At 47.2% G+C, this 103,831-nt stretch overlaps 1 long non-coding RNA gene and 1 other non-coding gene across 2 annotated transcripts; one reads left to right on the top strand and one right to left on the bottom strand.

Moving 5' to 3' along the window:
• Nucleotides 1–7,274: 7,274 nt before the first annotated feature.
• On the bottom strand, nucleotides 7,275–7,358 carry TRNAL-CAG (transfer RNA leucine (anticodon CAG)). The gene has a single exon. It is a non-coding gene; the product is annotated as a tRNA-Leu (tRNA).
• A 4,333-nt stretch (nucleotides 7,359–11,691) lies between these two features.
• Nucleotides 11,692–63,192, top strand: LOC142570989 (uncharacterized). The gene is made up of 3 exons (XR_012825730.1): nucleotides 11,692–11,808; nucleotides 51,121–51,239; nucleotides 61,895–63,192. It is a non-coding gene; the product is annotated as an uncharacterized LOC142570989 (long non-coding RNA).
• Nucleotides 63,193–103,831: the final 40,639 nt, after the last annotated feature.

Below are 103,831 nucleotides of genomic sequence, written 5' to 3'. Positions count from 1 at the left end.
ATACGCGCGTGAGCAGTAGCAGAAAACTCTTTGCGGCAAGGATGGCTGTGGTTCGCGGCTGTGATTTCTCCTTTGTTCGGGTGCCAGACTGCTTCCTCTGCGGTGACAGCCGTAGGGAAAACGCTGACCTCTGTGGCAGCGGGTATTAACACGATGGTACCGGTGTTTGGGACAACATGGTGCACATACGTGCCAGGTGCGTCCCGCAGACAAACGCCATGAACCCCATTTACATGAAGTGGGGCTCGTGTTAACTAGCCGATAAATTTTGTTGAATAATGCGATGTCGCGATCGTTTTTTTTTTTAAATTCTACCCTTGCCGTAATGCTGCTTCTGTGCCTAACTAATAAGCACCCGTGGTTCTATAGTGCAGACTTATATCAAACAAATCCGCACAGTGCGATGTCTGCATATGCCGTTGTGATTTTTCTGCCGATGTATACATGTGACATCGCCGAATAAGTGCAGTCAAAGTCGCCTCAAGATGTGTAATTGCGAATTTATTGATGGAAACGCGTACACTAGTCAAAGAAGTCACCAAACGCACGGGTTAATAAAAGCGCGTGTTAGCGCTGCACCGCCGATGCAATTCTTCTTCGTACGCCGGTGAACTGCCGTTCCCGCTGCAGTTCTTGCAATTTTAAGTTCTCCAAGGGAACTGCTTGGAAACGTACAAAGCTAAAGTCTGACTAATTTTTCAGTTCCTTTTTTTAAATGTTACTGGAGAGAGGTGCCACATGATATATTTAAAGGCAGAGCAGCGCCAGTCAAAGTAAATGAGCGCCATGGCGGCAAGGCCGGGTTTAGTCTTCTGCGGCGTAAGCATAATAAGAAAAAATTCCCTTGAGTACAAAATTCCCATGCAAGAATGGACTACGTTGTGAAACAAACAAATTACTCGGCGTGTTAAGTCTGCTCAGACAGCATCGAGGTGTGATGACTTCCCAAACGTGACGCGAACTTATCAGCGAAAGATGGAACAATAATACCATATGCAGCAACTATTAGCAATTCTCGCCCTGAACTACCTATTTTCTAAACATATTTCCCAAAAAAACCACAGTATCTAAGATTCCCCCGGGCGAAGAGAATAAAGTTGTTAAAAAAGCACTTGCTTGGTATCATTCCGATAAAACACAGCGTGATTTATACCCTTTACAAACGAGGCAGAATGAAAACTCGGCAGCCTAAAAGAATCAACAAGAGTTATGCGGGAAGCAACTAGCAACAGTTAAACATGTGCGAAGCCACGCATAAAATAGATGTAAAAACATGAACAGTAACATGAAACATGAAGAATAAAGACGTATTAAAAAAGAACATGAAGTGCGCGACAGCTGGTGCGAGGATTTACCGGGCCACATAAAACCAACAGTTTCAGTAGCTTTAACATACAACACAATGCGCTTGTGCAGTCGTGCTGCCTAGCTAGCGCAACGCGGTAAAGAAGCGGAAAACAATATAAGCGGCAAACGGCATTCCAAATTTTAGCGAAATGCCTTTAAACCTCATGCTGCACTGCAGACGAACTTCGTCGCTTACGCGTCTATGATCGAGTGGAAAAAAACACCGACGCGACAAAGGAAAGGATGAGAACATGAAATTTCCCGCCGAAGCGACGATCCATTGCTACCGTTGCTCCCGCTGATGAGGCTTTGCGGGGAATTATTAGAACCGTATCGCCGGCACGTTTCCGCCGGTATTTGAGCCCCCCACCCCGCAACAATTGTTCTTGGACATTCCTTGATGCTTTGGCCACCCCACACATGCGAAGGATGTTGCCTATTTTGCTCTGAAAATGTGAATAAGACAGAGACGCACTATCAACGACACAACAAACTACGGCGCGCGGCTGGCTCCTCTCCCGTGTGTTCTGCGCAAGGCCGCCACCAGTAGCGCGTCCATCGGCGCGCACTACGCTTATACAGGGTATCCCTCGAAAATTTAGCCAAACATTAAAAACATGCAAATGTCACGTAGCTGCACAGAACCAAGGTAATGTTGTTTGCCGTTGCTTGGATCACCACACACCCTTGCTCTGGCGTAATTTCTCACTGCCATCCGAGAATCACAGAGCATAATCGTGCACTCGGGGTCGGCGATGGCCAGGGCAATGGCCACCTCCTCGGCTCTATGCGCCCCCCGAGTCCGCATACTCGCCGCAGTTCTCGTTGCACTGGTCGATGCCCCGACGACTGCTGCGGTGAATGCCTTTCTGTAATCTGGATACTCTGCCATGTCCACAAACATGGCACCCCGGTCTTTGGCATGAAGATCGATGAGCGCCTTGGACCTCGCCGCCCGTTGCTCTTTGTGGAACTCAGGGTTCCCGTTTCTTGGTACCGGACACACCCGTAACCGTCTACTAATTGCGTCCGGTACAGGCACTTCTGTATTTTCGGTTCCCCTTTCCTTTGGCCCCAGGCCTACGTCACGCAGCACTTGCCTGCCCATTCTTGTTTCCGATAGCCACGCGAGCTGGGCGGTCCTCTGCGCCTCGGCGATTTCTTCCCTGCAGGGTGTTATGCACTCCCGGGGCCAGGAACTTGTCGGTGCTTGTGCAGTCGAGAAGTCTGAGTGCTGCCTTTTACGCTTTGCGTATGAGCGCATTGATTTTATTTCGCTCGCACTGCTTCCAGTGGGGCTGTGGGGCTGTTAGCAATTTGGCACACATGCTCTGGTGATGCCCCTCGTTACAGGGACCCAATCGCATCACTGTGGGGCTGTTAGCAATTTGGCACACATGCTCTGGTGATGCCCCTCGTTACAGGGACCCAATCGCATCACAGAACAAGAATGGAGCTCTGCCATCCGGAGCTCAGAGTATGCACGTCAAACTTGGGCGGTCCAGAGAGCCCACGATGCGGCGGTTAGGCTCGGCCTACCCGTCCCCACGTGGGAGCGGCCCGCAGCTCTGCCCTAGGGCAAAGCTTCTCAGGACCTTGTTATTAAAGTTCTTTGTCTGTCTGTCTGTCTGCTTCCAGTTGTGGAAAGCAGCAACGTATGCAATGTGGCTTATAGCGAAGGATTCAACTAGCCGGTTGAGGCCTTCTTCCTTCATGCCCGCTGTTCTGTGTGACACCCTCTTGATGAGGCGAATGGCCGTGGTGACTTTGGCCGCGAGAAGGTTGAGCGTCTCGCTGTTCACTCGTTTGCGCTCAATCAGCATCCCCAGCACTCGTATCTTCTCGACATCCGGGATCGCGTGACCGCTGCGCGTCTTGATCTTTATTGTCTCTTGCTCTCTCGCAGGTTCGTTGCCTTCCGTCTTCCTAGCTCCTCCTTTCGGAGGAATCACCAACAGCTCATACTTGCTTGGGGAGCAGACGAGCCCAGATCCGTCCAGCTGCTCGATAGCGTCAACCACCTCTTGCAATGTACTCTCGATGTGTCCGTCGCTTCCTCCTGGGATCCACAGCGCTATATGTCGTCGGCATGGTTTGTCGGAACCCCGCGACTCGCGAGAGCTGCTTGGCCGCCCTATCAATACAAGGTTGAAAAGTAATGGCGAGACGACCGAGCCTTGGGGGTCCCTACACTGCCGAGCTTCTTCTTTTGGAGCCGCAGGTCACCGGCGTTGATCTCGGTGGTCCACTCCGTCAAAAAATCCTTGATATACGCATATGTTCTCTTGCCCATGTTTAGCCGTGACACCTGGGCCAGGATCGCAGAGTGTCTCACTTTATGAAAAGTGCTCTGCAGGTTCAAATCCAAGATGGCTCGCTTGTCTTTCGTGCTGGTAGTGTCATCGAGGATTTCACTTTTCCGTTGTATCATGGCGTCCTGAGTTCTGAGCTTGTTTCGGAACCCGATGACGGTGTTTAGTAAAGCCCCGAATCTTCCAGGTACCTCTGTCACCTGTCCATGACTACGTGCTCCAACGCTTTGCCCACACAGGACGCAAGCGAGACCGGCCGGAGGTTCTCAATGTTGAGTGGCTTGCCCGGCTTGGGAATCAAGATGGTCTTGGCTGCTTTCCACTGCCGGGGTAATGACCCGGATCGCCAGCGAAGTATGCCGTGAGGTTCTCGATGGCCGCTTCATTAAGATTTTTCAGCGCTCTCTTCGTAACGCGGTCGGGACCAGCGGCAGACTTGCTGTTGAGATCGTGCAGGGCTTTCCATACTTCAGTGTCTCGATCTAGCCACTCGTTTGCTTCGCCTAGGTTAGTCCGGGTGCGTTTCTGTAGGAGTTACCGGCAGGTACGTACTTGTCGTCGAGGTGTTTCTTCACTTCGTCTTCCCCGTGCTCGGTCAGCGCCCTGTGGACGATCTTAAAAATTAAATTATGGGATTTTACTTGCCAAAACCACTTTCTGATTATGAGGCACGCCGTAGTGGAGGACTCCGGAAATTTCGACGACCTGGGGTTCCTTAACGTGCACCTAAATCTAAGTACACGAGTGTTTTCGCATTTCGCCTCCATCGAAATGCGGCCGCCATGGCCGGGATTCGATCCCGCGACCTCGTGCTCAGCAGCCTAACACCACAGCCACTGAGCAACCACGGCGGGTTGTGGGCGATCTTGGCCAGGTTATGGTGCTGTTGAGACTTGGTCGTGGTCGTATCCAAAAGATGTCTCGGCATACTCCACGTCTTGCCGCAGTGCATCTGGCCGTACGCTGTGCTACAAACCTCGTTCCACTGCTGAGTGCGTAGCACTCTGCTGTGGGATTCGATCTCGTGGTAGAGTTCGGCGACCTTCTTGCGTAGCTTTCTGTTTGCCCGCTGCGTCTTCCACCTCGACAGAATGGACTGCTTGGTCGCAATGAGATGGGCCAGGTGGCTGTCGACCCTGTGGACACGCTCGTCCGTCTCTACTTCCCTGGCGGCCTTTTCTACCTTGTCTACAATCTCGGTCGACCACTCCTCAATGTCTGTAATTTCGGTCTGCTCCTCGGGTAACAACCCTCGAAACGCGCCCCAATCCGTAAGTCTATGTTTCCGAAAGCCAAGCATACCTTTTCCGTTAAGGAGTAATTTGACTCTGCCTTTGTTAGTGTACGGCTGGCATATGCCACAACATACTCCTCAAAGCCACGCTTGCGTTGGGTGAGTACGGCACCAAGTGCGATAACACTATAACATCCGTGTGGATTTCAGTAGATGCGGTAGGGTCAAAGTGACGCATGATTGGGGGGGATGTGAGGAGTCAGCGAAGCGTAGTAAATGACTCATCGCACTCGGGATTCCAAGTCCAGAGGTCAGTGCCGCCGGCCGTAGCGAATTGGGAGTATTTTCGCGTGTTTGGACTTTTGTGGAGCGGCGAAACTTCTCGAAATTTCCCAAGCACAGTCTTTCGCTCCTCGGAATAGCCCATTTAGCCTGTGTAAAATTACCTATGCCCGACCGTAGACGCCGTCAGAAGGTATGATGTCATGGCGAAGGCTCGGAAACCTCGAGGTTGCGTCCTTACTCGACCGTCGTTCCAGCGCTCTTCCTGGCTTATCAGGCCTCGTCTCGTGGCTGGAGCTGCTTTATTATTAGTGCAGTACGCAGTGCGTCCCGCGTAACTTGCGCCAAAATGCGACTGCTAAAGGTAAGCTTCAGTAACGCCTCTACGACTCGATTACGAGAGAAGGAAAACATTAGTGGACACGGAAGGCCCAGAAGCATAGAATTAGTTACTAATTATGCGGGTCCGTGCTTAAGGCCCGCACACGTGCTCGAAACCTTAATGGGACTGATAAGACTGATAAGTATCCTTTGAAAAATATGCTGTGGTCAATTATAATATGTTCAGTACATGCAGTAGAAGAAGAAAATGGAGGTCGAAGTTCAATGTTCCAAATTTCGCGCTGAAACCCAAACGCTGGTATGTTAATATAACGTCAAGAATTTCAAAGTACTTTTCTTTGTCGCATTTGGGCCTGGTTTGCTTAGTAAATGTTCCAGGAAGCTTGCCGACTTCAATCTTCATCTCCTTTAAAACGCAGTCATTCATTTTCTGTCGATAAACTAGGCTATAGCAGACGCCGTCAAAGCCTAGGACGTGACGGCGAGAGGCGTCTCCCTCTGTCTTTTGTTCTTGCGTCTTTTCTCCTACCAAGCCTCTTATTCTCATGGTAGGGGGACTTTTTTTTTGCTGTAGTAGAATGGTAATTCACTAATAAAGGTTAAAACATTTTTTTGTTTAGTGTACGTCCCTTTAATGTTGGTAACAGTTGCGCATTATCCGACCTAAATGTTCGCTGAAGTATTCAGCGTCCAGCGTTTCATGTTGCCCAAAACGTACTTCAGTAAATAAATAAATAAATAAAACGCCACAGTTTCGCCAGAAAGACGAGGCATCGATTGCAATAGTAAATTATTGGACAGCTATACGAAGTAAAGATAGTAGTTTTATCGGCCGTATAAACTTGTAAACATAGGCATCAGAATAAGTTAACAAGCCTGGTGTCACGCACGCACAAGCAACCATGAACACATCTCACTCGATGACCGCGCCTCGAGCGACGGAAGGCGGCGCGCTTGCTCCCCGCTTCCCTTCTCTGCGTGCGCGAGATTGAGCCGAGATCGTCGGCTCACCCTGACACGCTTTCAGTCGCACATACAGCGTACGGCGAGCAGCGACGACAACGGCGACGGTAGAAATTCGCTTGGGGCTTTTATACAATTGCTATTGCAATAAAAGAAAGCGCGTTTCTAAATTCCACATAACATGTTTACCTCAAAATTCTAGTATTTTTATAATTGCTAAATTATATTTTTAACCCACGCTCTGCTATGCGAATTTAGTTTTGGTTTTAATTCTAATAAGCATACTTGAAACCGCCTGTCTCTTGGCCAATGCCCCCTAGCGGGTATGGGCCATTATTTCGAGACAAGACAATACAAGTTTGAAGCCACAACAACTACAACAGAACAAATTCCGTGGTTGTGAGCACAAAAATGTTTTTGGTTAAAATTTCTTACAACACTTTATTTAACTCAACGAAGAATTGCCGTCCACAGAAGTAATAAATTATGACAAATGCAGACAGTTGGTCTCGTTGAAAAGTAAACTGTCTCTCAGCGTAATTTTTAAAAGGAAGATAAACATGAAACGAATAGAACTTCAACATCTCGAAGACTAACTTTAACCTTGACAGTAGACGGTCACGCTTTTGAAGTCGATAGTCGACAAAACGACTGACACTTGTCTGCTGAGAAACATACGAATTCTTACTGTAGAACATCGCGCAGTGAACGGCATTTTCTTTTCCTAGTAAATCGACGTAAGCAAGTTGGCAACGTAGAAAAAAAAGAAGTAACAAGGAGAAAAAAAATACATATGTCAGAAGTGGGATTCGAACCCACGCCCGGAAGACCGGACTGCGACCTGAACGCAGCGCCTTGGACCGCTCGGCCATCCTGACGAGACGGGAGCTTCCACCAAGCGGAGCGGTGCCAAGATTTCTGCTCCAAGCTTCCTCTGCTTCTAACAGAAGAGAGTGCCGGCAAAGTTAAATTTGAGTAGCAACAAGCGAAAAAGAAATTAAATACGAAGAAGTAACGAGATGTTAGGCAGCCAATCGCGCCAAACCAATCATTTCCGACATCTCCCCACCTCCGGGGTCCACCTACGTGTTAACTGTTGGGAATTAAGCCCTACGCGGTTGCCGGAGCTTCCAAGTTCTTTTTTTTCCCTTCCTCCATGGTTTTAAGGTATTGTTTGGTTCAGGGTAGCTCGCAGTGGCGCCCTTGTTCTCGCCACAAACCGCCTTTTTCACTGCGCGACGGCGCATGCGCCCTGCCCTAGCGGATTAGTCGCAAAACGTTTCGGAAGGCACGTGCGCGGGGCCGCGCGGCCATACATCGGGGGAAAGTACACCGGAAAAAAAAAAGCGCTTGGACGCGCGCTGTTGCAAACGCTCGTGCCATGTACCGCGTTGAAACTATACTGGCAGCTCGACGATGGTGCGGTGCCTAAAACGTGCGTAAGACTGCAACTCCACTTTGAAACAGAAAAGGGCCAGGGCTTGGTCCAGACTGCACATTGACGGCTGTGCAATTTATCGATAAACCCCTGCGTTACACTTGGGCGACACTTCGAAAACACGTTGCTGACGCAGTCTTCTTGCAGCGTCGGCCCACTGTTGCTGGTGGTGGCAGCCGCTTGCCTGACTTCATGTACTCTGTTAAGGTGTGGTAACACTGGGTCGATGCGAGACCGACAAGACGCTGACGATTGGCGGACTATTCAGCACTGTGTCACTGAGACCATTTGATCGTAATAGGCCGGCAACGACGCAACCGACGGGTGCGAGTTGTCATATAGCGCGACGGGCTTTCGTGTCGACGGCGCCGACAAAATCAGCGTGCCGACCGTGATAGCTTGACCGAACCCAACGTGATCAGCCGTCGAACCGACAACGCAATAGCTGCAGCTCATTCACTTGTAAATATAATTATTCGCGCTCAAAATGCGTAGACATGTCTTCGAAATCGAAATGCACGAGCTTCAGTCCTCTCAAGCCGTGCACGTGGCCTTTGAGTCAATGTTGATCCTTTTTAGCGAAGTTAGCGCTAGGCCTGACCCCGTCAAGTTCGTGCACCCGCTACCGATGGAGCTCGACCTAAAAAGTAAGCAGTCAGGACGAAGGAAACCGCTCTTATAGTTAGGTTGTTGCCCTATAGCGATTTGATAACTACTCTTGACTTCGCACGGCACGTACACAATAAGCGGCAGGCGGCGACACAGCGCTGTGCCAACAGCTTGTACTTTGGTCACCGTACCCGAACGCTGCCGGTCGCATTCCCCGTAGATGGTGGGTCTGTGTGTGTTGTTATGCTGACATTTCTTAATTCCAAAGAAGCACTGTTTACCTCTGCGTCAAACAGAAAAGAAGAGACAATGAATTCGGTATAGCAGCATAAATTCACTCAGTTGCCAACGGTGTCAGCGATGGCTTCCGTGTTTTTGCGAGAGAACTACACGGCCTATAAGTGGGGACTTCTGCCGAGCACAGTTCTTTCTAATAATACTTTATAGCACGCGCAAACTGTAAGTATGATTAAGTTAAACAAAAGCGAGAATCAGTAGTAACAGCCCGTAATATATATGTGTCTGGATCACAGTTGCAGTTGTTTAAGGGACTCGGCCGTTCATACTGACTCGTCTGTATGTTTTGCTACGTTTTAAGATTATTCGACATCAGCGATACGCCGTTTCTACAATAACCGAAGCTAACAGCGATCTGAAGCTGTAGAGGTAAACAAATGCACCGCTTTGGCAAATCCCACGTGGAAGGCTGCGCTCGAAGGCTTCTTGGATATGCGAAATGTTTAGTGAATGTGTAAAAGGAATACAAAAAGCGATGTGCAATCGCAGACATCAGCGTCAACGAACTCAAGGCAGCCGCGTCGGCAGACGGAACTCAGCGTGCCTTTATCGGCCGCGCTGTTACCACAATAGCGCACTCGGGCCTGTTCACCCACTATACTCGACGGGTGAACGACAAGCTGCCCCGGAGAAACCATTCATGATTAATCGCGATCCACGAAACGCACAACCGACGCACACTCAACATGGGCGTAGGTACACAAATCAACCGGCAAAATCCCCGACACCCCTTCCAAAACGTTTCCAGCGGCGTGCGTCAGAGGGCAGCACAAGAACATGAAAGAGGCGGATTGGCCCTCGCCAGTCGCTATCCGCTCTTCACTAGATATCACTGCTTGCCTATCCCGTGGCAAGGGCCTATTTCCCACGAGTGTTCTCCTTAGAGATTTTTTTTATATATTTACGATGGGGTGCGTTTATTTAAAGATGAATTGATGAAAAGGGGCCGCGCCGACACCGAGCCGCTGCAAAGACAAGCGCGCTTCGTTCTCTTCATCCGTTATTCCTGTAGCTTTAGCGTAACACTGTTCCCTTCACAAACGAAGCCCGCTGGGCGAGTAACTGTTACGTCCACTCGGAATCACGGGGATGACAACGTTTCAGACGGGCGACGTGAACAAGCTGCGTCTTCTTAGACCGGTAGCCATTAGATACGAGACGAACAATCGAATCGGTCACATCACTTAGGCGACTGGTGATGACGAAAGGCCCGTTGTAGCTAGTCAGAAACTTCTGGCACAAGCCGCGCTTGCAAAGCGGTGTCGATCCAAAGCCATACTACGCCTCTTTTGTCTTAGGACACATTCTTATATAAGTAGGCTTCAAAATTGTCGCGCGACTCCTCCTCTCAGTCCCTTTCCTTCCTCCGTGAGTAAATGTTAGCGCTAGGGTAATTACAGAAAAAGAGGCAAAGCAGTTGACAGGAAACACGCTCCCGGCCGACTTGTATGTGCCCTCTCTGTTCTTCCGTGTTACCCTATAGCGCTCACATTTATCCAAACGTACACGCTCATGTACCGGCGTGACTCGTAATTGGATCATGATTCTGCCATGTGCAGCCCCAGAATTTCATTGATTTTTAAGAAATTTATCCAATTATGCTGCACCGAAATTTAGTATATTAAGGCAGAATAAGAAGACATGCTTTCGTGACTATTTATGACTGCACTATGGCTGCTGAGCGAACGATCGGTGGACGGCAAAGTACGATGTACTGCGAGGCGAAGAAAGCGATATTCTTACGTTGCTGCTCGGTTTGAAAGACTAGTACATAGGGTGCCCCACGTAACTTTAGCCAAACTTTAAGAATATGCAGATGCCACGTAGCTGGACAGAACCAAGGTAACGTTTCGTCGCTTGGGGATAGACAGACAGGCAAAGAACTTTATTTACAAGGTCTTTCTACACAAGTTGCCCTAGGGCAGAGCTGCGGGCCGCTCCCACGTGGGGACTGGTAGGCCGAGCCTAACCGCTGCATCGTGGGCTCTCTGAACAGCCCAAGTTTGGCGTGAAAGTTCTGAGCTCTGGATGTCAGAGCTTCATTCTTCTTCAGTGATGCGATTGAGTCCCTGTACCGAGGGGCATCGCCAGAGCATATGTGCGAGATTGCTAACAGCTCCACAGTCGGGGCAAGTAGGGGATACTCAGATTATTTTTTGCATTCCGGCTGATTATACAATAAGTCTTAATTAATTAATCAATTTCTTAAATATTATTATAATTACATGAAAAGTATCAATGAGAAAATTGTAGAGCAAGTTCAAAAGCTCATGATACAGCGTTCTGTTGTTTTCCGACCGTGAAAGGAGCCCCCAAATACACGCAAAGCGCCTTGAGTGGCCAGTCACGCTGCAAATTTCGCGTGTATTTCTCTCGTGGTATCGACCTAACACGTGACCGCTGAGACTCGACGTATTGACCGGGAATGTTTGATTTCCGGTAATTTTTTATTCATGCAGGGCACTTGTTCGGCTGTCTTGTCGTAGCCTTGTAGCTGCAGAGCAGGAACACTAAAATATACCGCACGCTCCAACATGGCGATCAAGTGTTTGGCCGATACGTTTAGTTTCAATAGTGTTGAGCAATGCTCTCTCCAAACATTTTCCTTCCGCCACGATGTTTTCACTCGCCGGACCATGTACCGTTTCGGTTTGACGTTGCTAGAGTGCAGCAACGGCGTGCTTCGAGATGACCACGTGAATGCGCATCAGGACGCTAGCGACAGCCTTGGTTTTAACCGCTTGTCTCACGTCCAATTAATTCTAAAGGGAAAATTATGCTAATTCCAGGCACCGAATGAAGTGATGTTGTGCCAAAAGTCACTAGCTGGATAAACGTGTTTGTGTATAAGGCGAGCAGTTGTGTGTGTAACGATAGCAAGACGACGGCGATGATGGAATGATGGCAGATGTCTTGGCCTCGCTTAATATGTATAGCTGACCAGGCGTCTGTGCAGTCATGCGGTGCACTTCGTCTGCCAAAGGGTGAGCATTGTATACTTTCCGAACCTCCTTTATGGCCGATGTGGAGACATTGCGTATTATAATAACCAATGTCGGCGACGCGGAAGCAGCTGTCACCAAGTTTGTTGTGTGGGGTCAAACGTTCAGCATTCACAGATGGGTCCGGAGTTGTCAGACCACACGCATAATTGACGCTAATGGATAGGTGCCCAGGCACCACGGTGGACTCAACGCTTAGCTTGTCCCTGTAGCTCAAATCTGTTTGGGCTACTAGTGAGCCCGTGGTGAGTGCGGCATCTGCTTTTTCTATGTGGCGCTTGAAGGCAGCCGAAGGACGAGGGACCGGATTTCGGAAGTGGCCTATGGTGGTGTTGTCTGCGAGTTGCTGGTGACCCAAAGGTGGAAGGGTGTCTACGGAAGGTTGCGAGATGGAAACCGAACTGTCCATCTCTGCCGCTAAATTAGCAACAAGTTTCCAGAAAGGATAGCTTTAGAGGTGTGGCTTGATGGCGTTGATGGATCAACGCGCGCTTTTGGTGTTTAGTGGCGCTTCCTGAAGTTTCGGGATTGGTTGCCATCATTGAAGCGCGGTGACGACGCGTATCGCTCCCCTGGTTGATGCATTCGAGACGAACTCAACCTATAACCGTGAAGTGAAGGAATTGAGCCGAATAGATAAGACGAGATACTAGCACTGTTCGGACGAGTAAACGGGCACTCTTGTGGGAGGCACCCCCTAACTTGGAGCAGATGCGTCAAATCAGATTTCTTTCGCTGAATAGTCGTTCACAATAGGTATGAAAGATCGGAAGTCAGCCGGGACATATCATTATGCAGGTTATATCGTTGTAGAGACGTTGGGCTATATATGTAACTTTCATAATTCGTATTTACTGGTGTGACGCAAGGCAATATAAGAGTTCCTATATATATATATGGCGTACTTCTCTGTGTATACACCTATCCTCGTCAATCTTGGGTATTTGAAAGAAACAATTTTTTTGTTATTCCACTAATACGTGTGACATTAACGTGACATCAGCTTTCACGCGTAGTGCGAGGCCTATAAAGTCTTTGGCGACTGGATAAGTGCCGGTGAGACATCGCACTCTCGTTTTATCGCTTGCGAGGTTTCTTAGCCTCGCTGACAAGACGAGAAGCGCGGTAGTGAGAGTGACATTGCCAATAGAAACGAAATCGTAAAACGCTACATTATGCGTTTCCCCTCGGCGGCGTATACTGTTTTCTGTGAAACATAGAAGGAAATAAGATAAAAGTAGGTAAAATAAACGCTACAACCAAAACAACAATATACACCCAAATAACGGTTATAGTGCTCCTGTTTATTCGCCCCTGAAACAAAGAAGTTGTGAAACAAACCAGTCGTGTTGCCGATTTGACAGATTTACTGCACTTGCACCCTGAAACGATGGCTGCACCTGTGTCATATTTTTTTTTAAATTTCAACTGGGGGTCCACTTCTCGCATGTGGCACTGACAATAGGTGCAGGAGTCCAGGTTCCTGTGACCATCTGGCTCGACGTCGCGTTCACCAGATTGCACACTTACGTGCCGGATTCATGGGCATTCCTGACGCACAGCCGAAGGCAGTCGAAAACTTGGCGAAGTTCATGAGAGGGATGTTCACTCGAAGCCTACCGGGGATGTCGCCGAAGTTGAGTTTCCGTATCCAGGCGTCGCGGCTAGGATTGTCGCACAGTCCCACGGCGTAGAGAACGAAGAACAGCTGCTCCATGTCAAGCTGGCGCTCGTCCACCGAGATCTTGAGCCTTTCCGCGCCGTCTTGGGCCGCGAGAGCCTTCATGTACATGTCGTGCAATGGCCCCATGATGGCGTTGTCCGCGATGTTCTCCTCCAGCCTCATTCTGGCCTCGAAGTTGTCGCCAATGAGGTCGCGAATCTCGACGTAGTACTGGTCCTGGAAGCAGAGTTCCAGATGAGAGAACTTGCTCATCTCGTTCGTGTTCCACCAGGTAGCCACAGCGAGGTTGTGGTCAACGGAGGCGCCGCGCCGGTCAACGGCGCCGAACATGCCTCGAAATACTTCGGCCATGATGAGGGGAAAGACCACCGGATCGATGCTCTTGGTGATGTCGTTCAGGAAGGCAACGCTGGCGTGTGGAATGAATAGCACGTTGCGCCCGAAAAAGTACTCGTGCCCAGGTGAGAGGGCCGTGTGGTCGTACCGTGCGTCGAGGTCGTCCTTCGGTGGCTTGGTCTCCCAGTAAACGTTCATGGTTCCCGCCTGCAGTTCCCGAAAGCTCTCGAGCAAGTGGCTCGGGTTGAGGGGCTGGGCGTTGAAGTTGTAGTAGCTGGCAACCGTGTTGATGTCGTCCGCGCTGGCCAGGAACATGAAGCGCATGTTCTCAATCTTGTCGACGCCAATGCCGATTGCGGAGCGGTCCAGCCATGACGACGACGAGAGGAGACGGTCGGTCATACTGCTTTTGAGTTGTACCTCCAAGCTTGACATACTGTAGTCGTAGTGCTTCAGGAGGAGCGTCGAGTTGTTCTTGCTGAATGTCATGCGACCGAAGAAGCGCATGCCGTGCTTATAGAGCCGTTCTAGCAGGTGCATGCAGGCTTGACGCCGGTCGGAGACAAACTCCAGGTAGTCGTCGTGGCTCAAGCGCAACAGAGGGCTCGCAGCCTTGGCCAGCAGAGGGGATAGGTGCACCACGATGCGATAGCCCAGATAGTTTAGAAGAGTGACAGTGTCTGTCTCGTTGAGAACGGCGGGCAACTTGCTGATATAGTCCTGGCTCATGAGGGCCACAGGTTTGTCGTTGTCGAACGTTTCGATATCCTGGAAAAGTATCGTGAGGTACTCTTTCCAGTCCCACTTTCCTTTGCGATCAAGCTGTCCCACGCGTTTGATGCGGTCCTGGAACTCGACGAAGTGTGGTGCGGCCATAACACTGTGAAGCTTCTTCTCGAGAAGGGCTATGGCCTCGGCTTGGTCGGTCAAGTCTTGCGTCCTTTCTAAAAGCGACAGCGCGAGGACTACCTTCTGAGTGAAATTTTCTGGTGATTCGTCGAGGTATGCCAGGTTGTACCTCTTAAGCGTCAAGCTTGGTGCGTCGATGTGCACCGTGTATCCGCGATCATCTTCAAATGGCTTCCGCAGAAACACCCTGGCGAATGGGAAGACGCCCAGGTCCCGGTCCACGAACGCCGAGATGGTAACAACGCTCGCAGCGCGCGGTGCCTTCTTGTAGGGCCAGCTGCCCAGGTTGTACTCCTCCAGGAGACTTCGAAGCGACGTCAGGTTCACGTCGTTTTTCTCCTGGGACTCGCACTTGGGCAGCAACGAGATTGCCTGATGCAGAAACACACCCGGATACTTGTGGTATCGCTCTTCGTTCTCCTTCAGATAGTCCCGGAAGAATCTCTCGATGTCCATCATCATCATGCCGGCCGCCCTTTCCCTGTACGCCCTTGACTGGACGTCCAGGTCCCGCGCCATCCAGTGCCTGGAGCAGACGTGCGCGTAGAAATCCGTGCAAGGGCTGACGCTCGAGTTGAGCCGGCCGCGCAGGTAGTTCTCGGCCCATGCGCAGAGGTCAGTCTTGCAGCTGGACTGCGTGAGGGCTTTCCGCTCGTGTTTGGCCAGGTGGTACCGGCCGTCCGGTCCTGCCAGGATGCCCTTGTCGTCGCCGCCGCCGACGCCGCCGTCCGCCGACCCGTTGCCGCCGCGTCGCAGGAGCTCCATGGAGTGGTTGAACATGACCATGATGGCCCCGCCCACGTGCAGTTTGTACGAGGTGACGGCCACGCCCACGACTATCATGAGCAGGCCCACGCTGCATACGGCAAAGTATGGGAGCCGACTGGGCGAGCGAGTCACCAGGATCTGCGATCGCGACCGTGTCTGGACAGTCGTGCATTTGGGCTCCTCGACCGACCTCAGGGAGTACGGGACGCCGTGCTCCCCGCGGTCGCCCTCCGCGCATTCTGCGCCGCGTTCGAAGTCGCCGCTCAGGGACATCGCGGAGCCCTTGTGGCTTACCGCTGTCGAGGATTCTTCTTCTGTGGCTCGAGACGACGCGCGCGGGCACGCGCCTTTCCTTGGCTGCCTTTTTTTTTCGTCTTCAGTGCCACATAAAAAAGTACTGGCACGATATTTCCGGCTCAATTCATTTCTCGCATTAAATGGAAATCCTAGGGGAAAAAATGCTGGTAAGCCCCCCAGAAAGCGATAAATAATTTAATATCATGGCTTTTACACAGCAAATTTCGGTTACGTTTTCCAGGAGGTGAATGTTTCATGATGTAATGATGCAGAAGGTGGCCGCGGGGGTGGGGGGGGGGGGAGGGAGGCAGAACACCGGGACCTTCTGGCACTCGCTCCAGCTCACTTGGTCGTTCATTATGCTACTACATCAGGCCTTACTGTACCCACACATTCTCCATAGTGGGTGGGGGTCATTGACACACAGGCTATACATATACAGGAAGCTTCGTTTTTCCACTGACCTAAGCACAGTACTATATATTCAAATTTACTGCAGTATAAAAATAAGGAGGCGTTCATAAGCTCTGCGCTTGAGCAGGTCTTTCATTCTTGAAAGCTTCAAAAACCTCATCTTAGAATAATTAAGGGAAATACATTCTCGTCAAAAACAGCTGATAAAGATATGTATTGCAGTAAAGCGGCAAGTTGCACTAGTTGGCGGATGTTCATCTCGTAAAAAGCGGGGTATTGCGCTGAAAACACAAACAGATGCTCCACTTCTACCTGTTCCACTTCTACCACGTCCTTTCCACTTCTACTTCTGTTGTCCGTGTGTTTTTAGTGCATGCAACCCCCCCCCCCCCCTCTTTTTGCAAGGTATAGACATGGACCGCAAGTTCTTCATATCTGGAAGTAAACTATATATTGCTGCGGCGCAAATGGAATCATGCAGACTATAGGTATCAAAAGCTGCCTCATCTGTATATGATTAGTATAACTGTTTTTGTTCCAGGTTTTTTCCACATGATGTATCCTACAACTGTGCGGGGTCAAGGTGGCTGTGGTAGCTTTGCGGTTACTCGGAGAAACATACATCCGAGGTTACGCCGCAAGCGTTCCTATGGATATCATGTCATGCGGCGGGTTCGACGACTGTCGCGAAAACGCAGAAGCCATCTCTACTCTTGGACCTTCATAAAGTGTACAGTGGCGCGGGAGACGTTGGGAACAATTAAGACTTGTATCCTTGTGGCGGTTGCGCTGTTCACGCCAGCTTCAGGTCCACAATTATGCAACTGTCATTGTTTCTAAGGCAAAGCTTTCTTGACCTTATCGCTCCACTTTGTTGTCTTTGTTTAACTGCTATCGACTTGCATGCGAGCTTGCTTCATTCGGTGCACATATTCTGCACCATTTCTGCGCCCTTAGCTCTCTTGAATACCTAACCGGATCCGGTCGATTGCGGCGTTTGACCAAAGGTTGTGCGCTGCATGCGGTCTTAGTTGACTCACGTGATTTTACATGATTGCAAAGTTACGCCGGCTCAAACAAACGTGCACTCGAGACAGAATAATAAAATGAAACGTGAATAAAAGTTGTAACACATATATTGACATGACATTTCCGATTTTTCATATTTTTTCTTTGTTTCTTTCTTTGCGTTAGACGTAGGTAATGAACCTCAACACCCTAGGAAAAAATGGTTCTAGTCTCATAGTACCTTAAATGACTTGCTATAATAGCTCTTTTATGAAGCAGTTTCGGTTTCGTTTCATAGTAGGCGTAAATTCTAACCTTATGCCCCTTGACAACCCAGGCGAATAAAAAATTATGTGTAGTGACATCGCGGATGGATCCAGGGTATACCAGCCTCCGGCCGGTGGCTTATCAAAGCCCACCCCTTGGATCCGAGCCTTCTCCGATACTCTCTGGATCAGCCAGTGTGTGTCAAGACACAAAATCTGGTCGCGTGGGTGTAGGACATCATGACGCTTTGGTACTCGAGTTTATCGAGTCAATTTCTCAACACCAGATTACGTTGCTTTAACCTGTTTTATTGTAGCCGTGACACCGCCCATGTTGTGGCTTTCAATGATCAGGCGGCCTTTCGGCAACAGGCTGAGTACGACAGTTGGCTTATGCTTCTCGGGCTCCTCTCCTAAAGGAAATGTTACCTCCGAGGAATTTCGCAGACACGCCATCCCGCCAGACCCATAGCGCGCTCGATGATTGCACGAGCCTAACGTTTGATTCGATCCGATCGCCAACTCGGCATGCACCGTATTATTGTATCTCTCAAGTGGCGCCTATTCTGACAGCGTGTGTGTGTGCACGTGCAAACCCACACCTCAGGCACGCAGTTCGTTTCTATCCTTTACTCATATATTTTTTCACTTTTGGCTTGAATCGGGCTCATGCGATATACGTATCTGCACGGAGGAAGGTCGCCGTATCAGTGCTGTAACGGTACTACTTGCTTTTCTCCGCCCGCAGAAGCATGTCAAGTGTCACTGAAAGCAGTATCGCTTGTCCCACTATTCTATTTCAAGCTCCGGCTATCTTTTCCCTGCAGTTTTCGAGCGTGTCAAGGACGCTGCAGGTCGCGACTTTCATGTCTAATGAGCTCCCTCTCCCTTCGTATAGCATTCGATTCGCTACCTCTGTCCGCTTTCTCTCTATTCCTCCCAGCTTTCTCTCCGCTTCGTTTTACTTCTCTCTCTCATTTTTTTTTTTTTTGTAATGCGCTCTTGCGCTTCCACTGTGTTGGTAGAAAACATGCATCTGTCTTGCCGAACGGTCCATGGGTAGTGACACCCACCGACGCCGAACATCTAGTGCGGCTCAGTCTGGCCCTCGCAACGGCGCGATCCACGCAGTAGGGTTGGTAATATCGATGAACGATTATTCGATCAATCGATAGCTGCAGAATGCTGCAGTATGCTGCAGAATGATTAATCTTCATCGATGTCTACCTTTCATTTATTCCACTTAATCGATTACACATGTTCGGGTAATCGTTTTCTAGAGTTTGACAGGAGTGGCGCGAAAAAAGGATGTTCCACATCCGCCGTCAAGGCAGCGGGCGCTGGCGCTGGCTAACACTCCCAGGTTTAGTTCTAGTAGATAAACATAAATAGCCGAGAAAGCGAATGGGGCAACGGCGCCGCGGTAGCTCAATTGGTAAGAGCGTCGCACGCGTAATGCGAAGACGTGGTTTCGTGCCCCCCTCCCCCCCCCCCCGGCGGCCAGTGGTTTTTCATCCACCATCATTTCCATTAATTTATCATTTATTTATTTCAACTAATACGTAAATAATTTCCGCTATGCAGTACTTCGTACGTCATTGTTTGTTGTTCCTTATGATACGACTAATAGAAATCGGGCCCTCGGTTTCCTTTCTTTTCGCAATCCAGGGCGTACTATAGCAACCCATTCGTTGATCGTCGTGTCACTTCCAGTCCACTAAAAAGGTGGCCCAGAATTCGCTCCGGTTTGGAGCATGTATCTACAATAGCGATATAGAGTTCATGTCGATTTCAGCAAATATGTAGCTCCCGAGCATCTATTATCGCATGCTGGTTGTGTGACCATTCTAAGAAGGTGTCGGTTTCACCCAAACATCCCAGCCAATTGACATTCCTCCGCACTGTAAAAGAGAGCATGTGACTTAAAATCCTAAACCAGTAATTTTCTTTCCCCTTTGCGTATTCCACTTTCTTGCAGGTTTTAGTTGGACTTCGCCTTTCACTCTTGCCATTTTTCTTATTTCTTGCTCAACTGTACTGTACAGCGAGTCACTAGGGCCATGTATCTTGTTTAATTCTGCTCTAATGCCATTTTATAAAATACATTGTTTATCTTTTCAAAGGCCACTAGTGCCAAATCCATTTGGCGTCTAACAGATTAGAGATTATTCTTTACCAAACATTATACACTTGTATTTCTAACTTGGTTCCACATCTCAAACATTAAAGTCCTACAAAAGCAGATAACTGCGTTTCAAGCTGTTTAAAGTGCCCCGCAGAATTTTCGATTAATCAATTATTCCATGAAAAACACTACACCGAAAGCGATTAATCGAATAAAGGCTATGGTGAATCGTTACTCGAATAAACGAAAATTAATCGACCATCTCTACCACGTCGACCGAGTGCCGCATGCCGCCCATTTCCAGACTATCCACATTCCGAGAGTGGACGCGACCTGTTGGAGACCACCATCAGTGGAAGGGGCTATTTGATACGCTCCTCGCTTGCCTTGGGGACACGGCCCTCATGACCCAAGGTGTCAGGGCCAATATACTGCCATTTCAATCCTTAATGACACTATTAAAAAAAGAAGGAGAATTGCGAACATAAATGCGTTTTAACAGCAATAACGGAGGGGGGGGGCACGTGAATACCTCACTGCCCCCCTCCCCTTCTCTCAGTATACGGCACAACCCAAAAACTTTCTTATGCAGTCATAGTGCTTGTGAAAGTACCATATTTGCCCCTTTAGATGGTAATGTGTGGTGCAGGAAACGCAAGGAAAGGCAGGGAAGCCAACCAGCTAAAGGTTGAAAATATAACACACACACACACACACACACACACACACACACACACACACACACACACACACACACACACACACACACACACACACACACACACACACACACACACACACACACACACACACACACACACACACACACACACACACACACACACACACACACACACACACACACACACGCACGCACGCACACACGCACGCACGCACACACGCACGCACGCACACATGCACGCACACACACACACACACACACACACACACACACACACACGCACACACACACAGAGTTTCCAGGTACTTTGTTTGGTGAGTTTTGGGTTGAGGTCCAGACCGTCCTCTAAATCTCACACACCTGCCCGCCGTGGTGGCGTAGTGGCTTTGGCGTTGCGCTGATAAGTTCGCGAGGGCGCGGGATAGAATCCCTGTCGCATTTCCATGGGGGCGAAATGCAAAAGCCCCCATGTACCATGCATTAGGTGCACGTTAAAGAACCCAAGGTGGTCAACATTCATCCGGAGATCCCCCAGTACAGCGTGCCTCATAATCGTATCGTGGTTGTGGCATGTAAAACCCTAGAATTTATTTGATTATCCACCTCACACACACCCACGCACGCACGCTCAACTAAATGTGCACGACGTCTGCTGCCTCGTTGCAAGTAACAAACTGGAGAAAGGTTACACACAGTCTCAGACATCCACTGGTTGAACTGGTTCTAGCAAATATGCAGAACTAGTTACCATCCGATACTTCAGTGTGGGCCGTCTACATTTCCTTGTTTGTTACTATAGCGTACACACGCTGTATACGTTAGTCGACGCGACTGTATCAACTGTATCACTCTTCGCGTTTCAAGAAGCATTGCTTTAGATCGCGAGTATCTAGATACGCGGCGCAGGCATGTTGCGGTGTCCTGTATGCAAATTTAAAATTAATCCACGAGTCCGCACGCAAAACAAGTTCAGCGGGAGCATTCAAACGCGCTGTCAGCTTGCGGAGCACAACGTTACAACATTGCTAGTCTCTCAGTCAGGGCACACCTCACGAGAAAAAATGAATGACAGAAATAAAGGGGGGGGGGAGGGAATGCGCTCGACGACCGAGATAAAGAAAGTGTGATCTAATTACACATTTATTTATTTAAAGATGTGGAAGGGATACTTCTTGTGCGCTCAGTTCGGTGTTAGATGTGCAGAATGAATAATTCGTGGCAGCACGATGTAGCGGGATCGAATCCCGGCTACGGCGGCCGAATTTTGATGGGAGCGAAAAGCGGAAGAACACCCGTGTACTTAGATTTAGGCGCACGTTAAAGAACCCCAGATAATTTGTTTTTCCGCAGTGTCCCACTACGGCGTGCCTCATAATGAGATCGTGGTTTCGGCACGTAAAACCCCATAATTTTTTAAAATATAATTCTCGGCCAGTAAAGTTTGCGAACCTGTAATGCCGATAAAGGGCGCGCTGCATATGTACTCTAGCGTCCAGTTCATGTGCAAGGAAAACAGGTAAACAAGGACACAGAGACTATACCGGCACGACTGGGGTCCCGCGAATGATGCGCTGAAATATTGTCGCTTCAGGCTACAGTCCGTGCCTCAAGGTTATTCGCGATCACAGTAATATGATAGCGAAACAACGAGCGCATGCCCTAACGTGACTGTACCTTTTCTCTTAGGATGATGTATATATATATATATATATATATTGCTCGGAAGCTCGAAGCATATAGTCCAAGTGGCTGGAAGCTCCCTGCAAAGAGGTGCTTCTTCAAGAACAAGCGCCTCCATTCTTCTTTACCGCCTTTCTTTCGTTTTCTTATTTTTTTATCTATGTGTTCGTCAGATCGAAATAGCCGTTGCGTCAAGGTCGGCCTTCACGTCAAGGGCCGGGTCAAGTGCGTCAGTCCGGCCGCACCGCAAGAGCCGACCGTGGTAGGAATCTCGTGCAGGACGTCGCAACAGTTGCAACAGTTGCATCAGTCGACGTGCTTGGGAGAGCGGTCATTCGATCGGCCATCCACGGCCCCGCAGCCAACGGACATCGCACGCAGCCACACACACCTGGCGACGAGGAGAAAGCCTACAAACCGCGCGTGTGGCACGTGCCGGACGCACACGAGACGCGGCCGTGCTCCCAAACCCTCCCCCACCCCAACCGCCCCAACCCATCCTCCGAAATCTCTCGATGACCAGCCTTCTCTCCTTCTTGTCTGGCGCTGATACCGGGACAGAAGGAAGGATGCTAGACCATTCTGCGAAGTCTACAGTTATCCACCTCTTTATCGTCCTGCACCCCCCGCGACTTCCGAGAATGCCGAGAACGGTGCGTGTATACTAGATTGCAACTCGCTTTATCAGGAGCGTTACAGATTAACGCACAACAGAATGAGGTGCCATGCCAGAAAGGGCGGGGAAATAAAGAAGAAAGAAATGACAAAAAAGAAAAAAGAAGTGGGGACGGCTCGGGAGCAAAAAAGGAGAGAGAAAAAATAAAAGTAGCGTTGTCACTGACAAGCCTGGGGCTGCTTGCATTTGGCAGATAAACGCAGCTTTCGAAACGCGAGGGCTTCCTAAGGCTTCCACTCGAAACGCTCTAAACCTCCTCTTCATCTCCTCTTCTATCTTCTATTTTGACCCTCGCAGATTGCTCTTATTTCTTTCCGCATTTCTCCAGAGCTCATGCTCTGTCCACGTGAGCTTCGGCAGCTACGGGCGTGATTTTGCGAGCGCCTGATGCAATGTGACTGCGCGCTGGCACAAGCCCTATATATCACTTCTTGGTGCGCGGATCGGAAGACGAGGGGCTTTAATTACCCATTATATGTTGCGCAACTGCAGCTGTTGGAGCGCTCAAGGTGGTGTTGCCTGCTTAAAGCTATGCTATATACACGGGCTGTTTTGTTTTCCGGCAGCAAACGCTATAGTATGTATATTTATAAACTGATCCGCACCACCCGAAAGGAATGTCAATTTCTGGCGCACCTACAACATGTTGTCGAGGTCATCTTTTATTTATATCGCCGTCGTCCGAACGCATTCGACTGTCTGCCTTATAGTTTCGCGACCTCCTGACATTGGTGTATCGCTATATATTGCGTCCTTTCGCTATCAGAAAATGCGTATGGAAAATATATGCGTAGCAAAGCTTCCTGCAGAAGAGCTGCCTGTTATATGTTCTTAGTTGCTCGGTACAAAAACGTGTTTCTTGAGCGTTATCAGGTAAGGCAGCCTTTGGTGCTTGCCAAAGGCGCATTAGAAGGATTTACGTGTGTCTTTAGTGTATTCCGACCGCGACTTTTCGTCGGCTTGATAGCCGCGCACTCCGAAGGAGTAAAATGGCAGCCATATGTGGAGAATGTTTTGGGCCGCACATTCCGCAGCCTTTTACTATAAAGCGCCCCGGCCTAGGCGTATACTTGGGAGATTGAGAAAAAAATATATTGTTATTATTATCATTCGGTTTGAAAACATACGCACAATGGGCGGAGAGGGAAATAAGAGAAAACGATGACTGGCAACTATGTCACCATAAGAGTCACAACGACTGCCTACTGTTTAACAAGGAGAGAATGTAAACAGAAATTGAAGATAAAAAGAAATAAAATACGAAAGAACTCAATTAACAGAAAAGCGCACTACTCTGTACAAGATGCTACATGAGAGACGCATAAGAACGGCGAAACATTCTTTATTATGTGGTCGTCTGCATTGTTTACGGAAGAATCATAAGGGTTGGTATTATTATTATTATTATTATTATTATTATTATTATTATTATTATTATTATTATTATTATTATTATTATTATTATTATTATTATTATTATTATTATTTCGTAAGACAAAACTATTTTCTATTTTGCGGCAGAACAGAGGGAAATGGCGCAGTCGAGGTATTATATACCTGGATTTGGCAATGATGTCTTATTTACGATATAACCTGACGTGTTCCTCCATATCCGCACAATCGGTTTTGCGGTACGCTGTATAGTGTAAGGTTTCGGGTTAATTCTGGCCCCCTGGAGTTTTTACCGCGACGACAGTTAAGCGCTCGAAAGTGGGTGTGCCTCGTCCGTCCGTGCGTTCCGTCCGTCCATTTCGTTACGCGTCCATTACGTTATCCATTCGTTACACATTAATTCACTTTAATTCACCTGAATTCGCCTTGCGCTATTTGTACCAACTTTGATATGCCTTAATCCACCTTGCTCCAATGTGCACCATCCTTGACCTACCTTATTTCCCTTTATTCCACCTTAATCCGCTTTAATCCGCCTTAATTAAATTTTGGGAGTGGGCCACGGAGTCCCGGCGGCGACGTGGTTGTTCACCGTGGGGTTTCGCAGTGCGAGCCGCAGCAACTCCAGAGCCGGTAACGCGACGTCGTCACTTGATCACGTGGGTTTTCTTGCCATCCGATGTCAACGCCGGGCGCTCGCCGGATTTTCCGCTTCATGGGGCACGTATAAGGTTTTGGCCTTAACCGCGACTCTCTCCACAGCCGCCTCCCTCGGAACTTGAGCCCATGTCAGTGAAGCAATGCGCATTTGGAAGTCGAGCGCGCTGGACAACTAGTGCAAGGTCTTCACGCTGCACACAGACTCGGAGATCGTAGCGACATCTGTGCATGCATTTCGGAGGCCAGATACGAGCAATGCTGTTGCGGACGAAGAGTACACTACGTGCCATTGCACAAAAATTGTTCTTGGCAAAATGGCAGTGCATGTTGTCGCGCGCAGTCCTTCGTTGTAATGCTCGTGACAGCAGCGTAGCCGGCGCGGATGCGTACACAACAGTGTTGATCACAAGCATTGAAACATGGCGCGCACACACACAACAGAGGATGCTCCAAGAGGAAAGTAGTAGGTGGAAAGCAACGTCGAAGGCATCGACAACATCAATGCCAACAGCGACGTCACAACGACGAAACCACATAGTTTACACAGCATCTCACTGTTTTCGCAGGCGCCAAGTGCCCTACAAATTATCATTATTATTATATTCGGAGAACATGAAATTGATCGAATCTCGTAGGCAGCACTGCGTAATTTCGTTCGAGATACCAGTTTAATAGTAGTTTTGGCCTCAGAGTCTATTTGCAGGTCTCATGAAGGACTTTCAAAACGATCGAGTATTCGAGCCTAAAGTGCATGAATCCATTAACGAAGAAACGGCCTCCTCACCTGTGGCAAATATTGACTTACGAAAAAATTACGCTTCAGGCAGCTAGGTATAGGCGTTCGGATGGTGTTGGGCTCGAATCCCTGCCACGGCGGCCGTGTACTTAAATTTAGGTGCACATTAAAGAAACCCTTATGGTGCAAATGTCCGGAGCCTCCCACTACAGCGTGCCTCATGATCATATAGTGATTTTGGCACATAGAAGCCCATAACTAATTGTATTGGGTGCTCTGGTTTTGTCCTACTGAATGGGGGAAATGCGACCGTTTATCGGAATCAAATATATCCAAATGGTAACATATTTAATTGCCACAAACAAAAAAGAATAAAGAAAGATTAGCACAAGTTTTTGATCAAATAAATTGAAATCAAAGGTTCTGTAAGGATATGCATTTAAAATATATAGAAATAGCCTGCTCAGACAGGGGGAGTCTGAGAGTGCTGAAGTCTATTCGTGAACGTAGTTCGAATTCCATTACATCCAGTACTACTTCTAATCTGGGGTGCGACTTCAAGAACGGACCTTGAACAATGAATAATTCTACAGAAATGAGCTGTCCGCTGTATTGAAAGCCTTTAACAAACTGATCAGACTGCATCATCTTTTTTCAAGCTTAAATTGCTTACCCTTACACAGCTTTATAACCTTAAACTCGCCTTGTATATCCGCAAAGAAGTCGCACATGACTTCACCAGGTATATAGCCCATTGCTGCCAGTCTTGTGCTCCCTACGATCTTCGACACGACCGATTTAGAACACCGTTATGTAGGACAATTCCGTTCGTATATTCGTCCTGCAGTGGACATCATCGAACAAAGAGTGATGATGATGATGATGATGATGATGATGATGATGATGATGATGATGATGATGATGACGATGACGACGACGACGACGACGACGACGACGACGACGACGACGACGACGACGACGACGACGAAAATCAAACACTGTTCAACGAAATACCTAACCTGCTGCACAATAACAGAAATATTTGCGAAATTATTCAACAGGGTGACTCTGACCTCAGTTCAGATAAAAAATAATGCAATACATCTACTATCTGATTCAGTCCTATGAATCAGTGTTTGAATTTAAAATTACCTTTTGTTTCGTCTACCACACTTGTTGTTACTAATTGTTTGCTACATTTCGCACTTCGAATTAAGTGCCCCTTTTTTCTTTAGTAAATGTTGTGTGTACGGTTGTCTACTTCACAATGCAGTGTCATTTGCAGTTTCTGTAATGTGTTTGGCGTTTTCGTTCGTGTCGAATATATTGCTGGCTACTTCTCGCGTGAGTGCGTTTCTGTTGAAGATGAAGGGTGGGGCACTGTGTGATGTGTTACAGTCTTTTCCTCCTTTTTTTTATTTGCATTCCCTGCCATTTCAGTGTCTAACGCGAAGCTGATCCGTCTTTCGTTACATCTGTGCGTTAAATATGTGCCTATAGCGACAAGGGCAGCGCTGGATTTTCGTTTGCATCGTATTAGAATGCACCCCACTTATAGGACCCGTGGACGGTTATTCCGTTTCCAGAAGACCAGAAAGCGTGAATATGCAAATGCGCGTGCAGTAAGCGTTACACCTGCACCAAGTTGTTGCCGCCCGCCATCCGTCTACACGGGAGAGCCGTGCGAACGAAGGAGCAGGTTTGCACGGGGCGAATGAGGAAGGGACGGCTGGTTAACGCTGGCCAGCTGTAGCCACAGCGAGGTGAACAAGCCAGGTGCACGCATCGGTGGGTGCGTAGATGGCCCAAGATAGTTCTAGCACCCGCTATAACGTCTACAGCGTTTCCGACTTAACGAAATCATTCTCGGGCCCCGTCGACTTTTGTAAATCGAGGTTTCGCTTTACTGGAAACGAAGGGGGGACGAGGCACATTTTAACCCTGTCCAACTGTGCATACATATGACTTCATAAGATTAGAGTGGCACAAGTGTACACAGAGCACGTACGACGTACGCGGCTTCAAGGCATACGAGCCGCGACACGTAAAACATACTACAAGCGTCCACAAGTAGGAATCGAGTTCAACGTCAACACCAAGGGATAAGAACATTGACAGGAATAAACGTTACCACAAGCTTGAAAACTGAACGAAGATTCAGGTGTACGGCGATAACGCTGATTCAGGCGCGGCTTCTGGAGATTCTCCGCGCGCATATATCTCATACGGAGAGACGTGGCACGGAGCGTGCGAGAAGCCAAGTTCCCCGGCCGTTCCGAGTGCGACCTCGCGTGGAAACACAGTTCTTCGTGTTCTTTATGTCAAATCGGAAATTACGGGACAACTTGACATTCCCGCAAAGAGTGCGTTTATGTTTATTTTCTCAGAAATATAGACAATAAATGCAACATTACTCGGTTCTGTATAAATGATAGGAAAGAGAGTCTCAATGATGTGCTAGCGAACGACGTATATCATTTCTTCAAGGCCGGCATACTGTGCTGGATACAGTGTGAACGTTAGTACAGTGAACTTCGGAATGACTGCAGCTGATAACCAGCATTCACAATAATTTACGTGTAGGCACCTGGAAACATGGAAGTGTTGTCTGGAAAGAGCTAAACATGTTGACAATCTCTCAGCGACTACGCACCTGCGAACATCAGTGAATGCACGACGGACACAGAAATATGATCAGCCAGTGTTTCACAGAACTATTTTGTTGCACTTCTTCCGAAGAAAACCGACGCTAGGTTTATTGCGTGCGTCTTGTATCACGACCCGCCGTGGTTGCTCAGTGGCTATGGTGTTGGGCTGCTGAGCACGAGGTCGCGGGATCGAATCCTGGCCACGGCGGCCGCATTTCGATGGGGGCGAAATGCGAAAACACCCGTGTGCTTAGATTTAGGTGCACGTTAAAGAACCCCAGGTGGTCAAAATTTCCGGAGTCCTCCACTACGGCGTGCCTCATAATCAGAAAGTGGTTTTGGCACGTAAAACCCCAAATATTATGTCTTGTATCACGAAGCTTTGTATGCTTCTAAAAGTGTTTTCTTACAGCGAGGTGGAAAAAAAAAAAAGAAAGAGAGCGACAAATTCCGGGGTACCCCGTGCGTTCTCCTCCTCTTTCATGCTGTACTCGGTCGTTTGCATTTACAACATTTGGGACGCGCTAATATATGTGATGACGAAAAAAAAGAAAGAAATACAGAGACTGCGTCAACGAAGAAAACTCTAGTCTTTGCCGCCCGCACAACATATCGACGCACGGACACGACTAAACGTCCACCGCTGCGCAGCAGCTATATAAGGGTGACCACACTCTTTGAGCAAGTCGACGCATAACGCCAGATCGGGATCACGAAATTTTATATGCTACCAGTTTTGCACACTCTCGCAAGCCACAAACCACGCTCGCCCATAAAGCGACGGTAGAATAATTAGTCCTTTATGCACGCGCGTACTCGTAATCGCGTCTCCACTTTGCTGCGCAATGACCCCGCGGGAGCGTAGTGGCCGCTATCGCGCCTAGATAGAGAGAGAGATAGGCTCCCGCCGACTACTCGCATTCGAGATAAGCAGCGAGCCCGTGAGGTGACCGCGGCCGTGGAAATGCGCATGGAAATGGCCACGGCCGCCGCCACGCTCGTTCTCTTGCGTTGACAACGAGGCCCCTTCCTCCTCGCACCACCTCCTCTCAAGGAGCGCGTCCGCTGGAGGACTTCTGCCGGGCTGCAGACGAAGAAGACGCAAGTCTGATGCACTGCTCGGGCAACGATCCACAGAACTCGCACGAGGATGCTTGGGCTGCTCGAAGAGTTTCTCTTAGCAAGAAGGAGAGATGGCAAAAGAAAGGAACAGCGAAAGCAGGAATTTTAACCGTAAAATCGTCATGGTTGGCTACACTATACGTAGAGGAAGGAGAACAGGGGAATCGAAAGATGGAAAAGACGAAACAATGACGCTCGGAATGCGTACATGGTACGAGCCATGTTTTTTGAGACAATAAAATCAACAGCAACATGGTGAATCCCGTCGTTGATATCTTGTTCCTAAATATATTATCTACAATTTCGTTTCAGTTAGTCTGGCTGCCCGATTACGTCCTATTCTTGGCTCTTTTCTGGCGCTTTTTATTTTGCACATTTCCTTTCTCTTAGAGTATTTATTTCGCTTAAGTTCCCTCCCTCCGATCAATTCTTTTGTCATCACCCCTTGCAAGTACGTGTCATAGCTTATTATTATTATTATTATTATTATTATTATTATTATTATTATTATTATTATTATTATTATTATTATTATTATTATCGTGATTAATAAGCACCAAGAAGTCAAAGGCGGTCGCACAGGCCAGTCGTTCTGAAATAAGTACACAAGTTCCTTCACTATTTCCTGAACCGATGATTGGTGGGACCGATGATGTTTCAGTAGCGTCTGCGTTGCACAGTGGAAGATCGTCTGGTCGCTACAATGGATTGGGCATTAATTCTTTTTGTAAATCAATTCGAGCAGACTGGCACAATGTGTGGACGTTGTTCTCTTCGCAACCGCAGTTGTCACTTGCAGAAGCCCTCATAACGCAGTGTAGTGTCTCGAATAACCGGGGCACTCAGACGGGGCTCGGCCGTATGCATTGCGAGGAACATGCCGCTTCCATTCGCCTGAAGCTATCAGGCAAGCTGCAAGAAGGCTGCGGCTGAAAGGTCATTGACATTTTAGGAACATTTTATGGAAGCACGGGCAAAAAGTTACAGCTGCGCTGATGAAGCAGTTCCGCTTTCTCGTAAGATAGCTGCTGACTGTTTTCACAGGTGCTTATAACATTTCAGGAGACACTAGCAGGGTTTATTTTCAGAATCAGGTTCGCGACGTACGCTTTGTTAAGGACTGGTTCTCACTGGGGAACAAATGGGCCAGCACTGTCCCCAACTGCACGAGAAACGTATAGTGCTGGCAGCCCTGTCACAGCGAACGACACGAATCAATGTTGGAAAACGCATTTTCGTCAAGCACTAATGACTTGTTGGCGAACAGTCGAGCAACAGCCTGTCACGCCAAAAGACATGTTGAGCAACGTTACGCTGGGGGCTAGTTGATGCATGTCCAACAGGAATTGGCGTAGTCTGAGCAATTTTTTTTTAGTAGTAGTAGTAGCAGTAGTATTCTTTCCCCATTTTCAGGCAGAAAGTAGGCATCCTTAGGGAAATCACAAATACAGCATTCGCGCAGACCACCGCAAGTCGCATGTTTAGAAATGTCGATCGCGACGCGATTCAGCGGGCGACTGTCCTGATCAGCTCTCGGAACTTCAGAACACGGGCTGGGGCGGAGCTTGCACCTTTCGCACACTATTTGACCTGCAGGAGTCCAGGTTATGTACCTCGAGCTACGTGAATCACCTGAATCACCTGACCCCTCTGTGAAGCGCTCGAATTTCCTCTCCTGCAGCGTGGCTGCGTCCAGAGACAAAGGTCACAAGAAAGAAAAAAAAAGGTGCTGGAATACGGGCAATGTCGCCGACGAACAACCAACAATTAACTATGGGCAATCAGTTCCACGGGCCACTTGTGTAGCTTCATTACGAAAAAATATCGTCATGCATTTATTGAACTATATGATATGGCACGTGACAATTCGCGCAGTCACAAAAGAAAAGAAAGAAAAATAAGTTAACTGAGCGGGACAAACGATGAAGTTGCGTGTTTGTGGCCCGATCCGCTCATAGTATCCTGAAGAAAGCTCCGCACACGCATAAAAGGTAATGATGCAGAGGTGTCGTGGCGGACGGTGCAAGGTGTTCGATGTGTGCGAACAGTTGATGTCAAGAAATGAACGCGGCCGCATGCGCTGGCCGACGCGGTCGCTCGTTTTCGTCCCCGAGCCACACTGGGGCAGCAGATAGTTAGCGTTGCCGAGGCTGTTTTGAAGTGTGGCGGGATGTTTAGCAACGCGGGTGTTAACCAACGCGGTTCCATGGCTAACGGTTGGGAAACATGCATTCCGCACTCTGCATACATCTTTCCTTCTTTTTTTTCATTGAAACTAGGGAGTGGTGAGTGAGAGTTGTGGGGTGGGAGTGGGAGGTATGCCAGAAGAAGTCAATAACAACCGAGTCTTGCAGAGGGTTCCCGTACAGATGTGTTTGAAGAGTAAAAGTCACACAGGAAGTCGCCGCTATACTCAGTATATTTTTAGCATTGTGCTTTCGGTCAGTGAACTTTTCTGGATTGTCAGCCCAGTGGAATCCTTGCGACGTTTGCTCTTTCCCCCGGAGTACTGGCGCGTCCGCTGTTGCCTCGCTGCTGTTTTTGTCTGACGCGAAGCTAACCCTTATGAAAATGGTTATGTCCTTTATGTTTACTGCATGTTTCCCGCAGTTCACATGAGGAAATGTCCTTTATGTTTCCTCCATGTTGAAGTTTGGCCACTGCTTTTATGTTTCCTTCATATGTCCTCCCTTTATGTATCCCTTATGTTACCGTACTTTATGTTTCCTCCGTGTTGAACTTTGGCCACTGCTTTTATGTTTCCTTCATGTGTCCTCCCTTTATGTATCCCTTATCTTACCGTACTTTATGTTTCCTCCATGTTGAAATTTGGCCACTGATTTTATGTTTGCTTCGTATGTCCTACCTTTATGCATCCTTTATGTGGCTGCAGTGATTAAATCCTGTATTTTACGTAGACATGCATAGATGAAGAGTTCCGTGTACACATTTTATATTTATAAGCTTTTCCTGAGTTTAGAAGTTTTGCATTAGTTTTCATTGTAAGGTTACTGTTCTCTACATGATGCAGCATACGGATTGGAACTCTGCTATGGCACAGAAATTCATGCCATTTGTTCTAAAATTACAAACTAATTAGACTTCATAGATTATTTTAGCATAACACTTGGAGTACCACTGTATGTTCCTCACTGCAGCGCTGCTGTTGTTCTAGTTATGTCTTTGTTACTAATATAAAATGTAATGTTTGGATGGAAAGATCAGGTTGTATCAGTGCTTGCACTTTTAAAAGAAAGTTTTGACTGTACTTTGCAAAGGTTTGTCTGAAACTACGAACAGTTTATTGGACTATCTGGATGTTACTTCAATTTGCCACGTCTGCTCACAGCAGACCTCTGGAATGTGGTGCTTGGGTGAGAGCTCACAAGGCACCTGAAAAACAAAACAAAAGCCAATCTTTTTCACTTGTTCAAGAATATTCATATAAGCAAGAACAGCTTGACCTGTATGCACACAGCTAAGGAACGTGGAGCAGTCAAAAATAGCTCATAAAAACATCAAGGCAAAACAGAAGCTTTTAACTAATTGTTGTTTGAAACAGACTGAGCTGCCAGTCCACTCAGGTATTAAACTGCTCACAAGTTCTTTTAAACATTATTGCAGCAGCTGCTAAGTAGTACATGACCTTTAGGAGTAGGCAACTGGCGAATAAATCTTTGTGTGCTACCTTTGTGTGCCTGCTTGTAAAGATGTCTCGTAGTTATGTCTAAAGTGGTTACACTGTTATATGGTAAAATTCAGGCGGGAATAAAACCAGCAGCAGACATCAGACTACCTGGGAAATTATCAACAAAACTTAAATATCTGGTAAATCAAACGAACAATCGATTATGAACTGTCTAAAACCTAGGCCGCGATTTTGCAGCGATACCTTTTCCGATGCTACTCCTTTTCCTCATTGATCTGACCGACATTCCACTATCGCTATTAACTAGAACGGCCAGCCGTGGAAGGTGGGTTATAAGAATGGCAAACATCGAGCGGAAAGCATCGCAAGAAAATCGCAGCCCCTACTAGGCAGCGCTACAAGCCACTCTCTTTAACAATCGCAGGAGCTGACATCCTGTTCCTCGGATGAAAATATTAATCAAAACGAGCGCCTGATTGACATGCCTCGATTAAAAAGAAATTTCGCTGTTGTCGGTCTATATTTGCCCTACAATATAAAAGACAAATACACGAGCACGTCGAAGAACACAAACAATGCAGACAAGTTCTCGCGAAGCTGGACTTCAAACTGAACACAATCAATAAAATAATCTTCACACAAGGTAATATCTGTTCAAGTGTCAAACACCGCAGTCGTGTAACTCGCGATGCCCACGACACATCGACATACATTGCACATGTGACTTACGGAAATGCATATTCACGGAAGCATTTCTTGCCGGAAACTACCGGGGAAACTGTAGCTTTCAGCATTTACGTAAATGTTTGCCCATCCTGTCCCAACAATCAGCGGTGGTAGCACATCACTGCAGAAAGCAAGCAAGCAGTCAGAAATAATACAGAAATAAGACCAGCTGCTAGCCACATAGGCTATTGGTGCAATATTTTTGTACACATTCCTTGACTTGTTGAAATAAAGCTCACTTTTTGATTGATTGATTGATTGATTGATTGATTGATTGATTGATTGATTGATTGATTGATTGATTGATTGACTGACTGATACATTTCACGGAAACTGCCATCGTGAAACGGTTTGCTAAATGTGCACAGCAACATGGAGAACATACGCTCCGAAAGTGATCGGTTGTCAGTGCACAAAGCTTACTACATGAACCATAACCTGCGAGAATGCGTGCAAGCGTCAGGCTTGCTTACCTTCAACATGTGGTCAGCGAGCGCTCGTTCGTCTCGCAGGCACCACGCGACGACGCTCTTTCCAGCGCGAACAATGTCGAATTGTCGATGAACACCAGCACACGAAAGCACAACTTTCAACAAATTCTTCCACGCACCATAATTCGAAGCCACAGTACCAGGTATTTCACGAGCGCACGCGGACAGGCGAGAACAAAGGCAGCTCGGACGGGTGCTGTAGTACACGGAAGACACTGGCTTATCACAAGAAACATAAGGCGAAGTAACAGCGTTACACGAGTCCAGAAGTTTCCTGATGGTTAATGCACACGATACGGATCACATTTTGTTTATGCACTTCTAAAATACGAAATGCGCGGGTCCTACTGGTACAGCCGATGCCTAAATTTACACACACACACACACACACACACACACACACACACACACACACACACACACACACACACACACACACACACACACACACACACACACACACACACACACACACACACACACACACACACAAACACACACACACACGCACGCACACACATACGCACGCACGCACGCACGCACGCACACACCCACGCACGCACGCACGCACGCACGCACACACCCACGCACGCGCGCACACACACACACACACACCCACGCACGCGCGCACACACACACACACACACACACACACACACACACACACACACACACACACACACACACACACACACACACACACACACACACACACACACACACACACACACACACACACACACACACACACACACACACACACACACACACACACACACACACACACACACACACACACACACACACACACACACACACACACACACACACACACACACACACACACACACACACACACACACACATATATATATATATATATATATATATATATATAAAGCATGAGTATGACAAAAATGGCAGGCCATATTGCACTCTGAAACAGCTGCAAGTACAGAAAGCGTTTTCATCCCCTGTTTTAAAGCGGCTTCTGAGCAGAGGCTTTATTAAAAAGAACCGCGCCCATGTTCCCCTTCTCTCTGTTCTCTGTTTTCAATTTAAATATTGAAAACATGAAACAAAACTGAGAATGAAGATAATTATAGCAAAGATAAGGATGCTGCGGGATTACCTCCCCCTCCTCCTCCGCATCATCATCATCATCATCATCATCATCATCATCATCATCATCATCATACTATTTTATGTCCACTGCAGGATGAAGGCCTCTCCCTGCGATCTCCAATTGCCCCTGTTCTACGCCAACCGATTCCAACTAGCAGCCGCAAATTTGATAATTTCGTCGTACCACCTAGTCTCCTGCCGTCCTCTGCTGCGCTTCCCTTCTCTTGGTACACATTCTGTCACCCTAATGGTCCAACGGTCATCTAATTTGCGCATAACATGACCTTCCCAGCGCCATTTTTTTCTCATGATGTCTATTAGAATATCGTCTATACTCGTTTGCTCTCTGATTCCAAACCGCTCTCTTTCTGTCTCTTAAAGTTATGCCTAGCACTATTTGTTCCATCGCTCTTTGCGCGGTCCCTTAACTTGTTCTCAAGCTTCTTTGTCAAGCTTCAGTCAGCCCCATATGTCAGCGCCGGTAAAATGCACTGATTGTATACTTTCCTTTTCAATGCTAACGGTAAGCTCCCAGTCAGGAGCTCACGATGTCTGCCGTATGCGATCCAACCCATTTTTATTCTGTGAATTTCCTACTAATGGTCAGGGTTCCCTGTGATTAGTTGGCCGAGGTAAACGTACTCCTCCACAGACTCTAGAGGCTGACTTGCGATCTTGAACTCTTGTTCCCTTGCCCAGTTTCACCAATGCACGTCAATGATGATTGCACCAGAGCAGTAGTCTGCATGGTAACGGAATGTTACGCTTCTCGGGGTAAGAGGTTCTGGCTTCACAGATATCGCGACAGAATTTTACCGCCAGTCTTTCTCCTTCGGACTCTCGGCACACATAGAAGTTACGACAGCTGCGCTGCACAAATGAAACTCGTTTGTTTTTTCCTCGCCCCCTCGTCGCAATTTCATTCACTGACACACCGCCAAACCAGCACGCGCCTTATCTCTCGCCTGGAGACAACGCGTATATATATTTACCGACTTCGCTCTATCGCACCGGTTATAAACCACGAGCTTCCGTCGTCCGAGCGACCCCGGCGACAGCGAGCGACCTATGCTGAATGGAAAGTGTTGTGATAAGCACTGCAGACTACACAAACGACTCGTCGTGCGCGATGCGCAAAAAAAAAAAAAAAACGGTGTAGACACTCAAGGTTTGTATACCGGAAACAGCAAGATACACCGCGCGCAGACGCAAACACTTGTCGTGCGAGACTAAATAGATTTCCGTTTCGTTGCGAATGAAAGGGTCTCGGCATTTTCCGCGGACGCAACAATGTTCTCGTCTCTGCACGTGATGGAATCAGACAACGTGTCGGACAGCACGTGCTACACCTGAGCGACCTGAACCATTGCATCACGTGTGTACAGGCCGATATAGGCCACGCACATTCCAATGGAGGCTGTGGGTCCGTCTAGAGCGATATTTTTTTTTTTTTTGGAACACGTGACTTGCGATTACACCATCGGCCTAGATGCACTTGTCATAGTCGGAGCGTGCAGGTTTCTTTTTTATTTTGCGCAAGTATGATTTCACGTTCATATGGACACGCATACTTCTTTACCTTTATTTGATATTACAATTTTTTTTTCTGTGCCATTGCCCGTTTTTTCGTCGTCGCTACTGCGTGACCGTGTTGCTATACGGGGTGCCGTGGGTGCACCGACATTTCAGCTAGCGTGGTGTACAGCGCAATTAAGTAAATAAATATTCTGAGATTTCACGTGCCGAAATCACCATCCGATTCTGAGGCACGCCGTGTAGTGTGAGACTCCGGTTTATCTTTCATAACCCGGGGTTCTTCGACGCGCACCCAATGCACGGTGGTGCCCGAGCGTTCATTTTCTTTATTCGTTTTATTCTTTATTCTTTTTCATTTTCTCATTTACTAACTTCTCCCAAAACATCATGAAAGCACGCGTATAACGTTTTCGAGCGCCTTCTATAGTCGCACTGACACCTTCGGTATAAAAGCATGGAATGCAACGAGTGGCTTTTGTGTTACCTCACGACGATCTGACTGCCCTGCGAATGTTAGCTTTTCCCCCTGTGAAACCATTTTCCAATAGTTTCAAGGCATATTGTACAAAATAATCACGGTAATGATAGCTGCGCTCAGGGTGGTCGTGTAGAATCTACTGCTTAAGCAATGTCCAAAATGGGGCTGCTATATGACATCTCTTCCGCTCTGTAAATGCTTCCGACGCATACATGCAGTCCGCAGAAGCACTGCCTTCGGCATTCGAGGCCCACGTCATTGTACTGGTTCTGGCTCCGGACTCCCACAGGTCATCGATTCCAAGGCGCTGAGCGTAATGCATTGGCCTCTGACTCTGAGTCATTTGCCTTTGCTCTGAAGCCTAATGTCATTTGCAGAGGCTGCCTTGAAGAAATTGCACCCGAATGCCGCTTTGACGCCGTCAACTTGGCGCAGCTGGTCTCACGCAATTTGCGTGAGCCGCGCCTATGCATAAGCGTGCTCAAGTATCGTGCGAACATTCGCAGGAACAAAGAAAGAAAAACGAGGCAACGGAAATCGAATTAGCGCTTGTGTTATCGCAACAAAACTGCGCGAAGATTTTAATCTTCAGGCACGACTGAGCTCTCGGAATGTTCCGCAATAAATTGACCGCCTTGCTAATCGAGATGATGTTTCCTTCTTCTTTTTTTTTTGTACAGCGTAAGCTCTATAGCAAGAATTCGTTTTACTATTGCGGCTGCCGGATCAACAATTTTCGTTCGTAAGAAGAATATGCGTCACTAGCTATCCACTTCGCCACAAACTTAATATATAAAAAAGATTTACTCAATACAAACGGGTGCGACCTTTCCTCTTGTTGGTGGGTTCTGTCCGAGTACCCTGGCGCATGAAGAACTTTGTAGAACTTTGTGTTATCTTTCAGATATCCTGAAACCTTTGATCTTCCTGACTTAAGTCTCAGTCAACGCATAACTGTTGTCGGAAAGAAAAAAAACATCTAATTAACAACGCAACAGGAATCAGCAAATGTGGTACTGAAGCACGATAGAGTGACAGGCAAGCTTGGAAAAGCCCTACAAGAACACGGGAAAGAACTGTAACTTCCACCTCAATGTCTATCAACGATAAACGATAATTAACTCTGTAGAAATATGCACAAAAGCTTGGCTGAATATTTGCATCATTAGTGCCAAGTTAAGCTAAGAAGATATTTACAAATAGAAAATTAGTTACGATGGGTCGTTCATTCTATTCTTCTTTAGAGCTAATTACGTTACGAGCTGATTCTCCGTGCCCCATAATCAAATCGTGGTTTTGGCATGTAAAACCCGAGAATACAATTCGTTTACTCTCCAATAGTGTCACGTGCGCCGAGGGAACGCCCGGATAGCGAAATATATCGTAAAACTGCGGAATAAGTTTGATTGCCTGGGGTTTTCTCAACGGGCTCGGGAATCCCAATTCGCGAGATGCTTCGTATTGCGACACCTCACGAAACGTACACGGGCCGCTGCTAATCGTAATCGAAACCCGCGAGCTCCTTCCTGCCCACAGCCAAGAACAAGCCGCATTTATAACTGCTTTCAAAATGGCAGAACAGCATAAAAAAAGAAGCCGATATATACAACTTGGATATAAAGAAAGCTATATTTTTTTTTGTATTATTGGCACTTACGAGCTGCAAGCACTTTGATGCTGGCAGGTCTTGCATATCTGTGCTTGAATGTTGATGAGAGACGAGCATATGCATGCGTAAGAAAAAAAATAACGAAAACCTGAAAAAAGAACATTCCATCATGCCGCCACGAAAGGTTTCAGTGATTTTAGTCGTTGAAGGATCTAATCTATCCCCCTAAGCTGACTGCATTAACTAAATGGATTTGCGCAATCAAATTCATTTAAGCGAGAGAGAAAACACGTTATTCTGTTAGAGTAACTTGAAGGTTTTCACCGCTGACGTAAATACAGAATGTGCCTAAGGAAAACTTCAAGGTCAGCCATTTTTTAGGTGCCCTTGTTTAAACATTCCCTCCATCTTTTTTCTTTCTTTCTTTTTCTGCTGTTTTGTATTGCTGCAACAAATTGCCGAATGTATAACGGATAAATGCGGAAAACCCGGACCCGCTCTTTCTCCCAAGCAAAATCGCACAGAGTGCAACAAAATAGGAAAATAATAATAACAAAAAAGCAACTCCGTAGCTCCAGCCTCGGCAGAAAGTTTCCATCACCAGGATACCACTTTGTCATTTCGTGCTAAGTATTGTTTCTCTGTTTGCTTTCGAGGCCTGGTTTTTTTTTTCTTGCGAGATTATTATGCTTTTTTCTGATCGCCTATATCCCAACTTCGAGAGGTTGAGTGGGCATTTGTCGTAGATCAATCGAAAGAGAAGCGGGGTGTGTGTGTAAGATATACCGTATATATACCCAGCGGGTGGTAGAAATAACCGAGTCGCACCCGGAGCACCCGCGTTGCAAGTTGATTAGGTCTCCCAACATCCGATGCCCCTGTGCACATCTCCAATGGGTTCGCCTTTCGACCTCGGTTGCTCTAATATGATGCGCGAGCTTCAGCCCTCTTGCTCCCGAGATAAGAATTCCGAATCTGGTCGATTAATTCTTCCGGTGACGCAAGACCGTTATAGGTCGCTGGCGCGGCGCAGCCAGAGAATGCGGAATTAAGTGGGCAGAGCGTACTGGACGCCTGCGAAACCCGTGTTCTGCGCGGAAAACACGGTGCGTTCACAGCAGTTGCTTCTAGCGGTACATTGGTGCAAGGGAGCCATTACAGCACGGGTTACAGCGATTCCTGATGCGGACAACCAGCGCTTGCAACCGTCGCAAGCTGGAGACTCGTTGTTGGAACGCCGTGCTTCGCGAACATCTATTCACGCAGACGGCGAACCGGAAGGACCTCCTGTTCTAAGTTCGTATAGCCGCACTTTACGACTGTGGACGTCTTGAGCGAGCCAAGACTCAAGGGCATATATAGCAGCTACCGCTGGCATACCAGAGGTACAACATTGTATCGTATCAATTCCGAGAACTTTTCGAAGCGCGACGAAAAGACAGATACACAAAAAACGATAGGATCGGGCGCTTGCCCTGTCGTTTACAGTGTCTCATCTTTTCGTTGCGCATTGAAAAGTTCTTAAGCCCAGCGTCCACGAATCCGCCCGTCCATCCATTCTGCTGTATCAAGGGCACGAAGTAGGATATACGGGGTTTTATTGTGCGGTTCCATGGTACTCGCAGTGATGCCAGCGGTTGAAATGACGTTCCACAGCAACAGGTCATGCCCATGACTGGCGCTGGCCAACACCCTAAATGCTACATCGGTCACACGTATACACACATATACGCGAGAGGGACAGCCGCCGGCTGTAGAGCTCAGTGGATATTTAGAGCAGCACACTCACCCCGCAGGAGATGTGCATGGTTAGCCTCACACAGGCGGCTATACAAATGCCTTTCCGTCCACTTTGCAGGTTTTCCTATTATATTTCAATCAAAAGCACAGCGACTTTGCCCTAAATTTATCCGTGACTTCATTTTATTTTTCTCGGGGAAGTCACGTAATGAAAATGAATATATTAATAAAGGTTCCAAGTCCTCCTGAATTTCATAAACTCCTGGGCCACTGTTTCTACCAGTAGCGATCGCAAACGACAGTTTTCATGCTATGGAAACGGCAAAGACGGTCAACGGCCAAAGACGATCATCGCAAAGTTTGACTGCGATGACGGTGGTGCGGCAACTCGAATATTAGCGCGACGTTGTATATATATATATATATATATATATATATATATATATATATATATATATATATATATATATATATATATATATATATATTGTTGCTGCGCTATACGACCGCTTGGATGGTTCTCTTCCGCGGGAGCCCGCGTTGCGTCGCCCGCGCCGCGCAACCTTGGCTGTTCAGCGAGTGCGGCGCGACATCGCTACACAGAAGGCGCGCTGTGCATACACATGATAACATTGAGTAGCGCGACTCGCGACACTAATCGTCCGTCTCCGTGACAACGCCACCACCGCAGTCGTCTCTCTCTAAATATAGCATCCGTCGACAGGGAGTCACGCGAGGAGACTGGGGAGACCAAGAGTTTTCGAGTGGTGAAGATGATCCTCCGCGGTGTTAACGCCGAGGGGCGAGGACGCCTCTAATCGCAACTGCCCACTAGTAGTGCCACTTCGCCTCGCATTCGGGTCAGCGGTACGCGTAACTGCCCCTGTTGCTCCGGGGACGGGCGGAGGTCGCCAGCGCGTGCGTAAGTGCGTGCGTGTGTACGCGCTTGACCATTGCCGCTGACCTGACTGACCTTTGCCTGCCCGCATAACGCCATCGGCCAGCAGAATGAAGTACTACTACGACAGTGCTCTCACATATGTGGACGCTGTCAGAGGGAAAGACCAAAAGAAGGGTTAAGCAATAGAAATTTTGGTTGGCTACCCTGTGCTGAGGAAAGAGGGGTCGTGGGAAGCGGGACGTTGCGATTTAAACATGAAAGGGAAAGAGAGAGATAAGAAATGCATGCTAATACGTGAGAAAACGCGCGACAGAGTTTTATAGTCTTAGTGTAGTCAGATAACACCGGAGGCTTCTGAAAAAAAAAATGGAGCGCTTGCAACGCATTTAATGAGGTTGTCGGTCGAGAACCCCAAAAGTGTAGAGGACTTCTTTCCGCCAGTGATATAGTGTGATCGAAGAAGGAATGTGTCAGGCTGTAGCCAAAGTTTCGTCAGGGTAACAATTAGCGGCTCTCATCAGAGGACGGCGGTCTCCAGTGGATGGAGTGCGGCGAGTACGCTTTTTTATGCATGCATATCAGATTATCAGGTTTGGAGCCACAAAGGCGGGTACGGAGGGGAGAAGAAAGCCGCCATTTTGCTCGTAAAGCGAAGTACCTTTAGCGCATAGCAAAGTGTAAGTCGACAACGCAAAGTAAGGTTCGTCGTCTTATGGGCCGTATAAATTGCAGAAAACAATCGCTTACTCCACCATCGTTCTCGGCTCACCCTCGCACGTTTTCCCCGGAAGCCACACCAAATGGCAAGCCATGCAATCACACTTGGACATTATACGAAACCTCACGGCAACGCCGGCCGTGAAAGTTTGCCTGGATTCCTACTGCAATAAAAAAGATAACCAGCAGGTTGGCGGCTACCACACTTGAGGCACTCAAATATCACGTGGGATTAGTCGGGTGCGCGGCGAGTTCGCGTCCCTCGCCGGACCTGCAATCAATTTCTTCACCCACTCACTCCCACCACGTGCGCGATTGTTTCGCAGTAGCCACGGACTTCGCGCCAGGAAAGCCGTTAGCCCGGCCAGAGGCCCATCAGTTGGTAAATGCTGCGCTTTACTATAAGCGACATACAAGTGTTAATTCACGCCGCGGCGAGCCTGACTGGAGGCGAAGCGGCACGGTGGGACCCAGAGAATGAAGCTATGCTGCTGGTGAAGTCGCGTGTGCTGTTAGATTTGGGCGATGATTGGCGCGGTCGCGATGAGCGCGACCTTTCGCTTCAACCATGTGTCGTCCTCCGTTGGGGTTGAAAATGTCGAGAGGCGAAATGACAAAAAGTGTTGGGGAAAGCATGCGGCAATACTGTCGCTGGACGCACGAAGTGCTGAATGCAGTGCAGTTAACTCGAGCGTGAGAGGTACGCCAGGCCCAGACGCGCGTAATATTTAAAAGCTGCACGGAGTGGACCAAGCAGGTGCAGATACATTGTCGTTCGAACTGAGGGTCGCAGTGTTTCATGTCATCTGCCGTGGCTTAAAGTCGCGCTTCTTTGTGTTATCAGGGATATGTCAGGCACCTGCACGTGCGTTTACTCCCCATTTTCGAATGTTCCTGCGTAAGAAAAGAAAGCTCCTGTATAGTTATAGATTCGTAAAATAACAACTGGCGTAATATCCACATTTTGCAGAAGAGTACGCATTTGTGCTGGCTGGTTCATGGTTCTTGGTTCAGCGCTGGTGTCTGTGTCCCTCTCCTCGTCCTGTTGTTTAGCGCTGTTTTACTGCTCGTAGCCACATTTTCTTTTCCTTTTCCTTCTCTTTTTCTCTGTTTAACTCAAGCAGATTGGGTAGGACGTTTTGATAGTATAAAAATGCAATGTCGCAATTTTCTTTCTTCTATGCGCATGGACGCCGTGTGTACCATATGGCCGCGTGCAGGCAACTGTCATCGCAATCATCGCTTCTGATATGAACGCTGTTATTCATTAAACGATGCAGGCCTAGGAAAATACTAGAATAAGTATTAGGGCGCGAGAAAATAAAGACAAGTAATACATTTTCTTGAGCGAGTTGGTTCATAACAAAAAAAGAAGAAGCCATAACATGAGGCCATCATCATCATCATCATCATCATCATCAGTGCGAAAGAAACAAGGACGAGACGATATAAGCGCCTGTGCTGCATGCGTACTCGTCTCGTCTTTCTTTCTTTCGCGCTACAGCCTTTCCTTCTCAATAGATACAAAGAAACACACATCGAAAGAACGGGCGCCGTGCGTGTTTATTTTGTCTTCGTTGTTTCACGCTATATAATACTTATTTATGTACGGCTGACCAACTATAGCTCAAGCAAGAACTCTGCTAGGTAAATCATCATCATCATCATCATCATCATCATCATCATCATCATCATCATCATCATCATCAACAACAACAACAACAACAACAACAAACAACAACAACAACAACAACAACGACAACAACTACTACTACTACTACTACTACTACTACTACTACTACTACTACTACTACGACGACGACGACGACGACGACGACGACAACGATGACGACACCGTGCGCACGTTAAAACAATCCTATCCGGAATGACCAAATTAAAAAAAAAATGGAAGTAGGCGTCTTTTGGACCTGCTATCCGAAGCCTCAAACGCTATGCACCAGAAATAATGACAATAAAAAAGAAAACAATATGATGAGACAACGGCGCATGTTGTAACACACTCAGTCGCAAGCACACAAATAGTGTCATCGCGGGCAACCGCGCTTGGAGCAGGGTCTATATTTATTTATTTATCACTACATCGCGCTTAGAGGCTCCCACACAGCTCTTAGCGAATGTAAGTGACATCCAAGCGTACACGTAAACTTAATAGGCGGAACACATGACGCCAAATCGGCACTAAAACAACACGGAATCTTCACTCACAGGCAGTTCGTGAGGCTGCCGTGCATTAAAAAATTGTGGCAGAACCCTTCTCACGGTGGCTGTCGAAGACAATGCTTTAAAGGGACTGCCAACTGATTTTTCAGGATATAGCTTTTCTATGGCGCAACGCGAAGCTCACCCTCGGTAGTATTTACGCCTGCAGCGGCTACTTCCAAAAGCGCGCCGATATGTTGTAGGCAGAATTTTTCTATCTGAGCAGCCTCTAAAAAAAAGTAAAATTCCCTCCTCCAGCAACGCTGAGAGGTGAGAACGATGTCGATAGCCCGCCTCGCAAATTGTGAAAGTCGCCCATCGTTCTGCTTTCATAGGAGTGTGTCTAACTATGGTTAACCACCTACATTTTGACCTTTTCAACCACTTTTGACAATAAAAAGCTGGTACAGTAAGTTCGCGCTGTTGTACAGGCTTCTCTTATATTTGTACCGCGTTTTTCCCTAAGCACACGCCTATGTCATAGCTGGCTGGCCTCCGTTATCGTTCTTCTGTCGCGGCACGAGCCAAGCCAATTCCTCGAAAAATGAATGCGAAGGCAGCGCCACTTTTCCTACTCACTGCAAACGAAGATTTATTTGCTCATTGTAAGTTATAAAAACAAACTTATAACAGAAAAAGTGCACTGCATTTCAATGTTACTAAATAGACCAGGAACCGCGTACACTAATAGAAAGTCACGTGATAGGCCTCTATGAATCTTCATGTTTTTCGCCTGGTGGGGCACGAAAAAAATTTTTTTTCGAGACTTCTCGTGAAGAATTAAAAGTATAAATCCACGTTTAATTAGCAAAAATGTGGCTCGTTTTAGCCACTACAATGGGTGACCTTTCCACCAGCGCGGTTATATCGATCCATGTTCTGTGCGGTTGTCTGTCCCTCTAACATTCAATAAATATAGCTGCACAACGTATTGCCAAGGAGTTATGTAGGAGGCGTCTACTGCCGCACCCCTCGGCACTTCTCTAAGAAGACTTGGCGCCATCTAGCGCCGCCGCCGCCAAGCCTGCGCGCGGCCTCCGCAATGCGCAGCGCGTCGGAGCGTGCAAACACTGAGAAATGCGTCATGCGGCAACCGGGCTCCTCTCTCGCTCTTCCTTCTGGACGCGCTGCGCCATCCAGTGGCGCTTCCCATAAGTACAGGCGTGACCTCCGAGACAAGAAGCGTGGCGCTCCGGTGCCTGCGAACGCCGAGAATTGTTCCCTCGCTTGCCGCACATTTAGTGGCACATACTCGGTGACTGAAGTTCACGAGAGGTTCATTGAACAGCAGCACATACCGAGTGCATTTGTGGCGCAGTCTGCTAATGCGTCGGGTTGCTGTCCTTGAGGAGTCTTGTCACGTGGATTCGATTCCGCTCGGTACCAGCGCGATTTAGGGGATTTTAGAGCGCAGCTCCCATAGGCGCTCGTTCCTGCGGTGGCAAGCGGCGGCGCAACCGAGCGATCGAACAAAGGATAAAAGAGCGAACGCGGAGCGCAGCGGGGAAGAAAAGGCGCGAGGAGGAAAGCGGAGGAGGAGGGTGCAGCAGAACCACGAGGTGGAAAGGGAATGAGGAGGGTACAGCGAAAGCGCGAGAAGAAAAACGTAGTGTGGCGACGATGGCTACGAGATGGCGCCAGAGCATAGCGCGCGTCGTCTGGGAGGTCCGTCTGCGGCCGCTGCTGTGGATCGCGCCCACGCGTCACCCACGCGCTGCCTCTCGCGATCTCCCGATTAGCGAGGCAGTCGCCCCACACTTTCTTTGTTTCTTTCTTTATTCATTTATTCAAGACATTCCTTACAGAAATGCCTTGGGGGACGCGACAAAAGGCACTGAACTTGTCTGACTGGGCCTCGCCACCCTTGGCAGCTGCAGTCGCACAAGTACATAGCACGTGCCAGACGAGAAAGGTCGTCTGCGCCAGCCACTATATCACGAAATAAAAGCACGTTTAGAGCTGTGCTCAAATTTCGCATTAGGGATTATCGTAATCGTCGGTTAATTTTTTTCTTGTCGTTGTCGAGTGGTCATTTCCAGTGGCACATACGTGGTTACCCAAGTTGGCGTTCAAAGACGTTCATTGAAGAGCGGCACAGACCTGATGGCACATACCTATAGTGATGCAAGTTGGCATCGAATACGTTAATTGAAGACCAGCGCAGACCCAGTGGCGCATACCCAGTGCTCCAAGTCGGCGTCAAAGATGTTCTTCGACGAGCGGTGCCTACCCATTTCCGCGTCTACAGTGAGCCATGTCGGCGTGAGAGAGAAAGAGAGGCACGTGTTTACAAATTGGCACATCCTCAGTAACCCAAACTGATGTGATGGCTGATTTCGAATCCTGTTAACTCAGCACAGTAGCCAGATGCGCTAACCATTCGACCACCATCTACGCAATGACCGAGGTAGGCGGGAAAACCGTTAGATACAAACATATACAGATAGATAGCCCCGGGAAGAGCGCACAGTACCGAAAGAATGCTACCGCATTAAAAAAGACGCGAAGGGCACCCGCAGCGCTGCCTATGATGCCACTCTTCTGACATAATTCCGCGTATACCGTAAGTAGGCGAATATACTGCGCGCATTTGAGACGGATCGATTTAGTTACAACGCATTGTGCGTCCACACTGACGGTAAAGTGCTATCTCCTTGGGCCTCTTCAGAGAAAAATAATCACTGCCTTGGCTCTCTAACGTTTACAACAATGTCGCAAAGCCCAGCACTGAGGAAGAACCTCATCGTAAAACGCAGAAATAGAAATGGTTGCTTTTGAAATCACGGCCAGCTCCTGCCGAGCTGCTGGCATGCACCCCACGACGCGACCGACGAAGCGTTATTTTTGTTCTCGCGTGATGTGTAAGCTCGGTCGCGCGGGCAATGGCGGCCCGCAACGTGGCAGAATGGCCTCCACAGACGGTAGTTGAGCAAGTGATCGCGTTGCCCACGCTCGTCTTTCCGGTGCTGTCATAACATTAATTTCGCGCACTTCTCAGACATTGGAGATATGGTATGACGTTGTGATTCCATTCCCATTGCATGCTTGCTTCCGTTTCAATGCTGCAGAGCATGGCATGACAAAGGTGTACAGTCCGTAAAAAAAAAAAAAAAAAGAAGAAGAGAGATAAAGAAAGGACAAATTCAGGCGCGTAAGTCATATATATATATATATGGTACAGAAATGACGTAACGAAATGCACAAGTGACATTTATTTGCGCATTAAAAATTAATTCTAGCATATTTACGTGCTTAAACAAGGATATGATTATGATGCACACCGTGTAGTGGGGACTCCGGATCAATTTCTACCCCCTGGCGTTCTTTAGAGTGCACCCAATACACGGTACTCTAATGCACGGGGCTAGGGTTCAATGACGCGCTGTCGGGCTTATAACAGCGCCACGCCAAAGTCACTACGCCACAACGGCGGCTGTATTCACACATGACAAAGCTTGCATGCTTAACTTATGATGCATCTATAGTATGGGAAAACACGGGGAAGGCGGGAGACGGAAATTCAAGACGATGAGCAAGACGAGAACAAGGTGAAAGCAGGAGCCAACGTTTCGACGAGTGGACCTGTTGAAGACAAGTCCACTTGTGCTCACTCCCTATTTACTCCCTATCGTGCTCACTCCCTATTTATAGTGGGCCCGCCGTGGTCAAATGTGGTGCCATGGGCGCGTGCAAATTGGCATCCCTCTGCTTTGCTGTCCGAGTCTCTTGCCACGCCATTTGTGGACCCTACGTGTCGAACGCGGGGACGTCGTAGCTGAACAACTGTTAAATTGCTGCAACAAGTTACGCACTTAAAGGGAAGCTGAAAGCTCTTCCAGAAAAAGTGAGCAGTAAGTACGTCGCGGTTTTCAACCCCCTGAATTCGAATATCGCATCGAAATTAAGCGAAAGAAAGCGCAAACGTATTTTATTTCGACGAGAAGTGTAGCAGCAGACACGCCCAGCTCGCGCACCTCGTTTCCGCCTGTGACTGGTCGGGCGCCTCGTGACGTCAACAATGGTGTTCGTCCGAAAACTTCTGATGAGCACCGATTTGAGAGAGAGAGAGAAAACTCTTTATTGAAATACAGGAAATTCTGCCACCGTAGAAGCAGCGCCTGCGTGAATTTGAAGGATTATATACCTATGCTATTGGAGAGTGAGCTCTCTGAAACGCGACCACTCCCGCTTGGATCGACAAACGAGCTGCTGACATGTGCTTCTCTGACCGCCGAGCGAAAGGCTAAGTTTAGCTTTGCGTGGGGCTTGGCGCGACAATGGCACCATTTTGGCACGCGACGCATGCATGATCGAGTAATGGTTTCGTCCCTCTACACAGCGATGCCAGAGTAAGGTGTGTGGGTAGAGTTATGTCTGTAAATATATCGTTTTTTTTTATAAAGGCCCAAAAATGTTCAGTATCGCCTGTGTCAGATAGCACAATTCTAATCCTTGATCTAAATTACTTGATGAGAAGACCATTAATTCTACGAGAAATCAAAATGCCTAATTAAATAATTAACATATTTACACTAACTAACTGTTTATGTAATTGTTTTACGGCACACATTTTTATCTACGAATTGTGGCGAGTGAGTTCGCAAGGCGCGTATCCACTTGGAGCGAATTCTCTGGACTGCACCAGATTCGAGATATTAATTTTCAAAGTGTTCGACGAAATGCATCGGTGTTGCAGTTACTTTTGTGCTTCACTGCATAAAACCGCGTTCATTTTGTTTTTAAATAAGTAGCTGGAACGTCAATGCATTTCGGCGATCACCGTCTTGTTTGGAGTCCACATTCAGTCGAGTCCACTAGCGACGTCACTGTCTCGGGGCGGTGCCTGTTCCGGAAAGCTCTTAGCGCTGCGCATTTTGACACGAGCTGATATAGACTTGAGGTGCGTAGCATCACACTTGCGCGCGCGCATGAAATTTCCCTTGTGGTGGTGACTGCGGAGGTCGCTGCAATGTCGTCTTCATGCTCCATAACGTGACGGTGATAAACGAGAGGAAAGGGGGCTCTGAAGTTAAAAACTTTGCCTATAGAACACTGGTCGGACCAATCATTGAGCGCGCGAAAATTGTCTGGGATCCTTACACAGAGAAAAACCGTAAGAAACTGGAAAGGATTCAGAGGTTAACTTCTCGATTCATTTTCAACAAATATGGTCGACTTCACTCCCCTTCAAAACTATGTCAGCTTGCAAATCTTTCCAATTTAGAATTAAGGGCTAAGTATGATAGGCTGAAGTTCCTGTTCCTTATTATCCATAATGCAATAGAAATTAATATGACGAACTGTTTTGAAATTTCTACTAATGAATTTCCTAGACATCGCCACAGCATGTATATTCACCCTCCTGTAACCCGTAATGACACATTTAAATATAGCTTCTTTCCCAGAACGATAAAAGAGCGGAACATGCTTCCGGATTTCGTAGTTCAGTCTGCCTATTTTAATATTTTTCTGGGTAATTTGCATGCCGTTATTTATTCCGAGAGCGCGGTGCGTTAATTATCTGACTTTGTGAATAATCTGATTTTATGATTTTCTTATTATCTGTGTATGTTGTTCTTATTTTACATGCCTCAAGGGATATTGATTGGTTTTTCTGCTTGCTCTATTACAATGTATATGCAATGCAATTTCTTTTTTGTACGTTGTATTCAGATATATTGTACGCTCTGCCTGAATCAGATGTGTTGACATTGCTTGTTTTCTTATTTTTTCGCCACTCCTGTAATGGCCCTAAAAGAGGGCTGACAGTATCAATAAAGAAAAAAAAAGAACCGAGGGGCCCGATCTTTATTAGTCATATCATAAGACGCCAACAAACACTGACACCAAGGACAACATAGGGGAAATTACTTGTGCTTAATAAGTGAAATAAAGAAACGTTAAACTAATGGAAATGAAAGGGGATGAAGAAATAACTTGCCGCAGGTGGGAAACAACAACAGCCACCTTCCTGTCGCTTTGTCTATGCCTGCTTTTCGATTTTTCCTACTTTCAAGTTTGCTGGCATTCTCCTAGTATAACCATGTAACAACTAGCCCAACAAGCCACTCTCATTAACAATCCCACAGCCTTCGCATGCCCCACAACCTTAGCATGGAATGCGAAGGTTGTGGAATTGTTCCTCACCTGCGGCAAGTCTTCATCCACTTTCATTTCCATTAATTTATCGTTTCTTTATTTCATTTATTAAGCTCAAATAATTTCCCCTATGTTGTCTTTGGTGTCAGTGTTTGTTGGCTTCTTTTGAGATAACGTGACGGTGTACGCGGTTCGTCATCGCGCATCCTGCTTTGGCCTTAGTTACAGAAAGGTGTGTCCCCCGAGAGAGAGCCCTGTGAGTCGATGCTCACCGGTATACCGACTGGTCTTCTCAGCGGCGTTTTCTTGGGTCTCCTCTCATGGGCCTCGCTGCAGATAGTTCGGAGTCGAGCCGGCGAGGTTTGGGAGCCCACATCGAAAGGTGCTTCGCTCGCCAGCCCGCAAGTGCGCTCGCTATTTCGAGGGTTTTCCAGCGCGACCTGGCATCCGCTTGGTGCTGGTTTTATGATCCGTGTCTTGTATTACAATCCTGCGCGATATCTTGATGTAGCGGCACAGTGGTGTCCCTGTTGGAATCCCTCGAAGTCATGCAGTTCTATTTGGTGCTGTTTTAATGTATAATGCTTCTTGCCTGTACAGGTATACTTGGACGACGGCGATGATTATCCGAGGCATCCGAGTACCTTTCAAAGTATAGTAGTGAGGAGCTGGTGACGACAAAGCTAGGGGAAGAAAAAAGGCCTAAGTGGTTGAAACAGGTAGTGTGGAATATTTCGCTTTTCTTTTCCGCAGCGTTCAACTGCACCGACTATTACTATATTCCAAATGTATAAAAAACCTACACAATCCCCTAGACGCGTCACACGCAACGAAATAGTTCTGTTCACTCTGTATCACTGCGAAGAATCCCCCATAGCATTACATTCCTCTTCAACCGAAGGGCCGCCGCCTTCTCGTGGAGAAGGCTCATTATTCAGAAATAGGGTCTTAAAATGTTAGGTACTACTGCTCGCTTCCAATTCTAAAGCCGCGGGTTTTGCTGAAAATTCATGCAAGAGCTCCGAAAATGCCAGACTCTGTGAGCCATCGTGAGCAAGCTGCCGTGAATGCGACTGTAATATATCCAATGGATCGAGCAAACGCTGTTGAATTTCTGAGAGACAGTGCAGGTATACCGCGATAACACGATGTTATTTCATGTCTTTACGGCAAAGTAGCATTCGCGACAGTCGAGGTCAACAATTGTGCGATAAATACTGAGAATACCCACAGGTAAGGTTTACTAATCCACTTTTAAATCGTACGATTGGGGCTTATATGTGCTGCTATTTGCCAATGAAAACTAGTGAGTGTTCGAGGCATGCATGTTCCGAATCCTGACAGTATCAGTTTCGAGATATTGATATCCAATTAATACGGGGGAATAGATTCCACCAACACAAAATTACGAATGCAACACAAAATTATTCCCGAGATTTCCCCTATACGACCTCTTTTATAGACGTTGCGTTGCTCTGAGACATCCAGATCAGTCAGTCAATCAATCAATCTGTTGTTGAGAAACCGCCTCTTTATGTCTGCTGCACTGTTTTGAGGCGCCTTTCTCAGCGTTCGCTGGAACATCCACCGTATCACCGAGGGCAGCGAAATATTGTGATACTATAAATGGGCCAGCATAAGTACCACTTGGTCTAACTGTATTGTTTCCTCTATCGTTCGTACACTCACTCCCACCTGTTCTTCAGCGTCCCACATGTATGAATCCTGATAGCGCGCATATCACTAGGAGGACAATAGGCGGAAACCAATCAGCCCGCGCAGAGACATGTCTCGTTATAGGGCAAAATGTCCCTGTGCGAGCGGGGAGGTCACAAAGAATGAAATACTTAATTAATGGAGACTAGAGTTGTGATGTCTTAAGCGAAAAGCTGGAGATGTTTGCCTAGCTTAGTACCTGGCTCTCCACTTCAGGTGCTGGGCGCAAAAAAGGATACAATGTGTTAAAGAACACCGCACACACAAGCCTCTTGCCTGCCATGTTACTGCAGGTTGGGTGAAAAATATGCCATACGCTTTATATGTGTTCAAAACGGACAGACGGACTAGCACCCCCAAGGCAGCACTTCAGTTATGAGAAACACAGTAGCGGAGTACACCGAATTAATTTTGAAAACTTGGCGTTCTTTAATGTGAACCTAAATCAAAGTACATGCACGAATGTGTTTACGTTACTTCACATCAAAGTGTTCTTTTTAGAATATTGACGAAGTACTTTCTTTTTAATTGACACAGTATGTTCTATGCTAAACATACCACACCCCTAGCGACAACGCATAACGCATACAGTTGTGTAAACAGCAACTGATAGGGTGCTTAAATGCAGAAATTAGTTCCACCGATTCAGCATCTGCCTAAATTTCTTGCTCTGTTACATTAGCTTTACACCTCGGCTTCTGGATATCGCAGTATACTTTGTAATATTGCGTCCTTCAACCTTGTAGTGAATCCTTATTGAAGGATTAACTACAAACACGTTGATTAGTAGCGCTTTCTTTTTTCAAATATGAGCCGGCAAAGTGCGTCCATCTCGCCATACAACGCACGCGCACGAGTGTAGTTTCTTCACTTCAGTTCTTTAAGCTTTACCTTAGATTTGGTTAGGGACGCCTTGTACGCCTTGACATCCTGACATGCGCTTTGCGTATGTGCCAGAATGTTGAAAACAGTGCAACCAGGACAGCCTCTGCAAGTGTAATTTTTTTCCTTCAGTTTCTAAAGAAAACAGTTGAAGCCTTAAGTGTATGAACACATCGTGCACTGTAAACCCTGAACACCCTTAAAGGTCCTTAAGGGTGCTAAATGGCCTACTATCCACGCCCTTAAATCTGTAAGGGTGCGAGTTATTGACTGTAAGCACCAGGAAGAGTGTAAATTGGTATGCATTGTAAGATATGCGACCTGCCGTGGTTGCTTAGTAGCTCTGGCGTTGCGCTGCTAAGGACCCGAGGTCGCGGGATCAAATCCACGTCCACGGTGGCCAGATTTCGACGGGGGCGAAATGCAAAAAAAAAAAAAAAACTGCCCTCGTGCGGTGCATTGGGTACAGGTTAAGCAACGCCAGGTGGTCGGAATGAATCAAAAGGCACTACGGCGTGCCTCATAATCAGACCGCGGTTTTGGCCCGTAAATCATCCAGAAGTTATTTTTCTTTAATTGTAAGGTTTGCGAAGGACAACAAAACAAAACAAAAGAAAGAAATACCAAGTGCTTACGAAGCAAAATGCGATGCCGTTGAATTCACCATTGTCGTTATCAAAGCGATCAAAAAACACTTTTACTGCTTCTTTTTGCTGGGGAGGAAAATACAAGGCGTTTTTTTAGCTGCACTAGTTATTTAACATTGCCTGTGGCAGACAGCACAATTATAACCTTTTATCGAAATTACTCGATGAGGCGGCCATTACTTCTACGAGAAATCAACATGTTTAATTTACTAATTAACATAACTACACTAATTAGCTTTTACATGGTAATTTATGGCATATATCTTAATCTATTAATTGAAGCTAACTAGTGCGCCAGGTGAAACGAATTCTCAGTACAGCACCACTTTCGAGATATTAATTTTCTATGCGTCCGATGAAATGCATTGAAGTTCCAGTTACCTTTCTTTAAAGAAAACACTGTTTTATGCGTTGAAACGCGAAAGGACATTGCGCATTGACGCACAAAGGCACGAAACTATTAACATAATTAGCATAAGTATGTTAATTACTCCATTAGGCCCTTTGATTTCTCGTAGAAGTAATGGCTCATCGAGTAATTTAGATCAAGGGTTAGAACTGAGCCAGCTTCCGCAGGGATTTATTTTTTTCATTTGGAGCAGCTAAAGAAAGAACATCCTACAGAATAACAGCTTCGGGTGGACGGACAATCGTCTTTCGATCTGCAGTGTATCGTTCTCCTCTGTGCGTTCTGTTCATCTCGGACTGCACATGCAGTGGTCTCGTGTACACCATTTCGGGACTCGGTATCTATGCGTACGAGTCGGCATTTTGTACAGCGTGCGGTGCAACCTGCCCTCGTATTGTGTCTCTGTATGTTACAAGATGTCTAGGCCCCCATACGCGTGCCCCGTTTACTCTCTTTACTTAACTACGCTCAAGATTTTTCGAACCTCCGACGTCCGCTTCTTACAAAATTCGTTCATTGCTACTATTACGCGAAAAGGAGTGGCCGTCACCACAATGAGAATAAAACATTTATTTTTCGTTGCAATAAAACACGCACGCACGCACACACACACAAACACGCACAGAGAGAGAGAGAGAGAGAGAACGTCTCTGGAGAACGTGACATATGGTGCAGAAATACACGGAGCAGCGATGTAAACACGTAATTGTGTAAAGCCGTATAGCACCGCTACTGTTTACACACTCACTTGGACGGGCATAGAATTCGCAACCTCCTTGCTTGTCCCGCGGTGCAAAGGTGTCATTAATCTCGGAACATTTCGATCGTGTCACAATGGCCGGTTCCCGCGGCGATTGATGGCAAGAGGAAATAGTCACGCGAGGAAAAAATTGCGTAAATCCCACGGCAGGCTGGCAGTGCAAATGTTAGGCATGTTCACGGGGAAGCCAGCAGACTTTCGGGACAATGAAAAACGTGTTTTCTTCTATGTCTCTCTCTCTTCTTCATCTTCTTCTTTCTTTTTCGATCGTTTAACTTTGAGCGAGCAGGACAAACACAACATTTATATTTATTTGCACCCAAGTATGAAGAAAGGGGCAGTCGGCTTTTTAACTGAGTACAAACGTTAGCTGTCTTTTACGGTTCGATTCACCGCGTCCGCTGTCTGCAGGGGAAGGCAAGCAGTATCATGCGGTCGCATAAAGTGACCGTTCGGAATACGGTGAAGCTTAGCTGAGAAAGGGAAATGAAGAAAAATGACTGACTGCTTAAGGATAATTATTTCTGAGCGCTTTTTTTCTTCTTCTTTCGCTTGTGTCAATGTTAAGCTTAATTTCTCTCGTTGCTTCGTTTTAAGAGTTTTGCTACGGAGAGCACCTGTTATGTAACGTTGCGGAAACGAAAAAGAAGGTGAAGGCAATATTTAAAATAAGAAGCTAAAGTGTATAGCAGCAGTCTACTCGAAGAGAAAGAGAGAGAGCGAGAGAGAGAGAAAAGGGAGTAAGAAAATGCAGGGAGGTTAACTAGACTGAGTCCAGTTTGCTACCGTGCGCGTGGGGAGTAGGACGGGGAGTGAAAGAGAGAAAGAGAGAGAGAGAGAAGACATGAGTCTACAACGCACTTTCACATGCACTAAGATGATGGATGTCTACAGTCGGGCACTCAAGTCTGTATCCTTCAGGTACTGAAGAAGCGTTCGAATGGCTTTCCGGGCTAGTGAACTGTGAGGTCAGGCTTCCAAGGCCTTTGCTTCTGTGAATGGCCTATCGCACAGTCTATCAAGGCACACTGGAGAGTCTGACGTCGGTTATCGAAGCGAGAACAGTGGCACGGAAGATGACTTGTGTTCCCTTCACACTCTACTCCAAAGTGCGTCTATGAATGCTATATAGGCAAACGTGAATATATGAAGAATATAATTCCAGATGGCACTGTCGGACCTGGTGTAAGTGGGTATCATGTCGGATAATATACGCTGAAAGCGCTCGGTTATACTAGGCACCGTGGTATTCCAATTCCTATCTGTTGAACTGGAGGTAGCGTGTTTCATCCAGCTACCTCAGTGAAAGCACCTCAGGTGGATGAAAGAATCTCATGGGATCAAAGAGCAATCTATAATAAGTTATAAGATTATAAGTTCTCCTATGGAGTTCCTAATCATCATATCGCAGTTTTGGCGCCTAAAACATGTTAGAGGCGCGAAGAACTCCTGCAAGAATACTGGAAATAATTTATTTTTCTCACTCGCAGAGCAGTACGCGAGACGTCGATCGTCAGCAAACAACCAAGAAAGAAACTGTGGTTAGAAGGTCTCCCTACTTTCGTTCAGAGTCGAGTACCTTTGGTGTGTGTTTGCTATTTGAATATTTCTTTTTCGTTTCGTCGGTTGATACTCTACTTCACACCTTTCTCGTTACAGATGTGCAGATCATTCATTAAACGATATCTCGTTTCGATTCGTATATCGCAAATCAACAACCTAGGCTGTGAGGGGCACCTCACTTCGAAGCTTATTTATTTATTTATTTATTTATTTATTTATTTAAAATACCTTACAGGCCCTATGGGGGCATCGTGTAAGTGGGGTTACAAAATCAAGGCAAAAAAAAAAAAAAAAAAGAAGAGTAAGCAGCCTTCTGAAGTCTAACACAAAAGATACGCCTCAATGCAGGGCTCATCAACATTACTACCAAGATCAAAACATGAAAAAGGAAAAACTGAAGTAATGAAAGGCCACAAAGGTACATTTAAGGAAAGAACACGAGTAAAACTTAACGTAAGGCACAAATACTATAAAGTAAAATACACGAAAAATGAACAGCTCAGGGAGTACAATTCTTGTAGGGATATCTCGTGAAAAAGACGAAAAAAGCAATAATATATACAGGACATACAATGAACACGTGACGCAGCATAAAATATCAATTCATAAGAGCGAGATAGCAATCATAATTATTATTATTATTACTTGAGCGGCCTGCTTTGAGACCCTACAGATATATATATATATATATATATATATATATATATATATATATATATATATATATATATATATATATATATATATATATATATACAAAGGTATAATACGAAGAGCTATACGGTTGAAATTTAGGCTATCTGCATGTTTCTTGAACGTAGTAACAAAAAAAGACTACTTAATTAACTAAATTAGACATCGGAAGCAACCCCTGCTAGATCACACGATACTAATTTATAGCACTGATTGAATTGAAATTAAATTCTGGTGTTATACGTGCCAAAACCACGATCTGATTATGAGGCACGCCGTAGCGGGGAAATGGGGATTAATAATGACAACCTGGGGTCCTTTAACGCGCACCTAAATGTAAGTACACGAGCGTTTTCTTGCATTACGCCGCCTTTGAAACGCGATTGCCGCGGCCGCGATTGAACCTGCAACCTCTAGCTCAGCAATGCAATGTCATTGTCACTACGAGCAGTAAACAGTGCTAAACAACAGGACGAAGAGAGGGACACAGTCCACAGCGCTGATTAACTTGGTTGTTAGCGCTGTGGTCTGTGTCCCTCTCTTCGTACTGTTGTTTAGCGCTCGTTATCTTGAACCAACCAGCCCAACCAACCAGCCTTCTGCAGTCGTTGTCACTAAGCTATCTCGGCGAGTTTTTAGCACTGGTGTTTCCGACAACAGCACAACGGACGAAACAGCATGATCAAATCATCATCATCATCATCATCATCATCATCATCATGGTTACGCCCACTGCAGGGCAAAGGCCTCTCCCATACTTCTCCAACTACCTCGGTCATGTGCTAATTGTGGTCATGTTGTCCCTGCAAACTTAATCTCATCCGCCCACGTAACTTTCTGCCGCCCCCTGCTATAGACTTCCCTTCCCTTGGAATCCAGTCCGTAACCCTTAATGACCATCGGTTATCTTCCCTCCTCATTACATGTCCTGCCCATGCCTATTTCTTTTTCTTAATTTCAACTAAGATGTCATTAGCTCGCGTCTGTCCACTCACCCAATCTGCTCGTTTCTTATCCCTTAACGTTACACCCATCATTCTTCTTTCCATAGCTCGTTGCGTCGTCCTCAATTTAAGTAGAACCCTTTTCGTAAGCCTCCAGGTTTCTGCCCCATACGTGAGTACTGGTAAGACACAGCTGGTTATACACTTTTCTCTTGAGGAATAATGGCCACCTGCTGTTCAGGATCTGAGAATGCCTGACAAACGCACCCCAGCCCATTTTTATTCTTCTGATTATTTCAGTCTCATAATCCGGATCCACGGTCACTACCTGCCCTAAGTAGATGTATTCTCTTGCCACTTCCAGTGCCTCGCTACCTATCGCAAGCTGCTGTTCTCTTCCGGGACTGTTAAACATTACTTTAGTTTTCTGCAGATTAATTTTTAGACCCACCCTTCTGCTTTGCCTCTGCAGGTCAGTGAGCATGCATTGCAATTGGTTCCCTGACTTACTAAGCAAGGCAATATCATCAGTGAGTCGCAAGTTACCAAGGTATTTTCCATTGACTCTTATCCCCAATTCTTCCCACAACAAATAGGTCGTACGAAAAAACAGACGGTTATTCTCTGAATGTATTATCTGTGGTTAGCGTTTCGGCGTTATTATCGGAAGTCAAGCAACCTGACGTTGGCTTCCCTGGAACAAATTCCTGGTAATGGATGGAGGGAACAATGGCGCTTATCTCCGTGATTTCAAGTTGTATTGGTGCATCTTGACCTTCCATTCTTTTCTCTTAAGAGCTGCTTAAACAAAAAACAATGTTGCTTTCACACGAGAACATTTCCTAGAAATCGCAAACATCGTCGCAGAGTGATGTTTGCGTTCTTGTTGGCAAACGGGACAATGGAGACCTCAGCTGGCGTTGATAAAGAAGGGAGACGTAAGATAGCCGCACACACTGCATCAAAAAGTAGAAACCTCTTAAATTATTACTCCCTCTCAACACCATTTATATGTTTCGGTTCTAATTTTATTACGGGGTACTTTATTGAGTACACGGTCATGAAACTGAATAAAAAAAAAAAAAGAATGGAAAAAGACGCGTTGTATTTGGGAAATTCGTAGAGGTGTACGAGTGTTCGATATTTTGTCACGCCTAGGTTCAGAGCCCAATACCTGGACAAGTCTCTTGACCCAGCCTAATGTAATTTGCGGCGAGGGTAACTAGCCACAGTACACCATCTGATATGAACATGTCCGCCGTATCAACTATCAACATATGCTATGAAGCGATGTCACCCGGTTGCATCTGTTTAAATCGACACACAGTGCTGTAGTTTCGCACTTGCCTGCTTCGATGAAGGCGAGACTGTGTGTGCATGTGGTTGCGCACAGTTTTATTGTTTGGTTACTGCCGTTGTCACGGAGCACAAAATGAGCGAAACAAAGCCTTTGTCGTGGTACACGATGTCATGGTGCACGAAGATGCTGAAAGTGTCATTTACAAGCTCTTCGTATGACTGGACGCGCAGTTCTAAGGTGTATTACATGCGTACATCGAATAATGTAAGTAAACGGTTTTACGAGACGGGACTCCAACCAAATATATTATATACTAAAATTTGTTTAGAAATGACAACAAATTAAGTATTCAATGCGATATCCGAAGGCTGTTTTTCGCGAATACTGGCATTCGGTTATTTTTTGGAAACTTCGCTATTGGAAGTGCCTTAGAAATTCGTAAATTAACCGCTGGCGGAGTGAAGGCTAATATAGTTTGGCAAAGAAAAGCCTGGCCGCATGTCCGACAATCCACGCCAAATTAGGAAGGGGTGAAAGATGACGCGTCCCATTCCGAATGAACACTAACAGACGGAAGCTTGTGCAGCTGGTGAAGGCTGTTTATGAAGTCTAATCATGTTTACTGCGCTCCAGAAGAGCCGTTATCACGAAACAGTTCAGGTTCAGCTAATGTCAGCTCTGAGGAAGTGATTGGTAAAATCGGAAAATCATAGCTTTAGTTAACCTGAGAAGAAGAAGAGAAGAAGAAGAAGAAGAAGAGGAAGAAGAAGAAAAAGAAGAAGAAGAAGAACAAGCGAAAGTATGAAAAAGACGAAGTTTAGCCATGGATGCGTTGAGGCCATATATCGACAACAAATACAAGGACAATCATAGTTCCGAACCAACAACATACTGTTTTAAACAGTCACTGCGTTTCACAGTGCCTGTGGTACTAAACAAGTTATTCAAGGAGCATTTCGATTTTCAGTCGTCTATTTGTCTTTACCAAAGCCATTAAGTATTTCTGTCAAAACATGGTGTACAACAACTAAGGTGTCTCCTGAATGTACCATTCGAGTGCTTGCTTCCGGTTTGCAGATAAGTATTTTGTTTATGCAGTTGCCAATTTATGTACGTACTTTGCGTGTCATGGTTGTGTCCATTATTCCCAATGTATTTTGTTCAGCAAATGGCGGTCATGTCCGCAATTGCTGGTCTGCCATGTATATTATAGAGAGTCGGGAATCCGGTCATACCGCTGGTGCGGCATTTAGCACTGTCCTCTCCTTTTGACGATTGAAGTTGAATGAATGAAATGGAGTAAACGAAGACACTGAATGCATGATGTCATGTGCTTCGTCTTGGTTACTTTCTCAGGTTGAAAAGTTCAGTGCCCTTCCACTCTGTGAAGAAGGATGACCAGCAAAAAGCTGTGAATGTGGGGCCCTTAATGGCCCCACATTCACAGCTCGACCCACGGCGAACTGCACCTCCGCCGTGGGTCGGCCCGGTGTTGCACTATCTTCGGGATCGGCCCACATATGAAAAATTGTTGGCCTTTGCCCATGGAGACGAGATCCGCCAGAACCTAGCCATAAACAGCTTCGCTGTAAAAACAGCTTATGTCTGCAAGGACGCCTCATGCTTTCAATGGCACTGCCGTGCGGAGGCTTAAATGAGTCCGTCACGTCGTTAGGCTAACTGACGGTTATCACATGGTTCGACGACATGCGAGGGCTAACAATACTGAAAGGAGCATTGAACGAAGATAGCGCTCACTAAACTCCGGTAAACTAAGGATAACCCGTTGACCTCCCAGGTAATAACTACAACTACAGTGTTCAAACAAGAATATAGTTGTTCATTCGCCAATGAGGTAAAATATTTCCCTGTTCTCTATGTCGCTCAAGACCGCATAAGACAGTTCACTTACTCCCTCCTTCCCTCTCCTAGTCAACCATGTGGCTTCAGGTAGTGTTCAGTTTTATTGCGATAGCAATTATATATGGACACACCAAGCAAATTTTTGCCGTGGCGTGGCCGTCGCCGTGAGGTTACGTATTTATTATTATTGCGATAGCAACTGTATGGACACTCCAATTTTTGCCTCTGTCGTCGGCGTCGGCGTCGCCGTGAGCTTCCGTATATGTTATTCAGGTATATGTATGTTATTTGCCACGCTTTGCTATTTTACATGTGGTATATGCGGGTTATATTTCCACACCATCCTATACCTAAAGTTGCACATACCAGGTTTTACATTCTTCACAAAATTATTCCTCAGAATTTTGAGAATGGCAGCTCACAACCACATTTCATGAAACAAAACGCCGACCGTGCATGCTTTTACCTTAAATTACAAGTGCGAAATAATAAGAGAGCTCAATCCTGAAAATTAAGTAATTTTATTGAGGCGGCTTTGTACTATCTCCGGGATTGGCCCAATAAAGAAGTTTCTTTTTCTTTTTTTTTTCTTTTCAGCCGCTAGCTGTTGCCTCAGCGGCGTGCGACTCTCTCATGAAATCATGAAATCCGAGTACGCCGAGGATACGACGGCAATGTGGGAAGGCACTGCCGTGCTTTTCTTTTCATCGTCCTTTCTGGCCGGTCCGGCTCCATCCGTTCCTGAACCTCCTTCATTTGCCGAGCCCAGTTTTTAGCTCCATGCGCATTCTTCATCAATAGCATGTAATACTGAGCAGCAACATAACCCGTCATGACAATGGTTTGGGCCTGTTGGTTTGGGCCTGCTGAGCAGCAACATAACCCGTCATGACAATGGTTTGGGCCTGTTGGTATGCCATTGCTAAGAACACGTTCGTAGCACAGGTAGACAGGAAGAATTTCTTATTCCCCGCGTTTTCGCGCTGCCGACATCTTCTTAGTAAGGCTAACCCGATCGTTGTTATCACGTTGCAGCCACTTTCTTTTCTTTATCCCGCTATCCGCGGCGCCTCCTTTAAGTTTCCTTCGCAATGAAACAATGACTCCTGAAAGGAAAAAAATAAAAGGAGGAAAAATGAAAACAATAAACGTTGGATGTCACTGGAAGCTGCGCACCTACGCCATTCACGCGCACGCAATTTCTTCGCCTCGTCTTTTTCTCGCGTGCCAAGCGGTGACGCCTTCGGCTCGTCACGAATGACGTCGGGAAAACAAAACAGCGCGGCGACGACCGCAGGCTTTCGTCGCTCAAAGAGAAGAAGAATCAAAGAAGCAATAAAGGACGGCTAGGCGCAGGGCTGCGACCTACCTTTCAATAGTGGGTGCACACAAAAGCGCTATGCCGGCCACCACGCGACCGTGTTTTCCGAGGAAACGAACATTTAAAGAACCTCACAAGGACAGTGAAAAATGGCAAAAACCAATGAACAATAAAATATGTAGAATAAAAGAAAAAAGCGAGTGGAAGAATACAGGACGGGTTGACAGAGACGGAGGTGAGGGGTGAGCGCGAGAGAGAAGGTCTTGGAGGCTGAGTGAATCGTAAATACCCTCTGAGTATCTTGTTCTTGTTTCCATTACGTTGCCAACAAAATCGCTTCCGCCTGGACGGTTAGCAGGCTACCCGCCAGATGGAAGCACGAAGCCGCCTTTTCACTGTAACGTTATCTCGTGGCAAATGCAGAGTTTGAGAGAAGGCAGGGATAGTATGCAAGAGTGAATGAGAAAGGGGCAAACGCACGGAAGCTATGCGTTCTCGGAGAGTGAAATCCTGAGGAAACAAAGCAAGCAAAAAGACAGCACTGCGCGCGAGAGAGAGAGAGAGAGAGAGAGAGAGAGAGAGAGAGAGACGAAAGGAAGAGCAAAACAGATAAGACTCCGCGAAGTCTGCATTCGTTGTGGCTAGTATCTTGGTGGGTTTTATTTGATAGACGCCGTTATTTCGATTCGTTCGTTACTCGTGGGCTTGACAGGTGCGTGCGCGTGCGTACCGCCGTTAAACGCGGCTACGACGCACTTTCTTGGACACGCGCGTGTTTTGGTTTTCAGGAGCGCGCTCGACGTGCAAGAGCTCGCGCTACTGCTTGTCGGCTAGTTTGGAGGAAGTTGCGCCGAAAGGTTTTAATTTGTGAGGCTCTCTCTCTCTCTCTCTCTCTTTTATTTTTATTTCTTTCCTGCGCAGGCCGTCACGACAGTGACGGTAGGTAGAAGAGGCGCAGGCGCTGTCGCGGCGGACCGCAATGAGGAAACAAGATGCGGCCGTACAGACCACGGCGCCTAATGGCGCACTAATATAAGCGGCCGCTCAGAAAACACCGCGACAAACAAACGTCACTAGCGGCGGTACCTTACTATCGTTTCGTTGCGTTCACCTGGAAGTGCAGGCCTCCCTGGATCTACATAGGTGATTCTGATCGCGATACTAATGGCGCAGGTGCTTTCCCGTCGTAACGACCTGACGTATGCAGTGTTTTGGCTGATGCGTGAATGTACAAAATGTGGGCGCGAGACACAAATGCGCTGGTATGACGTCGCCGCGAATGAGATAATGTTCGCATGTTCGAAAATGTTGGTGGTACGAATGAAGCAAAGTTGCAGGGAGAAGTGGACGTGAAAAAAAGAAGATGAGAAATAATAATAAAAGATATGTTCATGTTACGGTGCTGAAAACTTGTACCTATATGTATGTATATGATATGGGCTTATTTTGAATATGCAGTCCATTTATTTTTTTGTTCTTACCCTCGGTTCTAATTTTACGCGAGCTTCCATTAAACAATGTTCTGCAAAGACTTGCAAAATATTACTTCCTGTAATTTCGGTTAACGAGGTATCAGTGACTTTAGTATAATTTAACGAATGCCCTAAGACCTAGAACAACAGTTGCAAGACTTCAAAGTTAAGTGCCAGAAAAAAAAAATATATTTCGAGTTTCAACTTCAGAACAGCGTAACTCGTGTTCAAGGTAAGTCAGAGGGATAAGGTTGGTCTTACGGCATTCCTTGAATCGTAGAGAAGTCATTCATATCCTATTTCAAGAAAGAAAAACATATACTTTGCCAATCGCTGAAGAAAATAATTAAATGAAGCTTATCCCGTACCCTATTGTACAAAGCAGCTATTAGAGCGTTGTTTTAAACGTTGCGTTTAGAGGGCACCCGCTTAATCAAGTGGGGCATTTTCACTAACCTTTTCCCTATTTATATTGAAGGCTATAATAGTATTCTCCGCTATAGTTCCACATGACAGCTTCAATCACTTTGTACCCCTTTTTCGCAGAATTGAATGCTGTGTTGTACACGATGTGTCACTATATCGCGAGAAGTCTTCCAACGGGCCAGGAAGATTTGAATGACCGATGGAATGAATTGGAAAAATGTAGTAATCCGATACTAGAAGATCGCACTGCACACACGGGCGAAGACGAATACGGACGCAATGATCACAAGAATGAGACTTTCTAACTGCACACGGAACGATATATACATATATTTAAAAGATTTGTCCGAAAGCAACGCCTGAATTCACCTGTTACGTATTCTGCCGCTACCTTGCCGCAAGCTTTCATCGCTATCAGTTTGTCGTGGGTTCACCATGACAGCTTCGCGATATTTCTTAGCTATTACTGGGGGTGGCTGAGGCAGGGAATCCGTAACGGTGGCCCTAAGTATGTACAAGTTATTTCAAATATGCCCCCTCCCCCAACAAAAAAGAAAAAAAGAAAAAATTATGCAGATCCTATGCACTGTAGGAATCGATGTAAGCGAAGCTTTCTGTGTTGTTTGCTTTGATTGACCATAATTAGCGGTGATGTTGACGGCGAATGTTTAATCTCAACGTTTTGTCCAACACGAGAGTGGTGAGTTGATGTTAAACGTTAACTTGCGTGCACCACTCTGTTCGTCTGCGTAGTACACAGAACACACAGTGAGAGGTGTTTGCTCGAGGCTTTGTTGTGCGCCATATTTCATAACTTCTGAAAGGGTTGAGCATTGTCATTACCTCACATGGCACATCGCATCGTCGCAGAAGCATTAAAATTGAATTCGATTATAAGGCTGTACGTGTCGAAACCACACTCGGATTATGACGCACGCCGTAGTGGCGGACTCCGCGGATCAATTTTGACACCGCGGTGTTCTTTAACGTGTCCCTAAATCAAAGTGCGCGAGCGTTTTTTATTTCGCCCCCGTCGAAATGCAGCTGCCTCGGTAAAATCCGCGACCTAGAGCAAATGCCCTAGCCGCAAAGCGATCTCGGCGGGCACAGAAATGTTGATTTGACGTGCGACCGCTTCCGTTGTGTCGGCTAGACCCTGCGGTGCGCTTTAATTAATGTAGCTCTGCCTCTGCACACCCTGCGTAAGTTGTCCGCTAGACATATTTGCATGGCTTTATTTTTCAGAAATAGCAGAAACGCACCGTACCGTACCGTGAACTTAAGTTTGTCCAGCGTTTCCTTGCCTTCTCGCGTCACCTCCCCCCTTGTATTTGTATGGGAACTGCGAGCGAAGAGTGGTAAGGCTGTATTCACTCGTTTCGCGACTACATCGATTGTGCCTATTCTCTGCCACCTCTCCCCTCTCCTCTCTTCCGTTCTATCTAGCTTCCCTCTGGACTTGCACGTTGGTAGAAGGATAGACGCCTGCGGGGGATCACGGATAATTACAGCTGTCAAGAGCCCATAATGTGATGACGACCTGAGAGCTACGGAGGGCATTGTGCACATTGGACGCGGTGCGGTCCAAACGAGTTCATCACGTCTCTTTTCTTCTCTGCCACGCTCCTTTCGTGTATATACACGCTCTGAACAACCCTCCCCCCCTCCCCCCCGACGCATTGTGCCGGACAGTAGTAGCCGCTGCTGCAGCAGCAGTGGGAAAGAAGAAGAAAAAGGCAAAGAAAACTTCGCTTTAAAAACAAAGCACACGCGACATCGCCGTTGGGTTCGCGTTGCACTTCGCGCGTCGCTTTGAGACCCGGAGCACGGAAGCTTTCTTGTTGCTCTGTACTGCCGTTTTCGAAAAGTCTGTGCCAAGCAGGGTTGAGTTGTGCGCACCCACACACGAGGGTTTACAAAGCGCTCGTACGAGTAATTCTTCTCACCACCACCACCACCACCACCACCACCACCACCACCGACCGGTACTGCTACGTCAGCGTAAACGGTCAGTCGTCAGAACTTCATGCGGTTGCAAGTGGAGTGTAGCTCAAGGGTCTGTCCTGGGCCTTCTTCCTTTCTCGCGGTTTGCTAACGACGTTTCGGCAGTCCTTCAAAACTCTTCAATTTTGGTATATGCTGATGACGCGAAACTTTTCAAAGCGGTAAAAAATGTTAATGATTGCGCCGCTCTTCAGAAGGACATCGCGAATTTTGCGTCGTGGTGCGCTGGAAACAAGCCGGCCATAAATGCATCAAAAACGAAAGTTGCAAGCTCCACGCGGAAGGCTAATAGCAGTGTATTTCCATATAGCGTTAAAGACGCTCTCGTGCCAAGACCTCAGGGAACGAAAGAACTTGGAGCGTACTTCGATGGCTCTTCGAGTTTCTCACCCCACGCTCGAAAGACGAGGCAGCGTGCACTTAGAACGCTCGGCACAGTATGTCGGGTGACGGGGGACTTCAGATAACCTGGGCCATTTGTAACTTTATATAAGAACGTACGCTTTCCAGTTCTTGAGTAAGCCTCCGTTGTTTGGGGCGGCACTTGTAGGTCAAATTGTGAACTTCTCGAAAATGTGCATAAAAAGTTGACATCTATGGTTAAACATTGATTCTGCCAAAAGCCTTTCATCTTCATATATAGAGCTAATACAGACACTCACGTTACCTACCCTCACCTGTAGACGCAAGAAATTGGATGTTCTTCTTCTCCACAAATTAACACCGGGAAAAAAAATCTGCCGCTCGCGCACTTGCGTTCTAATGTGCACTGCTACATTCCGCGGAAAGGCACAAAGAAACAGCGCGCCTTTCAGCCTTGAGATTTTTGCGGCCCTCTATCTAGAGTGCAGGCGACATATAACGCCCATTCAGAGTGCCTGGGCATCTTCACGCCTAATTTTAATATTTCCCGAAAAAAGTTGCAGAGGAACTTCAGTAATTTAACGAACCTTCAACGAACCTTAAAAAAATGCCACAGAGGAATGCAAATTAACTGCTTACAAATCACTAGTTTGACCGATCCTGGAGTACGCCTAAACTGTTTGGTCCCCTCATCACGCCCGTGACATTGACCGCTTAGAATCAGTTTTAAAAAAATGCAATACGATTCATCTTCGGCCGGTACGATCGCAACTTTTCACCTTCTTCACATATGCACACTCTACCTTTGCAAATGTTAGAGCATAGGCGCACACGCGAACGTATCATCATGCTGCACAACATCGTTCACACGTCATCTGGAATTCAGGAACCCTTCTCATTTGTGCCCTCAAGCGCACGTGCAACCCGAGGGAACCACCCATTAAACATTGTTCTTTTCAAACCGCATATAGACTGCTTGTAATTTTCTTCTTTTTCCCCCGCTAACTGTTGAAATTTGGAATCAATTGGACGGCTCACTTCGCACATTGTCTATTGAAGAGTCCGTTGTTCAGTTGCCTAACAATTTGACCTGTTGATCTGTTTTTAATACTTCTGTGTTATCTATTTCTACGCTGCCCATGCTATTTGTTTTTACTAATGTATGCACCCACTCCTGCTATATGTCTCCCCTACGAGACCAGCAGTATTTGTAAATAAATAATAAAATAAAACTGCACAAAAACTATCATATCTGCGCGTTCCATTTTTCAGTAATCCTTCTTTCTTTTTCTCCACTTTTGTTTTGTATTCTCTTCGTGTACACATTTTATGATCTGTTTAAATCTGTATTCGCGAAATTATATGTTTTTTTTAATGTGCGCGCGTGTGTATCTGTGTGTGGGCGTGCACTGTTATTCCTGTGCATTATTCAGCCGAGTGCGCCATCACCAGGACCTTTGAAGCTGTTCCTGGGAACGTTTATTTATTTATTTATTTATTTATTTATTTATTTAATAATAATAATAATAATAATAATAATAATAATAATAATAATAATAATAATAATAATAATAATAATAATAATAATAATAATAATAAAGAGGAAAGGGAAAGCGAGGGGTAGGCTATCAAGTGCCTCCGAAAGGGGCACAACGCCTGCCTACTCATCCGAAAGAAGAAGGCAGAAGCATAGAAATGGAAGATAGGAAGGAGCGGGAGGGAAGAGGAAAATAGCCGGAGGCAAACGATGCATTGCCCGGAGCTGCACGTTGGCGGTCGCTGGTAGTTCGCCTTACCGTGTGCAGGGACGTGCTAATACGGCACAACACCGTAGCGCTGTTCAAGTATAACCCCCAGCCCACAACCAGCCCACCCCCAGCTCACCTCCAGCCAATCTGTGCGCACTCCTCTACGGTGTTCGAGTCCGTTTGCAGAGCCGCGTCACGAATAGGCCATGAATGGGCAACTGTGTACGGTGTGCAAGGACTTGTTCGTGGTGGTAACCCTTATTGTCGCAGACCGCACGAAGGACAGGGCAGTGCAAGGACAGCGTCGCTCACACTGCCTGCACGTGCTCTCGTGTTATCACTGTCCTGTCCTTCGTCATTTCGTCGCGCCAAACGTACCTGCGACGACCTCGAGTAGTTATAAGCCGGAAGAGGCGAGGCCGCAATCAAAGCGACGGAAGAAAATGATAACGAAAAGTGCGAAGGATCTCGTATCAGCTTCAGTGACGCGAACGGTTATTGCGAATTAGACGACGCTTATCGGAGGGCTGCCGACTTTGCGCAGAGGGTCTCGGAAACTGAGTAGTCGTTCCACGTTGTCACGTGGTTGACGCCAGACAAGGAAGGCTGCTGGTGCGTATATGCCAAGCTGTGACGAACATAAACTAGCAATATTTCATAAGCACGGCCAACCGTGCAAGCTTGATCACGCATCACAAGACTTGAAATACTGTGAGGAGATGACACTCAAACATAGCCGACAACTTACGGCGCCGTATATACGGTGTGATGCGACGAAGGAAGCAGAATGTCCTTTTTAAGAAGCAGGCGCGACTGATAAAATACGCAGATTGGTGATGTTACATTAGTTACGGACTACAGCGGGATACATGCAGCAAGCTGCGAGTTTTATAATAAATTACAGCTTGCTGGACTAGTTGCTGCACGACGGTTAGATTGAATACTGCAGCAAAAATACAAGCAGAGAAGCTGAAAAAGAGCCAAACAGTAATCGGTGTTTTTCCGGGCTATATCACGTCCTCTGGAGCCGTTATACAGCAATACTGTACAGACATGAAACCGTTGCGCTTAGATTAAAGCTTAGATTCAAACATTGTGATTATAGAGGACCTCAATGGCAACCCGCGGCATCATTTGGGGAAGGACGCTACGTTTTCGCTCACGCAACGCCTCCTATAGATTAAATACAGAAGGGATTTGGTGCTCATTAGCCGTGACTGCACACGTGAAGGCCGACAGCGTATGGAATATCTTTAAAAAAGGAGGGGGGCGGGGTGCACAGCGCTCACCGCGATTTCATTATGTTTTGAATGCCCGGCGAAAACGGTAATTCAGTCATATGGAAATACGCCGCGGTGGCCCAGTGGCTATGTCATTGCGCTGCTGAGTACGAGGTCGCGGGTTCAACCCCTGTCGCCGCGGCTGCATTCCGCTGGGGGCGCAATCAACGTGCACCATGCATTCGGTGCGCGTTACAGAACCTCATATGACGAAAATTAATCCGGGGCTCGCAGCTCACAACGAGCTCGCTGTTCTGGCACGTAAAACCCCCGGATTATTAAAAAGAAAAAAAGTATATATATATATATATATATATATATATATATATATATATATATATATATATATATGTGTGTGTGTGTGTGTGAAACTTGACGATCCAGGCGGCGGAATAAAACCAGAAGTTGCGTGCGCAACGCCTCAGGAAGTGCTGTAACGCGGACGTGCTCGCTTGATCGCTTGACAAACAAATTAAGGAAGCCACGCGCTTGCAAACGCCAAGACCAGAAGGCCAATGACGGTGCGTGATCTACTGAAGCCGTCTGCAGCTTCCTCGTGTTGAGGAAGAAACGCTGCCGGGTTACCGAGTTCAATAATACCGTGCCAGTACTCACGTAGCGATGAACATGCGCACTGGCCGTGTGCTCGTCCATAGTGTCCCTGTATATGCTCACGCAAGGAGCATATACAGGGACACTAGTCGTCCAATGCCACATGCGCCCGCGACGACGTACCCGAGAGCAGTATTACCGCGGCGACAGCTTAAAGCCAAATGCAACAAAACTTTGGCTAAGTTGGCCATAAATGAGGGGTGCACACTATGGAAGCAATTTTGGCAAAGCTGCTGTGCTAGTGGTTGTCTGATTCACTGACTAACGTGGACCAGAGAAGTGTCGCTACGACGGAGATACAAGCAGAGTGGACTTTGCCTTCCTTTGAACTTTTCCTCCTCCATTCCCTTTTCTCCCGGTGCAGGGTAGCCAACCGGGCTCAGTACTGTATGGCTAACCTCCCTGCCTTTCATTTATCCCTTTTGCTATCTCTCTATGTGTAGCATTAAGCAGACGACGCGTGCACCTGCTGTTTAGCGGACGTGACGCGAACGACAGCGCATCACCTCCGAGATTTCCAGCGCGCCTTCGGTATATGTTCTCGGAGGTCGCACTGGTCCTCGAAATTATGGATTTTTCGTGACTTCCGGCGAGTGGTAATCACGGCCGTCTCTCTCTTCCTTTTTTTCTTTTTCCGGTTTCGGTATCACAAATGTCTATCTTATTTCGAGGGTCACTCGCATTTCGAAAGTAATTTTTTTTTTCACGGAGGATGTATGCTAGACTTACACTGTTTGAAACCAGCACTTTTTGCGCTGTCCAATATTGCGTTAGTTGGCCTTTAATTTTTTGAAGCTTGATTGATGGAGTTTAACATCAAAGCTATTAATGCACACGCCATGAGGGACGCCGTAATGGAGGATGCCGGACTGATTTTCACCATCTTGGATTATGTGCTAGTGTACTGTGCTACACAAAGCACAGTACACTAGTGCTTTTGCATTCCAGCTCCAAGGGTGTGCTATACTGCCGAAGCAGGGTATCGAACTCAAGACCGTATGTTGCACATAAGATCGCCATCTTCGTCGAAGCGAACGAAGTATATAAAAAGAAATACGCGAGAAAAGACAGGGCGATGATTCGTTTTTAGACACCGATACCAACAGCAGCAGCAGCTCGAGGCCCGAAAGTTCATGTCAAGGCATAGAGCAAGTGTGTGGCTACCGATGTTGACGTGCTGGTTTGAAGCATTTTCTTTTCCTGCGTTCGGAATGAGTCTGTAAGAAGGTAGCATTTGAGGGATCAGTTTGCACAATATTATTTGCACCAAAAAATCGAAATGCATAAACGAGTAGCTTGCAAAAATTTAATACTTAGTTATTGAACGAACTAACTTACGGAGCACATGCATTCCAATTGACAAAAACTGTCAACATAGAGTTCGCAAGGATACCACTTGGAACGAATTCTCGGGACGACTCCAGTTTCGATATATTAGTTTCCGAACTTTGCAAAGAAATACATCGGCGGTCCAGTTGCCTTTGCGCTTCAATGCACAAAACGGCGTTTTGTTACACTTGAGAGTAACTGGAACGACTGTTCATTTGTGCCGCGAGTTTTTTGTGGCGCGCATCTCGGAAATAGATGCCTTGCATTCTCACCGGTTATAATTTATAAATTGCCATGTGTGTCGTTAAGTAATTAGTTAAACTCACAATTCGTGACTTATTTGTTAATTAGTAAATTACACATTTTGATATTTCATCCAAGTAATGTCCGCCCTTTCAGGAGGGCCAGCTCAAGGACTAGAATTATGGTATCTGCCACAGGCAATTTAAAAAAAAAATTACTTAAGGTTATCGCAAGCACACCCATATTCAGGGATCTCTACGCTGCTATATACGGTAACTCAACCCTGTTAATGTCGCGAGCGACCCCTAGCGCACATAGCGCGAGATACGTAAACCGCGAAAAAATGATGTCGGTGCACCCTTCCACGGCTTTCCTTTCAACCAGTTGCTTGCGCCAAGCCCTACTAGCTAAATTGCTGGACCAGACTTGCACTCCTGGCACCTTGGACTGGTCAAAACCTCTCCGCGTATACAAAAATAAAAAATAAATAAAAAATGGTGAGCGCGCGTAAGTGAACGCCAGTGGTAGTATAATGTGAGACCGTTCAACTTTTAAAGTAAACATAAGTTCGATAAAGGCGCGCTATGCTTTATTTGCGACACACTTTAAGCAGCTGTAAAGTACGGGAAGATAAAATAGAAAACAAGGTTGGTTTGCGAATGCTGGCCTCAGGCTATATGGGACTAACGCTGCAGCTGTCGCCGCTGTGAATGTACCGCTGGTTTCACAGTGCTTGTGACCTTCTTATTCGATTTATACGCGAGAACGCTCACCCATGGTTTTGTTATCGTGGATAATAAGTGGGACCCGCCATGGTTGCTCAGTGGCTATGGTGTTGGGCTGCTGAGCACGAGGTCGCGGGATCGAATCCCGGCCATGGCGGCCGTATTTCGATGGGGGCGAAATGCGAAAACTCCCGTGTACTTAGATTTAGGTGCACGTTAAACAACCCCAGGTGGTCGAAATTTCCGGAGTCCTCCACTACGGCGTGCCTCATAATCAGAAAGTGGTTTTGGCACGTAAAACCCAATAATTTGGATATTATGTGGGAAAAAAAAAGAGTAAGAGAGCGGTTGGAACAGAAAATACGCGGCAGGTCTCTCCGGGATGCAGCCGGACTGCGGAAGCCTTGGCTCAAGAAAGGTAATTTAATCAGCGATCGTCAGGAGGCTGTGCAGTTTAAGAGACTGATGAGAATTTGCGCGAAAACATCGTCGTGACAGATATGGAACTCAAGGACTCCCGGAACAAGCAGTTAATGTTGTAACACCTTCCTCCTCAGCGCTTTCGGTTCAAACGGAGGGACACCAGCACGCGCAACATCCTGAAACCATGCTGCAGGCAAAATTTATAAGCCAGCGAAAAAATATTTCCTGTCGTGATTTTTTTTAATATTTGGTTTGTTTTTCCCCACCCGGTGTCCTATGATATATCTAGCCCATCTGTGTGATAGATAAACCTAGCCGTGCGATCAACTACAGCCAGCGCTAACTTGTATACATACATATATATATATATATTGAATGCCGGGTTGTGCGTATATTACCGCAGGTGGTCGAATCACGCGCTCGGCACATGCATTAGAAAAGAGGGACTGACTTTTTCTTTTTTTCCCCCTTCCTTTTTTTACGAAGTATCCTGACACACTGAAAGTACCGCGAGCGCACAGGGAGGGAGAAAGAGAGAGAGAGAGAGAGAGAGAGAGAGAGAGAGAGAGAGAGAGACGGCGTAACGAAAGAGATACCAGCAGGGTTACACTCTAATGGTTTCTGTGCGAGCTCCGAGCTGCAGAGTATCGCAAATGCGCATAAACCAATCGGGGACGCCACACAACCTTGGGTGTCCGCCGCGCTCGCATTGACGAAAGCCCGCCCCGCTGTAAAGACTTCCTCCAACCTTTCGCTTCTTCGCTCTTCTTCTCGTTCGCGAACACGCACGGGTTTTCCATCTCTCTCCCTCTCTTTTTTTTTTTCACTTCAAAACGCGCTACGTCTCGTATGCATAAGCGTCACTGGCCGCTGGGCAGAAATCGACCAGGAAATTCCTTTTTTTTTCCGCTCGTCTAAGTAGGCGCATTTTTCCTCCACGCGACCCCACACTCACGGCTGCCAAGAAACCTTCGAGCATTACAACGCTTCCTATATACGCGAGGCAAAACACCATCGACGCAGGGGATGGAGCATTTTCGTCGCCCTCTGGCTGTTTCAAGGTCAGCCGAACGAAGAGGCGATAATCCTCTTGCGTAACCTTATGCGCGTTATCGCCAGGCATCGCTCAGTTACGCAGGCGATAAAAAAATTAAGCTATGCAGTGGGGCCGCCACTTAACCACGGGAAATTTCAGCGCTTTCCCAGTTGACGACCAGGATTCCAGTGTGCTTCTGGATCAGTCAAAACGCGCTCCTCAGAAACTGCAGAGGAGGCGGCGATAGCGCTAGCTATAGGTAATACTGAAGCTGACCTGATTTTCAGCGACTCTAAAACAGCCATCCGAAATTTGGCGAGGGGCAGAATCTCTGCCACAGCGGCAGGATTACTAAATCGGGCCACGGGGCGAGGGACTACGGAGGTGGAAATTGTCTGGGTACCGGCCCACTCTGGGAACCCTGGGAACGAGGCGGCTCACATGAATGCTCGAGGTTTCGTCAGCCGAGCAGGTGAGCCGGACGTTCCGGGGAGGTCCACGAGAGATGGGCTGGTGTCCTTTCACGACATTACTAACCATTACAAACTTGAGCGGAGAATTTACCCTCCACCGGACAAGCAATTGGTGAAGGCGCAGGAAAGCGTCTGGCGAAGATTGCAGACGAGATCTTTCTATAACCCATACGTGTTAAACAAAATCTACCCGGACGTTCAGCCGGAATGCAAATGGTGCCAGGAACTGGCCACCAATGACCACATATTATGGAGCTGCAGCATAGCGCCGCCACCGGCGGATATTATGCGTGATCCTTCTCTCGAGCAGTGGGAGGCCGTGTTGGCCAGCTCAGACCCGGTCGTCCAGACCAGGGCCGTGGAGTGGGCCACCCAGGTCGCCGTCAGCCATGAGCTGATGGCCATCTAGCACGGAATCGTCCGCACATGCGTTCTGACGAAAATAAAGTTTTTCCATCTATCCATCCATATCGCCCCACTTTGGTTTAGCCCCACACGTAATCTCAATTCGCGAGGCAAAATTAGGAAAGGATGTTGTGGCGCCATTTGTAAAGTTATAAAGCAAGTCGTAGCGGTAATATTATTGCAGAGCGCTATCCTGAAATATAGGAGTCCTTCGGAGAGAACAGGAGGTTATAGTTTGCAAGCGCGATAGCGGTGATTACGACTCGAGTACTGCATCTGATATATCCGTTACCAAGACGCGCTTGGCAAACCACGTGCCGACCCCAAGTATTAAACAATTCAATTCAATTCTTTTAATTTACCAGAAAATATTCTGGCTGGTCTCCTGTGCTAAAACCTGCAAGAAAACAGCTTGGCGGGCCCAAGAGACCATACATACATGGCGACATGTGACAGGTAAACTGATAACACATGTTTAAAAGCATTACACACGAAAGTTAGTTACACCGATATTAGAATATCGTTACACATTAATTAAGAACGTGCACTCTTACTCGAAAAGAAAAAAAAGAAACCGATGCATTTGTGTTGCAGTACACAACAAACATAAATTGAAGAAACTAACAAAGCAAAATTACTAACATAAAGAAATGGTAACCCACCTAATACAAAAGCTAACCGTAATACTATAAAATAACAGCAGTTATATCGATACCAAAGAACAAGAATAAAACAATAATACATTAGGCATCAAAAACCAGAGTAACCTGTTTTGTAGAACAAGGTCCATTACTAATGAAGACCCTATTTTAACAGATAAATTGAGGGAATAAATGAATCAGTAGTTCAGAAATATTTCACGCAATGTATTTACTGTATGCGCTAGACCTAAAAATGGGGCCGTTAGAGATCAGGCCGACACAAGTCTGATACACCTGTGCACGTGCCTGTTTTATTACTGTAGGAAATTAAGGATGAGGAGGATGAAAAGGAAGGGAGGAAAGGTAGCGAGGTCAACCAGATGCACGTCCGGTTTGCTACCCTACACAGGGAAAGGGGTTTAAGGGAAGAAAAGGAGAGGTTCTTTAAAACGGATGGTAGCGCTAAAAGGTACGAACACATGGTGAAGAGACGACACGACGACGAGGGGAACGCTACTGACAACTGGTTTATTTTTTAAAAGGGTTCAATATATAAGACAATCACAACACATGCGCACAACTGAACTGTACCAGCCTTCTTTAACAAATAATGAATCGCAATATCGCAAGCAGTCGCCATTTTGCGGAAGTTCATGGGAAAAAGCCACGCCTTTACCATGGTAGTTAAAAGTACTTATGACCCGTCATACAGAATCTTCAAAAGAGGTGTCCATTACGAGCTTCTGAAAATATCAAAAAGTCATCGACATATCTAAATACCTTTAAAACCGGGCCTCCAATAAAATCTCGATCCAAAAGGCGATCAACATGAGCTAAAATGATGTCGCACAAGATAGGTGCAACACCGGACCCTGTATACAGATATCATCGCGCAAAATGGCGAGACACGTTTTTTAAACCTCAGGCTGAGGTTAACTAAGGATACACATGTTGGGCGTATTTTCCACGTGCAAAGACAGAGCTTTTGCCCTATGAATCGTCTCATTCAAAGACCGGGAAAAGAGCAATTGCATCGCTCTGCATAGAATCGAGGCTTCAAGAGTAGTGCCCGCACGAAATGCTTTTTAGCTTCGACAATCAGGTTCGCAGGCTTTTGGCCGCAGGCTTCCCTTGCTTGGTCCTTGTAGCAGTCGCTGAAATCCTCCGCAAGGAACTTGGTCCCCGACGAATGAAGGCTGCACCTGAACGAGTGAAGACCAAACCTGAGGTGATGCCTAACATTCACAAGGCTTCACACAACCTCAAAAGAGTGGCCAGCAGGCAAACATGCCGCTTGCTTTTTCTGCGCCAACCAAGTTGGCGAAGCTGCGCCCCCGCATCTGCGGTGAAGGTCAGCGCGGTTGCAAAAAGCAGCACGAAGATGTCTTCGTCAGGTGTGTCCTGGGAGTGGTATATTTTATTCCCCTGTCCTGCGGCAAGTGCTATATCCGGCAGACGGGGTGTTGCCTCAATGACCGCTTAAGGGATCATTATCAAAACTTAACAGAACAAGACAAGCTTTCGAATTTAGTTTCGCATGTTATGGTTTGCGAGTGCGTGCCACGGTTCAAATAAGCAAAGGTTCTGGGGAGAAGTGCAAGCGCTAAAGCTAGAGTTTTGCTGGAAGCATTCCACATACAAAAAAAGGCGGCTCGGTGCATCAGCGATGTTTCAATAAATTTGTATTCGGCTGAGCGCACAGTTCTGGAGAGATTTGAAAAACCGTAACATTTGGCTTTTCATCAATTGGTCATGTGTTTCACTTCTTGCTGCTTGGGTGTTTTATCATTTCACTTCCCGTGACTGCTTGCGATATAGCGATTCATTATTTGTTAAAGAAGGCTGGCGCAGTTCGGTTGTGCGCATGTGTTGTGATTTTCTTAAATATTGAGCCCTTTTCAAAAATGAACCGGTTGTCAGTAGCGTTCCCTTGTCCTCGTGTCGTCTTTTCACCGTGTGTTCGCACCTTTTAGCGCTACCAGCAGTTTTAAAGAATGCCTCACCAACTAGCCCAGCACCAAGTTTTATTGAAAAGGAGAGGGAGGGAAGAAGGCACTATCGGTGTGAGTATATGCGGATGTCCATAACTTCACGCCTGTATTCGGTCACTGAGGCCAGTCGCTTTCATGAAATGTAGCAGTCACCACGTCGCTTTGTAAGCCTGCGACGCATGGGGCCATGGTCATAGAATATTAGTCTCTGAAAATGGTCTGTTATCTAATCAGTTTAAAAACCTCCGAAGGACGTCGCGTTCGTTGTCATATAGATCACAAAAACACAACACGTGCTCAATCGTCTCTGCGCAGTTGCACGAGTCGCCGATCGGTGTGTCGGACATTCCAGTAAGGAATGTGGAGGCTTTCGTAAAAGGTAGACAATTAAAGCACGCCACCGAGAATGTGGGCTATGTTTTCAGCCAGTGTCCTGTAGCGCTGATTCAAGTTTCCGAAGAGACAACCTTAAGGGATCTCTGCCACGTGGAAGAGCTTTGGCCACCTCTGCCACGCTCTCTGCCACGAGTAGCTTTGGCCACCGTATGTTCTTGACGTACACGTGTTTTCGCATTCCACCCAGATCGTTACGTGGCAACCCCTGCTGCGGGAATCGAACTTGTGACCTCGCGTTCCGAAGCAGAACGTCATACTATAGACTGCAGTGGGTAACCAGCGGCTCCCGGCACGGCGACTGGTTTGTAACCGTTGAACGGGTATGGGTCGGTTTCCGCTGCATTAATCGTAAATAGTAATCGTATTTTTCTTTCATATTTCTTTTCTTTTTCTAGACCTGTTCAACTTGGCCGGTAGCGATGTAGAAAATACGTAGAATAACAGATGTGTTTTATAGATTTGCTTTATTGCAGTTTATATAATGTATTTGTCATTCTTTATTTAGCCTTTCTGTGCAAGCCGCTCCCTCGTAATTCCTGAGGCACCCTTCTCCCACCCGCACTTTTATGCGCGAGTCCTTTTCCTGCCGCGCGGTGACATCCTACAGGCGCAGACACGAAAGAACGTACGACTACAAGGTGCGAATGAAAAAAGACAACCATGTTTTTCCAGTAAATAATTGCGAGTGAACAGTGAGAGTAGGAAACGAGCAATAACACACACACACAGATATATATATATATATATATATATATATATATATATATATATATATATATATATATATATATATATAGAGAGAGAGAGAGAGAGAGAGAGAGAGAGAGAGAGAGAGCAGCTACCGAGACATTTTGTTGCATGTAATTACAGTAAACGGCCCGAAAGCGAGAGCTGGCGCACATCTCAAGCCAGCTCTCTTCTACACGCGCTAGACCTGCCCCTTCCATTACAAAGGACACGCGTGGAAGACTACGCACTAATCTCAGGGCACTCCGAGCGCCGACTGTTCACACCCAGCAGCAGGAAGCCGGGCACTTTCTTTCCCTTCTCTCGCGGCTCGGAGCAAGGCTGTCCGTGACGCTCGAGCGCCGCCCGTGTCACGTGCCCACACCCAACGTTCAGTTACACTGGTCGCAACCGGCTCGAGGCGGTCCGGTGCGGTTACGCGCACTGCACACTGCGCTCAGCCGCTCGCAAATTGCGACAGGCGATGCTGCAAGAGCGTGTCGGCGTGCGCACTCATCGATGCATCAACACTGATTTCTTTCCGCACCTCACCTGCTTCCCACTACCCTTTCCTTATACAATAAACGTTTTTCAATTCCACACTGATTTCACGGGCGGGGGTAACTGTGTTAGCGGGGGATGAAAGCGAGGGATTGGACGGGGGTATGAACGGGAGCGAGTGATGGTTAACGTGAGTATCGATGACTGTGAGTGACAGCGGACGTGGGTGTGAATGTGAGTGGCATGTCGGCGAGTTCAGCGAGTGGGCGTAGGTGCGAACGGGGGCAAACGCCGCTGAGTGTGAGTATAGACACGGCTACTAGTGTGGACCAGTGATTGCGAATGAAAGCGAGTACATACAGTCAAATGCCTTTATAACGAGGTGCTTGGGCATCTCCGAAGTCGTTCTCATACAAGTCACTTTGTTGTAAAGGTGGCACACCACGCAGCTCACAATAGAGCCGGGACAGAATTATTCCTTCGTTGTACAGATAATTTCGTTGTTCGGGCGTTGGTGGTTCAGCCGCGCTCGACTGCGTATGAACGCGAGTGAGAGTTGGCGAGTGAGTATGCGTGGGCGTGAGTGAGTGCCGATGAGTGTGCGCGTAGACATGAGTGTGAGTGTACAGCCCCGAAAAGAAACATTGGTGATTGAGTACCCGCTTACTGTGCCGATCTATGCAGACCTGCAGCTGCAAGAGGCGGCGGCTCTGTCTGAGGCGCAACTGATGGCGCAGTTCCAGACAAAGAGCGAGTACGCGCACTCGGAACGCGCGCCGTTCTTATTTCGGCGTCTCGGCCACCCCCAGTGGAATGACTCGGTCCAAGGCTGTGCGTACGTGCGCTTGAACTATATGCACCGACAGTTGCCACGCGCGCGGGGCGCTCGAGCGCTTCGTTCTAAGTTGCGCAAGTTGCGTGCAGCATAGCGAAGGCCAGGAACGTATAAGCGATCGCGTCTCCTTGTCTCAACTGCCCCCGACGATTGAATCGCACGCTTTCGTCCTCCTATATATGATCACCCGCCACCACGTGCCCCATACCTTCCACTATATACAGATGGAAGAGTCAGGCCACTCTTGCTCAGAATCTACGCCTGACGCTATGGGCCCTCCTCGTGGCATGTCACCTGACACTTTCACGACAGGAGGCCCTTTGTAACCTTCTATACGATTGACTATCAGAACTATAGGGTTACTGTCAACAAATGTTTTTTGTTTCTCTCTCTCTGTCAATGGTCCCTGAAAGACGTCGTTGGAATGCGGGTGAAAAGCCGCCACTGTTAAACGTTGTAGCTTACCTGCACTGGCAGCACCTGGGCTACAGTTATTTCGTGCGACTGAGAGTATTAACTGACCAGTGAGAAAACGGACCTCGACACGTTCTACGACCATAGAGAACAGTCATAACCGAAGCTACACCGCACACACACACGCATTACCTATCGAAAAGTAGGCCATCGTTTTGATAATCTTACAGACGACAAAATAGCGTGGTTGAAGTATATTGCACCGCTTAGTAATTATACCCTGCTTCTAGTGTTGGAGTAAGCGTAGTTAAACTTCCGCTACGTCTGTGAATACACACACATAACTTCCGTGCAGTTTTTCCGGGTTCAGTAATGGCGATTTATTTCACGCTGGCTCTGGTGCACGGGCTTCGAACAACACCGGGGCCAAGTACTTCAGGAATAAATAAATAAATAAATAAATAAATAAATAAATAAATAAATAAATAAATAAATAAGCGATATTATCGGCGCCACCTGAAGGTTTAAGAAGGTGTCGACGGCTCGCCTTTTGGTTCTGGCGCATCTATTCAAAAGTATTGCGACTGGGCCTCACTCAAGTGTTTTGGGCCCTTGATGGCCATTTAGAAAGGCGTAAGGACTTCAGTGACTGTTCCTTACAGTTCAGCGCATGCGATGCGCTACGTGTTCTCCGTAATACATGTCCTCGTGATGTAGGGCAGCGTGAACTGCACCCAGTGGGGGTAGTATAGGTATAATGCCTCACGTTAAACGTTGCCAGATCGCCTTGTTCAGTGTCCCTCGCCTGGTTATAGCAGGGCCTGCGCGCCAAGGGCTCTTTGCTACAAATACCCTCACTACAAGCGCCTTTGCGCGAAGCGCTTGCAACTGTAACTCACCGCTATTTGCAACTATATAACTCACCGCCATTTGCGACTATAACGCACCGCACGTGCCCTCAGGTACTTTTGTTTTTACTTCCTATCTACCTCCATGAGCTGTATTCACGGACGGTCATATGGAATGTCACTTCGGAGTGTGCGTTCATTGGGTAGGCCAGCGAACGCTCCAATGCGGTGCCGATCTGTGCGTTATATGTCACATGGGCAACTAACAGTATACGACACCACGTATCCGCGGGAGCAGTAATCGTACCACTACTGGAGGCAGTGCGTTCGCTTGATTCGTATGTGTAGTGAGAGGGCCGATTGCGGAAGCAGCGCACTAATCCATGTCATACATAATCAACCAAAGCATCCGCTATAGAGTGGAAAGCCGTCGTCAGTCGCGGGAAGATTTAGAAATAGGGCACAAAAGTTAGGGGACGCTATGGGCCAGGCGTAAAAAAGAAGAGCGCAAAAGGCGTTCAAAGGCGTTCGGCTTTTGGGGTACGCAAAGCCCCTTGATGACGTCCTTTCTACTTGGGGCCCGAGCTGGCGGCCCGAGGATAAAAAGATATTCGCAACATGACGAGGCATGCGTCTAGCAGCCGAACTGCGCAGACGATTCGGCACATTCTAATTTAGGAGTGCTACGATATTTATCCAGTCAGAGCCGCAGGGAACGTCCACCTTCGTGAAGCGCTGGGGATCAAAGCTGATCGGAGCGTTAACTTGTCAGCTGTGGAGATAAGCAAAAGACGTTTAGGGCATTGGTGAAAAAAAAAAAGGAATCTGCGAATCTCACGCACTGTGGGAATCGATGTAAGCTAGCGAAGCTTTGTATGCTGTTTGCTTTGATTGACAGGACACAAGTGTTAAACCACCCGCCGTGGTTGCTCAGTGGCTATGGTGTTGGGCTGCTGAGCACGAGGTCGCGGGATCGAATCCCGGCCACGGCGGCCGCATTTCGATGGGGGCGAAATGCGAAAACACCCGTGTGCTTAGATGTAGGTGCACGTTAAAGAAACCCAGGTGGTCAAAATTTCCGGAGTCCTTCACTACGGCGTGCCTCATAATCAGAAAGTGGTTTTGGCACGTAAAACCCCAAATATTATTATTAAGTGTTAAACTTTAATTGATATATGGGGCTGTATGTAATTTGATAATTGTATGCATACACTGCATGGATACGTTCGCGGTCTGCACCCCGTTTCGCTGCGTAGCGAAGACGCTCTTTTTGCGCGCGCCGCTTCTTCAGTGCCTTGGCGTCATCGGCGCTGAATATCCACTTTGGAGCCATTTTGCTGGCCCGTGTTTACGTGCTCCTTCCGCATACGTGGCCAGCACGCTGTTGGGACGCCAGTCCTACGCGCTCTCTTCCGGCTATGGACGATTGTAATGTTTACACTATCACAAGCCCAGCAAGCGACCTCCACAGCCCAGCATCTGCATTTTTTGTCGCCTAGGAAAGCAATCACAACACGAGCCATGCGCCCAAACTGTGAAACGCTGCCGTGGCGGCGCCGGGGCCGGGATTACGCGGAGGCGTGCGACATCTGGTGATGTGGCAAGAAACCCAGTGGCGTGCGCGCGAGTGATACCACAGTAGGAGCAGCGCCAGGAAAGTCGGAATAGGAAGCAAAGAAAGCTTCGCTTAAGGAAAAGAAAAACCAGGGAAGAGATAGACCCGTGGTCGTTACAGGCATAAGTAAGTAATTACAAAATAGGGATAGCTATATTTTTGAAGAGAAACAATTACGGCAAAACTCATCTCACGATGACTGTCGATGGCAATGCGACTAGCCTTTGAGCAATGTAGCGACACGCCTTATTCCTGAGGTCGCGTTTATTCAAGATCTGCAGCGGTCATTCTGAGACTTCCATTGCTTCGGCTATATGCGACATATCGTCCCACGCTACTATCTTGATTGCCAAGGTTGCCCACGAGCACCGCTGCACGACAACGAACGTATGACGCCGATCGACGCAGTGATGACGATAGCACGACGTAAATGGAATGACGTCGATTGAACGACAAAGGCGGCATGACGATGGCGGCACGAGGACAATGAGATGACAATTAATAAATGATGACGATGGTGTGATGACAACAGCATAACGACGACGACAAGAGGACAATGCAATGACGATGAGTGTATGACGACGATAGCGTGACGATAACGGTATGACGACCGCCCGGTGACGAAGCTGGAATGATGGCGATGGCACAACAGTGACGGCACGACGGTGTGACAACGGCTGCACGATAGTGTCTACCTGACGACGATGCAATGATTGCATGACAAAGGCGGTATAATAACGAGTGAATGACGGAATCATGATTACGACATAATGACGAAGAAGGAATGACGTCGATGGATCAATGAAGGCGGTATGACGACGATATGGCATGGCGACAAAGGTACGACGACGACTGCGTACCGACGATGGAATGACGACGACCCATGACGAAAGTAGCATGTCGAGTCAGACCACGAAGCTGTAATGACGACGATAGAACGACCACGAAGGCATCGCAACCCCGATAACATGTATATACTCGTGGACAACTTTCTGTGACAATGAAGCGAAAGCTACGGGCGCGTGGCTGCTGCACGTGTGTTACGGCACCAAGCAGTCCGCCAGCGTTTGACAGCATGCATGCTTTTGGTTGCTCGGAACAGACTCTGAATCGAGGCAGCTTCAAGTGCCACGGTTTCGCGTTTGCCCCAGCGCGGACGGGAATAAACCGAAAAATAAGTAAACTTTTACATTCAGTGGTGCACTTTATCTCATTTAGCTGTTGCTAATGGGGTGTTTATGCTTACTCTTCAACAGCTTAACCTAACGTGAATGAAAAGGCGGGACTCTTTTCAGAAGCGCTATCTCACTTGTGCGCGCTTTGCCTCCGTAGCTTTCCTTTCATTGCCACAGAAAGTTGTCCGCGAATATAGTGGCCCAAGCCGGTAGACAACTTGGGCCACTGGGTCGGAGATAGATAGATAGATAGATAGACAGATAGATAGATAGATAGATAGATAGATAGATAGATAGATAGATAGATAGATAGAATAGATAGAATAGAATAGATAGATAGATAGATAGATAGATAGATAGATAGATAGATAGATAGATAGATAGATAGATAGATTTAAGACGGCTGAAGTTTCCAAAGAATCCTAATCGCATTAATAATCTAAAGTAGGGACAGGCAATACGCTAGACTGCAATTAATGTAATAAACTCGATTGTGCCAAGCAGACCAGGTGACTCTTTGTCGACACCCCGTTTCAAAGGGGATGTGATTAGAAATCGTCGTCGTCGTCGTCTTCATCATCATCATCATCATCATGACTGCACGAAGAATGCTTTCTGCATTCGAAAAACAGGTTCTTACGCGGTCGAACCACGGCCGGTCTGGAGCGTGCGTCTCACGTTTGGAATTCCAAACGTGAGACGCACGCTCCAGACCGGCCGTGCTCGAACGGACCGCAACGCAGTGCACGGAAACTAAACGAAGCTATCGCATTCTTCCCGTCGAGGCGAAAAAACAAACGGAGAGAACGCGTTCCTCGGTGATTTCGCGAGACTGTGGGTGAACGCTCGAGCGAGATGGAAAAAGTGATAAAACGGAGACGCAGAACATGATAAACGACGGGATAGAACCATGCTATATGTGTGTACGCCTGTGTTTAAGTAGTACTCCGGCGAGACCTAAGTAGAAAGAACGGAGACGCGCCGACGCAACAAAATAGCCTACAGGTCGTTGCTGCGCATCGCGCCTTTCATCGGTACGCCGGTCGTGAAGCAGACGGTATTCTAAGCGTTGCCTCAGTACCCATGTTACTAGGCAAATACAGAAAGGCACAAGTTATGGCTCTTCTTGTCCATCTTTCTGCGAGTTTGTTCAGTTTTATTAACTTTTTAGCATTAGGATTGCCAAAGAGGAAAAAAAGTGTAGGCGTGGGAAATGTGCGAAGCCGGTCGTACGGTGAAGGCGTGTATATATATATATATATATATATATATATATATATATATATATATATATATATATATATCAGGGATGCTTGTGTGTGTGTGTGTTTGCAGCGCAGCTGGGCGCAAAGATTTTCCTGCGGGCGTGCAACAGCATGGGTGATACATATGTAAACTAAATACATACGTAAACTAAAGAAATAAGAAAGAAAAGTGACCTCGCGCATATGCCATTAGAATTGAAAACAACATATGCGCGCGTCTTTTTTTTATTTTTTGTTTTATGAAAAGTAATCCGTTAATTCGTTTCTCACGTCCCGTTATACCGGCTGTAGGCTGGAGATCGGCTGCGGCCGGTGAAAGGCGAATGTGGGGCATTCTGTAACTCGGCTAGCGTGGAGGACATCCATTAACAATTTTCTTTAATACGTAATTATTAATAATAATAAAGTAAAAGTTACCACGCGCGTACCTCACTGGAATATACAACTACTACTTTGCGACAGTTTTATTATTTATTATTTTTAGCCAGTAATCCATTATTCTACTTTTCACGTCGCGTTTTGCCACTTCCCGATATTTGGAGGTCGGCTAGCGGTTTGTACGGCTGGGGCGGTAAAAGCTGATGGCGTTGCCCAAGTACAGGAAACGTCGCACCTACGCCGCACCAACGCCGTCCTTCTCGCGGGAGGAAGCAGTGGCATTACGCCAGTTACAAACCGCAACTTTTCCAAATCTTGTCTCTCTCAATAAATTCTACCCACACTGTTATGCAGACTGTTGCCCTGGCTGTGGCAGCTCGCCCACAGTCTTCCACATCACGATTGAAAGCACTGCAGACCTCTTTCCTCCCTTGCCAACTCTCCTTTACCGCCTACGCAACAAAGAGCTGTGGGACGATGCCCTCCGCGACGGACATCCCGAGGTCCTCCGATCTGTGATGCAACGGGCTCGAAACATCGCCGGAATCATCTTAGGGACCCTGGACTGAGGGTTCCTCCCACACTGCTCTCGCCATTCAAATATTATTAATAAAGATGTTTTACTCTCTCTCTCTCTCAGTGCAGCAACGCCGTTTGTGCCTCGTAGTGGTCGTATACGACCGCCACGACGTTGGTGAGAACGTGTAGGCGGCGTCGGCGATTAATCATCGTACGAATCACCAGCAAACAGAAACGCTTACATGAACACCGTGGTAAGCGAAGTTTCATGACGGGACAAAAGAAGACACCGACAGACGGGACAAGCGCTACTCGCAACTGTCCCGTGTGTCGGTGCCTCCGCATGGCCCGTCTTGAAACAGCGCATTACCAGTCATTCATCTGCTCGTATACGAACCAACTAGCCCAGCAAGGAATTTTGTTAAACAGACGCTTGGTACTTCCGAACAGTGTGAGAAAGTCGCCTATATGCAACATTGCCGTCTCTGATGTATCAGCTGCGCCGATTGTGAGGATTCTTTTTCTTTCCACATATTTCAGAATCGTTTCTTTTTTTACATAATAGCCCTTTTAATTTACACAGTATTGCATATGTCCGTTTTGCTTATCGGCTGGGGTCGACAAAGGTACGAACCTTTTTTTATATATATTTTTCTTTCTTAATTTTTTTCTTTTCTTTTTCAAGTTGAATCAACTCAGGTCTTCCTGCAGTGGCAATGACGTAGCCAGAAATTTCGTTAGAGGGGGGCGGGGGCTCAAGGTATAGCTCGGTTTCCTCCTTATGGAAATCGTCGAAGGATCAAAGACATGAATGATAACTGCATTGCCATTAGCTCGCCATGAGTAGCTGCAAACGAATTCTCGAACGTTCCGCACTGTCAAGACAAGTAATATATGTATTTTTTCATAAAAGATTTTATTCGTATGTCCCAAAAGTTGTGCCAGAAATAACTGATATCAATGCTACAATGTGTTTTTTTGCCTATTTAATAAGTAACGAACATATCACACGAACTGTAGAGCTATATCAATTCGAAACCAGCAAAGCAGTGCATACCGCTGATATATATATATATATATATATATATATATATATATATATATATATATATATATATATATATATATATATATATAAGAAAACATAGAAACCATAAAATGATCAAGTTGAGGACAAGCAGTTTAATCAAACTTCGTCATTCAAGAACTTTGTTTATATTTTTGTACATATGCAATGGCCAGGGAAAAATCTTCATGACGCTGTCCTTCGTTCCAATGTATTGCGCAGGAGCAGCTGTCACCGGTCGTGTATTGTGAGTATTGCACCGGAATTATAGTCCTAACAGAGAGCACATACAAAAAGCTGGAGTTCTGCGATATATACATTAGAAATGCGAAGAAACAATGGAATATATACAAATGCGAAGACACAGCTTGATAAAGAGCAAAAAAAGTGTCACTGGAAACAAAATTCAGTGCATGTATACACAAAACCTCGCAACAAGATATTCAAATATACGTTTACGTCTCATAAGTGTACGTACCTAAGCAAACGTCACTGTATATAATGAGTAAAACAAGGCAAAACAACTTGTTGCGCAATCACAGATTCACAGATCCAAGAATCCCAAGGCACGTCCTCCGCTCCCCTCGATGCATCGCGCGCGACGGAAGGCGGCGCGCTTCCTCGCCTCTTTTCTCCCTTGCGCACACAAGACTGAGCCACCATCGTCGGCTCCCCCCCCCCTCCCTCCTACGCTTTTACTCGCACATACATCATGTAGCGCGTGGCGACGATGTTATACAGAACATGACGGCGACGGCAGGAACGCGCCTGGAGTGTCGATATAATTACTATCGCAATAATATAATAAGAGTATCCGGCGACTGAAGAGTCCCGTGGCTCATCACTTTCTGCAAAAGAAGAAGTAACAAAATCGAACTATCACCGTGCGATAATTCGCTGCGCCACAACAATGTCTTTTTTTTTTCTTTTGTGGGGTGGGTGCACCGAAATGAAAAAAAAAAGTAAACGCAAAGGAAAACATGTTGGCCGCCATCGAATGCCTTCTTTGGGCACCTCATGTGGCTACCGAAGGAATATCGAAGAAAACGTGAGGCGCTTGGTCCACAGAGAACCATACGCATGCTGCTCGGTATCCTACACTTGCGAGGGAAAATACTTTTCGCAGAGGTAGCGATAGCATCGCAGCGAAGGTGATGCCCTGAAGCGAACGCGTTGCAATCCGTCGAGTCCCCACAGTGATGGCGGCGAGCGACCATTGTTTCTTTTTCTCGTCTGCTAGCAAGGAAGCGTCCAAAAGGCCTGAATCCACTCGGCCAGAGAAAAACGAACGCGCACAAAAGTGCGCCCCGCGGTGGTCGGGGCAACACGAGGAAAAGGCATGCGCTCTGATTGGCACTGGCAGCCCGCGGATAGCGAGAACCAGAAAATTGAAGAGGCTCAATGTGTCCTCGCGAATAAAATTCAAAGTAAAATAAATAAATAAATAAGAACGTAGTTACCTTTGCTGCCTTTAGTATCTTGACATGGGTGCATATGGCGAAGGTGAAAAAAAATTTTGATATTCTTTTCTGTTACATGAGGGCACAAATGAACCACCACAATGTTTCGTCTCAACGTACACCACTGCGGGCTTTGTCTGCTAGTCTGATAGCGTGCTGATTTGGCGTGTCTCGTTGTATGGTCCGATGTACGACTTTAGAAAAGTCAATGCGCCTTTGGCGTAAAATGTCCATAAGAACATTAAACCCACAAATTACGGAATTAAAAATCTAAAGCATGACTTTGGAAATGTCAATGCACCTTTCGCATCACAAGTTTATGATTACTTTATACCCATAATGTTTCGGAATCGAAGTCCATGCGCTCCGTAGGGTCCGCGGCCTCCACTAGTTGCCGCGACGAGCCCACTCGCCATCAAAGCGCCCTTGAAACTTTGCGCTCGGATGGGGCTCCTTGCGTTATGTGATTCCAGGTACAAAATCCAGCCCGACTTCTCAATTTTCGCAGCAAGATATCGTTTCGCGGGTGAAAAAGGCATTCCAGATAAAATCCAGAATGATTTGCGACGCCGTGGGTTGTTTTGGTCGGCGGTGCATGACAGCACGCAAAAAAAAAAAATATTTTTTTTTGGGGGGGGGGGAGGGGAGGAGGTAGGGGGCTTATGGGTCCCAAAAGCCCTTCGAAAGCCCCCCCCCCCCCCCCCGAAAATCCTATACGCCTCCTCCCCCCGGCTACGCCCCTGTCCAATGGTGCACCTGCATCAAAGCAAACGGCTTTGCAGACTTAAAGCCTGCAATGACCGACGTATCATATATGCAGCGCTGAGTGTGATGCTTCAAATGACTGATTTAAGCGCGAGAAATTTTGATATGTTCGACTGAAGTTTCCAGCAGTAGATATAGTTAAACAAATCTACTATAAAACAAATAATTATTATACCAAATATGTTTTACTCAAAATTATTTCACAGTTTTTTTTTTGTACAAATGTACTCTAAAGGGCCAGACATAAAGATGAACGAGTTCTTCCAGTTGTCGTTTTCGTGGAACTGGATTATATGTTATGCAATTAAGAAATGCTCCTGGGGTCTTAGTTTCGTCTAATGGCGTCTAAGAAAGGCATATATGGCTAAATATTAACAGAACCGGTTGCCAACGGTGTTTCATAGGTCACTTTGAGGAACGAATATTAATCGATATTAATCTACAAAAAAAAAAAAAAACTGTGGCACCCTTCGGGGTTTATACCAGGCGCATTTTTTTTCTGCTGCACCAAAATTTTAAAAATTGCCTGTGGCAAACAGGGCAGCCCTAACCGTTCAAATAAATTACTCGATTAAGCGGAGTGAAAAAAAAAATCAAAACGCATAATCACCTAATGGACAAAAATATTAATTAACTCTGTAAATAAATCATTTGCTACACATATTGCAGTTTGCAAATTTTCGTCGGTGAGTTCGCAAAGCGTATCCACTTGGAACGAATTCTCAAGCTGCACCAGTTCGGAGATATTAAATTCCAAACTGTGAGATGATGTACATTGGCGTCCCAGTTGCTTTTAAGTTTCAATACATAAAACAATGTATTCTCTAAACTGCAAGTAGAACAACAGTGTATTTTTCCCAAAAGTTTCATGCTGCGTATCTCGAAACTGGTACCTTCCTCAGAATTCAATCCAAGTCGATCTGCCTCGCAAATTCATTAACTACAATCGTAAGTTGCAACATGAGCTGCAACTTAATTAATTAAAAGGTTAATTAGTAAAATTTTGTTATTTATCCAATAACGCATTTGACTGCCTTTTAAAACATCATCAAAGGTTAGAATTCTGTTATCTGCCACAGGTATATAATTAAAAAAAATTTGCAGATGAAAAGAAAACACACACAACTTAAAGACTAATGTCCACCACCGGCAATCATCATCATTCTTGAGTACGCTTCCTTTATTTAACGATTTGCATTCGCTGCTTTCCAGTCAGGAATTCTACGTCGTACCAATAAGTGTCTGCCACTCATGACCTGAGAAGACCGGGCGCGAAGCGTTAAGAGAAAGAAAAAAATACACAAAGTATAGAAGGCAGTTATCACTGGAGGATAAGATCAGCCCCAAAGAGTATATTTTGTTTCTTTGATTTTAGCTCTTACCGCTGTAAATAACGAAACGCGTCTTCATTCGCAATGACGCAATACCGAACTACTATAGACGAGTTGGAGATGCGGCTGAGAATATATGTTCTGTAATTCCAAGGTCCCGACGCCTATTTCCGGTCTCGGCGATAGCAGCGAACTCGAAGAAAAGTAAACTTCGGTGCACATTACGTATGCAGGTTTGTCGAATCAATTGAACGCAGCCTCCCTTTTTATGCGGTCTCGGATGATCCGCAGAGATAAGCAGGTCAACGAGTACTCCTGCGATACACGGATTACGTGAGCCAACCTCTCACGCACATTATTATGCGGTCAGTGAAAGCGGTTCCTGATGTATGCGCAAGGTCTTCGTTATCTCACAACTGTGACGCGTATAGAAGGTGCTACGCTGTGCCGGTGTAAATTTATGCCTTCATTACGATAACATTACGCTGGGGAACCAAAACCAGGTTCTAAATGTGGTATGGGAAACGTGATCGGCGCAGGTCTACGGCTTGGACCAAGGGCGTGCTGTCGATGCATCTGATGCCCTTCGGTGTCGAAAAAGAAATGATCGCTAGCGCACGATCGGCCTTTCGTTCGCTTCTACTCCTTGACACGGCTATATTTATAGCGCACTATACACGATGGTGCCCGCCGCGGTGGGTTAGTTGTTATATGGCGTTTCTCTTGCAGGGCACGAGATCGCGGGTTAGATTACTCAACACGGTGGCCGCATTCTTGATCGGGGCGGAGCGCGAGAACGCCAGTGTGTATACATCGTTTTTTTCATGGGCGCCACCATATTGCGTACGCAGTGGCGCCATCTGTGGGCAGTCGGCATGCTGGCTTCGGCGAGCGCTCCGTTTTGCATGGAAGGTATACGCTCGGCGCTGGTTTCTGGTGCTTGTTCTCGCGCTCGCGCGGTCGGTTTCGTGTGAAGTGACGTCTTCTACGTGGAAAACGGTTCTGCGAGACGCACTGAAGTGGTTTATGTCGGCATGGCCGGACTCTCTGCTGGCGTCTAGGCGGACGGAGCACGCAGAGCAATGTGTGCGTGCGTGTTTGAACCTACAATCAGCCTCGGAGATCAATCGTGCATTTCTGAAAATTCCATTCACTAATGTGACCTTATAGCAGTATTCTCCTGTAGTTCTAAGCTACGGTTTACGAACAATGAAACACGCGGCGATCGTGACAGCGTGGGTACCGTTCTGCTACGATATTCTGTTATATTTTGAGAATGTTCAAAATGTTACCTTTAGATTACATTGCGTCGCTACTTGGTTCGGTGGGCGAGGTTTCCACCCATGAATAAAATAGTTTTGGTCAGTAATAACAGCATAGCTTACAGTGTGAATTATACTTGTCCAGCAAAGCGACCATTTACGAAATGCGCGAGCGTCTGAAACAGTGGTAGATGATGGATTATAAATATCTTTGCTCTATATAGCGCATGGTCCAAGCATGCGACATCAACATTGATAGAGCTACAAACGTTGTCCGGCATGACCATGTGAGGTCTTATTGCGGCGTTATTCCGTTTCTGTCTGTCTGTCTGCCTGTCTCTCTCGCTTTTATTTATTTTTGAGAAAGAGAATGATAACTGAATTTTCTTTTCGGTTTTGCTTGTCCCGTTCTCAACAACGCACTCACCCGTATAACGGAAATTTTGTCCTCACAAATAGCCGTCGCATTCTGTTGATGTGACCTCTTTACAGGACAAAAGAGGCAATGCTGGAGCACATAGCTTATGTATGTATCGTGCTGGTTCGCCAACCACAGTGATTACTGTGTGGAGCAGTGCCACCGACCTCATACAGGAGGCTAGCGCACACATATCATAGTGATTCAAGCCTACTAGACTTGAGATGCGTGAGAGCGATGCCAGCTAGTGTATCACAAATATTTGATAGTGCCGTGCGCTTAGATGTTTCGGAGTAGCCTTAAATTGCCTCTTATGTTTTAGTTTCTACAACAAGCGATGAGATAGTGCGCAGATTTTTCATTTCCTGGCAATACACAGACGCCGGTTCTCTTCGTTGAATTAAAACCGTTGCACGCAAAATAGTTCACAACACGTACACACACCGCGGCTGATAATGCACGTCGCCTGTTTGTGCCCCCAAGAGATATTTCCGCGTACTGTAGTTACCGATGCACCGAAAGGCTGCACACTGGTTCCCTGACGACCCTGTATGAACGGACGTAGCGTGAATTTCACAAAGTACGAGCTAAAACATCTCCAAATCGTTCTTTCAAGCAGCGCCGCGCCGGATGGCGCAAGCTAGAGAGGAGGAAAGGCGCAAAAGAATCGCACGTATGTACATAACAAGTATGAAGGTTGCGAAACACTTGCTAGATATTTTTCTATGACGCCAAAGTTGTCCCGAAACGTCGGCCCTGCTGTCATCGGTGTTTAAGAGGGTTGCGTGCGTCTCTACTGGCTGTGCTCATGCGTGCGGTAGTCGTGATGAGACGCAGGGATGAAGCGAGAGTGTGTATCGTGTGAGCTCATGGCACATTCATCTCCTTGGTGTGTAAATTGAAACTGGTTGGCAGAAACAAGTGTTACGGCATAGTATTCTGTGGCACTCTGACGCTCGCTAGTATCGTTTCTAAGGTTTGGAGGGTCTCGACTTATCATTTTAGTCTTGTGTATACTATATTACCGCTGCGTTTTCCACAAACCCTAATATACTGTTACTAAATAGGTACTAATTACGGCATACTGACAGGGAAATGTTCGCGTGTATCGCTTTAGAACATGCTACCAGCTGATTGAAAACCACGTGCTTTGTACATTCGAAGTCTGGGTTGACTTATCGGTTTGTTGTGCTTTCCTTGCTTGAAATCAACCTGCATTCATTGTTATTTGTTGCCGCAATACTTGTATCTTGTTGTGTATTCGTTATTCCGAAACTCACCATCGCCTGCTGACTAATGCGCTCGTACCCAGGCTACTTTTTGTTGTAAGGCCGCCCAAAAAGCATTTTTTGTTCTCCGATTGAGCACTTACCCTTTGCTAACGAATTTGTGCGTTACGCATTAATAAACTGATGATGATTATTTAACGCAAGAAGTGGCAAGTCTAAGATGTCAGTGCACCCCTTTTAAACAGCCCGCTCTGCAGCCTTCAGTGAACGAAAAAAAATGCCTGAAACACGAGGCGACTAGGAAACGTCTGAAACGGACACCTCGAGCTGAGATAAACACTTCCGCCGGTGGAGTTCAGTGAACTTTTTTTTCAAGTATGCAAGGGTTCTCGCTTGAAACACCGCCGCGTCGCGACTGTTGACGCTATAGGCACACATACATGCAGGCAAGAGAAAACTTCGTACTGTTATGTTTCGCCTACGACGCGCGGTTTAGCCGGCGCGATTGCAACAAAGCGGCAGACATTTTGGCCCGTTCGGCGTCGCCGCTACGCTCCCCGCCAGGCGTTTCCAGGCGTTTCCAGGCATGTTCCGATGCAACGTGTCTTCATGTGCGTGTGTGAGTGTATGTGCCATTGTGCCCGACCGGCGGCGATGCGACAGCAGGGGGTTACCTTCTCCTCCCAGTCATTGTGCCCGACCAGAGGCGCTACGAGAGCCGAGGTTACCTTCTCCTTCCAGTCATTGTGCCCGACCAGAGGCGCTACGAGAGCCGAAGTTACCTTCTCCTCCCAGTCTTTGTGCCCGACCGGCGGCGCTACGACAGTGTGCGTCACCTTAGCCCATTGTACAATCACGTGCTCGTCTATTGAGGGGTTCCTTCTTGCCCTCAACTGCGAGAGTATAAAAACAGCTGCCCCCGGACGCCAAAAGGAGGGCTCCGATTTCTTCTGTTGAGTAAAGTGCTCTCCCGTCTCTCTACTTCGGTCAACCTGACCGCCAACTCTTTGCGATGTTAAAATAAACAAGTTGTTTTGTTGTTACCAGTCGACTCATGCTTTGCCGGGACCTTCGGATGCTTCCAGTTGTACCCCAGGCCGCCAGGCCAACGCTACCCTTGGGGCTTGCGACCCAGGTACAACCACGGGCGTCAGCGCCGAGTTCCCAACCGATCGCACCAACGGTGCGACCACAACAACTCGCGCCATCGGTGCGATCCAAACAACTGTCTGCCAGCGGTGAGATCGCGACAACGGAGGCCAGCAGCGAAGAGATGCAGTTGACTGTATGCTGAGCAGCTCAACAACGATCCGGGAGCAGTGCAACGAGCCCTGTGTGATGACTGGTTGCCTGCAGCGGAACGACTGCACTGAACTCTTGACTGCGAGGTTTGGTGAGTGCGGGACTTTCTTCTTCTGAGCTTTGCCAGGCTTTTGTTAGTGTTAGAAACAGAGCTGGTAATTGTGGTTGTCGTTGCTGCCGGGTTAGTTTGCGGCAAGACAATAGTAAGCAGTAGAGAAAGCAGCATTCAGAGCAGCCATGGATTTGAAGTCGTTGCGCAAACCGAAATTGCTGGAGCTTGCAAGAGAGTTGGGTCTGAATGTCTCGGACAAACTAAGAAAACCAGAACTGCTAAGGGCTATTCTTGAGTTAGAAGCTGAGGATGACGAGCTGTCGGAATGCCTTGAGACCATTGAGGAAAGGGAGACTGCAAAAAGACAGGAGCGCGAACTTAAAGAACAAAAAGAGAAAGAAAAAGAAGAGCGCGACCGTCAACACGCTTTGGAAATGAAGCGTCTCGAGATAGAGATAGAACGCGCTCGTAATGGAAGTCAGGCACACGGTGCAGGAGAACGCGTATTGTTCAAAATGACTGACCTGATGCGGCCGTTTAAGCTTGGAGAGGACATTGGTTTGTTCCTGGTTAACTTTGAGCGAACGTGCGAGAAGCAGGGGTTCTCTCGGGAAACGTGGCCACAGCGCTTGCTCACTTTGTTACCCGGCGAGGCGGCCGACGTAGTCGCTCGCTTGGATAGAGAGGAGGCAGAGGATTTCGACACAGTGAAATCGAGTCTTCTAAAAATGTACCGGCTGTCTGCGGAGGCGTTCCGTCGGAAGTTTCGGGAAAATGAGAAAGGCAAAAGTGAGTCATATACAGAGTTTGCGTATAGGCTTATGTCAAACATGCAGGAGTGGCTCAAAGAAGAGAAAGCGTTTGGTGACCACGATAAAGTTCTGCAGTGCTTCGGGCTAGAACAGTTTTATAGTCGGTTACCGGAGAACGTGCGATACTGGGTCTTGGATAGGCCAGACGTTTGTACGGTGGCTAAAGCCGCTGAGCTAGCCGAGGAGTTTGTGACGCGTCGGGCTCGCGGAGCTAAGGACGGTCAAAAGGGTGAATTTGGCTCGAAGTTTGAGAGGCCGAAGTTCACACCCATGAGAGCAAAGGGGAACACGCGTAGTGCGGATGCGAGTGGAAGCAGTCCGACAGAACGTAAGGAGACGGCGGCAGCCAAACGCAGAAAGCGGTTCGAGATGAGGAAAGCGCGCGTTTGTTATACGTGCCAGAAGCCGGGTCACTTTTCGGCGCAGTGTCCGGAAACAACACCAAAAGTTGTGTTTTTTTCAATAGGCAGCACTGACGAGAACATGAAGCTTCTCGAGCCTTACATGCGAGACCTCCTCGTGAACGGGAAAGAGTGCCGAGTGCTTCGCGATTCCGCAGCTACGATGGATGTAGTTCACCCCTCTTACGTAGAACCCCATATGTTCACGGGCGAGTGCGCATGGATCAAGCAAGCCGTGGAAGCTCATAGCGTGTGTCTGCCAGTAGCAAAGGTGCTTATTGAAGGACCTTTCGGAGCGCTTGAGACGGAGGCGGCAGTGTCATCTATGCTGCCCCCCCAGTACCCGTACCTATTTTCGAACAGGTCCGATCACCTCCTGTGCGAGAAGGGGCTTTTGTTTGGTGAAGCTAGTGTTCAGGCCTTAACCAGATCGAAGGTTCGGGAGCTCGCTGCAAAGGCGGTAGTTGCGGGGCCGACGTTATCGAACAATGAAAAAGGGTCAGAGGCGCAGCAAGCTGATATTCAGAGCACGCCCGAACTGAATAAAATTGAGCCTGTAGCGTTGAAGGCGCCAGATACTGGAGAGGAAACGCCCGACACGGGAAAGTTAGAAGAGCTATCTACTGATTTGCTCATCGCGCCTACGTCAGACGGACTTGATAGGTTGCTAAAAGTCAGCCGGTCGGCTTTGATAGCCGAGCAAAAGAAGGATGGTAGCCTAGAAAACATACGCTGCAATGTCAAGGAAGGTATCGCCAGGAAAAATGCGCGTTTTGTGGAAAGAGGTGGAGTCCTGTACCGGAAGTATCTAGACCGCAGAGGAGTGGAGTTCGATCAGCTGATCGTGCCTCAATGCTATCGTCAGGATCTGTTGCGCTTGACGCATGGGGGTTCGTGGTCCGGACACCTAGGAGTTAAGAAAACTAAGGACCGTCTCTTGCAAGAGTACTATTGGCTAGGGTGTTTTCGGGACGCAGACCATTTCGTGAGGACATGTGACACCTGTCAGCGGGTAGGCAAACCAGGGGACAAATCGAGGGCGCCGTTGAAATTGGTACCTATCATTACGGAGCCTTTTAGACGGCTCGTTATTGATACAGTGGGACCTCTGCCGGTAACAGCCACGGGGTACAGACACATTTTGACTGTGATCTGCCCAGCGACAAAGTTCCCTGAAGCAGTGCCGCTTAAAGAACTCAGCTCAGTTGAGATAGTCAACGCACTACTGTCCATATTTGCGCGAGTTGGTTTTCCTGCGGAAATCCAATCAGATCAGGGCACAGTGTTTACTAGCGCTTTGACGGCAACTTTTCTCGAAAGGTGTGGGGTAAAGCTGCTACACAGCTCAGTGTACCACCCACAGTCGAATTCCGTTGAGAAGCTCCACTCCGTCATGAAGCGCGTGTTGAGAGCATTGTGTTTTGAACATCGAACTGACTGGGAGCTGTGTCTGCCTGGGGTGATGTTTGCATTAAGGACCGCGCCGCATGCGGCTACGGGGTTTTCGCCAGCTGAACTGGTGTACGGTCGCTCGCTTCGGTCTCCGCTTCGCATGCTTCGAGAATCATGGGAAGGCAGGGGCGACGACCCAGTCGTGGTGGAGTACGTGCTTAAGCTCCTCGAACGCTTAAGAAGGGCACAGGAGTTGTCAGGTGAAGCAATGACAAAGGCCCAGCAGAGGGCCAAGGTTTATTATGATCGGACCGCCAGGGCCCGTCGTTTTGAGGTGGGCGATGAGGTCATGATATTGCGCACATCGCTAAACAACAAACTAGACGTGCAGTGGGAGGGCCCAGCACGAATTGTTCAGAAACTGTCGGACGTTAACTACGTGGTAAGTCTGCCAGGAAAGCGGAAAGCACAGCAAGTTTACCACTGTAATCTGCTCAAACCTTATAGACAAAGGGAAGCAGTGGTGTGCATGATGGTAAACGTTCCTGAAGAGCTTCCGGTCGAGCTTCCGGGACTAGGCTCAGTGACGAACAGGGAAGACACCGGTCAAGTCATTAGTGACCTTATCAGTAAAGCACCGCTGTCGCCTGAGCAGAAAACCGAACTACACCAGCTCTTACAAGAGTTTCAAGGTCTGTTCTCTGAGAGGCCTGGTAGGACTTCTGTACTTACTCATGATATAGAACTTACCTCCCCAGAGCCAGTACGATCCAAGGCGTATCGGGTGTCACCCCGCCAGAGCGATATTATGGAGGCTGAGGTAAAGAAAATGCTACAGCTCGGTGTTATTGAGGCAGGTGAGAGTGATTATACCTCCCCTTTGATTTTAGTTGAGGTACCGGGCAAGGAACCTCGTCCTTGCGTCGACTACCGCAGGCTTAATTCAATCACTAAGGATCAAATTTATCCGATCCCTAACATCGAGGAGCGCCTTGAGAAAGTTAGTAGCGCTCAGTTTATTTCCACCCTAGATCTTGTCAGGGGTTATTGGCAGGTTCCACTCACAGAAGAGGCTAGTAGGTATGCGGCGTTCATTTCACCAATGGGAACATTCCGTCCTAAAGTGTTGAGTTTTGGTTTGAAGAACGCGCCATACTGTTTTTCAAGCCTCATGGATAAAGTGTTGCGGGGACAGCAAGAATTCGCTTTACCGTATCTAGACGACGTAGCGATATTCTCCGCATCCTGGTCTGAGCATATGGCACACTTGCGGGCAGTGCTAACCCGCCTGCGCGAAGCGGGCTTGACAGTAAAGGCTCCTAAGTGCCAGTTAGCACAGGCCGAGGTTGTCTACCTCGGTCACGTAATTGGTCAGGGTCGTCGCCGCCCCTCTGAAATAAAAGTGGCCGCTGTGCGAGACTTTCCGCAACCGCGCACAAAGACCGATATTCGGTCGTTCTTAGGTGTCGCCGGCTACTATCAGAGGTACATCCCCAGGTACTCTGATATCGCGGCTCCCCTGACGGATGCTCTAAGAAAGTCAGAGCCTCAAACAGTCGTCTGGGACGAGACAAAGGAAAGAGCTTTTAGCGCCCTAAAGAGTGCCCTAACAAGCCAGCCTGTGCTACGATCGCCAGACTATACAAAAGGGTTCGTTGTTCAGTGCGATGCTAGTGAGCGAGGCATGGGCGTTGTACTGTGCCAACGGGAAAAGGGAGAAGTAGAACACCCCGTCCTGTATGCTAGTCGTAAGCTGACCATTCGTGAGCAGGCGTATAGCGCCACCGAGAAAGAGTGTGCATGTCTCGTGTGGGCCGTTCAGAAATTGTCATGCTATCTAGCCGGCTCGAGGTTTATCATTGAGACGGATCACTGCCCTCTCCAATGGCTGCAGACCATCTCTCCCAAAAATGGCCGCCTCCTGCGCTGGAGCCTCGCTTTGCAACAATATTCCTTTGAGGTGCGTTACAAAAAGGGGAGTCTCAACGGTAACGCCGATGGCTTAAGTCGAAGCCCCTAACGTAGGAATCAGCCTCAAAATTGTTTGTTACTGATGTGTTTCTTCCTGAGGCAGGATTGTTTAACATATTGCTTTTGTTTAGTGTTTCAAAGTGATGATATGCTTTCTAGTGCAATTTTCCAATTTGTGGACGCGTTCTGAGTGATGCTAGACTACTGTAAGGAACTAGGCAGTGGTATAAAAAGGGGAAAGAGCCTGGCAGGGCTTAGTGAGGGTTGTGCCGTGCTTGCTGACTGAGCGGTTGAGTTTCAGCGTAGTTCTAACGCTTGCCGGGAACGAGAACAAGAATGTGAACTCTCCCGAAGTCACTTTGCAGTGTCCTGTGCGAACCTGAACGAGAGAACGAGGCCTTCTCTGTGCGCTGCGCTCAAGAAACGTCGAGGGACGCCCGACTTCGGTTATGAGCATCATCGAGCGACATCCCTCCGGACAGCGGATGCAGTCCCCTGTCCATCGGGATCTCCTTCCCCCGGCGGGGCGGTCTGTTATGTTTCGCCTACGACGCGCGGTTTAGCCGGCGCGATTGCAACAAAGCGGCAGACATTTTGGCCCGTTCGGCGTCGCCGCTACGCTCCCCGCCAGGCGTTTCCAGGCGTTTCCAGGCGTTTCCAGGCATGTTCCGATGCCACGTGTCTTCATGTGCGTGTGTGAGTGTATGTGCCATTGTGCCCGACCGGCGGCGATGCGACAGCAGGGGGTTACCTTCTCCTCCCAGTCATTGTGCCCGACCAGAGGCGCTACGAGAGCCGAGGTTACCTTCTCCTTCCAGTCATTGTGCCCGACCAGAGGCGCTACGAGAGCCGAAGTTTCCTTCTCCTCCCAGTCTTTGTGCCCGACCGGCGGCGCTACGACAGTGTGCGTCACCTTAGCCCATTGTACAATCACGTGCTCGTCTATTGAGGGGTTCCTTCTTGCCCTCAACTGCGAGAGTATAAAAACAGCTGCCCCCGGACGCCAAAAGGAGGGCTCCGATTTCTTCTGTTGAGTAAAGTGCTCTCCCGTCTCTCTACTTCGGTCAACCTGACCGCCAACTCTTTGTGATGTTAAAATAAACAAGTTGTTTTGTTGTTACCAGTCGACTCATGCTTTGCCGGGACCTTCGGATGCTTCCAGTTGTACCCCAGGCCGCCAGGCCAACGCTACCCTTGGGGCTTGCGACCCAGGTACAACCACGGGCGTCAGCGCCGAGTTCCCAACCGATCGCACCAACGGTGCGACCACAACAATTCGCGCCATCGGTGCGATCCAAACAGTACGCTACTATATGTGAATGGCCGGGCGTGTTGCCAGCGCTTCGTGTGCAGACAACCTTGTGATGAGTCAATGAGTGTTTAATTAGACTTGCAAAGACTTTGCTGACCAAGCGCGTCATTCAATTGGCTCAAGTGCCGCAAGCATTAGAAGACGTACTTGCTCCTGGAACCGTGTTCTTTCTGGTTTCCGGTGTCTGCGAGTCTGTGTAGGTCGTTTTCGAGTGAAGCCCAGTCGTCGTTGTTGTGAATGCATTCATCACGCATCACCCCGATCAGGATAACATGCGTTTCTGTTCGCTCAGAGGCAGGCGAATCTAGTTTTACATCGTACGGGGTGTGAATTTTTGGGACGTTACGAAATTTTTTTACAATCACCTGTGGCAGATAGCTTAGTTCCAGTAAATTGAACTGGATTACCCAAAGAGGTGACATTTCTTGCATGAAAAGTCGAATTGCATAATCTGCTAATTAGTAATAATTCAGTAATTAACGTCTTAAATTGTATGCCTTACGGCACATATTGGAGTTTACGAATTGTAGCCGGTGAGCACGTCGAACAAATTCTAAAGATCGCACGCGTCTCGAGATAAGCCCCGTGAAAATTGCGGGAAAAATGCGCTATCGTTCCGCTTACTTTTTTAACAAACCGCCGTGCTATGCATTGAAACCCGAAAAGTAATTGGAACGCCCATGTATTTAATTACACACTTTGGGAATAGATATCTCGAAGCTGGCGTCAAATTGAAAATTCGCCCCAAGTGGTTGCGAATTGCGAATTCACTGGCTTCCGTTCGCAAATTGCAATATGTACCGTCAAGTACATAATGTTAAAAATAATGAGCGATCCTTTGTTAATTCGTCGATTATGCGGACATTACCCAGCCGATAGCAGCTAGGTGATGTCCGCCTTTTTGAGCAGTCCAACTCCATGCCTAAAATTAAGCTACCAGCCCTATGCGATTTAAAAATAAGAACTGTATGATCTAACAAGTGTCATTAATAAGCGAAGTATCATTTTACTCTTACCATACCGAACACTCGGTTTACGTAGCGGGCGTCGTTCCACTGTCGAACACACAGACTTAAAAAGACCTGACTGTGAAGCGCGTGATAGCGAAAGCAAAGAATTTCCTAGCTTAATTACAGCGAAGCTGTATATGGCAAGGGTTTTACGCATTTCTGTTCTCCGTGAACAAAAACTATCATCATCAATGGCTCACACCTTCGTAAGCATACATGTTCCCGTAAGCAAGCAAAAAATACCATGGCTCACAGCCCCGTAAGGCCGGGGCTACAAGCATTCAGCAAAGTGAAGCTAACAAACCAGCACATATCCGTGTCTGTCCGTTCTACACGAAGTTTACCCCGACGTAAATCGCGACGACACCTGCCCGTTTTGCGGGCAGACCTCCACTCTAGCACAAATGCTCTGAGAGTGCGGGTCGAGATGCCCCAAGTTCAGCAAGGAGGAGTGCGATTCGCTTCTGCGCAGCTCCGCTCTAGACAAGCAAATCCTGGCTGTCCGGCGTGCCCGCGACCGGGCCGGTGGGCTAGACCTGCCGGTCCCAATGTGGGACTAGCCGGCTGCGCGACGAGTTCGCGACCTCGCCGGACCTACAATAAAGTGCTTTCACTCACTCTAATCACGCATTCAGCAAACAGAACAGCATGTCGAAGCTGGCATCAATGGCCAGCTTTCGACGGGGGTATGAGCAATTGGTCATACCCCCGTAAGCAAGCAAAAAATGTAGTGACTCATATTCCCGTAAAGCTCATGGCTACTCACTTTGCACGAATTAGCTGCGATGACGCTACCCCTGTTGTCGTTGTCTGTGATTTCAATGTGGATGCGTCGGTACCGAAAAGGGAGCGGTTTACGCGTTCCGTGTCGCAGCCATATACCTTGAGATGCCACATCGATCCTGCCCATCCACTATCAGCGGCGTACGTGCATCGATTTGTCATTATCGATAAATGTAATTGCAGTTGCGAGTGAAGTAATGACCACCGATCAAGAAAATAAATGAGTGTGCGTACCTTTCATCAGGACCACCCATCCACACAAACCCATCAAGACAATAAATGAGTTCGTACTTGTGTTCGAAATGATGTGTCACCTCCGTGTCGTGTGCTAAACAGCATCGCTGGTCAATCATCTTCACAGAGTGAAACTGCTCCCGATTTGTGTTTGACGTTCCTCACATACCGCTAAAATGTCGGCTACAAACTATTCCCGACGTATTTGCTCATCATAATTTATGTGCATTAAAAGAAAACAGAAGAAACGTAATGAAAGGAACGCCTCAAAGTGCTCGACAGCAGAGGCCAACACTACCCGGATAGCTCGAACGACGCCTTCCCGCGGTTTTCCGTGACGATGTCACAAATGTAAGTGGACATCCAACAATCAAATCCCAATCGTGAGAAGCGAGTATACTAAGCCGCTTAAAGCGTTGACGCCAATGTCCCGTCCTTCGGTACAACATTTGTCCGTCCAAGCGCACAGCTATATATATATATATACAGGGTGTTTCAGCGAACAGTTTCAAAAATGTTTTTAAGGTGGCCTGTGGCAGATATAGCTCAATTCTAGTTTATGCGCCGGTC

Source organism: Dermacentor variabilis, chromosome 2 (genome assembly GCF_050947875.1).
Source record: "Dermacentor variabilis isolate Ectoservices chromosome 2, ASM5094787v1, whole genome shotgun sequence".
Lineage (NCBI taxonomy): Eukaryota > Metazoa > Arthropoda > Arachnida > Ixodida > Ixodidae > Dermacentor > Dermacentor variabilis.
The sequence above is the reverse complement of the archived record's forward strand: the minus strand, read 5'-3'. Positions and strand labels throughout refer to the sequence as shown.